The sequence below is a fragment of the Rana temporaria genome, chromosome 2 (assembly GCF_905171775.1).
Source record: "Rana temporaria chromosome 2, aRanTem1.1, whole genome shotgun sequence".
Lineage (NCBI taxonomy): Eukaryota > Metazoa > Chordata > Amphibia > Anura > Ranidae > Rana > Rana temporaria.
This window is the reverse complement of record NC_053490.1, coordinates 519,860,929-520,005,107: the sequence shown is the minus strand read 5'-3', so window position 1 is coordinate 520,005,107 and position 144,179 is coordinate 519,860,929. Positions and strand designations below refer to the sequence as shown.

Genomic DNA, 144,179 nt, shown 5'->3' with positions numbered 1-144,179 from the left:
CGGGGGGCTTATCAGAATCTGGAAGACCCCTTTAACAAAGGGGACCCCCAGATCCTGCCCCCCCTATGTGAATTGGTAATGGGGTACACTGTACCCCTACCATTTCACGAAGGAAGTGTAAATAGTTTTTTTACTAAGCAGCATCACTGTGCCCTTTTGCAGCTTTACTGTGCCCATCTAAGCAGTCTCACTGTGCCCATCTAAGCAGCCTCACTGTGCCTATCTATGTGGTCTCACTGTGCCCATCTAAGCAACCTCACCGTGCCCATCTAAGCAGCCTCACTATGCCCACGAAAGTGGAGTTACCCTTTAAGTATAATTGTTGCGCACAAGGACACTTCTTCTTTTTGCACAAGGAAGAGTCAGGTGGGCACATCTAGCTTTATAGCGTGTATATGAACTTTTCAAGAACTACTTTTTTCAGATTACTAAGGGACATTGTGGGCTCCCTGGACAGGTAAGTGTCCTTATTAAAAGTCAGTAGATACAGTGGGGCAGATTCAGGTAGATCAGCGGATCTTTAGATCCGCTGGATCTAAGTTTTTTACGTTCCGCCGGTGCAATTTAGCGAGGCTAGTGCATGATTCAGCAAGCACTTACCTCGCAAACTGCACCGTTGGATCGTAACTCCCCCCGGCGGAATGCAAATTCCGCGGCTAGGGGGAGTGTACAATTTAAATCAGGCGCGTTCCCGCGCCGATTTAACTGCGCATGCGCCGCCGCGAAAAAGTCCAGTGCGCATGCTCCAAATGACGTCGCTAGGATGTCATTGTTTGCGGCGGGTACGTCGATTGCGGCCATCGGGATTCCTGATCGCGTTACGCAAACGACGTAAAAAATTTAAAACTCGGCGCGGGAACGTCGGCCATACTTAACATTAGCTACCCCTCATATAGCAGGAGTAGCTATCCGCCGGAAAAACCCGAACGCAAACGACGTAGAAAACGAGCGACGGGCGGGCGTACGAACGTGAATCGGCGGTTTTCCTCATTTGCATATGCGACGGGTAAAAAAAAGCGACGACACCTAGCGGCCGGCGGGAGTTTACAGCCTAAGATTCGACTGGTGTAAGTCACTTACACCAGTCGGAACTAAGGGAGATCTATGCGGAACTGATACTTATGAATCAGTCGCATAGCTCCGACCGTCGGATCTCACAGATCCGACCGTCGGATCTCACAGATCCGACCGTCGGGTCTCACAGATACGACGGCGGATCAGGAGATCCGCCGTCGTATCTATTGCTGAATCTGGCCCACTGTTTGTAGCTGCTGACTTTTAAATGATCAATTTAAATGTCAAAGGGTGTTTAATACTTTGCCTGTGCCCTAGTTAATTTGCACATCATCCACAAGGTGGCGGTATAACATATACAATACACACAGAAGGCATATATGCTTGTTCTGCAGGCAGCGCACACCACAATAATCTACAAAAAGCAGTAACCCATAGTAATCACTCTTCACTACTGTACAGCATGTAAAACAAACACATGTGATTGCATATTTGTTGGTAACTTGCAGCATTGTCACCCCATAATACAAAGTGCCCAAGTACTGTAAGTACCATTATGACAGCATCACCAGCTATTTTTTAAGAAATATATCATAATTATGTAAGATTATAGTGACATCACCAGAGGGAGAAGAATCCGAGGAAGAACCAGAAGAAGAAGACATCAGAGGAGGGAGAATAACCGGATGGAGAAGACATCATCGGAGAATGACGACACTTTGGAGCTACAACGGGGGGCATTCTTTATTTTTAAATAAAGGACATTGTCAAAAACCTGTGTACTGTTTTTATTTATTTTTGACACTTTTTTGGGGTAAATGAGTAGGGGTAAAATGTACACCTACTCATTCACATGGGGGGCCGGATCTGGGGGCACCCTTTGTTAAAGGGGGCTTCTAGATTCTGATAGGTCCCCTGCCCGCAGACCTCAACAACCACCGTCCAGGGTTGTTGTGAGGAGACCCTTGTCCCCATCAATATGGGGACAAGGTGCTTTGGGGTGGGATGGTGCAGAGTCGCACCTGCCCCAAAGAATCCATCCCCTTATTTTGAGGGTATGTGGCCTGGTACGGTCCAGGAGAGGGGGACACTCGGTCGTCCACTTCTTTCCTGACCTGCTGGGCTGCGTGCTCGGATAAGGAACTAGTATGGATTTGGGGGAAGTAGACAGTCCAAAGTTTTTAGTAAGAGGCATGGTGGGTTTTTTGAAGTTGTAATTTTTTTTGTCACAATTTTTTGGAAAATTAATAAACTAATAAAAACATATATATTATTCAGAAAACTTTTTTTTTGTATTTTTTTTAAACAATATTTTTTTTACATACTGTGACCAGAGCAGTACAGTGTTGCTAAAAATGACACTGTAATACTTTGGGGATATGATCAGGATTTTTGTACACACTATGATTGCTTATAACAGTGATGGTTACTGTTATGAGCAATCATTTTTAACAATTGCATCTATTCATTGTGTTCTATTGTGAAGGTCACATTCGATTGGTCACAGCTATCACATGGTACAGATGCAATGTGATTGGCCCTGTCTGTACTATGTGATCACTGTGACCAATCCCAGAGATCAACACAATAGTACACAATAAATGGCATGAATGAAAGCCATTCGTTGTGTACAATTGTCATGTGATCTCTTTGATTGGTCACATTGATCACATGGTACCAATACCAGATCTGTTATATGCTGTTACTGGTGGACACAGCAGGTGCCACAGCGCAGCCCCTAGGGCACACATGAAGCGCATTACTGGGAGGACATCATATAACGCCCACCCATGATGCGCCCCGAGCCCGCCCCTTTTTGAAGCCAATTAAAGCCTCAGGCTCTAATCATGTGCTTAAAAAAAAAAACAATGGAATCCATGCGATCCAATGCATCAGGCGCCCTGCATGTAGATTAGGAACCAGGCGCATTGATTAGGGGGCGGTCGCTACTGCTATAGATTATATATGGCTGCCTCTGAAAATTTACGGTACCAAAGTTTTAATTTCATGGGCACACACAATTTTAAAGCTTCCTGACGACGTGGCAACACGAAACGTACGTGGAGGCGCCTGGTTACGCACAATCACGCACTTCCGGTACCGCTGGTTCTCCGGATCCGAGAGTTGGAACGCACGCCTGCTTCCCCAGCGTGGAATACTCTCCGCATACATTGCAACGCTTCTTAGCCTCAGTGCCGGGACTAAGGCACCAACAAAAGTAAGGGGCCATTTGGCGATGTTATGCTTTTAAACTTTTTTTTACAATAAACGGTATTACACTATGGTGGTCTCCTCTTCTCTCTGTTTGGTACTGTGACATTTGGAGTCTGGCCGTATCAAGAGAACTGGAGCCGCGCATGGAGTTCTGAAGTACCGGGTTCTGTGATCTAAAGCTTATTTGACCTCTTTTTAATTAAAAAGGTCAACACCTGGGGGCGTGGCCGGGATGTGAACGAGACCAGACGTGTGCTAGCTGAGCTCCGCTCCTACCATTATCCTGGGCAGTTTCCAGCGCTGTTTCCTTCTTCCAGCAACCATCAGCCCGACACCCTGGGGCGTAAGAGGGCACCCGGTACTCCGAGACCCCCTCCACTGTCTCCGGGTAAGCTACGCTCCTCCGGGGGGACAGGGGATCGAGCTGCGGCGGCCATCTTGCCCACGAGGCTTCCAGCACAGGAGATGTCGGCTGCCTCTCCAGCCTCCCCTAATCCGCAGCCATCCCACGCCGCCTCGCATGCTGAGCTTCTGGCGGCGATCAAGGAGGGTCGGGATTCAGTCATGGTCAAAATTGACCACCTAGTTGCGGATGTCAGCTTGATCCGCCATGACATGGACAAATTTAGGGCCCGCTTCACGGAGGCGGAGGGCCGCATCTCACAGCTGGAGGATTCCACACGAGCTGACTCCAGAGACCTGCATGCCCTGCAACTCCAGGTTAAGGCCCTGCAAGAGAAATCTATAGACACCGAAAATAGGCTCAGGAGGAATAATATTAGGATCCTTGGCCTCCCTGAGAGGGCGGAGGGCCCCAGGCCTGCAGAATTCACCGAGACCTTCCTGATTGACCTCCTGGGCCTGCCGGCCATGCCGCCTACTTTCGTTGTGGAAAGAGCTCACCGGGTCCCCCCCAAGCCTCCGATCCCGGGAGCCCCTCCTCGGCCTTTCCTCCTCCGCCTGCTAAATTACCGAGACAGGGACCGTATCCTTGCTGCTGCCAGAGAGAAGCGAGACCTACTTTACAACGGGGCCAAGATCATGTTGTTCCCTGACTACTCTCCAGAAGTGCAGCACCGACGCCGCTCCTTCACAGAGGTGAGAAGATGCCTGCGGGATAAAGGCCTCAAATTTAGCCTACTCTATCCCAGCAAGTTGCGAGTGATCGACGGGGACCGCACACGCTTCTTCATGGATCCAGAGGCGGCCATGTCGTGGCTGGAGAGTCGCTGAGGGTCTTCACTTCGTGGCAAGTATCCTTCTTTGTTGCCCACTTGGCTCCCCCTGTGATGTCAGCCTCCCCCCATCTGGCGAGACAGCCGGCATTGCCACCTTTCCGATACTGCCCCTGTGCCTGCACTGGCTCCCATCCCCTGAATGCATCCTTTTTCTTTTTTGTTCACATATTTATTTTTCGTTCCCTCCATATGTGCCGCTCAGGCCTGTTTGCAGTAATCGGGGTTGCCCCCCCTCCCCCCCACTCCCCATACTGGTGGATATGCGGGTTGACTGAACTACCTGCGATGCTTCCTGACACTAGACTCTGGCTCCGCCATCCTCTCCCTGCATCCTATGCATATACCTGTGGTCCCTCTCCCAAATTTTATTTCCTTTTTGCCTCTTATTTTAATTTTTACTTTCCATCATTTTTCTCCCTGTATACTTATGCGACCCCGCCCTCCCACAGGCTCCCTCCTCCTTGATGGACTCTGGGAAGCGGCAGCTATGCATTGCTATGTTCAGGAATCAGCTCTCTTATGGTCCATAGGAGCGGTGGCTGCTCAGTGCACAAGCGAGGATACACTTTCTCGGCCCACGGACGTGGTGGCACTCCAGGTTGCTACCCCCCCCCCCCCTGTGTGAATCGCCCCCTCCGCTGTTGTGTTTTTTTTTTTTTGTGTTTTCTTCCCCCCACTTGTCTTGGCGATTGGACACGTTTGCTATTAATAGCCTGGACACCGACCGTCGGTCTGTGTTATACCCGCTGCCCGGGTACCAAAGTAGGCGACCTGGCGCCTGTTGTGTAGGGCCCCCAATTTTTAGGGGCTCATTTACACCTTTTTTGACTGTTTTTTGGGGGAAAAACTATTCCCGCCCCTCCTGACCGTTGTTCGGGGGCCGGGACATAGTAGGATAGGCACTCAGTGCCTGGGAATGTTGTTCTTCTTGTTGTTTATTCAGTGTGCTACGCTCAATGACTTTTACTGCCTTTTAAATGTGCCACACATAGATATTTGCAATGTACAGTGCTGTGTGCTTGGGATCTTGCTGCTCCTGGGATGCCCCGGGGTGTACCTAGATAGCTATCCTTTCCATTATTTGCCTATTCCACCGAATGGCTGACCGCTCGCCTGACTCATTCTCCATCCTCTCTTGGAATGTCAGGGGCCTGAACTCCAAGTTTAAACGCGCCACCCTCTTCCAGTACCTAAAAACCCGCTCACCCCAGCTTATTCTGCTTCAGGAGACTCATCTTATGGGCAGCAAGATCCTAACTCTTAAAAAGCCATGGGTTCAACGGGCAATACATGCTACTTATTCTACTTATGCCAGGGGGGTGTCAATCCTTATTCACAAAAATTTCCCTTGTGTGATTGAGGAGGTCCGTACAGACCCCCTAGGTAAATATGTGATATTGGTCTTCACGCTTTGGGCTCAGAGATACATCATTGTTAACCTCTACATCCCCCCCCCTTCTCGCCTGCCTTACTGTACGAGGTGATGGATAAGATTACTCCGTTCTGTCCGGGGAGGGTTCTGATAATGGGGGACTTCAATTCTATACTGTCGCATGATTTAGATAGACCAGTGCCGCCTAAACATAGATCCCTAGACCTGCTTGCCTGGGCTCAGGCGGTGGGTCTGGAGGAGATCTGGAGATGGAAGCACCCAGGGGCGAGGGCCTATTCGTGCTTCTCGGCTTCCTACAAGACGGCGTCTCGGATAGATTTGGCCTTCTCCAACCCCGCACTGTTAGCGGATGTGTTGGGGGCGGAATATCTTCGTAGCGGGCTGTCGGATCACAATCCCTTGGTAGTAGAGCTCCGGTCTCCGACATCGCGCAGTGCTGCGCTTTGGCGGTTGGGAGCGCAGTGGGTCACTCACCCCGACATAGCTGAAACCTTACCCCCCCTACTATCTGAGTTCTGGGTACATAACGCAGGAACTTTCTCCCCCGGGGTTGTCTGGGATGCCTTTAAGGCATACACTAGAGGGCAATACATCTCCTCCATAGCCAATGTCAAGAAACAACACTCGGCCCAGACTCGTGAGCTAGAACGCATTGCCACTGACAGCACTGACAGATACAATTTGGACCCCACCCCGGATCACTTTGATCTTCTGATGGTGGCCCAACGGGACATGCAGCTACATCTGGCAGAGGCAACGCGCCTGGAAATTCACAAGGGCAAGCAGCGGGCCTTTGAACAGGGGGACCGCAATGGTCGCCTGCTGGCTATGATGGCCCAACACGACCAACCCCTCACGACAATCTCGTCCCTTCAGACTCCTAGGGGGGGAACCGTGTCCTCCCAACAAGATGTTCTCCAAACCTTTGGGGATTTCTATAAGACATTATATTCCTCCAGTTTGCCCACAGACTTCCAACCCGAGTCCCTGAGTGCTTTGATGGACCCGTTGGCACTAGGCTGGCTTTCGGACGGGGAGAGGGAGACTTTGGTTAGACAGATCACGGCCCTCGAGGTACAAAACGCCATTCAGTCCTTCCCACCGGGGAAGGCGCCTGGCCCAGATGGGCTCCCCCTAGATTTCTACAGGGCACATGTGGGCCTCTTGGCCCCCCTGCTGGCCCAGATATACACTTCAAGCCTGACAGACGGGAATCTCCCTTTGTCCATGTACCATGCACACTTGACACTGATATACAAACCTCCCAAGGACCCAACTCTGTGTGCTTCGTACCGGCCCATTGCTCTCCTCAACACCGACTTTAAAATCCTGACTAAACTTCTCGCCCTTCGACTATATCCCATGCTGCCCACGGTAATAGACTCAGATCAGACGGGTTTCATGCCCCGGAGGTCCACGGATGTGAACCTCAGGAGGCTTTTCACCAACATACACACCCAACACCTAAACGTAGGAACGAGGACTGTGGCCTCGTTGGACGTCGAAAAGGCCTTCGACGCGGTCGAATGGCCTTTTCTATGGGAAACGTTGAGAAGAATGGGATTCCCCTTACGGTTTATCGACTGGCTTCAGGTAATTTACAGGGCTCCCACCTCCTCGGTGCGTCTGAATGGGGGACTATCTGTCCCCTTCAGGCTTTACCGGGGAACGAGGCAGGGTTGCCCTCTCTCTCCAGCCCTTTTTGCCCTTGCCATTGAACCGGTGGCGGAGGCTCTCCACACCTCACCACTTATTAGAGGACTTCGTGTGGGCTTGCTGGAGGAGAGGGTGGCCCTATACGCGGACGATATGCTGCTATTCTTAAATGACGCTGGTCCCTCGCTGCGGGGTGCACTGACTGTGCTGGACGCGTTCGCCTTGGTCACTGGACTCAGGGTGAATTGGTCCAAGTCGCTGCTCTTCCCGATTGACCAGGCAGCCAGGTCTACCTCCCCACCTGATAATCCTCTCTGTTGGTTTGATTCATTTAAGTACCTAGGAGTACATGTGTCAGCCTTGGCCACAGACTTTATTTTACTAAATTTGACCCCAGTCCTCCTGGAGACTCAGTCGAGGATTAAGGCCTGGGAAAATCTCCCGTTATCCGTTTGGGGAAGGGTTAATCTCCTTAAAATGAAAATCGTCCCAAAGTTTATATACCTCTTCCGCCACTCCCCTCAGTGGGTGCCCAAGTCCTTCTTTTGCAAATTAAACCACATTTTCTCCTCTTTCATTTGGGGCACCTCTCCGCCACGGTACAAATTAGCAACGTTAATGAGGCCTCGGACGCAGGGGGGAATGGCATTCCCCGACTGCTACAAATACTTTCTGGCAACCCAGTTGGTGACCGCGGCCTGGTGGTTACGCCCGGACGGGACTAACACCTCCACTGCCCTGGAAGCCTCGGTGGTCGGTTCGCTGGAGGCCCTCCGGTTCTTGTTGTTCCGGGGCCCACGCGCGCCGTACCCCCTGACACCTTCCATGCTTACCACGCTACGGGCATGGCGGACGGGACTAGCCATTGAAAAATGTAAACCCACCGAGGTTTCCCCCAATGCCCCTATCTGGCTGAACCCTACCTTGGACCACTTCTATAAACTTCCAGATCCTGTTGCGTGGTCGGGACGCGGCATCAAGTTGATGTCACACATTGTCTCGCAAAATGAGTTGATGCCCTTCGAGGAGCTCCGGTCCACATTTAATCTACCTACACATTATGTTTTCAGACATCACCAACTGTCACATGCGTTTACAGCACAATTTCCTCGGTCATCATGCATCGTGGCCCAGTCGGAGTTGGAGAGAACACTTAGGTTTGGTTGTGATGCGAGGCCCACTTCGCGCTTGTACTCCTACCTGACCTTTGTGTCTCTCCCTCCCTTGGACGGGCTGAGATCCAGGTGGCAGAGGGACATACCCACATTGGATACGGACGATTGGGATGACGTGTGGGACCTCCCCTTTAGCACCCTGGTCTCGGTTCGGGACAGACTAGTGCAATTCAAAATTGTGCATAGAGCGTACTTCACCCCGCATAGACTTCATAAAATGAACCCTGCGCACTCCCCGGAGTGCTGGAGATGCAGCGCCTCCCCTGGCGACTTCTCTCACATCTTCTGGCAATGCCCTGTAGTGAAACAATATTGGGAGGAGGTGCTAACATTGGTGAACAAGGTTGCGGCAGTTCAATTGCCCCTGGCAATGGAGGTCTGTCTCCTGGGTATCGTTGAAAACATTGTTCCATCCTCCGCTAAACGTACACTGATAAGCCTGCTACTTTATTATGCACGTAAGAATATTGCTATGCACTGGAAGAAATCCACGCCCCCCTCCCTGATGCAGTGGAGACGTCTGGTCAACTCCAGCCTCCCCCTGTACAAAGATACATATCTCAACCGTGGTTGTCCACAGAAATTTGATAAAGTTTGGCGAGCCTGGTTGGCTGAGTCGGAAACTGCTGGCTGATTATTTCATATAACCATCACCTCTGTCATTTAGCCTGGGTCCCACTGCGGATATGGATTAGTCTCAGGTGTCGACACGTGAGTTTTTGCCATGCTGGTGGCTGGGTGCACCCCTGCCCCCATCATGCCCGACATTGCAACTGAAGCGCACTGTGGTAGTGAATTGTAGCACAAAGTTTCCTGTATGCTATATGTACAATTGAGCTGTGTACTTGTATGTTTTTGTCTTGTCTGTTTTCATTTTCTTTTCTGTATGTTGTAAAAACTTTAATAAAAACAATTTAAAAAAAAAAAAAAAAAAGGTCAACACCTTGTGGTAAGGAGCCATCCTTTTGTGCACATTTGGGGTGAATTCTGGTCTTGGTGGAGGTGGAAACCCCTATTACTGAATCTCAGGCATTTCCTTTGAGCACTAACATTATTGAATACGGATATATGTGAATGGACTTTATTGATTTGTACATATAGGGCCAGATTCACAGAAGAAATACGCGGGAGTATCTACTGATACTCCGGCGTATTTTCAAATTTGCTGCGTCGTATCTTAATTTGTGATTCACAAACAAGATACAACGGCATTTGGCTAAGATCCGACAGGCTTACGGCTTCGTACGCCTTCGGATCTTAGGCTGCAATACTTCGGCCGCCGCTGGGTGGAGTTTGCGTCGTTTTCCAGCGTCGGGTATGCAAATTAGCTTTTACGGCGATCCACGAAGCTACTCGTGTGCGTTACATCGTCGCTCGTCGTTTTTTCCCGTCGCAAAGTTAAGCCTGCTTTTTCATGGCTTAACTTTAGACGAGCCATGTTAAAGTATGGGCGTCATTCCCACGTCGAATTTAATATTTTTTTTTGCGTAAGTACGTTACGCACGTCGCCATTCACAAGCACGTTGGGGCGCCGTAATTTCGCGCAATGCACGGCGGGAAATTTCCAAACAGAAACATGCGCAGAACGTTCGGCGCGGGAACGTGCCTAATTTAAATGGTACACGCCCCATTTGAATTAGGCGGGCTTGCGCCGGACGGCTTTACGCTACGCCGCTGAAAGTTTACACGCAAGTGCTTGGTGAATCAGGCACTTGCGCTGAAAACTTGCGGCGGTGTAGCGTAAAGACGATACGTTACGCCGCCGCATTTGTACCTGAATCTGGCCCATTGTTTATTGGTAGTGACCCTCAATACCTCTATTACTGGTTTATTATTATTATTGTTATTTCATTATATCAACTTATTTTATAATCGTATGTTCACTCAATGTTGGTTTATCACTTATAATTCTATATATTTCACTCTAGCGCCCCCACCTTTCACTTTGTTCACAATGTTAAGTATTTATTTACTTTTTATTTTACTCAGAAATGGGGTAATATATTTTTGTGTGCCCTGAAAATTAAATTTCTTTCTGAAATTTCAAGCTTGACAATCTAAATGCCGCTTAAAAATTTAGAGCTACCATTATTTTATTCTCCAGGGTCTTGCTTACAGGAAATGTATCATGTAATGTTTTTGAGGGGTTTTAAGTAATCTTCCGACCTAAAATGATTTTTTTTAATGTGTGCAAAAAAAGCAAAAACGCCTTCGGCAGAGAAAAAGTTAATATTCTCTAATTTCTCTGCTATATATAAGAAGGGCTTGTTGCATTTCCCATCTACAAGTGTTTTTACATGTCAGTAAACAGTTGGTTTCTCACTTCAGGAGTCACATATCCTGTTCTGCTTCTACAAACTACAAGTGCGGGCAGGCTGTACGTCTCGGCTCTGACCGTATTTCTTCTGTGGTTACAGATAACACAACTGCGGCCAACAAGTATTATGCCTATTCTAGTATTATCTAATACTGTGTACTGCTAACACACAACACACTATACAAAGCTAAGCAATACAAAGCTAAGCACAGGATCCTCTTAGCTGATCCATCACAATGCTATTTCCTGAAGATGCTATTATTATTATTATTATTTTTTTTAGCAATTTTGTCGCAGGTGAAGCAAGATCACAGTGTTATAGAGAAGAATGGAACGCTTTCTCTATTCAATTTATGAGAAATGAGCAGTGGAAAAACATGACTTGTGGTTTCTTCTGCTATTTTGTGAAACTCCAGACAAACCGCTAGATACACATTGGAATTTCACATATATACAGGGCTAGATTCAGGTAGGGCGGCGCATTTGTACGGCGGCGTAGCGTATCGTATTTACGCTACACTGCCGTAAATCAGAGAGGCAAGTGCTGTATTCACAAAGCACTTGCCTCCTAAGTTACGGCAGCGTAAATGGGGCCGGCGTAAGCGCGCCTAATTCAAATGAGAATGAGGGGGGAGTGTTTTATGAAAATGGGTGGAGACCCGACGTGATTGACGTTTTTTACGAACGGCGCATGCGCCGTCCGTGTACATATCCCAGTGTGCATTGCTCCAAAGTACGCCGCAAGGACGTATTGGTTTCGACGTGAACGTAAATTACTTCCAGCCCTAGTCGTGAACGACTTATGCAAACGACGTAAAAAATGCAAAATTTGACGCGGGAACGACATCCATACTTAACATTGCGTACGCCTCAGGAGCAACGTTACGACGGAAAATCCTTACGCAAACGACGTAAAAAAATTCCGCCGGGCGCACGTACGTTGTGAATCGGCGTATCTAGGTCATTTGCATATTCTACGCCGAAAACGACGGAAGCGCCACCTAGCGGCCAGCGTAAATATGTACCCTAAGATACGACGGTGTAAGAGACTTACGCCCAGGGCCGTCTTTACCGCAGGGCAAATGGGGAAGGTGCCCTGGGCCCTGTCACTGTTGGGGGCCCAAAGCAACCCCCTTTGAAAAAAAAAATATATATATATTTTTTTTTTTTTTTTTTTAGGGGTCCGGAGGCCCCCAGGGGCCCGGAGGACCCCAGGGCCCCAGATGGCAACCCCCCCTTTTTTTATTTATTTTTAAATAAAAAAAATTATATATTTTTATTAAAGGGACAATTTTTTAATATATTTTTTTTTTTTTTTTTTAAAGGGCCAATTTTTCTGGGGTCTGGGGGTCCCCAGGGGCCCATAGTTCCCCAGGGCCCCGGATGACAACCCCCCTTTTTTTATAAAAAAAAATCTTTTTATATATATATATATATATATATATATATATATATATATATATATATATAATTATAATAATATATAAAAATGTTTATTATTATTTATTATAGGACCCAGAGGTCCCCAGGGCCCCAGATGGCAACCCCCCCTTTTTTTATATAAATGTTTCTTTATATATATTTTTTATTAAAGGGCCCAGATGGCAACCCCCTTTTTTTTGTAATTTATTTTTATTAAAAAAAAAATATTAAAGGGCCCAGAGGTCCCCAGGGCCCCAGATGGCAACCCCCTTTTTAAAATATATTTTTTATATATATTTTTTATTTCTTTTTTTCTTTTTATTAAAGGGCCCAGAGGTCCCCAGGGCCCCGGATGGCTACACCCCTTTTTTATATATATTTTTCTTTATTTCTTTCTTTCTTTCTTTTTTTGTAAAGGGCCCCCCGCTTCTAAATTTGCGGCAGCCCCCCCTGCTTCTCAATTTCAGGCGGCAGCACCCCCCATCCCAGTTCTCTGCTCCAGGGGGCCCATGCCTGAAGCTGTGTAAGTGGCCCCATAATTCCTGATGGTGGCCCTGCCTCCCGTTAAGCCCCTGTGCTGCCCACAAATCAGGCTGAAAATCATCAGCGGCACGCAGCCAGTGACAGTACTGCTTCCCTTCCCAGTGTTTTAAAATGTACAGCACCCCTGGCTTCCCTTTAGACGCGCACTTCTCCCTTCCTGCCACTGAGTGCTGCTTGCATATAAAAGTGAATTAGAATGTGATTTTATAAAATCCCCAGTTTGCTCTTCCTGAGGCTGACTTCTTCATGTCCTGCTCCTCAAGGTATGTCACTGTTTGCTAATCTATATTGTAAATTGAAGTTTTCTGTAGAGTGTGCCCAAAGTCTTTATAATATTTGATGATTCACTGCAGGTCTGGTCAGTGTTTTAAAAAGTTCCTCTATTTTACACATGGCATGGCATGGGGTCACAGCACCGTCTGTCCATTCTGCTTTAGCACCATGGGACCCCATGCCATGCCATGTGTAAAATAGAGGAACTCTTTAAATCACAGACCAGACCTGCAGTCCAGGCTGAGTAAAGCCTCAGAGTACATGACATTACTGTCTGTATTTAACTGCTTGATGGGCTTATTTTGGGCCTGGCTGGTTCACATGTATGTGTTTTGGCGGCCCACATTTGCGCAGGCACAGCAGCACTGTCAAACTTGCTGCATTTTTAGATGTTTAGGTCACGCTTTTAAAAACACAGTGCGTTTGTGTGTGCAAGAACTGCAGGTAAGTAGCATGGTGCAAAAGCAGAATGGATTTCAAGGCAACTGTATTTTTAAAATTCTGAATGCACCTTTTTTCTGCAGGAAACAAAGGCATGGCAGCCCATTCAAATCAATGGGCTGCTGTACCTGCACAAATGAGGACCGCCAAAACATACATGTGAACCAGCCAGGCCCAAAATAAGCTGGAGGGGGGCCCAAAAAAAATGTTTGCCCTGGGCCCAAACCATATTAAAGACGGCCCTGCTTACGCCAGTCGGATCTTAGGCTAATTTCGGCCTATCTTGCTTTCTGAATACAGAAAGAAGATACGCCGGCGCAGCTTTGAATTTACGCGGCGTATATCCTCTTGACCACTGGGCACTTAAACCCCCTTCCTCACCAGACCAATTTTCAGCTTTCGGTGCTCTCACAATTTGAATGACAATAACTCAGTCATACAACATTGTGCCCATCTGAAATTTTTGTCCTTTTTTTCCCACAAATAGAGCTTTCTTTTGGTGGTATTTGATCACCTCTGCGGTTTTTATTTTTTGCGCTATAAAAGAAAAAACACTGAAAATTCTGTAAAAATAAAAAATAAAATTCTCGTTTCTGTCATATTAGCAGGTATTGCGGAGTATGGGGGGTATTGCAGAGTATGGGGGGGTATTGCAGAGTATGGGGGGTATTGCAGAGTTTGGGGGGTATTGCAGAGTGTGGGGGGTATTGCAGAGTGTGGGGGGTATTGCAGAGTATGAGGGGTATTGCAGAGTGTGGGGGGTATTGCAGAGTATGGGGGGTATTGCAGAGTGTGGGGGGTATTGCAGAGTGTGGGGGGTATTGCAGAGTGTGGGGGGTATTGCAGAGTGTGGGGGGTATTGCAGAGTATGGGTGTTATTTATTGCAGAGTATTGCACAGGGAGGGAGGGATGGATCTGTGACTGCATTTGTCACAGATCCATCCCACAGCAGCTGCTGCCGCTCTCCCCCCTCTCCTCTCACACTGTACCGATCGGTACAGAGAGGAGAGGGAGGAACCGGCGTCATTACATGACGCCGGTTTGTTTACAAGTGATCGCTCCGTCATTTGACGGAGCGATCACGTGGTAAACCGCCGCTATCAGCGGCGATTTACCACGATCTGTGATGCGCCGGGTCTTCTAGACCCGGCGCTCACAGATGCTTCTGGGAGCGCGCCGCAGGGGGCGCGCGAGTGAAGCATTCTGGGAGGACGTCCCAGGGACATCGTCCCGGAATAACTCCACCGCTCTGTAGACGTCTTTTGTCTATGGAGCGGTGGGGAAGTGGTTAAATAGATACGCCGGCGTAAATCAATGCTGAATCTAGCCCTAACTGTTTTACCTTTCAGCAAACACCTGCCAGAGTAAATCTGATCAGTCGGTTCTGTGCAACTTATCCATCTCCATGTGAACCTTCACCCATTAAACAAACCCTTTTCTCTCCCATTTCCTTCCCCTTTCCTCTTACACAATTGGAGAACGTTTCCTCATTTTTGATTTTCTTTTTGTACCTTTTTTTTTATCTGTAGCCCAACATTTCTGGCTTCCTTGTCTAGATGAGAATGGAGTAAGTCCCCTGCTGCTTCCTATGATGTCCACGTTATGCATTTCTGGAGGCAATGTTTTTCTCAGGGCTGCATGCACGGCGCATGGGCAGGCATGAAGGTGGACACTTACCTCCACACAGGGGCAGACTGACAACTCATGGGGCCCCCGGGCAATAGAAGATTATGGGGCCCCCGGGCTTACAGATGGCCACCATGCCAGGTGGCAGTGCAGAGGCGGAGCAGCTAAAATCTCTGGATTTTCACATCAAAAGCATGTCAGTTTCGGACATATGAGGGACAGATGTAAAAAAAAACACAGGTTTTCACATACTGTCCCTGGTTTTACTGAGCCTGGCAACCCTGATGGTGCCCCCTAGTGGCATGGGGCCCTCGGGCAGTGCCCGAGTGCCTCAATGGTCAGTCCGCCCCTGCCTCCACACTTCTTGCTTGTACTGGTCAGCTTCAGTGTGACAGTCACCACCAGAAGAAGGCAGGCCGGACACAATCTCAGAGGCCGGCCACACCCCACACAATTTTTTTTCCGAGTGGACACCCTGCCTGGCAGCATCACTGTCAAACAAATTACATAGGGCCAGATCCACAACCAGCGGGCGCAACTTAAATGTTCCGATTTAAGTTACACCGCTGCAAAATTTCTACCCAAGTGCCCGATCCACAAAGCACTTGCCTAGAAATTTGCAGCGGTGTAACTTAAATCTGTCCGGCGCAAGGCGTGCCCAATCTAATGGGGCGAGTCCCATTTAAATTAGGCACGCTCCCACGCCGGACGTACTGCGCATGCTCCCGACGCTATTTTCCCGACGTGCTTTGCGCTACGTTGCGCTGAGTTTTGTGAATCGGGACGGGTAAAAAAGAGATGCGGCGGGAAATTTTTTTTTTACATAACAAATGATTTAGTATATTTACTGGTTCCTGGAGGGAGGAGGGGAGGAGAGTTTTGCATAGACAAGGGGCAGCAAGTTCCTCCCGTTGCTAAGAAACCTGACCTGAAACTATTACATTGCTTGTGCAGCACTGAGCATGTGCGAGATCGGCTGAAATCCAGGAAGTCATACAGTCTGGCTTTATGATGCCCACACTTAAGATGGCCCCAGTCAATTTCTATTTTATAAAGTGTCTAAATGCTGTAACAACCTAACAAAACGGACCTTAGTTTTTACTAGACTTTACTAGAATACATTAAGCTTGTGTATTACAGGGGTATTTATATTTAAAAAGTGAAATTGTGGCCGGAACTCCGCTTTAAATCTAAATGATTTATTGCAGAAATGAGGGCAACACTGTACATAACCTGAGCTCTACCTTCAAGTCAGGAGTCCTTGGACCAAATTATTTTTACAGTAGCTACTGTGGGCAAGGGGGGATACCGTAGATATCAGAAAATATCCAAACACAAGGCTAGTGATGGTGATGGTGATGATATATACATGGCTGATGAGGAGAGATTAGGTATACATTGTATGTAAGCTGAGCAGTGGGGATAGGAAGGGTGTAAATGTGCCTACAGGTAGGAGAAAATCTTTCATGTTCAGATGTGTACTTTAACGGTCAGGGGTTAACGCCGTTGTAACGGACATATGCATGCTGCCGGGACAGTTATAATTTTCATGCAGGGAGGACTACAAGGAACTGCATGGCTTGTCACAATTGGATGTACCACATTGTATTCTGAGCTCAAAGGGTTAATTGGACAAGTCTCTTTCATTGCTGAATGCTAATGTTCCCTTCGCATAGCTAATGAGAACTCTCTCTTTTATGTAGGTAACAGCCCCCCTGTGAGGTGTATGCTGATGGGGATTATGTGTGAGTGATAATTGTTTTAAAGGTTAATTGAATTCTATTGAGAAAGGAATGTGCCTGGCCAGAAAATGTTAAGTGGTTTGCGGTGCCGAAGCGTCTAGAGACTGGTCAAGTGATTAATTCAAGGAGATGTCATTGTTTCAGGGGGTCTGTGTTGAAGCCCCCTACTGGGTGAAGGGGGGGGCGGAAACTGTCATTGTTCTTGTAACAGTTGTAAGCAGATATAAGCAGGTGAAATATGCCAAATAAAGGCAGTCTGCTTGACTCTTCAAACGTAGCCCGTCTCGTTTCTTGGAAGGGCGTTCGATGGGATATACCGGCGGTACTTGCATATCGCAGCTTGCCAGGGAAAAGGACGTCTCTAACGGCTGAGACCCTCACACTACCAGTGGGTAGCCGTTACAGCCGTTTACGATATTCAATTCCACCAACCCACGACAGCTTATCAACACTCCACAAACCAGGCAAACACGATCCATATGGATTTCCCCCAGAGACGAGACACACACAGCTCTGTTCTCTGGTTCAAAACGAATAGATACTTTAATGGTAAACTCAGGTTTTTATACAGTAGAAACCAAGAGTGAACAATGAATCAACTCCACCCACAACTTGACACAAGGAGCCCAATACACATTTTTAGTCAGACTTTCTGGCACCGATACAATCCACATGAGTTAATTAGCTACAGCTGACAAGTCAGATATCAAGACTCCAGCTTTTCTTACCTGCTATACAAAACACATTTCATCAATAGAACTTTCACACAATACAGTGTTAATTAGCATCACACAATGAAAAGGTCTTTAGAAGCCAGACTAGGGTTAGTTTACATGACAGTAGCAGTCTTAATTACCACCTTAACAGTCTATGTTCCACATAGAATGAGTCCCTCTCCTATTGACCTGTTGGGTTCAGAATCAACAACTTGTAATATTTCAAGATATCCTGCAATACATGAATTATCATTACTGTCCCATCTCATGTAATCCGAGATATCATTTCTCAGTCATCCTATGCTCCTAGTGGACATAGGATGACCCTAGACACAAGAGTCATTGGTGAACCTGACACAGGAGTACCCCACACCCTTCAAGAGCCTCTGGGTCCCACGGACCATACCGTTACATGTACATTGATGAGTGTTATGCCTTGTACACACAATCGGAATTTCCGATGGAAAAAGTCAGACAGAATTATTTCATCGGATATTAGGACCGCGTTTATGCCCCATTGGACTTTTTTCATCCGAAATGTCGACGGACTTAGAAAGAGAAAAAAATTATATCGGAAATTCCGTTCTTCTGTATGGAACTCCGACGGAGAAAAAAAACATGCATGCTCAGAATCAAGTAGACGCATGCTCGGAAGCATTGAACTTCATTTTTCTCGGCTCGTCGTAGTGTTGTACCTCACCGCGTTTTGGGCAGTCGGAATTTGGTGTGACAGTGTGTATGCAAGACAGCTTGAACGGAATTCCATCAGAAAAATCCTTCTGAGTTTATTTTGATCATGTGTACGGGGCATAACATTTAGCCCTACTTCGCAACCATGCCTTATAGCAAAGTAAATGCCATATCACTCCTACATGATAGGGAAGAAAATGCAGTCAACTATGAAGGGAAGGAGGTCATAGCTTAGCTTACCTCCAGGCATGCTATTTTATGATATGCCATAAAGCCTTTGCTACTGAAAGTTTACAATGCTATCTGTAGGCTGTTGGCTTGGGAGACATTTGCCTAATGGGTTTGATTACCTGTGATTGGATTGTTTCAGGGGCGCTGTAAACTGAAATGTCTACTTTACAACATGCTGACTACAAATGTCTGGGTTTTAGTGTGATTATCTAAGGCAGGCCGTAGATTATGTAAATTGCTTGGTTAACCATCAACACAGTCAGTGATGATGGGGGAATCCCTCCCACAAAGCTATTGTGTTCTCCTAGCAGGGAAGCCATCACTGCTGGGAGAGCACAATGATTACTGCCAGTGGCTATAGCCACTGGCAGTAATCACATGCTTAACCCTTTCATGCCTAAGTTTATTTCTGACATTTGGTGTTTACAAGTTAAAATCCGTATTTTTTGCTAGAAAATTACATAGAACCCTTGGTTTGAGAGTAACTTGGTTTGAGAACGTTTTGCAAGACAAGCAAAATGTTTTAATAATTTTTGCCTTGATATACAAGCGATGTCTTGATATAAGAGTAGCGTCGTGTCACAACTGAGTATAAAAAGAAGAGAGGAGCCTCTAAGTGTAGCAATATGGTTACATTTAATGAAGGTACAACATTTAGCAACTCTTTGCTACACTTAGAGGCGCCTCTCTTCTCTTTTATACCTTGTAAAAAAAATGCTTTGATATACAAGTGCTTTGGATTACAAGCATGTTTCTGGAACGAATTTTGCTTGCAAACCAAAGTTTTACTGTATATAATTTTTTAGCAGGCAATCTAGAGAATAAAATTGTCAATTTCAATTGTTGCAATATTTTATGTCACACGGTATTTGTGCAGCGGTATTTTAATCGCAACTTTTTTGGAAAAAGGACACTTTCATGAATTAAAAAAAAATGAAACAGTAAAGTTAGCCCACTTTTTTTATACAATGTGAATGATGCTGTTACGCAGAGTAAATAGATACCAAACATTTGACGCTTTATAATTGCACGCACACGTGGAATGGCGGCAAAATACCTAAAAATCTCTTTAATTTTTTTTTTTTAAGTTACCAGGTTAGAGTTACAGAGGAGGTCTAGGGCTAGAATTATTGCTCTCGCTCTGAAAATCATGGCAATACCTTTTAGCCTTTTATCGGTTGTTATCCCTGGGAAGCCGATCGCCTGCTCTAAACAACGGTACCGGGATGATTCCTGCAGCTGCGGGTATCATCCCGGTATAACCCCCGAAATCCGAGGCCGCATATCTGCGTACTCTCGGCGAGAAGGGGTTAAAATTCGACATGCTGGTTGTACCCAGGTCAGTCAAAATATCGACTTGAATTAGCCGGCCAATTGATGAATCAAGTCTCAGCTAGTCCCTGCTGAACTGGACAACATTTGATCCATCTATGGCCATATTTAATTCAGAGATTATAGGGTTTCTCCAGAGATTGCTAGGGGTTCCTTGAGCAATGGGCAGTTTCTGACTCTCAGTTAAGTTCCCATTGATACTATTGATTTTTTTGGCTGTCTGTAGGACAGCTAATTCTGCAATTCTTCCCAATGATCACACTGATGTATCCAGAGGCGTAGCTTGAAGCTTGTAGGCCCCGATGCAAAAGTTGACCTGGCCCCTGGACTGTTCTTACCCTGTGCTCCTCCATATTCAGGAAATGCCTCACAGCTTGTGCCCAGCCAATGACAATGGAGGGGTGCGGACCGTGGAAGGCAAAGTGGAAGCTCAGTACTGGAGCGTGGCTGTGGGGCCCTTGGGCAGATCAGAGCTGAACTTTGTGGAGGATATGATAATATGACAGGGAGGCTGCAGGGGCCCCATGGAGCTAGGGGTGGGGTTTGCGATTGTGACCCCTGCAACCCCTTATGCTACGCCCATGGATGTATCATGATTTGTAGATATAGTAATTTTCAGCAGGGGTTCCCTGAGTCTAGAAAGTAATTTTAAGGAGCCCTCTGTGTTGAAAAGGTTGAGAAAGGCTGGTCTAAGTGATGATACCCCCAGGGTGCAAAAGTCGTTATCTGGCCCTGTATGAAAATAATTCCTTTACTAAAGGTTTTGGTGGGTGGACATTTTGCATATTAGTACACACATCTTTCCTACACATTATTCATAGCTCTAATGTTCCAGGATGGAATGGGCATACATTTGTTGATTATCAGTTACTAAATCTATACTGAGCCAGATAGGACTCTGCTGCTGTTAGAAGAGCAGAGCGGGGGGCAGAGAGGCCAAAGGTGTCAAAAATAAACATTTATAAAAAATACATAAAAAAACAGAGGTTGCCATCCGGGGCCCTGGTGACCTCTGGGCCTTTTAATAATAAAAAAAAAATATATAAACAAAAATAAAAAATTAAACATTTATATATAAAAAAGGGGGGTTGCCACATGGGGCCCTGGAGACCTCTGAGCCCTTTAATAAAAAACAAATATATAAAAAAATTCAATTTTTTTTATATAAAAAAACAAAAAAAGGGGGGGTTGCCATCCTGGGGGCCCGGGAGACCTCTGGGCCCTTTAATAATATATATATATATATATATATATATATATATATATAAAAAAAACGTTTTTTTTATAAAAAATAAATAAAAAAAGAGGGGGGGTTGCCGTCCGGGGCCCTGGGGGGGGCCCCCTATTGGGCGGGGCCCAGTCAAGCCCAATGGTAAGTCCGGCCCTGGACATGGCTATGGGATTGGCAGGAGTGGAGGATTCGAGGAACTGTATGTGCCATTTATCACTGCTATATGTCTGTACAGCTAAAGAGACATTTATCATGGTGAACGATTGAGAAGCTCTTCCTGTGGCCTCACCACATTAGGTCTACACAGGATGTGTTCAACACCTACAAGGAACTAATAATGAGTTTGCCAAATAGCCATAACATGTATCTATATATACGTGTACATATATTAATTCAGATGTACAGAATAGTTGCGGTAGACATATATCAGTGATGAAGATAAAGTGATGAAGAGTTAGTGCATATTGGGAAAGACATATTGGCTCGGTTCGTTTTTCTGAAATCGCAATTGCTTACTTGCCCCGGCATAACTAATGCTCCTGATTCAGGAACCTCGTTACGCCGACTGCAGCCTAAGATATGCGAGGCATAAGGCTCTTATGCCCGCATATCTTAGGCTGCATTCTTGCGATGGCCGCTAGGTGGCGTTCCCGTTGTGCTCAGCGTATAGTATGCAAATTGCATACTAACGCCGATTCACAACGTTACGCGAGCCCTGTGTACGCAGTTTACGTCGTTTCCGTACGGCGTTTTTCGCGTAAGGCTGCCCCTGCTATTAGCAGGGGCAGCCAATGTTACGTATATCCGTCGTTCCCGCGTCGCGAAATTTCAAATTTACGTAGTTTGCGTAAGTGATTTGTGAATGGCGCTGGACGCCATTCACGTTCACTTTGAAGCAAATGACGTCCTTGCGACGTCATTTGCCGCAATGCACGTCGGGAAAGTTTCCCGACGGAGCATGTGCTCTACGATCGGCGCGGGAACGTGCCTAATTTAAATGATTCCCGCCCCCTACGGGATCATTTAAATTGCGCGTGCTTACGCCGGGCATTTTGCCGGCGCGCCCACGCAATTTACGGAGCTACTGCTCCATGAAACAAGGGCAGCGCAGTAAAAAAAAAAACGTTGCCCTGCGCCTCCGTAAAAAATGCGCAAATCTACCTGAATCCGGGCCCCTGTGTTTACATGTAAATGCAGGCATTCATATGTAAATAGAGATGGACCAGCAGCATTCATATGTAAATAGAGGCGGTATGCATATGTATATCACGCTCCCCTGAGGTAATTTCCACCATAGCCTATACTGAATGCTGCCCGCTGGGGAGATAGGGGCATGTTTGAAAGTCCTGCCTGCAACTGTGGTCATTAAAGTGTTACTAAACCCAGTAATATGAAAATAGTTCATCTGCACCCACCCCTCACAGCTTATAAATCTTCTTTTTACATTAACATATTGCTACTATATACTATATACAGTATATATATATATATATATATATATATATATATATATATACAGTATATATGTACAGTTTGTCCAGTGCTGAGAGTTCAGGTAGGAGGAGATTTCCACTGCAGCCTGTATACACGCCCACATGTGTGATGTCAATATCATGTGACCTGCCTAGTTCAGCTCAGAGGCCCAAGACATTTTTAAGTTAAATACACCATTAAAATATTCAAAGTGAAAGCCAAATGATTTATATTTCTGGGGCAGCACAGTGGTGTAGTGAGTAGCACTCTCGCCCAGCAGTAAAAAGGGTTGCCTGGAGTTTGCATGTTCTCTCTGTGCCTGTGTGGGTTTCCTCCGGGTACTCCGGTTTCCTCCTACACTCCAAAGACATTCTGATAGGTTAATTGGCTTCTGCCCAAATTGGCCCTAGTATATGAATGTGAGTTAGGGACCTTAGATTGTAAGCTCCTTTAGGGTAGGGACTGATGTGAATGTACATTGTATATGTAAAGTGCTGTGTAAATTGATGGCGCTATACAAGTACCTTAATAATATTTCTAGTTATGTATAGTACAAACAGCCAGATGAGCTGACTTAGGATACATTTATTATGTTTCAATCTACATAATTGCTGTGTGTGTTTTTTCTTTTTATATATGTCTAAAGTGTTTCTAAAGGCAGAAGGTTGTTTTTTAACCCTAACCACTTGCCGACCGCCGCACGCCAATTTACGTCGGCAGAATGGCACGGGCAGGCAAACAGGCGTACCTCTACATCCCTTTGGAATTGCCGCCTAGCGGGCATGCGCTGCGGGAGCATGCCCGCGTGTCCCGCAAACTCGATGTTCACAAGCGGCCTGCGATTATGACACAGAGAGGCAGAACGGGGAGATGTAAGCAAGGCATTTCCCTGTTCTGCCTAGCAACATGACAAGTATCTACTGCTCCCTGTCATCGAGAGCAGTGATCTCTGTCATGTTGTAGTGAGCCCATCTCCCCTGCAGTTAGAACACCTCCCTAGGACACAGTTAACCTCTTCATTGAATCCTTAATTGTTTACCCCCTTCCCTGCCAGTGTCATTTATACAGTAATTAGTGGCTATTTGTAGCTCTGATGACTGTATAAATGTGTGTCCACCATATTGTCGCAGTCCCGATAAAAATCACAGATCGCCGCCATTACTAGTAAAAAAATAATATTATAATAAAAATGCCATAAATCTATCCCCTATTTTGTAGACGCTATAACTTTTGTGCAATTAATATACACTTACTTTACCAAAAATATGTAGAAGAATACGTATCGGCCTAAACTGTGGAAGAAATTAGACAAATGTGAGGCATAGGAGATCAAATCGAGACACCACATCCCATATGTTAATTGAAGCAAAAAAGGAGGAGGGAAAGGGTAACAAACCCAGGGACTTTAAACGGTGTCAATAAAGAAAAAAGTATATCAAGTAGAAAAATACATACTTTATTAGATTTAAACATACATAATTAACCACTTGCTTTCCAGCCCATAGTCAAATGACGTCCTGTTTTTAAAGATGGATATCTCAGTAACGGCAGCAGCTGCTGCCACAACTGAGGTATCCATCTTTAGTGCCGACGGTCCTGTACACGATAACATCGGTCTCCGCGGCGGATTCGCCGCGAGATCGCCGTTATCGGTGGCGGGAGAGGGCCCCCCCCCTCCCGCCGCTGTCCCGCGCCCTCCGCCGCTTACCGGAGCCGTCGGTAGAGGCGGAAGGGATCGCGACCATCCGGCAGCTGAGCGGGGACGAGACTGAAGGAAAAATCTCCTTCGCCCGTCCCCATAGCTCTGCTGGGCGGAAGTGACGTCAAAACGTCAGTCCCGCCCAGCCTCTTAAAGAGACATTTTTTTTTTTTGTCATTTGAAAAAATTACATTTCCAAATTTTTTATTTTTTTTTGCATTTAAGCCCAAATATGAGATGTGAGGTTTTTTTGACCCCCAGATCTCATATTTAAGAGGACCTGTCATGCTTTTTTCTATTACAAGGGATGTTTACATTCCTTGAAATAGGAATAAAAGTGATAATTTTTTTTTTTTTTTCAGTGTTAAAAATTCTAAAATAAATAAAAATAAATGCGAAAAGCAAAAACATTTTTTTTTAAAGTGCCCCGTCCCGACGAGCTCGCGCGTAGAAGCGAACGTATACGCGAGTAGCGCCGACATATGAAAACGGTATTCAAACCACACAAGTGAGGTATCGCCGCGATCGTTAGAGCGAGAGCAATAATGTTAGCCTTAGGCCTACTCTGTAACTCAAAAAATGCAACCTGTAGAATTTTTTAAACGTCGCCTATCAAGATTTTTAAGGGTAAAAGTTTGACGCCATGCCACGAGCGGGCGCAATTTTTAAGCGTGACATGTTGGGTATCATTTTACTCGGCGTAACATTATCTTTCACAATATATAAAAAAATTGGGCCAAATTTATTGTTGTCTTATTTTTTTATTTAAAAAAGTGAATTTTTTCCAAAAAAAGTGCGCTTGTAAGACCGCTGCGCAAATACGGTGTGACAAAAAGTATTGCAATGACTGCCATTTTATTCTCTAGGGTGTTAGAAAAAAATATATATATAATGTTTGGGGGTTTTAAGTAATATTCTAGCAAAAAAAACTGTTTTAGTCTCGTAAACACTGAATCTGAAAAACAGGCTCAGTAACGAAGTGGTTAAAAATGAAAGTGAAACAATCACAATTTGATCCTATGAGGATATACGTGACTTCAGAAAGAGCCACATCGATGACCTGTACATGGAATGCCCAACATGTTTTGCCCTGAACAGGGCTTCGTCAGGAGCTTGTACAAGGCATACTATAAGAAAAAAGGGAATAATCATGTATGAAAAATCCAGCATTGAGACAATAATCAGTTGACAAGCTCAATGTACAATGCACATACTTAGAACAAGTATAGTATATTGGGATGAACGTTTTTACATAAAAACGATAAAAAAGAAAGGAAAAACAATTTATCACAACAGTGAGAGATGCATATACATACATATATGGAGATACATCACATAAATGCTACTAGGCAAGCCACTTACCCATAGGGCAAAAAACTTTTATCCAAATGCGTAGTGAAAGTGAACTTTAGGATTCAATAAAACATTAGCAGAGGGAGTAGGATAAACACAAATTCCCACGCAACTGCCTCAGAGGGGTGCCCCTAGAGTTTCGATCCATCCCGCAATGAAGAGAGAGGCTATAGTAAATAAAAGCAAGAAATATAGGTAGTATGTAAATATGTATTTGGTTGCACAGAGGCACACCAAAAGACAAAAAACAATCAAAAGGGCACAGGGATAAATCTATGCGCCATAATAAAGCTTTTAGCTAATATGTTATATTAAATACCTGAATATTTTAGGCTCAGAGTGTAGGGTCACAGGTGATGAACTGGCTGTGATAATAAAGAGAACTTCAAAGAGTTGCAATTTCGACCATATGCAGCAGCCAGTGCAGCCCAACCTGGATAACTGTTTAACCACTTCCTTACTGGGCACATATACCCCTTCCTGACCAGGTGAAATTTCAGCTTGTGGCACTGCGTCACTTTAACTGACAATTGCGCGGTCGTGCGACGTGGCTCCCAAACAAAATTGACGTCCTTTTTTCCCCACAAATAGAGCTTTCTTTTGGTGGTATTTGATCACCTCTGCGGTTTTTATTTTTTGCGCTATAAACAAAAATAGAGCGACAATTTTGAAAAAAAAAACAATATTTTTTACTTGTTGCTATAATAAATAGCCCAATTTTTTTAAAAAAACATTTTTTTTCTCAGTCTAGGCGATACGTATTCTTCTACATATTTTTGGGAAAAAAAATAAATAAAAAAAATCACAAGAAGCGTCTGGTGTGCGCAAACGTTATTGCGCTTACAAAATAGGGGACAGAATTATTATTATTTTTTTTTTATTTTTTTTACTACTAATGGCGGCGATCAGCATTTTTTTCGTGACTGCGACATTATGGCGGACACATCGGACACTTTTGACACATTTTTGGCGCCATTCACATTTATATAGCGATCAGTGCTATAAATATGCACCGATTACTGTATAAATGTGACTGGCATTGAAGGGGTTAACACTAGGGGGTGAGGAAGGGGTTAAATGTGTACCCTAAATTGTGTTCTAACTGTAGGTGGAGGGGGGTGACTGGGGGAGGTGACCGATCTATGTCCCTATGTACAAGGGACACAGATCGGTCTCCTCTCTCCCCTGACAGGACATGGATCTCTGTGTTTACACACAGAGCTCCACGTCTTGTCCCTGTAGCTGCCGATCCCGAGTCCCTGGCGGACATCACGGCCGCCAGGCACTCGCATCGGCATCTCAGCGATGCGGCAAGCATGCGTGCGCCGCCGCCGGACGCGCGCGTGCCCGCGCCGCTGGATGCGCGCGCAGGCCGTAAAAACATGGTTAGTTAGAGATTCAGAACCACCCCGCGGCCGTATAAAGTCGTACGGCCGTCGGGTAGTGGTTAAACAAACAGTAAAGATCACAAGTTGGGTCCAGAGAAAATAATAAAAATAATAATAGCATGAACATGAAGCCTGCAAGGCTTAACATGGCCCAAGAATCTCAACGTGATAATAAATAAAAATAAAAATGAATGCAGCATACCTGTAAGGAGGGAGCAGACAACACAAACGCTGGGACAGCAGCAATGGATGAATATCCGGCCAAACAGCCCAGTCAGTTTTGGCATCCATCGTTGGGCTTTTTAAATACTCCCCAGAGAACGGCGTCTGACGTCACCGCCGGGGCGGGCTTTTATTTACTATAGCCTCTCTCTTCATTGCGGGATGGATCGAAACTCTAGGGGCACCCCTCTGAGGCAGTTGCGTGGGAATTTGTGTTTATCCTACTCCCTCTGCTAATGTTTTATTGAATCCTAAAGTTCACTTTCACTACGCATTTGGATAAAAGTTTTTTGCCCTATGGGTAAGTGGCTTGCCTAGTAGCATTTATGTGATGTATCTCCATATATGTATGTATATGCATCTCTCACTGTTGTGATAAATTGTTTTTCCTTTCTTTTTTATCGTTTTTATGTAAAAACGTTCATCCCAATATACTATACTTGTTCTAAGTATGTGCATTGTACATTGAGCTTGTCAACTGATTATTGTCTCAATGCTGGATTTTTCATACATGATTATTCCCTTTTTTCTTATAGTATGCCTTGTACAAGCTCCTGACGAAGCCCTGTTCAGGGCAAAACATGTTGGGCATTCCATGTACAGGTCATCAATGTGGCTCTTTCTGAAGTCACGTATATCCTCGTATAATTATGTATGTTTAAATCTAATAAAGTATGTATTTTTCTACTTGATATACTTTTTTCTTTATTGACACCGTTTAAAGTCCCTGGGTTTGTTACCCTTCCCCCCCCCCTCCCTTTTTGTGGAAGAAATTCGTTTTTTTATATATTTTTGGGGGGATATTTATTATAGCAAAAAGAAAAAAATATTGATTTTTTTTCAAAATTGTCGCTCTATTTTTGTTTATAGCACAAAAGGTGATCAAATACCACCAAAAGAAAGCTCTATTTGTGGGAAAAAAGGATGTCAATTTTGTTTAGGTACAGCGTCGCACGACCGCGCAATTGTCAGTTAAAGTGACGCAGTGCCGTATTGCAAAAAATGCCCTGTAAGTGGTTAATGCATTCTCGGCATGCCTTGTCGCGCCGGGCTGCTCGTTCACAGCCAATTTTGGCTATTTTATGATTGTTTTTCACAAGTTACAGCACAAACTTTTTAAATCCAGGCCCGCTCATCTGTCCCTAATCACATGCAAATCAGCTTGTCATAGATTTGTACAGGCTGCTGTCTGTGGGTGATTGCAATCAGCCGTTCCTATCCATCGCAGGAAAATGCTGATTTTTGAGGGGGGTGTGGCTCGTCATGGTTCCCAATATTCCCCGGATGATCTCATGCAACCCCAACGACACCCCCTGATAATGCTGATCCATGAGAACTTAGTCTAGCAAAACTATGTAACATTTATTTTTTCAACAGTAAAATACATTTCCTGCTTTCATTCTGCTTTCTGGTTCTGCTTTCATATCCTCCTCTCTAGTTTTTAAAAACAATCATGTATAAAGTTACTTTATAACTGCTTTGAAAAGTGACTTCACTACAACTAATTTATCAAGATTTGTAAGAAGAATGTTTTTTAACCACTTGACCACTGGGCACGTAAACCCCCTTAATAACCAGACCAATTTTCAGCTTTCGGTGCTCTCACAATTTGAATGACAATTACTCAGTCAAACAACACTGTACCCAAATGAAATTTTCGTCCTTTTTTTTCACACAAATAGAGCTTTCTTTTGGTGGTATTTAATCACCGTTGGGTTTTTTATTTTTTGCGCTATAAGAGAAAAAAGACTGAAAATTCTGTAAAAAATAATAATTTTTCTTTGTTTCTGTTATAAAATTTGGCAAATTTAGTATTTTTTCTTCATTCTTTTGCTTAAATGTGAAAGATGAAGTTACGCCGAGTAAATAGATACCCAACATGTCACCCTTCAAAATTGCACACGCTTGTGGAATGGCGCCAAACTTTGCTACTTAAAAATCCCCATAGACGACGTTGCAGGGTATTGTGGAGTATTGTGGGGTATTGCGGAGTATTGTGGGGTATTGTAGAGTATTGTGGGGTATTGTAGAGTATTGTGTGGTATTGCAGGGTATTGCGGAGTATCGCGGGGTATTGTGGGGTATTGCGGAGTATTGCAGGGTATTGCGGGGTATTTCGGAGTATTGCGGGGTATTGCGGAGTATTGTGGGGTATTGCGGGGTATTGTGGGGCATTGCGGAGTATTGCGGGGCATTGCGGAGTATTGCGGGCATTGCGGAGTATTTTGGGGCATTGCAGAGTATTTTGGGGCATTGCAGAGTATTTTGGGGCATTGCAGAGTATGGGGGTATTGCAGAGTATGGGGGCATTGCAGAGTATGGGGGCATTGCAGAGTATGGGGGCATTGCAGAGTATGGGGGCATTGCAGAGTATTTTGGGGCATTGCAGAGTATTTTGGGGCATTGCAGAGTATTTTGGGGCATTGCAGAGTATGGGGGTATTGCAGAGTATGGGGGCATTGCAGAGTATGGGGGCATTGCAGAGTATGGGGGCATTGCAGAGTATGGGGGCATTGCAGAGTATTGCACAGGGAGGGATGGATGGCTGGCTGGATCTGTGACTGCATGTGTCACAGATCCAGCCCGCAGCAGCTGCTGCTGCTTCCGCTCTCTCCCCTCTCCTCTCTCACACTGTACCGTTCGGTACAGAGAGGAGAGGGAGGAACCGGCGTCATCACATGACGCCGGTTTGTTTACTAGTGATCGCTCCGTCATTGGACGGAGCGATCACGTGGTAAATCGCCGATATCAGCGGCGATTTACCGTGATCCGTGATCAGCCGGGTCCGGAGGACCGGGCGGTCACGGAGACTCCCGTGTGCGCGCCCCACAGGGCGCGCGGGAGCGCGATTCTGGGAGGACGTACATTGACGCCCTCCCAGAGTTAAGCAACCGCCTTGTAGACGTATTTCGTCTATAGGGCGGTTGCTAACTGGTTAAAACTTTTTTTACAACTTTGCTGCACAGACTCTGCTTTTTGTTGTCAGACATTTAAAGTGACCCTGTCAGCGGACCAATCATTCTACCAAAAAAAAAATCTTACTGTATACATACCTCCCAACTTTTTGAGATGGGAAAGAGAAAAACCTATTAGCAAAAGTATACAGGCATAGGACACACCCCTTGTCACACCCCCTTAACCACTTAAGGACCGCCTCCTGCACATATCTGTCGGCAGAATGCCACGGCTGGGCACAAACACGTACCTGTACGTTGCCTTTAAGAGCCCAGCCGTGCGTCGCGTGCGCGACCCGGTCTGAAGCTCCATGGCCGCGGGACCCGCGGACCCGATCGCCGCCGGTGTCCCGCGATCGGTCACAGGAGCGGAAGAACGGGGAGAGGTGAGTGTAAACACAGCTTCCCCGTTCTTCACAGTGGCAATGTAAGTGATCGTCTGTTCCCTGATATAGGGAAAGACGATCAATGATGTCACACGTCCAGCCCCGCCCCCCTACAGTTAGAAACACACATGAGGTCACACTTAACGCCTACAGTGCCCCCTAGTGGTTAACTCCTAAACTGCAATTGTCATTTTCACAGTAATCAGTGCATTTTTATAGCATTTTTTGCTGTGAAAATGACAATGGTCCCAAAAATGTGTCAAAATTGTCCGATGTGTCCGCCGTAATATCACAGCCATGAAAAAAAATCGCTGATCGCCGCCATTAGTAGTAAAAAAAAGTCTTTAACCTTTTCCCGCCCGCGCTATAGACAAAAGATGTCTACAGCGCGGCGCTCAATTGCCGGGTGGACGTCCATGGACGTCCTCTTGTTTACTTCCGCAATGCACGCATTGTGGAAGAGCTGTGCCCGCCGTGTCACGCGGGTGCCGATGCTTGTCCCTGGCGGCCGCGATGTCCGCCAGGTACCCGCGATCGGCAGTCACAGAGCCAGGGACGTAGATCTCTGTGTGTAAACACAGAGATCCACGTCCTGTCAGAGAGAGGAGACCGATGGTGTGTCCCTTGTACATAGGGACACACCATTGGTCACCTCCCCAGTCAGTCCCCTCCCCCCCACAGTAAGAATCACTCCCAGGGAACACATTAACCCCTTGATCGCCCCCTACAAGTTAACCTCTTCCCTGCCTGTCACATTTATACAGTTATCAGTGCATATTTATAGCACTGTTCGCTGTATAAATGTGAATGGTCCCAAAAATGTGTCAAGTGTCCGATGTGTCCGCCGCAATGTAACGGTCACAATAAAAATCGCAGATCGCCGCCATTACAAGTAAAAAAAATGTCATAATTCTATCTCCTATTTAGACGCTATAACTTTTGTGCAAACCAATCATTAAACGTTTATTGCAAAAATTTTTTTTTACCAAAAATATGTAGAAGAATACGTATCGGCTTAAACTGAGGAAAAAATAATTTTTTATATATTTTTGGGGGATATTTATTACAGCAAAAAGTTAAAAATATTGAATTTTTTTCAAAATTGTCGCTCTATTTTTGTTTATAGCGCAAAAAATAAAAACCGCAGAGGTGATGAAATACCACCAAAAGAAAGCTCTCTTTGTGGGGGGAAAAAGAAGTCAATTTTGGTTGGGAGCCACGTCGCACGACTGCGCAATTGTCATTCAAAGCGTGACAGCGATGAAAGCTGAAAATTGGCCTGGGCAGGAAGGGGGGTTAAGTGCCCAGTAAGCAAGTGGTTAATATATTTAATTTTACTCCTCTTGCAGTGTTTTGCTATTCTGTGAGGTGATACACAGGATGCGGTGTGGATGAGTCAATGGTTAAAGAGGTTACTTTGTCCCTGACCCATTTTCTTGCTTGGTGTGGTTACTATTTAATGTCTTGGGAGGGGGTTAAACTTGTTAATAAAGTTGACTATTTTTGATTAAATACTGGTTCATTCTGTTATAGCCTCTTCATTTCCCACCTATACCACATGACCTCTTCTAGCACAAATCCCCCCTCCTAGCACCAATCCTCTTCCCCCCTCCCAACACAAATCCCCCTAAATCATCACTCCTAGAACACTACCCCATATTTCCCCTCCTAGAACAATTCTTGCCTCCTGCAGCCCCTCAAATTCCCCCACCCGACACAAATCCCTTCCCCCCAATCTCCTTGTGGTGCCCCCCTCACTTTACATGATACCACAGTGCCCAGGGCAGGAGGGGCGGAAGTGAGGGGGCACCACAAAGAGATTGTGGGGAAGGGATTTGTGTCGGGTGGGGGAATTTGAGGGACTGCAGGAAGTAAGAATTGTTCTAGGAGGGGAAATACGAGGTAGTATTCTAGGAGTGATGATTTAGGGGGATTTGTGTTGGGAGGGGGAAGAGGATTGGTGCTAGGAGGGGGGATTTGTGCTAGAAGAGGTCATATGGTAGAGGTGGGAAATGATTGTGCTAGGAGGGGACTTTTTTTGGGGGGGGGGGGGGGGTCTATTTGTGTTAGCAGGGGAAATTATGGGGTGGGGAGGATTTGAGCTAGGAGGGATGGGGAGATTTGTACAAGGAGGGGTGATTTGGGGGGGTCTGTGCTAGAAGAAGTGATACGGTAGAGGAGAAAGGGGAATTGTGCTAGGAGGGGAAATTGTTTTTTGGGGGGGATTTGTACCAAGAAAGGGGATTTAAAGTGTGTGTGTTTATGGGGGTGGGGCAGTGGAAGAGGACATTTTAGGGAGAGCAAATTTTAGGGATTTGAAAGGTATTTGTGATTTGTGCTAGAAGGGGTGATTTTTAGGGGGGGGCATTTTTGTGCTGGGGGGATTTCAGCAGGGGAAGCAGATTTGTGCTGGGAGCAAGGGGAATTTATGCTTTGAGGATAAGCATGCAGATTAGTGCCCAATTTTTTTTTTTTGGGGGGGGGGGTTGGTGACATGAAATGCTCTTACATCTTGGGGGGGAGGGGCACAGTTTGGCATGTTTGCCCTGGGCTCTAGAAGATCTTGTCCCAGCACTGGTAGACTCTCTAGTTTACCCACCAAGATAAAAAAAATTGCCCTGCCCTCCTCCCCAAGCTGATTGCAGCATTTCATCTGGGATTCTGACTGCTCTGAACCTGGAGTGCTCAGACCTGAGCACTTCCAGGTTCATTGATCACAGAGGAGATCAGGGAATGGATGTTCACCATTCTGCTCCTGTTTGCCGTAAACACTACAGGATTATAAAAGACCTGGGATACATTTGGGTGCCCCAAGGAGAGTAGTAATATAGCAAAAAAAGAGCATGCCTTGGCAAATGGTGGGTGTGGCCAAATTGCTCTTGCTGACATTATCATACAACCCTTCAGTCAAACCTGCCCCCAGACAATTGCCCGCAGCTCCCAGATGGGCAACAGATTTGTGTATGACTATCTCGGTTACTTGGGGAGCCACAGCCCGGTCTGAATAATGTGTCCGGGTTTCAGGTGGACTGAAACCCAGACACATGACTCAAAATCCAAACTGTCCGGGTGAATCCTGGAAAGGTGGCAAGCCTATCCCGGGCTCTTTGGAAAAGCAAGCTAGCCTAAGACCAATGACAGGGTGGTATAGCGGGGGAGGTGGCACTTTCACACTACTATAAAAGATATCAGGCAGCTCTAAAGCCACTCTGATAACTTTTATTGGAAGCTGTCTGATTTAACCACTTGTGTTCCAGGATGGTTAGGTTATAATCAGCCTGTGCATGGCAAGTGGTTAATGTACACTCACTGGTCACTTTATTAGGTACACCTTGCCAGTACCGGGTTGGAGCCCCTTTTCCTTCATTCTTGGTGGCATAGATACAAGGTGTTGGAAACGTTCCTCAGAGATTTTGCTCCATAGTGACCTGATAACATCACACAGTTGCTGCAGATTTGTCGGCTGCACATCCATGATGCGAAAATCCGGTTCCACCACATCCCAAAGGGTCTCTATTGGATGAGATGTGGTGAGTGTGGAGACCATTGGAGGACAGGGACCTCATTGTCCAGTGGTGAGATGATTGGATCTTTGTGACATGGTGCATTATCCTGCTGGGAGGAGCCATCAGAAGATGGGACACTGTAGTCATAAAGGGATGGACATGGTCACCAACAATACTCAGGTAAGTCGTGGTGTATAAACGAGGCTCAATCGGTACTAAGGGGCCCAAAGTGTGCCAAGAAAATATCCCCCCCACCACCATTACACCCCCACCAGCCTGACCCATTCATACAAGGCAGGATGGATCCATGCGCCAAATTCTGACGCGACTATCTGAATGTTGCAGCTGAAATGGAGACTCATCAGACCGGCAACTTTTCTCCAATCTTCTATTGTTCAATGTTGGTGAGCCTGTGAAAATTGTAGCCTCAGTTTCCTGTTCTTGGCTGACAGGAGTGGCACCCGGTGTGGTCTTCTGCTGCTGTAGCCCATCTACTTCAATGTTCAATGTGTTGTGTGTTCAGAGATGGTGTTCAGCATACCTTGGGTGTAACGAGTACTTATTTGAGTTACTGTTGCCTTTCTATCATCTCAAACCAGTCTACCCATTCTCCTCTGACCTCAACAAGGCATTTTCCTCCACACAACTGTCGCTCAGTGGATATTTTCTCTTTTTCTGACCGTTTTCTGTAAACCTGAGAGATGTTTGTGCGTGAAAGTCCCAGTAGATCAGCAGTTTTTTAAAATACTCTGACCAGCCCGTCTGACACCAACAACCATGACACATTCAAAGTCACTTAAATCCCTGCTCTTCCCCATTCTGATGCTCAGGTTTGAACTTCAGCAAATCATCTTCACCACGTCTAGATGCCTAAATGCATGGAGTTGCTGCCATGTGTTTGGCCGATTAGCAATTTGTGTTACCAAGCAATTGAACAGATGTACCTAATACAGTGGAACCTCGGATTACGAGCAGGGCCGTTTTAAGGAATTTGGGGGCCCCAAGCAAAATGGACATGGCGCCCCCCCCTGCACACACGCACACAAAGCCTACAGGAACCACAGCATAGCGATACAGTTTAAGTTCACCCACACTCAAAGACTGGTCCCCCATAACAGACTGACCCCCCATCAAAGACCGGTACCCCCATCACAGACTGGTGCCACCATCACAGACTGGCCCCCAATCACAGACTGACCCCCATCACAGTCTGGCCCCCCCATCACAGTCTGGTGCCCCCATCACAGACTGGCCCCCCATCACAGACTGGCCCCCCATCACAGACTGGTGCCCCTCATTACAGACTGGCCCCCCATCACAGACTGGCCCCCAATCACAGACTGACCCCCATCACAGTCTGGCCCCCCCATCACAGACTGGTGCCGCCCATCACAGACTGGTGCCGCCCATCACAGACTGGTGCCCCCATCACAGACTGGTGCCCCATCACAGACTGGTTCCCCCCATCACAGACTGTTGCCGCCCATCACAGACTGGTGCCCCCATCACAGACTGGTTCCCCCATCACAGACTGGTGCCCCCATCACAGACTGGTTCCCCCCATCAAAGACTGAACCCCCATCACAGAGCCCCTGCGATAGTAGACTCCTGTCCTCATAACAGCACAGCACTCCCCGCAGAGCATTACCTTATTCACACAAGATGAGAAGCACGGCAGCACTGGACAATGGGTGGGACTTTTCATGTTAAAGGTGAGTGATTGATTGCCGGGACCGCCCCGCTGCGTAGCAACCAATCACCCACTTCTTAACTTAAAAAGTCTGGCGCTTTGTCCAGAGCGGCCGAGGTTCTCATCTTGTGTGAATAAGAGAGGCAGGGGGTGGGGGCAGTGCAGCGATCTTACCCAAGGGACAGACTCGTGCGCGGCACGCCTGCAATGCTGTGAACATAGCAGCAGCAGGCAGAAAGATGAGCCAGCTTGGGGGCCCCAGGCCAGCTCGGGGCCCCAAGCAATTGCTTGCCTTGTCGCAACGGGCCTGATTACGAGCATAATCCGTTCCAGGAGAATGCAAAGCACTCGCATATCAAAGCGAGTTTCCCCATAGACGTCAATGGAAACGAAAATTAGTTCCGCATTGACTTCAATGGCATGCAATTCCGCATGTGGCCAGAGCCTCGGAAATGCTCTGGGACAGTTTGGCTGATCTCGGAAACCCTAGGAAAGGCTCGGAAACACCCGGGAACTGAGTATTTCCGAGTGATTCAGAGTATTTCCGAATGGCTCTGAACCGTTCCCAGTGTCACCGGCGCCCCCGCACCTCTGGCCAAATGCGGTACTGCACACCTCATTAGCTTGAATTCTGCTTGGAAACCAAGGTTCCACTGTACAGGTATATTGTGTATATTACATATATTCAGATGCGTCATCTCCAGTAATCCTATAAATAAATACAGTGAAATGCAAGTCGCAGAACAGCCATCAAAATGACATCATTGGTAAATGTATTATTAGTTTTTTTTTTCTATATATACACAAGTCAATGTATTTTTATTTTTTATTATTTTTTGTATTATCTGCTGATCTTGTAATAGCTTTTTCTGCTCTAAAACTTCAATAGACATATAACAGGAAGTGTCAGTGTTCAGTGTTCAGTGTTAAGGGAACTTGTACAGCAGAGAAAGTGTGAAGTTGAGCATTCGGACGGACGCTGAGTTGCGTTGATCATGGAAAACAAAGGAAGATATTTTTTCTTTAATCCTCAACATTAATCCTGAAATACATTATCTACAACAAGCAACATGATTGGTCCTCTCCTGATATTGTGCATTTGGGGGTATACTCTCTCAGCAGGTAAGTTCACTTATAGTCTTTATATCATGTGAGAAATGTGGTGCCTGAGTGTGAAGAGAGACTAAGGCCCCTTTCACACGGGGCGGGTCAGTATCTTTCCCCCCGTAAACCTCCGGTTGCTCAGTGGGGATCGCTCCATTGATCCCCGCTGAGCCGGCGGATGACAGGGCGGTCCCCGCACACTGTGTAGAGACCGCCCTGTCTTTTCTCCGCTCTCCCCTATGGGGGGATCGGATGAACACGGACCGTCTGTCAGTGTTGATCCGATCCGCCAGACGGAAGGAAAAATAGTGTTGTCTTCTGTCTGCAGAATCGGATCATTGTGGCGGCGGACGAGATCGGGTGTCAGTGGATGTTCATCCGCTGACACCCGCAATCTCATAGGGACCGATGGATGGATGAAAAAGCGGACATACAGTCCGCACGTGTGAAAGGGGCCGTAAAGGGTTGTTCCACTTATAACTTATGTTTTGAGTGTCTGCTGATGGGTCTAATATTGCATGCTTTTTAATTTCTCAATGAATGAATGAATGAATGAATTACTTGTATAGCGCTACTCATGCGAACTGAATCGCCTCTGGGCGCTTTTTCCAGCCAGTGTCTGCTTGGCTGGTGCGGTCATTTTACCCTGTAGGACCTTGACACGCTTGGGACACAGATATACTGGGCCAATTTGGACAAGATCCAATTTACCTACCAGCATGTCTTTGGAGTGTGGGAGGAAACCGGAGTACCCGGAGGAAACCCACGCAGGCACAGGGAGAACATGCAAACTCCAGGCAGATGGTGTCGTGGTCGGGATTCGAACCACTGACCCTTTTGCTGCTAGGTGAGAGTGCTACTCACTACACCACTGTGCTGCCTTCAATGCGATTAAATTCTCCAACCAAACCTTTTTTTTTATTTTGGATAGAGTGGGGAAGGATCAGGGCTGCCATCAGGGGGGTACAGGCATTACACCTGTAAGGGGCCCGATGGTCCCCAGGGGCCCAGCTGGCTCCCCTCCCGTTTATTTATTTTTTATTTTTTTTATATATTTTTTTTGCATTACACCTGTAAGGGGCCCGATGGTCCCCAGGGGCCCAGCTGGCTCCCCTCCCGTTTATTTATTTTTTATTTTTTATATATATTTTTTTTTTGCATTACACCTGTAAGGCCCTGGACCAATCCGATGAGACTGGCCCGTCAGACCGTTTTCATCGGTTCACCTCTGAAGTGGTCGTACGGCCTGATATGTGTACACACCATCAGTCCAAAATCCGATCGGGTCAGAACGCGGTGACGTCAAACACACGACGTGCTGAATAAATCGAAGTTCAATGCTTCCAAGCATGCGTCGACTTGATTCTAAGCATGCGCAGGTTTTGAACCGATCGGGCAGCGGTCCATCGGTTCGGTTTTGAAGCATGTTTAGAAATTTTGGACCGAAGGAAACCAGACCGATGGGCTATACACACCGTCGGTTTGGTCCGATGAAAATGAACTTCGGTTCATTCTCATCAGACCAAACCGACCGTGTGTACGCGGCCTAAGGGGCCCAGCTGGCTCCCCTCACGTTTATTTATTTATTTATTTTTTTATATATTTTTTTTTTAATTACACCTGTAAGGGGCCCGGTGGTCCCAGGGGCCCAGCTGGCTCCCCTCACGTTTATTTATTTATTTATTTTTTTATATATTTTTTTTTTAATTACACCTGTAAGGGGCCCGGTGGTCCCCAGGGGCCCAGCTGGCTCCCCTCACGTTTATTTATTTATTTATTTTTTTATATATTTTTTTTTTAATTACACCTGTAAGGGGCCCGGTGGTCCCCAGGGGCCCAGCTGGCTCCCCTCACGCTTATTTATTTTTTTATATATATTTTTTTTAATTACACCTATAAGGGGCCCGATGGTCCCCAGGGGCCCAGCTGGCTCCCCTCACGCTTATTTATTTTTTTATATATATATTTTTTAATTACACCTATAAGGGGCCCGATGGTCCCCAGGGGCCCAGCTGGCTCCCCTCACGTTTATTTATTTATTTATTTTTTTATATATTTTTTTTTTAATTACACCTGTAAGGGGCCCGGTGGTCCCCAGGGGCCCAGCTGGCTCCCCTCCCGTTTATTTATTTTTTTATATATATTTTTTTGCATTACACCTGTAAGGGGCCCGATGGTCCCCAGGGGCCCAGCTGGCTCCCCTCCCGTTTATTTATTTATTTATTTTTTTTATATATATTTTTTTTTAATTACACCTGTAAGGGGCCCGATGGTCCCCAGGGGCCCAGCTGGCTCCCCTCCCGTTTATTTATTTTTTTATATATATTTTTTTGCATTACACCTGTAAGGGGCTCGATGGTCCCCAGGGGCCCAGCTGGCTCCCCTCCCGTTTATTTATTTATTTATTTTTTTTATATATATTTTTTTTTAATTACACCTGTAAGGGGCCCGATGGTCCCCAGGGGCCCAGCTGGCTCCCCTCCCGTTTTTTTTTTTTTTTTTTTTTGCATTACACCTGTAAGGGGCTCGATGGTCCCCCTCCCGTATTTTTTAAATTTTTTAATTTATTTATTTTTTGCATTACACCTGTAAGGGGGCCGATGGCCCCCCTCTCGTTTTTTTTATTATTATTTTTATTTTTTTGCATTACACCTACAAGGTGCCTGATGGTCCCCAGGGCCCCTTACAGGCCCAGCTGGCCCCCCTCCCGTTTTTTTTTATTTTTTATTTCTTTTTATTTATTTATTTTTTGCATTACACCTGTAAGGGGCCCGATGGCCCCCCTCCAGTTTTTTTTATTATTATTTTTATTTTTTTGCATTACACCTACAAGGTGCCTGATGGTTCCCAGGGCTCCTTACAGGCCCGGCTGGCCCCCCTCACGTTTTTTTTTTTTTTAGTTTTTTTTTATTTCTTTTTATTTCTTTTTTGCATTACACCTGTAATGCCCTGTACACACGATCGGTTCGTCTGATGAAAACGGACCTAAGGATCGTTTTACAAAATATGTAAAAGAATACGTATCGGCCTAAACTGATAGACATTTTTTGTTGTTTTTTTTTCCGGATAATTATTATAGCAAAAAGTAGGGTGGATATAAATCAATGATTTTTTTTATTTAAATCTCATTTTTTTTTATTGTAAATCGATTTTTTAAACTTTTATCATTGTTATTTTAATAAAATGCTTTTGGAGTAAAAATCTATCTAAAGATAGTTTTCTATTTAACCACTTAAGACCCGGACCATTATGCAGGTAAAGGGCCAGGCCACTTTTTTGCGATTGACGTCCTTTTTTCCCCACAAATAGAGATTTCTTTTGGTGGTATTTGATCACCTCTACGGTTTTTATTTTTATTTTTTTATTATTAACAAAAATAAAGGGACAATTTTGAAAAAAATTCAATATTTTATACTTTTTGCTATAATAAATATCCCTCAAAAATATATATAAAAAAAAGCATTTTTAATGATATTTTTTTTTTACTAGTTATGCAAGAATAAGTCCTTACATTTAAAGATCACCTGTCATGTCAGATCCATCATGGCAGTGCCTGGTAGCGGGCAACCACTCACCTGCTGCTGCCACGTCCCTTGTTGTGTCACTGCTGCATTACCAGCCCTCCCATTAAAGTGAATGGGACTGTCGGCGAGTCAACAGCGGGTCAGAGGAGGAGCCACTGCGGGACAGAGATGACAGTTGCTCTTTAAAAATTATGATTCAAATCAAAGGAAAGAAGGTTGTTGCGCTAAAAATAATAAATCTAAACAATAATTTGAAAAATATGCAGTTCTGAAGCCAATATCTAGATTTGATGTGATATTAAAAAAGAAAATAGTTGCAGTCCCAATACATCCACCGAAATAAAGTTCATATGGGAGTGGCAGTGTTGAAAAACAAGTATAGAAAAAACACCTGGAACCAGTAAAAAATTGGGAGGCTTACCAGATGGCAAGCAGTATGTGCTTGCGACTGCAAACCCCAGTCAGGGCCTTTAAAGTAGTCCTCACAGGGGAAGATGGAAAAGGGAGAGGATTCTTGAAGTCTCCACCGGAAGCCAGATTAATGAGCCATATCATAGGAAAAATATTGCAATGGTGAAGTACGTTTGATCAGCACACATGTAGAAAAAAAGTGACTTTTAGTACCACCATCACCAGCACCCTATACATAGGAGGCTTACCAGAACGAATAAGAACAACAGCAAGTGGCTAAAACCCTAGCCTGGGCCTTTGATTCCTGGGCTGTGATGATAGTCCTACGTGTTCTCCGTATTCAGTGAGTACCTTCTGTAGTGGTCTTATAATGAGGATATCTGTTGAGGGTTTTCACTTCTTCCGGCCAAACTCATTCCTCCAGTTTCTTCAGCTTCTTCAGCTGGGTGGAGATGAAACCATAGTGAAATCTGGAGTCCTCAAGAGGTGAAAAGAACTGTGTGATCGAGACGTTCATGAAGGTCCTCCTGTGAATCTTGTCTATTTGCTGGGGACTCTTTTTTGAAGAGGAGGGATACAGCCAAATAAGCTTCTGATATTTAGTTTGGGCGGGCTGAGCCCGCCCAAACTAAATATCAGAAGCTTATTTGGCTGTATCCCTCCTCTTCAAAAAAGAGTCCCCAGCAAATAGACAAGATTCACAGGAGGACCTTCATGAACGTCTCGATCACACAGTTCTTTTCACCTCTTGAGGACTCCAGATTTCACTATGGTTTCATCTCCACCCAGCTGAAGAAGCTGAAGAAACTGGAGGAATGAGTTTGGCCGGAAGAAGTGAAAACCCTCAACAGATATCCTCATTATAAGACCACTACAGAAGGTACTCACTGAATACGGAGAACACGTAGGACTATCATCACAGCCCAGGAATCAAAGGCCCAGGCTAGGGTTTTAGCCACTTGCTGTTGTTCTTATTCGTTCTGGTAAGCCTCCTATGTATAGGGTGCTGGTGATGGTGGTACTAAAAGTCACTTTTTTTCTACATGTGTGCTGATCAAACGTACTTCACCATTGCAATATTTTTCCTATGATATGGCTCATTAATCTGGCTTCCGGTGGAGACTTCAAGAATCCTCTCCCTTTTCCATCTTCCCCTGTGAGGACTACTTTAAAGGCCCTGACTGGGGTTTGCAGTCGCAAGCACATACTGCTTGCCATCTGGTAAGCCTCCCAATTTTTTACTGGTTCCAGGTGTTTTTTCTATACTTGTTTTTCAACACTGCCACTCCCATATGAACTTTATTTCGGTGGATGTATTGGGACTGCAACTATTTTCTTTTTTAATATCACATCAAATCTAGATATTGGCTTCAGAACTGCATATTTTTCAAATTATTGTTTAGATTTATTATTTTTAGCGCAACAACCTTCTTTCCTCTGTTCTATGCTGTTGTGTTTTGTATTGACACTTCGCTGTTGCAGCTCTATTAGCAATTTATTGTTAGTGTTTTTTTTAATATTTCTTAGCGCGGTTTTTTTCTTTCTATGATTCAAATCAAGTCTTTTCACTAGAGATTTAAATCAAATCCACTCTGGCAAAAAGTTAAAAATATCGTTTTTTTTTTTCAAAGTGTTTTTTCAGCTTTTTTTTCACACATATAAATATAATAAATGTCGGCTTTTGGGTTTAATACCACTTAAAGCACATATTCAGGTGCTCATCAACATGAAGACAAAGTAGCGTGGAAGTAGTAGCACTGCAGTAGTAGCAGTGAAATGTAACATGCATGACTTAGGTGCGAAATCAATGCACAAAAGTTGGGTAATTTTTTTTCACATGTACAAGCTTCCCTTTTTGTTGAAAAAATTCTCACCCTGAAACATTCCGCAGCAACGTCTGGCTGGAGAGGTGAGGAGGGAAGTCGGGAGTGCTGTGGGGGGAGGGCTAGGGCAGTAGGGGGAATCTGTGCTGCACAGTGTGATTAGGGTGTGCCTGGGCACACCTGGCACACCCTGTGCACACACCTGGCACACCCTGTGCGCACACCTATGCTGCTGTACCATGTGCTTGTAAGAAAAAGTATCCTGTATCGGCTGTAAAGCACTGCTAGTTTTAGCAGCGCTTTACCGTAGTACCACTTTTTGGGGCGCTAGTGGGGCGCTTTTAACCCCTGCTAGCAGACAAGTAAGGGGTTAAAAACCCCTTGCGGCACTTTGCAGGCGCTTCGACGGCGATGCCCATTGATTTCAATGGGCAGGGGCTCAGGGATTTTTTTTAACATTACGCAAGTGCACAGCCCCAGTGTAAAAGCCAGTGGCGGTTCGTCCATAGAGGGCGCTGGAGCGCCGTCCCCTCTGGCTCTCGCACCGCCACTGAGTCTAATAACATACATTTATGCATTGCATGAATGTATGTTATTGTCGCCGCTGCCGCTGGTCTATTCAGATGGCCGGACCTTGAGCGCCGGCCACCTGAATAACGGCAGCTGGTTGGCTGTACGGAAGTGCAGAGTACAGCCCTCAGTATCCGGAAGCTTATCCAGGGAACGTACGGGAGGTGCGTTCCTTGGATAAGACTGATAGGCGTCTCAGCCAATCAGGTTGAACGGTTCTGGCCACCGGTAACCTGATTGGCTGAAGCGTCATCGAGGGCGGGAGAAGACATCGAGGGACGTGGATGGCTGACTCCAGTAAAGGTAAGTGCCGGGCGGGGGGAGGGGCATTTTACAGGGCACATCGGTGACGAAGGGCACAGTGACATCAATGGGCACAGTGGCGACAATAGGCACAGTGGCGACAATAGGCACAGTGGGGACAATGGGCACAGTGGGTACAATTGGCACAGTGGCATGAATGGGCACAGTGGCGACAATTAAAGGGCACAGTGACATCAATGGGCACAGTGGCGACAATGGGCACAGTGGCGACAATGGGCACAGTGGTGACAATTAAAAGGCACAGTGGTGACAATTGGCACAGTGGCAACAATTGATGGCACAGTGGCTGCGTTTGATGGCATGGCACAGTGACTGCATTTGATGGCATGGCACAGTAGTGACAATTGATGGCACAGTGGCTGCGTTTGATGGCATGGCACAGTGGTGACAATTGATGGCACAGTGGCTGCATTTGATGGGCACAGTGAGGCTGCAATTTTTTTTTCCGTCTGCGCCCCCCAAAAATTTTGAGCACCAGCCGCCACTGGTAAAAGCCCTCACATTGGAGTGACAGGAGAGGCGCCTAACAGGCGCATTGCAGGAGTTATTTCTATCGCTATGGCGCCTGTAAAGTGCCTCAGTGTGAAAGTAGCCTTATAAAAAAGGGTAAAGAAAGGAATTTATGTTTTTATATCTATACACAAATGTTTTGCCTTTCATTTCTATTTTGAACTGAATGGGTTGTTTTCAAGGTGAGGGTTTACATAACCGTGGCACTTGCTGACCAGCCGCCGTCATTACACTGTGGCAGGTCGGCACCTTCCCACGAGCCGTCGTAGCTGTCCAACGGCCCTTTAAGCAGGGATAGCAGGCGCGCGCACTCAACCGCAGCACTGCGGGGAACCGATGCGCGTTGCCAGCGCCCGCAATGACCGCCGGCCACGCGCAAATCGCGGGCACGAAAGCCAGAACAGGGACGTAAACACACAAATCCCTGTTCTGTGAGGAGAGGAGAGACAGATTGTGTGTTTCTACTAGCAAGGAACAATGATCTGTCTCCTCCTCTAGTCAGTTCTTTCCCCCTACAGTTAGAACACACACGAGAGAACACAGTTAACCCCTTGATCACCCCCTAGTGTTGACCTCTTCCCTGCCAGTGTCATTTACACAATAATCAGTGCATTTTTATAGCACTGATTGCTGTATAAATGTCAATGGTCCCAAAAATTTGTCAGAAGTGTCCGATCTGTCCGCCACAATGTCGCAGTCCCGATAAAAATTGCAGATTGCCATTACTAGTAAAAATACAAGTGCCTCTCCCTCTTGATTGGCTGAGACACAGCAGCGGCGCCATTGGCTCCCGCTGCTATCAATGAAAGTCAGTTAGCCAATGAGGAAAGAGAGGGGGCAGGACGGGGCCGGGTGGAGGCTTCATTTCTGATTGGACACAGGGAGCTGTGACTCAGCTCGGGTGCCCCCATAGCAAGCTGCATGCTACGGGGGCACTTAACAGGAGGGAGGGGCCAGGAGAGCCGGCGATGGACCCAAGAAGAGGAGGATCTGCACTTCTCTGTGCAAAACCAACTGCACAGAGGAGGTAAGTAGAACATGTTAGTTATTTAAAAAAAAAAGACTTGGTATCACTTTAAGTGAAAGCCTGATTTTGCCTTCTCTGATGTGTGTAAAGGGTTAGTGAAACAGAAAGCAGAAGTCACAGGTAGGAAACATGAAAAAGTGTTCTGAGTCAGTAGAAAACATGACAAGCATTTACACATCATTTTCATTCCTGACTTTACAGATCATATCATGTGAAGGTGCAGCGAGAAGAAGGTGGTGTTTTTTTGGAAAATGTTCATTCTGTAGGCAACACTACAAAGGGGACTCCTCTGTTTTCTAGAATCAAGATGACACCGCAATAAATTTTCTCTTATCAAATGCATCTTGCAAGCGCTACAAGCATTTCCTGAGTGTCGGGGACAGTCCCGGGTTCATTACTGCAGAATAACATACACAGCAACTCTAGCTGAAAGCCTATAACCTCCACATGGGGTTGGGCTCTGACTGTAGAAAACCTAATCCCCCCCTAGATACTAGAGCAGGGGTGGGCAAACTTTTTGACTCGAGGGCCGCAATGGGTTCATATATTGGACCCGGGGGCCAGACCAAGAGTAGATGGACGGTGTGTATGTGTGAATTAATATAATTTTAATTTAAATTTGTAACATTAAATGTTTAGATTAATTTAAGGTAGAAAAGCATAAAAAAATTTATTTTACAAAACTACAATTGATGGCACAGTGGCTGCATTTGATGGCATGGCACAGTGGCACAGTGGTTGCATTTGGCATGGCACAGTGGTGACAATGGATGGCACAGTGATTGCGTTTGATGGCATGGCACAGTGGTGACAATTGATGGGCACGGCGGCTGCATTTGATGGGCACAGTCAGGTTGCATTTTTTTTTTCGTTTGCGCCCCCCCAAAATTCGAGCACCAGCCGCCACTGCCCCCTAAGTGCATTTGAAAAACGATATAATGGGCACATATATAAAACTGGATATAAGAGTGGATATTTAAAACTGGTTTTTTTGGCCTCTCTTACCATATCCTGCTGTTCGTGTGCTGTGTGATCACATGACCACCATGTTATCTGCAGCCTCCGACCAGCTCCTTTCCTGTGCCTCCCTGTGGCAGTGACATAGGTGGCACCGCCCTCTCAGAGGAATTCCCCAATCCCCCGGGGTGAGAGGCGGCCGGAGGCGGAGCACCCGCAGCTTATCTGCGCTCGCCTTGCTCCAGCCCACTCGAAGCATAGGCCGCGGCCTCAATTAGCAGCAATCGCGGCACGAGGAGATCGCGGGTGGGGGCCGGATTAAAAGGTCCGCCGGGACGTATACGGCCTGCGGGCCGTAGTTTGCCCATTCCTGTTCTAGAATATATAGACACCCTATTTGGCTGGATATATGTGGCCACAGAAGCCCTTTGTTAACAAATGCTGTATAAAAATAACAGAATAAATACCAACTATACTATATAATAATCAATAATAAACCCTACTACGAGCGTTTCGCAATACAAGCATTTTTTTCTTTAAATCCTGACTCAGTTTGTGAGTGTTGTCTCGTGAAATGAGCAGGATTCAAGCCACAGCGGTGAGCCATACCGCATTTTCCAAGTGGTGCGTGGGGCGCCGGAACTAAGCAGAGCCGATCGGAGCCTTTCGGAAAAATTTGGAAATACTCAGAAAACTTGGAAATGCTCAGTCCCCGAGCCTTTCCGAAGATCTTCGGCGCCCGCCCCCACCTCTGGCCACATGCGGTATTGCATGCCATAGAAGTCAATGCGTAACAATTTTGTTTAGTTTCCATTGACTTCTATGGGGAAACTCACTGTGATATGCAAGTGCTTTGGATTACGAGCTTTCTCCTGGAACAGATTACGCTCTTAATCCAAGGTTCCACTGTATATATATATATCTATTAGGGATGAGCCGAACACCCACCCTGTTCGGTTTGCACCAGAACCTGCGAACAGACCAAAAGTTTGTGTGAACTTTAGAACGTTTGAAATCTAAAGTGCAAATTTTAAAGGCTAATATGCAAGTTATTGTCCTAAAAAGTGTTTGGGGACCCGGGTCCTGCCCCTGGGGACATGTATCAATGCAAAAAAGTTTTAAAAACTGCATTTTTTTCGGGAGCAGTGATTTTAAATGACTTTTTATCCTTCAGAAATTACACTTTGTGCAGGGACAGTTCTAAACATGGGAAACAAGTGCTGCTTTACAGGCATACTTTAGACACCCCCCAGTTACGAAATTTAAAAGATTATTTCACTGTTCTGACAGGGTGGGAGCAGCCAGGTGGAGGGGAGAACAAGGTGGGAGCAGTCAGGTGGAGGAGAAGACAGGGTGGGGGCAGCCAGGTGGAGGGGAGGGCAGCCAGGTGGAGGGAAGGACAGGGTGGGGGCAGCCAGGTGGGGGGGACAGGGTAGATGCAGCCAGGTGGAGGGGAGGACAGGGTGGGAGCAGCCAGGCGGAAGGGAGGACAGGGTGGGGGCAGCCAAGTGGAGGGGAGGACAGGGTGAAGGCAATCAGGTGGAGGGGAGGACAGGGTGGGGGCAGCCAGGTGGAGGGGAGGACATGGTGGATGCAGCCAGGTGGAGGGGAGGACAGGGTGGAGGCAGCCAGGTGGAGGGGAGGACAGGGTGGAGGCAGCCAGATGGAGGGGAGGAAAGGGTGGATTCAGTCAGGTGGAGGGGAGGACAAGGTGGATGCAGCCAGGTGGATGGGAGGACAGGGTGGGAGCAGCCAGGTGGAGGGGAGGTTAGGGTGGATGCAGCCAGGTGGAGGGGAGGACAAGGTGGATGCAGCCAGGTGGAGGGGAGGACAGGGTGGGAGCAGCCAGGTGGAGGGGAGGACAGGGTGGGAGCAGCCAGTGATAAGGTCCTGTACCTCTATGGAAGCCTGCCCCCCTCATCCCCCCATTGCTCCCCCCACCTGGAGTTAAGTTCTTACCTTGGAGAATGGAGGGGGGTAATTGATCCGTGGATCCGCCCCTGATCTGGGATTGGTAGCTGAGCAGAGGACAGTTAGCACTTGAACTATTCTACACCATAGGGGTCCGAGGCCCCTGCCTGCAAAAGGCAGTTCACTGAGGCCTGGCTGAGTTAGTGTCAGGCCTATCTATGCAGTGCTAGCTGGTCTGGAGGAGTAACAGTCTGCAGCAAGTGAAGTGCTGGAGGAGTATGGGAAAGAGGACTTTAGCTAGTGTTGTGCTGGAGAGAAGACTGGAGTGTATATACAGGAAGTGTATGTAAAAGTCCCAAGCAAGTTGTACTGAATTTCCTGGGCATCCCATAATTTCCCATTCCCATCCAAAATTAATCCACTCAATAAAAGAAAAACAAAAAAACAAAGCTTATGGACTGTTCTATGTCTCTGAGGCCTCGTACACACGACCAGACATGTCTGCTGGGATCTTTTGGTCTGATGTGTGTACACACCATCATACCAAATTCCCCGAGGACAGAATACGCGGTGACGTGGCGGTGACGTGGCGGCGACGTGGCGGCGACGATGACGCGGCGACGTGCGCGAACCAGGAAGTTCAATGCTTCCACGCCTGCGTCGAATCACTTCGACGCATGCGTGGGATTTCGGGCCAGCGGACATGTCCGATGAGTCGTACTAACCATCGGACATATCCGACGGACAGCTTTCCAGCGGACAAGTTTCTTAGCATGCTAAGAAACTTTTGTCCGCTGGAAACCTGTCCGCTAGGCCGGAAAACTGTCCGGTAGGCCCTACACACGGTCGGACATGTCCGCGGAAACTGGTCCGACGAACCAGTTTCAGCGGACATGTTCGGTCGTGTGTACAAGGCCTGAGTGACTGGGAGATGGATGTCTGGCTGGGCAGGGTAACAGGGGAACCACAACATTCAGCAACCCCTACGGGGGCTTGGTTACACACACATTGATTATTTTCTGAATTTCAGATGTTACAGTTGTGGGGAGAAGAGGGAATTTTACAGTTCTACAATGTGGAGAGGATCCTGGAGGAGAAATAGTGGGAGTTATATGGAAGATCCATCACATGAATAATTCTCGGTGTTTATTCTCATATGGTGCACACATGAGAGGAGGACCCCAGATATACAACAACTGCAGTACAAGAATGACATTTACCAATAGAACACTGACCATCCACAACACCCAGATCTCTGATGGAGGAAATTTTACCTGTGAATTGTCATCTACTGGAGGGACCTTCTTCTATACAACTATTTTACAAGTATTAGGTATGTTATAATTTATACATTTTTCATTTTTTTAATAAAAAACATGGTTGCTTCTTCAACTGTTCAAGCAAAAATATACAATAAAAACATAGGGCCAGATTCACATAGAATTGCCCGAATGAACTGCGCATGCTCCGTTTTGAAATTTCCCGCCGTGCTTGGCGCGAAATGACGTCTCACCGACGTCATTTTTTGAACTTAGACGTGAGTTACGTCCTTTCCTATTCACGGACGACTTATGCAAAAAATAAAAAATAAAAAAATTTGACGTGGGAATGACGGCCATACTTTAACATGGCAAGTCTATCTATACGCCACAAAATAGCAGCTTTAACTATACGCCGGGAAAAGCCGACTACCGACGACGTAAAAGAATGCGACGGCCGCGCGTACGTTCGTGGATCGCCAGAAAAAGCTAATTAGCATACCCAACGCGGAAAACGACGCAAACTCCACCCAGCGGGGCGCCGAAGTATTGCACCTACGATCCAAAGGCGTACGAAGCCGTACGCCTGTCGGATCGAAGCCAGAAGCCGTTGTATCTTGGTTTGAGGATTCAAACTAAAGATACGACACGGCAAATTTGAAAGTACGCCGGTGTATCAGTAGATACGCCGGCGTACTTGCTCTGAGAATCTGGCCCATAAAGTTCAACAAAATGTATAGAGAAAATTAAAGAAAGTAGTGTTGATTTACCAAAGGCAAATAAGCTGTTCATTCCCAAGGGAATTTTCCCTTTGCAATGGAATGGGAGCAAAAAAAAAACCCAATGAGCTAGATTCAGCATTGCTTTACGTCGGCGTATCTATAGATACGCCGCGTAAGTAGAAACATGCGCCGTCGTATCTATGCGTGCCATTCTGGGAGCTAGATACGCCTGAATTTCAGCTTCCTCCGACCGACGTAAGTGTTAGTACGCCGTCGTATCTAGGGTGCATATTTACGCTGGCCGCTAGGGGCGCTTCCGTAGATTTACGCGTAGAATATGTAAATGACCTAGATACGCCGATTCACGAACGTACTTGCGCCCGCTACGCCGTTTACGTAAGGCTTACGTCCGGCGTAACGTTACCCCTGCTATATGAGGCGCAGCCAATGTTAAGGTGTGGACGTCGGAACAGCCGTCGAATTTTACGTTGTTTACGTAAGTGGTACGTGAATGGGGCTGTGCGTAGGTTACGTTCACGTCGAAAGCATTGAGCCGACGTATCTTAGGGAGTATATGCGACGTGATTCTGAGCATGCGCCGTTCGTTCGTGAAAACATTTACATGGGGTCGCGGCTAATTTGTATACAACACGCCCACTACCATCCACATTTAAATTAGGCGGGCTTACGCCTGCCTATTTACACTACACCGGCGCAACGTACGGCTCCAGATCTTGCAGAATAGACATCGGCGCACATCTCTAATGTAAATATCTCCTAAGCCGTGGAGGTTTAACCACTTAAGACCCGGACCATTATGCAGGTCAAGGACCTTGCCCCTTTTTGCGATTCCGCACTGCGTCGCTTTAACTGACAATTGCGTGGTCGTGCGACGTGGCTCCCAAACAAAATTGGCGTCCTTTTTTCCCCACAAATAGAGCTTTCTTTTGGTGGTATTTGATCACCTCTGCGGTTCTTATTTTTTGCGCTATAAATAAAAATAGAGCGACAATTTTGAAAAAAACAATATTTTTTACTTTTTGCTATAATAAATATCCCCCAAAAAAGATATAAAAAAAATATTTTTCTCAGTTTAGGCCGATACGTATTCTTCTACTTATTTTTGGTAAAGAAAACCGCAATAAACGTTTATTGATTGGTTTGCGCAAACGTTTTAGCGTTTACAAAATAGGGGATAGTTTTATGGCATTTTTATTAATACTTTTTACTCCTTATGACGGCAATCAGCGATTTTTTTATCATGACTGCAACATTATGGCGGACACATCGGACACTTTTGACACTATTTTGGGGCCATTGTCATTTTTACAGCGAAAAGTGCTATAAAAATGCACTGATTACTGTGAAAATTACACTGGCAGTGAAGGGGTTAACCTGTAGGGGGTGCTGAAGGGGTTAAGTGTTTCCTAGGAGTGATTACTACTGTGTGGGGGCGTGGCTTGGCGTGTGACGTCACTGATCGTCGTTCCCTATGACAGGGAACAGACGATCAGTGGCAGTCACACTAGGAAGAACGGGGAGAGGCTTGTTTACACTCACCTCTCCCCGTTCTTCAGCTCTGTGACCCGATCGCGGGACACCGGCGGCGATCGGGTCTGCGGGTCCTGCGGGCACAGTCACAGAGCACAGGACCAGGTCACAAACACGGCGGTGGCAGCGGACTCGCGACACATGGCTGGGCTTTTTAAAGACGACATACAGGTATGTGCTTGTGCCCAGCCGTGCCCTTCTGCCGACGTATATCGGCGTGAAGGGGTCCTTAAGCGGTTAAGGAGTAATAGCCTCGCTCTCCCCTCTTCCACCTCCAGGACTCTTTCAGGACCTTATATCACAAATTGGCAACAATACCCCTTTATATGGGCAATTGCTCCAACATAGACCTCATGGCAATCCACCAGACTCAGCTCAAAATAAACACATAAGGGTCACAGTGCTTTCCGAATTTGGGGTCCCATTTGGGGTTCCGTTACAGACCTGTTTTTGCAGGCAATCCAACCGTGTGTACGCTCCATCGGACAAACTTTTTTGCTTTTTCATCGGACAAATGTTTGCTGTGAGAACAGACAGACTTTCCGGCAACAAATGTCAGATGGAGCAAATACGATTGTGTGTACACAAGTCCATCGGACTAAAGTCCAAAGTACAAACTCGCATGCTCAGAACAAATGCTAAAGATCAGACAACAATAGCAGAAGTTGCCCTAAGGGTGGCGGTAAAGAGCAGAAAAACCACGTGATTTGGTGAAAGTTGGCTAAAAAAGTCCTGCCGTGTGTATGCAGAACAAGTTCACGGCCAGCGCCCTTCAGAGCAAAATCCACGGAAAGGTCCGATGGAAGTCCTCTGTTTGATATGCAGTTGTGACAGTTGTCGTTCTCGGCATGCCTTGACTGTGACCGATTTGGAAACCGTTAAATCGATGGGGTTAGTTCCGCTTTAAATTGACTGAAACATTGTAACCTAGAGGAACGAGGGGGTCCCAGTAAGGGAAGTTCAGCGAGGGGGTTGGTAGCAGTAAGAGGGCCCAATCCATTATTTGCTCCAGAACTTTTCTGTATATACAAAATTGTTAACAGCACCAATAGTGTAATCAAAAAAAAATATTAATACATATACATTTTATTTCATGTAGCTCAGCCCTCTGTGTCTCTGGATATAAACAGTGATGGATCTCCGGAGTGTAGAGCCATTGGTGGATTCCCAGCTGCAGAGATCTCCTGGATCCCATCTTCAGATGATATAAACACTACAGAAATGGAAGCTTTGGATGATACCTGGACAGTGATCAGCACATACAAGTCTGATCGAGACATGGTGGTGACATGCCTTGTGTCTCATCCCACATTTGTGAATGTCTGGAGCCAGTCAATTGTATCACCAGTTGGTGAGTGTATGTGAAGTATGTTAGATTTCCCTAATATACATCCTTCTTCCTCCACATTTGAAGACCAAAGTGTTAGATGACCCTTTCCAATAAAAGGTGAAATCGGTAAGTATGTATAAAGCAAATATTTTTCCTACAAACACAAGAAATTAAGCTTTTCTCCTCCTTACCTGGGGACAGTGACTAAAGTTGCCCCTCACTTGACCAAAAGCCATAACCCAATCATCTCAAAACCGCTCGATATGATATCACTATTGGAGAGCAGAGGGTCCTTGGGTAGACTTATAGAATGTAGATAAGAATCTAAAGTGAATCTTCAAAGAGAAACAGCCGGTGATTAAAAAAAACAAACACTTTATTGAAAAAACGATATTCATATTCAACCATTAGATAAACTTGCACCTCCACCACATTAGTTTGAAATTTGACAACGTTGTCAAGATACAGGTAGCTACCACATTCATTCAAACTTTACACACTCATCCTAAACAACTAGATAGAAATAGACTTATATGGTAAAGTTGATATCTGTTATGTTGTAGGAATGACCACTCAAATAGATAGGGCGCAGCCCAGTATTTTATAAGACACAGTCCATGCTCTGAAGAAACTCAGGATCTAAGTGAAACATGTCAGCATGACGCCACCACACCCTGTGTAGTAGGGATACAACCTGACTACCATGGACATTCCTTCACTTTGATATCCCTGGATGCTAATTGAGGCTTAGCGGCGATCCTTTGATAAGAGTGGCAATCACCGCGTGATATACCAGCAGTACAAGCCTGGGAGTGAGATGGCTTTCCTCCTCCCCCCTCTCTTTTTCATTCATTGAGAACATCGTTTCCATTCCGGCATGACAGATTGTACGTCTGCAGAGTGGTGAGCTTTTCTTTTTTCTTTTTCCTGCAATTTATTGGAACTAGAGTTGAGCGAACCCGAACTGTAAAGTTCGGGTTCGGTATGGACTTTGGGTTTTTCCCGAACCCGAATAATTGCTGAAAGTTTGGGTCCGGGTTCGCAGTTCGGGGAAAAAAAATGCGCTGAGGTCCCCCCAAATTCAATAACCAGACCCTTTAGGTCTGGTATGAATATTAAGGGGAACCCGCCGTCAATTTAAAAAAAAAATGACGTAGGGTTCCCCCTAAATATCCATAACCAGACCCTTCAGGTCTGGTGTGGATTTTAAGGGGAACTCCACTCCAAATTTAAAAGAAAAATGGCGTGGAGTTCCCCCTAAAATCCACACCAGACCCCTTATCCAAGCACGTTGACCTGGACGGCCGCAGAAAAGAGGGGGGGACAGAGTGAACCGCACCAGGCCACATGCCCTCAACATTGGGAGGGTGCTTTGGGGTGCCCCCCAAAGCACCTTGTCCCCATGTTGATGGGGACAAGGGTCTCATCCCCACAACCCTTGCCCGGTGGTTGTGGGGGTATGCGGGCAGGGGGCTTGTCAGAATCTGGAAGACCCCTTTAACAAAGGGGACCCCCAGATCCTGGCCCCCCCCTGTGTGAAATGGTAATGGGGTACACTGTACCCCTACCATTTCACAAAGGAAGTGTAAATAGTAGTTTTCAGAAAAAAAAACACACACACCGTAGAACAAATTACTTTATTAATTAAACCAAATAAAAATCCAGCGGTGAAAATAGACGATCGATGCTGCTCGCTGCTCCATCGTTGTCTTTATCCAGCGTCGGGTGATGTCTCCAGCGACGGGTGATGTCTCCAGCGACGGGTGATGTCTCCAGCGATTGGTCCAGCGATGAGAACATCCATCCATTCAAAACACAGCTCAGCGAATGACGCGCCGATGCTTTGACGTTTCTTTTATAGGGGAGGCGGGCCACGCGTCACGTGACCCCGTCCCCCTCTGACGCAAGGGCTGTCCCAGTGACGTAGCAGAGTGTGCGTCAGAGGGGGACGGGGTCACGTGACGCGTGGCCCGCCTCCCCTATAAAAGAAACGTCAAAGCATCGGCGCGTCATTCGCTGAGCTGTGCTCTGAACGTACTTGCGCCCGGCGCATTAATATACGCGGTTTACGTAAGTCGTGCGTCCGGAGTAAAGTTATGCCTCATAAAGCAGGTGTAAGTCAGCAGCATCAATGCAAATGGCTGCACCAGGGAACACAGCCGTCGTTATTTACGTAGTTTACGTAGTACATGAATAGGGCTAGGTTACGTTCACGTCGTAGGCAGTGATTCAACGTATCTTAGGCGTTCGATCCGACGTGATTCTGAGCATGCGCACTGGGATGCGTCTACGGGACGGCGCATGCGCCGTACTTTAATCGTATCTTTATGATGCTCAGTCCATCATTTACATGGGGTCACGCCTCATTAGCATGGCTTACGCCCACTGCCACTTACGACGAGTTACGCCGAGGGAACCCAGCGTAGATTTGGGGGCAAGTGCTTTGTGAATACTGTGCTCGCCGCTCCGCGCTACGTCGGCTTAGCGTATATTCGATACGCTACACCGGCATAACTATGCGCCAAGGTATGTGAATCCGGGCCATACTTGTTAGGCACACAGTTAGCCCCTTGATTTACCCTTGAGTTTCCCCTGGGAGTTTGAAGTTGTTAACTTTCTGTGAAATCGTTTCTCCTCTATGCCAGAAGGTGATCAGTTCCTAGCAGGATAAGAACAAGTGTAGGATAGTCCCTCGTGTTTTTCTAACATCTCCAGCGCTGGTCAGAGGTATTAGGTTAAAATATTTGCAAAACGAATAGGGTTCTGTAGATCTGTTTAAGATCTTGAAATTCATTTTCTGGAGTCTGGAACAGATTCGTGATTTTAGAGAAAATTCTATGATTTTCCAAATTGCAGAAGGTAAATGGATTTATAGTCTAATTTTGGGGAGACTAGGAGGAAATATAGCAGGAAGAGCAAATTCCTGATTGAGCCAGATTCAACACATTAATCTTTCCAATGAAGTTAAAGGGGTTGTAAAGACAAACCTCCCCCCCCCCCAATACTCCCCTGAGTGCCCTCTCGATCCAGCGATGTACACGGAGAGCCTCGGCTGTCCCAGGACTCCCTCTCCTCATTGGCTGAGACAGCAGCAGAAGCCATTGGCTCCCACTCCTGTCAATCACAGCCAGTGAGCCAATGAGGAGAGAGCAGGGGGCAGAACCGAGCCGCATCTCTCTTTGTCTTAAGGGCACATAGAGCAGGGCTCGGAAGCGAGCAGGTATCAGTGCCCCCAAAGCAATCGGCTTGCTATTGGAGGCACTGGTCAAGGGAGGTACCCAAGTTGACATCAAGAGAGGGAGGTGAGCGAGTGAGGAAAGTTGTCCTGGAGAACGTTTAGCATCGGATTTACCAGTGGAACAGTAACCTTGTTTGGATTGAACTCCATCATACCTTTGCAGCCCAAAGATTGGTCGTTTTAAGTCTGATTGACCCACTGCTGTACGGTATGTGTGTCCACCGAAGTCGGTAAGAGTATCCATCTATTTTCCCTTTCCTTGAAGATTTGATGTCAACTTGGGTACCTCCACAGTTCCCCTTGTTAGAAACACAACGTCCCCAGCCTTCTTACCTGCAGGATATTCTTCCAGCCATGGACTACATTGTTCACCAGCCCATTGTTGGGACTCTCCTCCCCCCTTTTTTGCTATTAATTTTGATTTTTAGTGTTAAATCAGCCATACCATCACATTTTAGTGGTTCATGCACCACTCTATGAGTTGTCACTCATATCACTTGTGGTTAGTTCCAGCTCCATGTGTTTTTTCAGAGCTCATGTGACTTACATTGTTTATATTGTTTCATATATCACTTGTTTGATTTTCACATCACTTATTGCATTCTATGTTGTCTCATCAGCGCTACACTATATTGTACACCATTTATTCTGACTTTGCTTGTTTGAGTGTTAGCAGCTATATTTAGTTCACATTATTTGGTTTTAGCGCAGTATTTTCACTTCTCCACACATAGTATGTGATGCATACTAGCACATTATGCTTTTACTTTGCAGGGGCAAAGGAATGAACTAAAACCCATCAGGGTTTTCTTCCTCTTTAATTGTTTTAATTGGGTGCAATTCAGAGTCTAATGTCTGTTGCCTCACCTTATTCTTAGTAAATCATCCCCCCCCAGAGACTAAACAGTAGACAGGTGCAATTCGTTTTGTTCCAAATTCGAATTTGGACATATTGTAAATTCGTAAATATCTCAATTAACGAAAACCTATTTAACAAATATTTCCGAATATTCATAAATTTGAATATTCGAAAATTCAGTATTTTTCGAATTTACGAATTTTGGAATTTCCGGATTTCAAATTTAAGAAATTCGAAAATCCGGAAATTCAGAAATACGAAAATTGAAAATCTGAAAATTCGGAAATCCAAAAATAAACAAACATTCAAAAGAAGAGCTAAAATCTGAAAATTTCTAAATCTGAAATATTAAATAACTGATACTAACTTAACTATAACTAACTATTAAATTATAGGTATTGGAACTTATTTTCAAATTTGGCTGTTAGTGAACGTAGCGAATACGAATTTATCCAAAGTTACATATTTCCGAATATTCATAAATTTGAATATTCGAAAATTCAGTATTTTTCGAATTTACGAATTTTGGAATTTCCGGATTTCAAATTTAAGAAATTCGAAAATCCGGAAATTCAGAAATACGAAAATTGAAAATCTGAAAATTCGGAAATCCAAAAATAAACAAACATTCAAAAGAAGAGCTAAAATCTGAAAATTTCTAAATCTGAAATAATAAACAACTGATACTAACTTAACTATTACTAACTATTAAATTATAGGTATTGGAACTTCTTTTCAAATTTGGCTGTTAGTGAATGTAACGAATACGAATTTATCCAAAGTTACAAATTTTCCGAAATAACAAATGCCGTATCTCAACGAATGGAACACAGTGAATTAATAATAATAAATAACAATAATAATAAAAAAATATTATTAATTATTAATTTGTTCTGTTCCATTTGTTTAGATGCGACATTCGTTATTTTGTATAATTCATAACTTTGTATTCATTACGTTCACTAACAGACAGATTTGAAAAGAAATTCCAATAGCTATAATTTAATAGTTGGTTATTATTTTGAATTTCGTATTTTGAATTTTCGAATTTATGCATTTTTTCAATTTCCAAATTTCGAATTCATGAATTTACGAATGACCCGAAAAACTGAAAAAAAGAAACTAAAACAAACACATTTTTTGGCATTGCACACGTCTACTAAACAGTGATCATTTTCTGCCCATGCCATTCATTACTGCTGAGAGCACTGTATTACTCTCCAGCTCTTTCCACAGATGCTTATGGTGGGAAGTAAGATTAAGACAACCAATAGCAGTAGAGTGAGTGGATTTTAGATACATGGTTGCACATAACATCTGGGTCCAGTGGCACTTGAGTCTTGAGTTTCCCAACTTCGACTTTATCCATTATCATTTGTTAATCAATGTACAATTGTCTTTCGATACAGAGACAAAATGGGAATTGATCTGGAGTCTTGTAGGCTTCGCCATCTTTCTTTTCATTGCCCTGTGTATTGTCTACTGGAACCAAAAGAAAATCAGGTATGTCTTAACATACAAAATTTGTTTTGTAAGTTTTACCTGTAAACAGCTCTGACTGTTAAAAATAATTATCCTGAGAATTGCTTCTAATAACTATTTTGCAATACATGGACCGAGAGCTTTGGGCTACCAAAATAGATCAAATAATTCTTAAAGTGAGCCTTGTATGGCAAAGCAACATATAGGGGCAGATCCACATACACCTGCGCCGGGCGCAGCGTATCTAAGATACGCTATGCCGCCGTAACTTATCTTTTTTAGTTTAAATCCACAACTAATCTGTGCCGTAAGTTACGGCGGCGTAGTGTATCTCTGGTGGCGTAATGGCGCAGAATTTAAATGGCTGTGATGGGGGCGTGTTTTATGTTAATACGTCGTGACCCGACGTAAACGCGTTTTTTTTTAACTGCGGATGCGCCGTCCCTGGGGTATCCCAGTGCGCATGCTCGAAATTAAACCGGAACCAGCCAATGCTTACGATGGTGACGTCATTCTACGCAAATTCCTATTCGCGAACGACTTACGCAAACGACGCAAAAAATTCAAAATTGTACGCGGGAAGGACGGCCATACTTAACATTGAGTACGCCTCATAATAGAAGCTTTAACTATACGCCAGAAAAAGCCGAACGCAAACGACGGAAAAAAATGCGCCGGGCCGACGTACGTTTGTGGATTGCCGTAAATAGCTAATTTGCATACTCTACGCTGATTTCGATGGAAACGCCACCAGAAACGCCATTTCGACGGAAACGCCACGCCGAAAAATTGCATCTAAGATCCGAAGGCGTACGAAGACGTACGCCTGTCGGATCAAGCCGAGATGCCGTCGTATCTTGTTTTGAGGATTCAAAACAAAGATACGACGCGGGAATTTTGAAATTACGCCGGCGTATCAATAGATACGCCGGTGTAATTTCTTTGTGGATCTGCCCCTTTGACTTTGAATTTGGTCCCTGTAGTATCTAAAGCTCGCCTTACACTAGTGTAGCGCTTACCTCTGAAGGAGCTGATGATGTTTGCGTCCCCTGACTCCAGATGTGAATGAAACCCCCTCTGAAACACCAAGACTGAAAGGCAAGTTCCGTATTTATCGGCGTATAACACATACAGGTGTATAACATGCACCTTCAATTTAAGAGGGAAGTTTCAGGAAAAAAATATTGTTTTAAATAAACCACTTTGAAGCAAAATAATGGTCAGTGCCCATCAATGCAGCCTGTTTAAAGCCCATCTGCAGCCTCAATGCAGCCTAATCTGCGCCCATCTGCAGCCTCAATGCAGCCTTAAACCTTCGCCCATCTGCAGCCTCAATGCAGCCTGATTAAAGCCCATCTGCAGCCTCAATGCAGCCTGATCTGTGCCCATCTGCAGCCTCAATGCAGCCTGATCTGTGCCCATCTGCATCTCCCATCAATGCAGCCTGATGCCCATCTGCAGCCTCACCATCTCTCATGCAGTGCAGGAAATCACAGAGCCGTCATCTCCTGTTTACTCGGATCTCAGTCCACGGTCACATACACAGTCCCGCCTCCGCCATCGGCATTGGACCAGCTCCTGTGATTGACAGAACACTGGTCCAATGCTGGTGGCGGAGGTGGGACTGTGTGTGTGATTTCAGGGCCGAGTGAGAGACGATTATACAGGAGATGACGGCTCTGTGAATTCCGTCCCACCCCCTTCCCCTCCGAAGTACACTATCGGCGTATTACACGCACCCGCGATTTGCCCCCTATTTTCAAAAAAAGGGGGAAAGGTGTGTGTTATACACCGATAAATACGGTATATGTTGTAACAATAAATCAACAGTCTAGAGACGGAAAAGCAATAATAAACACTTTTCTTTAAGTATATGGAAACAGTTACAAAAGAATGTGTGACTCGGTAACAATTGAAGTAATCACTTTACCTCTAATCTCTATACTAAGGGGCAAGGCAAAAATAGAGGTCAAACAATCTCAGGCAAACCCCCTCCAACTGCTGAGTTCACACACGTAAGTCCCTCTGAACCCGGGTATAAATGCCTAAACAGTGTCCCAACCAAGCAACATTGGGCCAGATTCACAAAAGAGATACGACGGCGTATCTCCTGATACGCCGTCGTATCTCTGTGATCCGCCCGTCGTAACTATGCGGCTGATTCATAGAATCAGTTACGCATAGATAGCCCTAAGATCCGACAGGTGTAATGGACGTACACCGTCGGATCTTAGGATGCAATTCTAGGCCGGCCGCTAGGTGGCGATTCCATTGCCGTCGGCGTAGAATATGCAAGTTACGGCGATTCACGAACGTCCGCTTTACCCGTCGCTCTAAATTTCCGTCGTTTCCGTCGAGATACGCCGCGTAAAACTAAGGCTGCCCTCTAGGTGGTGTAACCCATGTTCAGTATGGCCGTCGTTCCCGCGTCAAAATTTTAAATTTCACGTCGTTTGCGCAAGTCGTCCGTGAATGGCGCTGGACGCCATTTACGTTAACGTCGAAACCAATGACGTCCTTGCGACGTCATTTAGCGCAATGCACGTCGGGTAATTTGACGGACGGAGCATGCGCAGTACGTTCGGCGCGGGAACGCGCCTAATTTAAATGGTGCCCGCCCCATTTGAATTAGGCGGGCTTGCGCCGAGCGGATTTACGTTACACCGCCGCAAGTTTACAGGTAAGAGCTTTGTGAATCAGGCACTTACGCTGTAAACCTGCGGCGGTGTAACGTAAATGGGATACGTTACGACGCCGCAGCGTAACGTATTTGTACCTGAATCTGACCCATTGTTCCTTTTAAAGCGGGGAAAAAAAACCCCTGCAAGATAATAGCATAATGTGCTAGTATGCTTCATTATTATGAAATACTTACCTTAGAACGAAGCTCCCACAGCTTGTCCAGTCACCGCTGAGGGTGCTGATATATTCCCTCTGCGTTTCTTCTGGGATCGATGGCTCCGGCTCTGAGTGGCCAGAGCCGCGATGATGTCACTCTCATGCTCCTGTGGGAGCCCTTCATTCCAGCACGGGCCGCCGAACCTGCAGAGCGCATGCAGGGTCAATATCTCCTAAACTGTGCAAGTTTAGGAGATATTCATTTTACAGACAGGTAAGTCTTATTATAGGCTTACCTGTAGGTAAAAATTGCCAAGTGGGGTATACAACCGCTTTAAGCTGGGTTCACACTATTGCAAATTGGATCCGATTTGCATGTCAGGAGATTGTGATCGGCTCTCAATGGTTTCCGGAGCAAATTGTTCAGGAGTCCTGTGCGTCTTCTGGTCCGTTTTAGGTTTTGGACCTGAAGCAGTGAACAGGGATGTGCCGTACCCCTGCTGTGAGCCTCTCCGTATGGTAGTGTGAACCCAGTCTTAAAGAGTGAAGAAATCTCATCAGCACACCAGGCAGTGGCATATCACCCATGGGTGCAGGGGGTTCACTGCATATGGGCCCCCGAGGGGGGGGCCCACTGTGACACACACTGCACCCATGGATGATTCACCGGTTGAAAGTCAGGATGATCGATGCGGCGGTGGGGAAAGTTGCAAGCACCGATCTCTGTATAGCCTTCAGTGAGGCAGCGGACAGCGGCTGTCAGCTAAAAAGTCATACATCGCAACTTTCAAAACCGCCACACAGATCATCTGGACTGTCCCCTGTGTCATCCTCCTCCTCTGGCCACTGGGTCCTCCTCCTCTAGCCCCTCTCTGTGTCTTCCTCCGCCCCCTCTCATCCCCCCGCATCTCTCTTCCCTCCTCCCCTGCCGCCTGCGGGGGATGTTTCAGGATGGAGAGCAGAGGAAGGGGCCGGTAAATATGTAATTTACCGGCCCCTTTCCTTTTCTGAATTGGACACATAGGTGTGCGCAGCCTATTGCATTAGGGTGTGCACCCCAAAGCCCAAACACACACTACCAATCACTCACAATGTTCATTCAGAAAGGTAAGGGGTCAGTAAATTACATATTTACTGGCCCCTTCCCCACTCCTAGAACATCCCAGGAGCAACAGCCGATAGGAGGGAAGCTGGGAGTGCTGTGGGGGGGGGGGGAGCCAGGGCAGTAGGGGGAAAACTGTGCTGCACATGGTGATTAGGGTGTGCCTGGGCACACCTGGCACACCCTGTGCGCACGCCTATGATTGGACACAATGAGCGATCGCTACCTATCACTCCTGTGTCCTGTGATAACTGAGCAGAGTAAGCTGTGTGTTACTCTGCTTCAGTTTATGAATGAACAGGAGCCGCTGTCTCCTCTCCATGCATCTTCAGTGCAGAGAAAGGGAGTGGGGAATCTCTATTCTCAGTCCCTTTCTCTGTCTCAAAGGCAGTAGCGGTGCATCCATAAGGGCACACAGGCTCCACCCCCTCTCTCCAGCCAATCCCATATCACAAATGGATAGATTCATGCATTGCGTGAATCTATCCATGGCCACCGCTTCCACCCCCTTTTCAGGGATGCCGGGTGCCTGAATTACAGAGGCGGGGGGGTGTTTTTGAAGCACCTGATTAGAGCCATAGGCTCTAATAGGCTTCAAAATAGGTGACATGTGAGTGACATGCTTGGCGCTCGCAGTTCATCCAGCTGTGTTAGTACAGCGCATGAATATTCGCTGTTCTAACACTAAACCGCCTCTCTGCCAATCAGGTGCTCAGGTTTGTTACCCGTCACTTGATTAGCTGAAACATCGGGCGCTGTGTTCGGATGCCTGATAGAAGAGGATGGGAGGAGAGGAGGATGGAAGAATATACATGGAGGGGAGCAGGAGCACAGTGGGCACTGTGATGGGCACAGTGGCTGCATTTGATGGCACAGTGGCGGTCTTTGATAGCAGAGTGGCTGCGTTTGATGGGCACAGTGGGAGCATTTGATGGCACAGTGGCACCATTTGATGGCACAGTGGCTGCGTTTGATGGCACAGTGGTGACATTTGATGGCACCGTGGTGGCATTTGATGGCACAGTGGCAGAATTTGATGGCAGAGTGGCTGCGTTTGATGGGCACAGTGGGAGCATTTGATGGCCTAGTGGCACCATTTGATGGCACAGTGGCTGTGTTTGATGGCACAGTGGCTGCGTTTGATGGCACAGTGGTGGCATTTGATGGCACAGTGGCAGAATTTGATGGCACAGTGGTGGCATTTGATAGCACAGTGGCTGCGTTTGATGGCACAGTTGCTGCAATTGATGTTTTTTTCTGAATTTTACAGTTTGTTTGCCCCCCCCAAAAAAAATATTTCAGCACCAGCCACCCCTGCTCAAAGGGGAGATTTCTCACCAAAGCCCTCAACAGGGCTGATAAAAAAAAAATCAATAAATATTTTAAAAAATTTCATTGTAAAAAAACAAATAAAAATAAAATAAACTTCTCACCCCCCCCGCTAAATAGGAAACACAGCAAAATTTCCATAATGGATATACAAACAGCAGTATGGTTCTAACCCTTCCAAACTCTACTGGAAAAAAAAAATTATTTGTTGCCATCTGTAATTCCATTGTGGAGATTTACTTTGCCTTTCCTATCTGTCACCCATCAAATAGTAAGAGAAAACAACTCTCCCAATGGAAGACAACAGAAAGTCAACAAAGGTTCTAACCCTTCCCTATCCAAGATTAAAGAAATAATCTGGCTGCATTTGGGCTGCACAAACCTATTCGTGACAGGTTCTCTTTAAATTAATATTTTTGTTTTCTGGCCTTTATTTGCAGAACGTGTTCCAAAAAGTCACTTAACACATCTCCCCCGCAACAAGTGGATGGCATTGCAGAGGTATGTGGTGAACTGCTAGTTATGAAAGTGAAATCTCAAGCTGGTTTGCAAATCATTTCCATGTGTTACATATTTTATAAGCCTGATTGGGGTAAAAGTAAAACACGCAGCTTTTTTTTTTTTTTTTTACATCATTAAATGTATTTTATTTAATCCCCTTGACCTTCAAAAAATGTACCCCACTTTATGACCAGGCCATTTTTTGCAATACAACATGGGCAGGGGCGTCGGGAGGGTGTGGCTAGGGTGGCTGGAGCCCTGAATGGGTCCCTGAAAAGCCCAGAGTGTCAGGAATGCAGCATCCAATTGTCAGCCCTGAGCGCCGCCGGCCGCCGCCGAACAGGGAGCGCTATAATTTCAAACGGCGCAGAGTGTGGCTAAGTGATATTGCAAGTCTTGCCTTCTGCAGCCTGCAGCGCATATGATGGACGTCCCACAGGTCCAATTACGGGACCGCGGGACATGTGACGTCCATCATAGGCGCCGCAGGCTCCAGAAGGCGGCAATTACAACGCCGCCACGCCGAGCCACATCACTGTAAGATCCCGGCTCGGGTGGTCGGCTCTCTTCTTCTCCTCCTGCCTGCCTACCATGCAATGCCATGCCGTGACACATGATGGGCGCGCCACCGGGATGAGAGGCACAAGATGGCACAGGTGAGCATTACACGTGCACATGTATGTCAGTTAGGTGAGGTCAGTGTATGTATGTCAGGTAGGTGAGGTCAGTGTATGTATATCAGGTAGGTGAGGTCAGTGTATGTCAGGTAGGTTAAGTCAGTGTATGTCAGGTAGGTCTATGTATGTCAGGTAGGTGAAGTCAGTGTATGTCAGGTAGGTGAAGTCAATGTATGTCAGGTAGGTGAGTTTAGTGGTCATTGATGGGCACTGGTAAGCCAGGCAGCAAGTGAGCTTACCCTCCGCCACACAACCCCACCGTCCAGCCCAAAAAAAGCACCACGACCACCACGGACCCCCCCCCCCCCCGGTGCCGACTTTGGGCTGAAGCCCCTGGTCTTTTTGCCACCTGGCAATGCCCCTGGACACTGGGTCACTTTACCAGACAATTGGTGAACGTGCGACACTGTAATCAAATAAAATGTATGTCCTGGTAAGCTCACCAGGCAGCAAGTGAGCTTACCCTCCGCCACACAACCCCACCGCCCAGCCAAAAAAAAAATGCGTAATACATAATACCTGGCCTGTTAGTGAGCCCTGAGGACAGGGCTGATGTCCACTGCTCTAACAAACCTCTGAGGACTTCACAGAACAGTATTTATACTGAGATTAAATTACACACAGGTGGACTTTATTTACTAATTAGGTGACTTCTGAAGGCAATTGATACCACAAGATTTTAGTTAGGGGTATCAAGAGTAAAGGGGGCTGAATACAAATGCACGCCACACTTTTCGCATATTTACTTGTAAAAAAAAATGAAAGACATTTATCATTTTCCTTCCACTTCGCAATTATGTGCCACTTTGTGTTGGTCTATCACATAAAATCCCAATAAAATACATTTACATTTTTGGTTGTAACATGAAATTATTGGAACATTTCAAGGGGTATGATTACTTTTTCAAGGCACTGTGTTCTCTCATTCAATGTTTTTATTGATGTCATTTTCAGGAATAACAGAAAAAGAAAGGGGAATAAGGGGTAAACATTCAATCATATTTAAGGACATATCAAATAAATGGGTATAACCGAAAGAACAGTTATAATAAACACATGTTAACATTGTAATCTATTATAAGGTATAAGATCAAGAAAATCATCCGGTATCCCCAGACACCCCATCTTGGAACAAGTAGTGTCGTGAGGGGAGATCGAATCATTTAACAATCAAATACCGAATCAATATATCCTTATTAAAGAATAAAGATCGAATAACATTAGTCTGGATATAAGTAAAATTTCATTAATAATAAAAAAAGGGGGAGAAAAAAAAGGGAAAATTCATCTAAATACATAAGTAAATAAATAAAACACAGTATAGAGATAATAAAATCACTATCAACAAGTCTGAATTAATGTTCACTGTATTCTGAATGTCCATTAGTAGCTGTCTATCATTTTCTTAGTCACCCTGTGCCCCTAATAGACACAGGGTAACTTAGACATAGGAGGTGCATGGGGAGCTGAAGCAAGGGTTTCCCAACCAAGGGATTCTGGGTTCCACCAGCCCCCTGCCCAAAGTGACTCCCATCACAAACAATACATATGTTCCTATCTAAAAATGCTAGGCTTCTTGCTGATCCAGAGGCTTTAGTCTGGCTGGGTTACTGATACTAGAACTGATCCCCCTGTTGCACAGCCTAAAGAAAAAAGAGGATTAGAAGCCAGCAGAGCTGCAGGGGCAAGACCGTCTTTACCACAGGGCAAACGGGGAAGCTGCCCAGGGCCCTGTCTAGGTTTGGGGCCCAAAGCAGAGCTGCCCGTTAAGCCCGCATGCTGCCCGCAAATCGGTGCTGAAAATCCCCACACACAGCCAGGCAGTCTGTGGCACGCGCACAGAGCAACAGTCACTGCCAGTGCTGTGTTTTTTCGATCGAGGAGTGGGCCACGGGTGGGCAGGGCCTTGAGCTCCACTGATGCTCTAGCCCTGCCCCTTGCAATGCGTACACTGGGCACAGTGTACTTGATCGGAGGAGGAGTGTGAGACCGCAGCGCGGAGTGGAGTGGTGCCAATGGCTGCGCTGCTATCAATCCGTCCAGCCTAGCCAATCAACGGCCAGGCTGGGAATCGAAGAGGATGACGGGGACGAGCGCGGGACTTTCGAGGTAAGTACAACGGGGGTTCGGGGGGGGGGCGGTAAATTCGGATGTTTTTTAACCTTAATGCATAGGATGCATTAACCTCCTGAGCGGTGTTCCCGAGTCTGACTCGGGGTGAGATTTTTGGGCTAAAATCGGTAACCCCGAGTCAGACTCGGGCTTGCCTCGCTGGATGTACAGGGAGTGTTTACTTACCTTGTCCCTGTGTGAGTGAGCGGGACCTCGCTCGATTCACACAGCGTCCTCCTGTGCCGCCGATCTCCGTTCCCTGCGACGTTACGACGCACGGGGACGGAGAACGGCGCCAAATTCAAAAAAGTAAACAAACACATTACATACAGTATACTGTAATCTTATAGATTACAGTACTGTATGTAAAAAAAACACACCCCCCTTGTCCCTAGTGGTCTGCCCTGTGTCCTACATGTCATTTTATATAATAAAAACCTTTCTTTCTCCCTGCAAACTGTAGATTGTCCATAGCAACCAAAAGTGTCCCTTTATGTCAAAAATAGTTTTAGAGCAGCTAGAAAACAGCGATAATAAATTATAATCACTTGCAGAATTGTGCGATAGCGATTTGTGGGGAAATTCGTCATAAAAAAAAAAAAAATTATGACAGCGACAATTCTGCCACTGAGCAAATTTCAGTGATTTTGATTTGATTACATTATTGAATAATTTTTATTATAATTATATTATTATTTGTTATAATTATTTATAGTTATTTATTATATTATAATTTATAATTTTGTTTTTTAAAAAAATGTCATACCCGGGATGCCTATTAGAATCTTGTTTGGTCAGATTTAAGTGAGTTATTCCTACAAATTACAGGCCTACAATATAAAACGCCAAATTTCCTTGCAAATAATTGTACCGCTTTCAGCATGTTTTTTCTGAAAGAATCATACCGCCAGGGAGGTTAAGGTGAAAAAACATTTACCTTTACAACCCCTTTAAAGTCCCACGTTTCTCATGATGGCTGTTCTTTATCATCTCTGTGAACTATAATAACTTCTGTACATTCTGAAAAAAAAACTTTTGCCTCTGTCTTTGCAGGAGACACAAGAATTTGAGCCTTATGCCACCTATACCCAGAGGGAGAACGTTGTGTATTGGGGGACTCTTAAGGTGACGCGGCTAAATTAGACATCTGAAATGATGAGAATGAACTGTATGGATGAACTAAACAGAATTGTAAATATTAGAGATATTATTAAAATATTCCACTATTATCTTAAAGCTTGTTTTCTTTCCATAAGTTAATTGTTAATGTACGGTAAAGCCAAACACCTTTTTGTGTGAGAGAGAGCGGGGAAGGGTAACAACGGAAGAAAATGACTAAGGTAAAGTATACCAAAGTGAAGGGACTCCAAAGGGAAACACACAGTGTAACTATCAAATTGATAACGTTTATTAGTACAAAGATTCATCAAACAAACAAAAAGACCAAAACCTTCACCACAACATAATAAAAACCATTTGTGACAACGTTGTCAGAAAATTAAAAGAAAGGACCCAGGCTCTCATTTATTACCCACTGACAAGCATACAGCTAGATCTAGAGGCAAGTAGACATCAAGTACAGCCGTGGCTGGTATTCCAAAATGAATGAAAAACTGTCAGGAGACCTTATTAACCACTTAAGCCCCGGACCAATATGCTGCCTAAAGACCCAAGGTGTTTTTACAATTCGGCACTGCTTCGCTTTAACAGACAATTGCGCGGTCGTGCGACGTGGCTCCCAAACAAAATTGGCGTCCTTTTTTCCCCACAAATAGAACTTTCTTTTGGTGGTATTTGATCACCTCTGCGGTTTTTATTTTTTGCGCTATAAACAAAAATAGAGCGACAATTTTGAAAAAAATGCAATATTTTTTACTTTTTGCTATAATAAATATCCCCCAAAAACATATATAAATTATTTTTTTTCCTCAGTTTAGGCCGATACGTATTCTTCTACCTATTTTTGGTAAAAAAAAATCGCAATAATCGTTTATCGGTTGGTTTGCGCAAAATTTATATATAGCGTTTACAAAATAGGGGATAGTTTTATTGTATTTTTATTATTTATTTATTTTTTACTACTAATGGCGGCGATCAGCGATTTTTTTCGTGACTGCGACATTATGGCGGACACTTCGGACAATTTTAACACATTTTTGGGACCATTATCATTTTCACAGCAAAAAATGCATTTAAATTGCATTGTTTATTGTGAAAATGACAGTTGCAGTTTGGGAGTTAACCACAGGGGGCGCTGTAGGATTTAATGTTCACCTAGTGTGTGTTTACAACTGTAGGGGGGTGTGGCTGTAGGACTGACATCATCGATCGAGTCTCCCTATAAAAGGGATGACTCGATCGATGCAGCCGCCACAGTGAAGCACGGGTAAGCCGTGTTTACATACGGCTCTCCCCGTTCTTCAGCTCCGGGGAGCGATCGCGACGGAGCGGCTATAAACGAATAGCCGCGCCGTCGTCCCGGATCGCTCCCCGCGGGAACCCGACCGCCGCTTGTCGCGGGGGGGGTCCCGATCGGACCCCCGACCCGCGGAAAGGCAGGGACGTACAGGTACGCCAATGTGCCTGTACGTGCCATTCTGCCGGTCGGGAAGGGGTTAAAGGAACACTAAAGATACATTTTTTTTTTTTAAATAACAAACATGTTATACTTACCTCTAGGGATGAGTCGAACACCCCCCGGTTCGGTTTACACCAGAGCCTGCGAACGGACCGAAAGTTTGAGCGAACTTTCGAACCCTGTTAAAATCTATTGGACTTGAACGTTCGGAATCAAAAGGGCTAATATGCAAGTTATGGTCCTAAAAAGGGTTTTCTAACAAGCCAGTAAAGTACACCTGTGACGTCTATGCATTTCACTCACATCACGTGAGTTTCGTCAGGACCCCTGTTGGGGTTTTACTGCTATCCATGGCTCAGTTAAAGACATCCCCTCTCATTTAGGCTGCATTCACACCTGAGCATTTTCAGCTCATAAAACGCTTGTAAAACGCGCGAAAAAATGCCCAACAAGCAAAATCCCATTCATTTCAATGGCACCTGTTCACAAATCTGAGCATTTTGTCACAAAAAACACCTAAACAGGCGTTTTTGGGGTGACCTGAACAAAATTGCAGCAAAAATGCGGCAAAATCGTGGTAAAAACGCTGTAACAATGTGGCAAACTCGCGGTAAAAATGCTGCACAATTGCAGTAAAATCGCTGTAAAAACACGGCAAACTCGCAGGTGTGAATGCAAGCTTACTATAACGGTGAAGGGGGTCCTAACTTTTCACTGCATTACATACAAAAACAAAAAATGTTTGCAAATTTTCCCTCACTTTGTCACATTGTTTCTGTAAATGGCTCCCTTCACACTCGTGCATTGTAATAACACGCATTATAATGCATGCTTTAGCTCATGTTACCACATGGCACGGTAAGGCATGACACCTTTTAAGGTGTGAAGCTAACGGTTGGCGCTATATAAATCCTGTATAATAATAATTACACTATAATCCCCAACACACAGCAAAGTGGGCGCCAGCAGACTCACCCTGAAAAGTATCACATGCCGGTGTTGTGGTGAGCCAAGTTACAGAAAAAAGCTGAAGTCTAGTTTTTCTTCTTTTGCTGTGCAATGTCAATACATTCTGAAGGAACAGGCTGCCTTAACACAATGCATGTTAGCATAAGCGGATGGGAAGTGGCTTTGGGTAACACTAAAAACCTAACAGGGATTCTAATGCTTTTCCACTCTATCAAAATCTTTTATAAAAATAGTTTGCCCGGACAAATGCCATCTCTAAGAAGGCTCCTCTAAGCCTGACTTCTGTAAAATGTCTGCATCTGTACATTATTTCAATCTAATTAAAAGGCTTTATATTGTTTTCAAATAAGGTGTAGATAAAATCACTAAATAGAGCCAACTATCACTTAAATCTATTCTTCTTTTGACAGGGAAAATACAATACCACACATAGACCTGTACATAAAACCCTGATCAACTATGTGTTTGTCCCCACCATGTCTTTCCATGGCTTCCTGGCCTCCAGTTGGCCATAGTTTAGGGGCTGACCGGCAACTTTTTGCCCAGGGTCAAGTACAACCCAGAGGCCCATGATGCAGTGACTTGGCCCCCTTCCTGCTCTCCATCCTCTTGACCCCATCCCAGGCTGAAGCTCCACTCCAGATACTCTCTGCCCACCGGGCAGGTCATGGGTGGAAAGCGCCTGCTGCACTGACTCCAGGTTCTGGAACTGGCTGGCAGGGGATGGAGCCTGGGCAGCTAGGTCGGGAGGTTGGCCAAGGGAGCTAAGCATACGGTGGGGCATGGAGTCGGCCTCTGCTCGGACACGGCATACACCATCTATGCCAAGGGGGTGACCAACTATCGGTAGGCTACCGGTGGGGACTTTTTACTCCTATTCTCCAGGAACCCAGGGGCAGATTAACAGCTTCATGGGCCTGGTGCTGAGGATTTTGGTGGGCCTTAAAGGCCGTGCATCAGTGTGCGCCCTGAGGTGAAAGGGCGCAGCTGCGCAGGCCCAATGCTATGGAAAGCCTGTTTTGCTTGCGTCTATCTAGCAAGGTTACTTTGTGGTATAAGCAAGGAAGCTGAGACTTCTGCAGAGTGTAAATGTGCTTTTACTATACAAAGATGCTGTACATACAAAACTATTGGCGGAATGCAGGGCCGATCAGCACAGGGCTGCTGTTGGGAAATCACGGGGCTCCATACAGCCTACTTGAACGCCCCCCCCCCCCGCCCTGAAAATATAAAACTATATATTCACTGATACACAATAAGATAATTATTAATAATAATTCAAAAAGTCAAGTGCTCTGTCCATTATATCACAAATGTATGATGAATAAAAAAGTACATAACTCACAGCTGCTGTGGAAAAACTCTTGGAGCAGTGAATATACAAAAAAGACCACCAAACATCGCTCATGACCTCTATGTATTATAAAAATTGCCCAATGTTCCACTACAGGACATGAAGTGTGCTCTAAAGCCTCGTACACACGATCAGTCCATCCGATGAGAACGGTCTGATGGACCGTTGTCATCGGTTAACCGATGAAGCTGACTGATGGTCTGTCGTGCCTACACACCATTGGTTAAAAAAACGATCGGGTCAGAACGCGGTGACGTAAAACACAACAACGTGCTGAAAAAAACAAAGTTCAATGCTTCCAAGCATTCTGAGCATGCGTGGATTTTTAACCGATGGTTGTGCCTACTAACGATCGTTTTTTTTCCCATCGGTTAGGAATCCATAGGTTAATGTTCGGTCGTGTGTACGGCCGACCGGACAATTTTCCAGCGCATCGGACAGGTTTCCAGCGGACAAATGTTTCTTAGCATGCTAAGAAACATGTCCGCTGGAAGCCTGTCCGTCGGACATGTTCGGTCGTCTGTACGACTCACCGAAAGCCCTTGCATGCGTCGAAGTGATTCGACGCATGCGTGGAAGCATTGAACTTCCAGGGTCGCGCATCGTCAAGTTCTAAGCTTGCAAAGCTGAAATAGATTTACTAAGAAGAGCACTAAATTGCAGAACTTATTGTAGTATTCTCATGGAGTCGGGAGCCCCCGGCATCCACTTGTTCTGCACTTTTTATAATCCTCCACTGCCAAATCCCAGTACACCCAACTAGTGACCCACAATTTCCCCCATCTCCCAACTGGTGTCCCACAATTTCCCCCATCTCCCAACTGGTGTCCCACAATTTCCCCCCATCTCCTAACTTCAAGGAATAGAGCATGCAAACACAGAGGGCTAAGGATATCCTACCATCGCCACAACCCATTTCATATCCCCTTCCCTATACACTCACATATGGTAAGTGTACAGGGAAGGTGGCTTCTAATAGGAAAAAGCAAATAGAGAGGCGCATTCTCAGTGTAGACAGTATAAACTTTATGGTACAAAGAATTAAAACACTCACATGGAGGTAAAAGATGGTCAGCATGAGCAAGAAGTCCTGCAGTGGTGCGTTTCCTGATCCAGCAGGCTGTGCGGCTCGTATGCCCTGTGGGAGCCATCCACCAGCTCTGTATGTGATGGTAGGTGCAGGGAGGAAGGCTGGACTGCTCATGAAACGTAGCGGCCAATGGCTGCGCTGCTATCAATCTCCAATGAAGAGCCACCTCAAGCTGGGGGAAAGCATTGCGGGATGGCATTTCGTGGCTCAGGTAAGGCCCCTTTCACACTGGGGTGGGAGGTGCGGTGGCGGTAAAGCGACTCTAATTTCGAGGCGCTATTCGGCCGCTAGAGGGGCGGTTTTACCCCCGCTAGCGGCCGAGAAAGGGTTAAAACCGCAGGCAATGCGCCTCTGCAGCACTATTTGCACGGTTTGCAGGCACTAGTTTTAGCGCAATAGCGCCTGCAAACCGCTCCAGTGTGAAAGGGGTCTAAATAAAATGGGGGGTTGGGGGGCCCGAGAGTGCAAGTTTTTTTTTTAACCTTAATGCATAGGATGCATTAAAGGGACACGAAAAGTTCCCATTTAAAAAAAAATAACAAACATGTTATACTTACCTCCACTGTGCAGTTCGTTTTGCACAGAGTGGACCCCGATCCTCTTCCTCTGGGTTCCCTTGGTGTGTGTCTCAGCTCCTCCCCGCAAGAGCTAAACCCCTTCTGGGAAGTGCTCAACCAAGGGGGTAAGCTTGCGGGCGCGCTTCCGTGTGATAAAGTGGCGGCCATAGTTGCCAAGTTTATCACTCGGCCCCGCCCCCGGTGCGGCGCATCATTGATTTGATTGACAGCAGCGGGAGCCAATGGCTGCGCTGCTATCAATCCCCATTGAAGAGCCGCCTCAAGCTGGGGGAAAGCATCACGGGATCGCACACACAGAGTTTCGTGGCTCAGGTAAGTAAAACTGGGGGTTGGGGGGCCCGAGAGTGCAAGGTGTTTTTTCACCTTAATGTATAGGATGCATTAAGATGAAAAAACACAAAGCTTTACAACCCCTTAAGGGACTATGATTACTTTTTATGATGAAGCTACAGTTTAAGAAAAAATAATGATATTGTTGTACTGTACATTGTAATGCATCAGAAATGTGTTCATGAAGATTTATAAATGTACTACTCCGCTGTAAAACCCTTAAGATGTTATTGGTAGAGCGGAACGACACTACTACATGAATCAATCCCACAGAGGGAATTTCCAGTTAAACCTTTTTTTTCACACTAAAAATAAGTAAAAACTGTAACCGAACTTCTATAATAGAAAATGATACTTTGTTGGGTTTAATAATCAGTTAACACGTATCATCCCACTGCTCTACGTCATAAGTTTCTGAAAATAAAGTCTATCCCCCAGTTTATTTCCTTTGTGTCATTTGAAGTTAAGACAGGAAATTGTCTGGTGGTGAAAAGACCTAAAAAAGAGAGAGTCCCGGCAACATCACATCCTTATCTATATGGAGCAGAATGTAGACAATTTCTGATGAGACTTCAGTTGAGTTGATGTTCACGATGACCAACACTTGCTGGGAGCTTCTCAAAGTGAAGAACTTTCTACATGAAAACTGATAAACTCAAGATGAAACTTCTGGAAGAAATACAAATTTTGTTCCTGCTCATGGTTGCTATTGGCTGTCGCAAGGTGAGATCAGGTAAGCTGTTTTCACTTTCGGCAATGAGACCCTTGAACCACAGCAATATAAGTATCTGTTACAGCCACTAATACAAAACATGGGTTTTGGTGTAAAAAAAAGTTTGGGTATGCTTTTACTTTTTTCTTTTCTCCCTGTTGCATTTTATTTTTATACTTTTATTTTTGTATCTTCTTAAAACCTTATCTAACTTGTCTTTTCTAGATGTAGTATGCTGTGTTATGTAATTCATTATAATGATGGACTTGACTTAATATTTTAATTCACACAATTTTTTTTTTAACTGGTACAAGAAGTATTTCTGGAACTTATATGGTGGATAAAAAGCAAAAATTCTAAATGGCAAAAACTATGTGGACACCTAACCATCACACCTATATGTGCTTGTTGGAAATATTGTTCCAGAACCATGGACATTAATATGGAGCCTTTCCCCCCTCCTTTTTTTGAAGCTACAGCATCCTCCACCCTTCTGGAGTAACTTTCTGCAGGATTTTGTGCTTATGGAACTTTTTTACCCATTTAGATCAGGTACTGTTGTTTGATGAGAGCTCAAAGAGTTCAATATGGTTGAGGTCAGGGCTCTGTGAAGGCCACCCAAGTTCCTTGACACCAAACCCATCAAACCATGTCTTTATGGATGGTGTTCAGTAGGGTTGAGGTCAAGGCTTTGTGAAGGCCACCCAAGTTCCTCCACACCAAACTCATTAAACCATGTTTTTATGAAATGTGGTCAGTAGGGTTGAGGTCAGGGCACTGTGAAGGCCACCCAAGTTCCTCAACACCAAAATCATCAAACCATGTCTTTATGGAGGTTGTTAACTAGGGTTGAGGTCAAGGCTTTGTGAAGGCCACCCAAGTTCCTCCACGCCAAACTCATCAAACCATGTTTTTATGGATGGTGGTCAGTAGGGTTGAGGTCAGGGCTGTGAAGGCCACTTAAGTTCCTCCACACCAAACTGGTTGAGCCCTGGTTCACACTGGGTACGATTTGGAACGATTTGAGATGCGATTTGACATGTCAAATCGCATCTCAAATCGGCGGCAATTGTCGGCAATGGCACTGTCCTAATCAGTGCGACGCCGCATCTGCGATTTCAAAAAGTAGTTCCTGTACTACTCTTTGCGATTTTGGGCCGCGATTTACATTAAATTGCGGCCGAAATCGCGGTAAAATCGCGCATTTTACTGCGATTTTGAATTCGCAGCAGTGTGAACCTAGGCTCCAACAATGTCTTTATCGAGCTGGCTTTGTGCATTGGGTTATGACTGTGCTGAAACAGAAAATTACCTTTGCCAAACTCTTTCCATAAGCATTATATTATCTAAAATACTTTTGTACGCAGTAAAACAGCACACTTGACTGCAGAAAACTCTGTACGGTGAACTTACACAGGACCCCCTCCTCCTCCCACGTGGTCCCGCTGACCTGGACCATGGTGATATCCCATTCTGAGCCCCGGTATATACACCTCAGGAGTCTGGGGGCCTAGAAATCCCCTCAGCTGAATTTCCAAAACGTACCTCATCGGTTGGGGCGTTTCGGAGCATTCCAATTGGTCAGCGCCATCACATGGGCAGCGCCAACCATTCAGAAGCCTGTCCTGTCAGCTGGGAAGAAGACGCGTGGATGCCAAGGGGATTTCTAAGCCCTGGACCCTTGAAGCAGAAATACCGGGGCTCAGAATAGGAGATTGCCGCGGTCCAGGCTAGCGGGACCAGGGGGGGCGAGGAGGGGGTCCTGTGTAAGTTCACCTTACAGATTTTTTTGTAAAGGTGAACTTACCCTTAAAAGTCAGTTATTTCGAAGAGTGACAAACAGTAGTTGTGATGGTCAGGTGCCCACAAACTTTTGCCATATATTGTACATGAATACTGTGTTTATTTGCTTGTTGCTTGTTGTATTTGCCTTCAGTGGAGATTTTTTTTAATGAAAAAAACCCCCCCCACTAATGTGTGTCTGTTGGAATTTGTGCTCATTCAAGCAAAAGAGCATTTATGAGGTTGGGGACTGATGATGGCCTAGAGAGAGAAAGTGTAGAGTTCAGTAGGGTTGGGGTCAAGGCTCTGTGCAGGCCACTTGAGTTCCTCCACACCAAACTCGTAAAAGGAGTAGTCCTAAATATCCCACATTTACCGCAGGACACTCATAAATAAATCCAAACTGTAATGCCCTGTACACACGATCGGGCTTTTGCCCGGCCAAACTCACATCAGAATTCCGATGGAGTAAAAGAGAACATGTTCTTCTGTTATTCGTTTGATGATTGTTTTTTTACCGTTCATATATTAACTTTTACCTGTTTTTTTTTTGTTTTTTGCTTGTTCATTTATGTGGCATTACAATTGAAAAAATACACAAAATAAAAAAAATGTATTTAATTTGTAAAAGACTTCTCTATGCTTTGTACCAGGGAGTAAGTTTTAGTGTCATTATAAATGTGACAAAGCACATAACATCTGTACTTTTTATTTACAGTAAGATTAGTTGTTTTAAAATTAGGCATGAGGTTGGGGGTAAGAATGGAATATTTATAACTCTGCAGAGTCCCTGAAAGATACAAAAATGTTTTTTTTTTAAATAAAGTGGAATGGGACTTTAAGTGTGCCCCGGTGGGGTGAAAAATAATCTATATCACAATTTTTAAAATATAGAAAAACTTTATTTGTCATACATTTTACAATCTGAAAGAGAATACAGTTTACTGTTTCTTTGGTCCAGGGTGTACGGGTCCTGGTAGTACCATAAGTGTGTTCTACGTGTTTCACGGGAACCCCGCTTCGTCAGGGCCTTTAAAGTAGCACAGAAAACATAGAGGTAACGTCACATTATTTCTGTAACGAAACGTCCCACACTCCGCTTGAGTGCTTTTGTCATATACCGCTTCCTCCCAGTCTGCATATAGATAACAGATAGTCCAACCGCTAACAAGCACAAAACAAGACGATACTCACAGGGCCGTTTGAAGGAATTTGGGGGCCCCTAACAAAATGGACATAGAGGCCCCCCCCCCCCCCCCCCCCGCACGCACGCAAAGCCTATGTTTTTTTACCCCCCCCACCGTCCTGCGCGGCATGAGATTCAGTTTCCTGTTCCCGGCTGGACTGAAAGGAAGTGAGCACTCAGTGTGCAGTTCCTGTCAGTCCGACCGGGAACAGGAAACTAAATCTCCTGTACCGCGTGGTACCCGGCCGGACTGACAGGAGGAAGAAAGAGGAGCTCGAAACGCGTAGAGTTGCTAGACTTTTTAATCTACTAAAAAATGATGCAATATATTTAATGTGATCAGTATGTCAAATACCAGATATATGGTAGAATGTATGTAGTGCACTCTTTGTGACAAATAATATCAGTCTTTTATTGTATAAGATCTATGTTTTATATGGATGACTTTTATTGATTTAGTACTTATATAACGCTGTCAATTTACTCTACACTTTGCATATACATTGTAGACTCACATCAGTCCCTGCCCTCCAGGAGCTTACAATCTAAGGTCCCTAACTCACATTAATACACATACTAGGGCCAATTTAGACAGAAGCCAAATAACCTCCCAGCATGTCTTTGGAGTGTGGCAGGAAACCGGAGTACCCGGAGGAAAACCATGCAGACACAGAGAACATGCAAACTCCAGGCAGGTAGTGTCGTGGCTGCCATTCATACCAGCGATTTTAGTGCTGCTAGGCAAAAGTGCTAACCACTACACCACTGTGCTGCCCAATTCAAATATTATTTGACCTATTTTATGAGATTGAATTTTGTGTACCTTCAAAGTCACCATTATTTTTTTGGTATGCATTTTATTCTGTCTGTGTTACTGTTGAAAAATCAGCAGAAAGGAACTTAAGTCTCGTACACACGGGCCAGAATCTCGTCAGGAAAAAAAAATTGTTTTTCCTGACGAGATTCTTGGCAAAAATCTCTTGCCGCCCGAGTGTACAGACACTCCTTTCAAAAGATCTGCGGTTCTTTTGAAAGGCAAGAACACAGTGACGTCATCGCATACGACGAGCATGCGCTCGTCACATTCGATGCCGTTGCCGCCATCTTGCTGCACCCTACCTATGCCTAAGAAGCTACTGCGCATGCGTCAAAGTAATTTCGAGCATGCGCAGGTTTCCACGGCGAAAGTAAGGTAAGTATACACACTCTCGGGCTTCTCGGCAGGAAAACACTGCCGAGAATCATGATGAGAAAATAGAAAGCAGGTTCTCTATTTTTCTTGTCACGATTTTAGGCAGTTTTCTTGACGAGAAACCTTGGCAAGAGAGCTCTGCCAGCAGTTTTCTTGCTGGTTCTTGCCGAGTAAACCGAGCGTGTGTATGAGGCTTAAGAGTAAATCTCTCTAAGGGAGCCTCAGATAGCAGTAGAAACCTACCAGAGCTTGACTAATGCCCTGTACACACGATCGGTTTGTCTGATGAACCGATCGTGTGTGGGCCCAATCGTTTTTTTCCCCAAAATAATTCATGAAAATATAGGCATTGGTGACTCATCCAAGGCAGTTAGAGGTAGGTGACAAAAAGCAATCCTGCATTAGTCACACTAACCAAATCATCTTATCCGATTTGATGGTAGTCATAGATATAATATTACATACTACTATCTGCATTCCTCTGAATTAATACTGCATATCAAAAAATGGGAGAGAAAAATAATTGGTCAGAAAGGAATACGGATAAATATGACTGCAATTTATTAATTATCCACATAAAAACACATTAATAACACAAGAAGTGCCAGTATCTCCACAGCACTAGTAAAATTAGACGTTAGTCTAAACAAGGACAAGTGGCCACCACAACCATACACACAGCTTATATACACCTGCAGGAATCAAATAACTGGGGCATGATAAAGAATATATAAATCACAAGGCTAGATTGAGGATAATATAGCCGCAAAAAAATCTGTGAAGCTAGGTACAGTTCCAATCAATTCTATTACCAGTTCATAGAGGACTAATTCCACATGGAGATGAAGTAGAATAAACTACAATTCAATGGTAGACAGCAGCAGCAAGTGAGTCATTGGAAACACTGCTAGTTTGGCAGTGATAGGTGTGATTACCATATAGTAGGATCTGTTTGAACCAAGCAAGGATTGCTGTAGAGGCTGCAATCAGCAAGATGTACCATACTTCGGTACAGCTGAAAAACAAGATCACAATATCAGAGACTGCTTATTGCTTAGATCTTACCACCATTGGAAAATAGTCAGTTTCTGTAGATTTCAGAAATTCCTCTGGTTACAGAAGCTGGCGTTTTTGCAAATTCCTCCAGCAGTAGGATAGGAAGTACGCCTTCAATTCAGGTCCTCTGCATACAAAAACCAGAGGGTTGAGTTCCAGGGTGAATAGATGCCTTTGTAATGTCTTTGAATGCCAGTAGATGGCAGTGTAGATAGGTAATAAGAAGTCAGCATGCAGTTTCAAATACTTGCTGTATGTCTCAAGGTAATGTCCATGCAGTGGTGTATGCTGCAGTATAAATAAATTCTCAAATTGGGAGAAAAGGCCCCCAGTAAAGATATAATCAGGTGGCTGAAATGATGGTCAGTCCTGCTTCATCACTGATAAGCGTAATGCTTACATGTTTCGCTCCTAACAGATCTTCATTGGAGCATGTTTTATAGTTTTTTTTATAGCATAGTTTTTTTTCCCATCGGTGAAAAAACGTAGAACCTGTTTTAAAATTATCTGATGATTAAAAAAACGATAGAAAAACAATTGTCTGTGGGGAAATCCATCGGTCAAAAATCCACACATGCTCAGAATCAAGTCGACGCATGCTCGGAAGCATTGAACTTCATTTTTCTCTGCACGTCGTTGTGTTTTTTTACGTCACCGCGTTGGATGCGATCTGATTTTTAACTGATGGTGTGTAGGCAAGACTGATGAAAGTCAGCTTCATCGGATATCTGATGAAAAAATCCATCGGTCCGTTTTCATCGGATGAACCGATTGTGTGTACGTGGCATTAGACCTCATTTACATGGGACATCCTACAGCAGGCCAGTGCAAGGACCGTGTTTATCCACACAGGGATGCCCAGATGTTCCATCCAAGCAGTCCCATTAAAGGCAATTGGGACACGGCTGATGCACAGCCACAGACGCTGCTCCTGAATTTGCGTTCATACGCGTGCAAGTGCACGGCCCCAAATTAACATAGTTAGCCTCAAGATCCACTGAATATTTTTTTGCCCCACTGCAAAAGATTTTGTTCCTTTATCGCTCAAAAATATATTTATTAATATCACTATTGGCGCACTGATATTTTGTTAAGGGCTTTCAACTCCTTATGAGGGTTTTTGTATGAGAATGAGGTTTCTGCCTGTTCCTGGGAAATCACCAATACATCTTTAGCTGGTGTGTTCAAAACATGACCTGATCTTTACACTGTAAGTGGTGGGAGGACAACATTCGTTATATGATGTAAACAGCCTGTATGTGGGAGTACAGTGGGTGTAAAGTGTAATTAAATGCACCCAAACACAAAAGTCAACAATTAATACAGGTGCGTCTCATAAAATTAGAATATCATCAAAAAGATAATTTATTGCAGTAATTAAATTCAAAAAGTGAAACTTATATATTATATACATTCATTACACACAGAGTGATATATTTCCTAGGACAGGGAGTGTACTACTGGTGAATCACTAGATGAAAAAAAAAATTGACAAATAAAAGAAAACAAATGGAGCCACTATATCCGAGGATTGGTAAGCTGCAATATACAAGGGCATCTCATAAAATTAGAATATCATCAAATGTTAATTTTATTTCAGTAATTCTATTCAAGAAGTGAAACTCATATATTTTATATAGGTGTGTTACACACAGATTGATATATTTCAAGCATTTCTTTATTTTAATTTTGATGATTATGGCTTACAGCCAGTGTAAAACCCAAAATTCAGTATCTCAGAAAATTGGAATAATACATAAAACCAATAAAAAAAAAAAAGATTTTTAATACAGAAATGTTGGCTTACTGAAAAGTCTGTCCATGTACAGTATAGTATGCACTCAATACTTGGTTTGGGGCTCCTTTTGCATGAATTACGGCATCAATACGGCGTGACATGGAGGGGATCAGCCTGTGGCACTGCCGAGGTGTTATGGAAGCCCAGGTTGCTTTGATAGCGGCTTTCAGCTCTTCTGCATTGTTGGGTCTGGTGTCTCTCATCTTCCTCTAATACCCCACGTGCGTTTTTCTATCTGCATTTGTCTTGTGGGGTCCTTTCCTTCTTCTTTCCTTCCCTGGACTTCTATGTGGATTGTAATGTGCTGCAGTGCATTTGCATGTGTTTCTTGCGGTGTGGAAAAATGCAGCATGCTCTATTTTTTTTTTACTGCACTGCATTAATGTGAACTGCCCATAGGATTATTTTTTTTTTCTTTCCATATCAACATATTATACAAACATTAAGTAAAAAGAAAAACAAGCAACAAAAAGAAAACAAACTCAACTAAAGTTCCCCTCTTAGGATCACCTTGATTTTGAACTGTCTATGCAGTTGGCGTGCAGTCCAAAATGCATCCAACTGCAGCCAACTGCATCCCACTGCGTTAGGTGTTAAAGGGCCCTGAGCCTAGGTTCACACTGCTGCGAATCCAAAACCGCGATTTCGAGGCTGCGATTTTGCCGCGATTTCGGCCGCAATTTAATGTAAATCGCGGCCCGAAATGGCAAAAAGTAGTACAGGAACTACTTTTTGAAATCGCAGATGCGGCGTCGCACTGATTAGGACAGTGCCATTGCCGACAATTGCCGCCGATTTGAGATGCGATTTGACATGTCAAATCGCATCTCAAATCGTTCCAAATCGTACCCAGTGTGAACCAGGGCTTATAAAAATTTCTGAAGAATTTACTCAGCTGTCTCTAATAATCTTGTATTCGTCTAATAAGTATTTTTTTTTATTATGGTCAGCCTTATCTAATGGGCATTCGACATGTGCACACTGAAATATTTTGTTTCGGAATTTTGTTTTCACCCGAAAAATAAATGTATTTAGTTACTCCCGAAATTCTTTTTTAATTGTTTTGTTAAAAAATGCATTCGTCCAAAAATCCAAATTAAGGTTGAATCTGTCATTGAAGGCTTATGGTGTTCGTCAAATGTTCTAAGAAGAGGTCAACACCCCCCAGAAGAAGTTGTGAGTCCATCTACAACCCCCTTCCCTCATGTCTAGTAGTGACGGGGAGATAGGTGGGATGAAACACTAAGCCAAGGACCAGGAGATCAACACCCTCAAGAAGAAGATGTGAGTGCATCTACAACCCCCTTCTCTCATGCCCTGTAGTGAAGGGCAGATAGGTGGATTGAAGTACTGAGCCAAGGACCAGGAGATCCAGGAGATTAACACCCCCTAAAAGAAGATGTACACCATATATCTTAGGGTGCGCATACGTACATGTGGTTTAAGGGGATCGCTTGCTGTTTGAAAGGCATGCCATTCAGATGAACTATACATGTCTTTAAGTTGGAACTGTCCTCTTGGTCCCCTATTCTCCCCATCATACCCCCATAGCATATGTGCCTGCATCCGTAGGACTGGGATTCCCTATGGTTAGGGTGAGTTTTGTGCTATGTCCGTCCTCCCATTACTTAACCATGTGCCTGTTTTTAATAAGGTCAGTCTGCTGAGTAATGACTCTCCATATTTGTCTTTCTTGTTCAGGGCAATCTGTGGCCTATATCCCCAGTCATCCCCAGTCATCCCCTGTTTTTTAACCCACAGATCCCCAGTGGTCACAATTGTTGCCCCAGTAGTCATCTGTGACACATATACTGTATATATATATATATATATATGGTTCCGGAGGCTATATACGGCCGGTACACGTTACATTGCCAGTCGAATGGAGGGAAGGAGACTATAGTACAGTAATCAAATATGAAGGTTGCTACATGTGTGTTTGATGAATTATACCAGAATTGAGTTACACCATCTACTTGTTTGGTAGCCACCTCCTGTGTGTGTACAGTTGCTATAAGAAAAAAGATATATCATTTCATTCTGATGCGGGTGGTGCACAGTCCTCAGGAACTGGAGCCTTTTTGCAGTGGGAAGTGTGTATCCAAGTGTGCATGGATATTTGTTAATTCTTTTGAAAGAGCGGTCACATAATCTATTAAAGTATCAGACTGCAATTGCAACTGTTGTGGGTAATAACAACCTAATCTAGGGGCTGTTTCAAACAGGATTTCAAAAGGGGATAAAGAATGCTTCCCCCTCGGAGAATACCATACGCTGAATAAGGCTATTGGCAGGCTTTCTGGCCAGGACATACCTGTGTACTTGGCCATTTTTAGCATTCAAGTTTTAAGTGTCTGGTTCATTCTTTCCACTTTCCCACTACTCTGAGGGTGATAAGGTGTGTGAAACTCCAATGTGGTACCTAGGGCCGACCATATTTCTTTTGTGACTGTAGCAGTAAACGCAGGGCCTTGATCACTCTCTATCACCTCGAGTACCCCATATCTGCAAACCACCTCTAAAAGCAATTTTTTAGCCGTGGTTTTCGCTGTCTGATTTGTGACTGGATATGCCTCGGGCCATCCTGAGAACATGTCTACCACCACCAGGGCATACTCAAATCTGCCACTCTTTGGTATTAGTATGTAGTCAATCTGTATCCTCTGGAAGGGGTAGAGCGGTCTGGCTGAGTGTTTTTGGGGGTGGTTTCTCTAGCCTTCCGGGGTTGCATGCTAGGCAAGCGTGGCAGGACTTGCAGTATTGATTCGTTAAAGTAGTTATTCCTGGAGCTACATAATGTTTGTTTATAAGTGAGTTCATCAAAGTCTTTGAGAGATGAGTTGCTCCATGGGCCTATTGTACCACAGCTGGGTACAAAGCTCTGGGGAGACATAGGTGGGTTCCTACAGTCCAAAGGTCATCCACCCGTACTGCTCCCATCTTGCTCATGTTGCTTTCTCTTGGTCTGCAGCATCTGTTTAAGTTTTTTGTAGTAGGGCTTTGTTTACCGCTTCTGGCTGCGGATTATATATTCCCCACAAATTCTGCGGTTTCAGCCCCTAAGGTGGTCATGGCTGCTTGTTTTGCTGTTTCGTCGGCCAGGTGGTTTCCTCGGATTTCTGGTGTGGTTATCTTCCCATGGGCTTTAATTTTGAGTATTGCAACTTGTTCTGGGAGTTGGGGTGCTATCAGGAGCGCATCCATGGCCTTGCCATGCTTCACTGGGGTACTGGCTGTAGTCAAGAAGCCTCTTGTCTTCTATATTAGTCCAAAGTCATGGGCCACACCCAGTGCATACCAGGAATCGGTGTAGATATTTGCTGTTCGTCCTTCTGCAAGCTGGCAGGCTACTGTAAGGGCATGAAGTAAATCTATTATACTTGGGAGTATGTCTGTTTTTGTCTGTTATTTTGATGTTTATGTGCAATATAAAATACAATAAATAAAGTAAACTTGCTGGCAGCACATACATTGACCTTTTTCACTGGGAGGACCAATGGTGCTTCTGTACTATACACAAATATATGTCTTCTGCAGAGCCGGTTATAAAACAAAAAGCAAAATTACAACCATTAAACACAGGTGAAAGACAAATATAGGGATCAAATATACTGTGATGAAGCAATAACTCTACTACCTACAGCTGGGGAATCCCATTGTAATGAATGAGTCAGTACGCCACAACTCCTACTTTACCCAGCCGTGTCACATAGGAAACTTTACGCGACAAGCAAACAAAGACAAAACACAACTTAAAGGAAACCTATACGGAGAAATATGTAGGTTGCATTGCTGACCTATTTTCATTGTCATGACATGCCTGCCACTCTGGTGGAAGAAGGCTTACGATTCACACCCAAGGCAAGACCTTGAAATGTAATTTAGAACTAGACCCGGGAAGAAAAACAGGGCAATCTTCTAATGGCCCTGGGGTGTGATTGCACCCATGTTTAAAGCGGTGGTTCCCCTAAAAATAAAGTTTTGACATTGCATTTGCTATAATAATTACAGTTAGAATCGGCTGGTTTTATGTAAAAAATACCTCCGTACGTAGCGTTTGTATTATTCGTTCCCACCGCCACTTCCGGGTACGATGCTGGCGGTGGGCGTTCCTTATTGATGGACAGGCATCCGACCGACGCATCCATCGCGTCACGAGATGCCGAAAGAAGCCGAACGTCGGTGCGGCTCTATACAGCGCATGCGCAACGACGTTCGGCTTCTTTCGGCATCTCGTGACGCGATGGATGCGTCGGTCGGTCTTTTGTTGTAAGCGATTAGACACCACATTCACTAAGCTCTGAGGAAATTTCCCTTGCAAAGTGCAACTCCCCTTTAGTAAAAAAATCCTTTATGTTTGAAATGGGTTTACCTTTGGGAAAGTACACTCTATTAGCTGGATTCAGAAAGCCCGCCTTAACTTTGCGGCGGCGTAGTGTATCGTGTTTACACTACGCCGCCGTAAGTTAGCGAGGCAAGTACATGATTCACAAAGTACTTGCCTGCTAAGTTACGGCGGCGTAGCGTAAATGTGGCGGGCGTAAGCGCGCCTAATTCAAAATAAGCTGAGGGGGCGTGTTTTATGTTAATTTGGGTTGACCTGACGTGATTGACGTTTTTTTGGAATGGTGCATGCGCCGTCTGTGTACATATCCCAGTGTGCATTGCGGCTAAGTACGCCGCACGGTCTTACTGGTTTCCATGTGGACGTAAATGACGTAAATCCCTATTCATGGACGACTTACGCAAACGACGAAAATTTTCAAATTTAGACGCGGGAATGACGGCCATACTTAACATTACTATTCCAGCTATTTGATGGAATAACTTTAGGCCTGAAAGTGCGTTACGTAAATGGCGTATCTTTACTGCGTCGGGCAAGCGTACGTTCGTGAATCGGCGTATCTACTCATTTACATATTCTAGGCCGACCGCAATGGAAGCGCCACCTAGCGGTCAGCCTAAAAAGTACACTTTAGGATACGACAGTGTAAGACACTTACGCCGCTCGTATCTGAGCCTAATTTAAGCGTATCTGGTTACCATAATACGCTTAAATTAGCGTCGGCGCAGATTCAGACTTAGGCTGGTGTATCAGTAGATACGCCAGCCTAAGTCTGAATCTGCGCCGACGCTAATTTAAGCGTATTATGGTAACCAGATAAGTCTTTCTGAATCCACCTATATGTTTGTTATGTGTTTCCATTCACACAACATACCCACAATTATTAAAAAAAAAAATTAAATTCTGATTCGTGTACTGGTATGCTAAAGTTACTCCATGTACTTGTATTTCCTTTCTAGATCTCAGAGTGGTTTCTGCAGGAAGCACGACGACTCTAAACTGCGCGAATGAGCCGGGAAATGAATTTATCATGTCTACTTGGAAGGTCCATCGTGTATATAAGCCACCTTGCCACATGGCATTCACAATGCAAGAAAACAAGACATTCAATGACTGCAATAATCGCACACACCAGTACATTGGCACAAAAAGGGTGACCCTCACCATCAAGAACATTACACTTTCTGATGAAGGAAATTATACTTGTGAGATTGCAAATGAAAGAGGAACTCCAACTAGTACAATTGCATTACAAGTGTTAGGTAAGAGTCTCTTTACGCAAAATAACAAAGATCACATGAACACAAATATTATAAACTAAAAGGGTATAAAAACAAACAAAAAGCGCATCCACCTAGTGACTCCAATGCTTTCTGGTTTCGGCTCCCAGAAGGGCTTGCCCAGCCCACAGAAACAAACTAACGGAAGATTTAGGGACCCGCAAAATTGGTACTCAGCCCAGTTATGGAATATGACAGTACTCTCCAAACTGGGGTTTGGGGGCCATAAGTGGTTCTTTGTTTGCTTTTATCTGGTCCTTGGGGCACTATTTTATTCACTGACACCAATAAAAGGTACAGTTCTTCCCAAAGACACCAACAATGGGGCTCAATTCCTACCAATGACATCAATGATGGGGCACAGTTCCTGTCAATTACACTAACAATGGGTCCCAATGACACAAATGATGGGGCACAAATCCTCCCAATGACACCAATGATGGGGCACAGTGCCTTTCAATGACACCAATGATGGGGCACAATTCTCACCAATGACAGCAACAATGGGAAACAATTCCTCCCACTGACAGCAGCAATGGGGCACAATTCCTATCAATGACACCAAGGATGGGGCACAATTCCTTCCAGTGACACTAACAATGGGGCACAATTCCTCCCAGTGACACTAACAATGGGGCACAATTCCTCCCAATGACACTGTAACGGAAGGTCCTACACTCTTTACGTCTAGAGGAAAAGAGATTTCACCTCCAAATACGGAAAGGTTTTTTCACAGTAAGAGCTGTGAAAATGTGGAACAGACTCCCTCCAGAGGTGGTTCTGGCCAGCTCAGTAGATTGCTTTAAGAAATGCCTGGATACTTTCCTAAATGTACATAAAATAACTGAGTACTGACATTTATAGGTAAAGTTGATCCAGGGTAAATCCGATTGCCTCTCGGGGGATCAGGAAGGAATTTTTTCCCCTGCTGTAGCAAATTGGATCATGCTCTGCTGGGGTTTTTTGCCTTCCTCTGGATCAACTGTGGGTATGGAGTTGGGTGTATAGGATTTTACTGTGTTTTTTATTTTGTTTGTTTATTTTTTGTGGTTGAACTGGATGGACTTGTGTCTTTTTTCAACCTGACTAACTATGTAACTCCACTTGAGTGCTTCCGTCAGCACACTGCTTCCTCAGTGGAACGTCAGATATCAGATATTACAGCCCATATATAGTAAGAACCAGGCGAGACTAGCTCAGTTACAAAACAGAACTGCAACATGGAACTCTTTATTGAAACACAGGTACACAGAGATATTCAAACTTCTTCTCAGTAGACTGTCCAATCAGCAGGGAGGGCAGTATTTTTACCAACAGGGGACGGTGAAGAATTGGGAAACTTCAGCAAGTGCCAATCCAGGGACCAAGCCAGCAGAGGTGACACTTGCAGAGCATTATTCTGTGCCAAGCCAGGGACCAAGCAGACCAGCAGGATGAAGCTTGAGGACTATCTGTGAGTGCCAAGCTAGGGACCCAGCAGGGACATGGGGGTGACGCTTGAAGAAGATACTGAGTGAGAGGATTGGAAGAGCTCAGGAGATCGAGTGGATCCGGTAGTGAAAGACTGGGAGCTCACCTGAGTAAGGTTCTACAATAGGAGATTGTAGAAGAAGTGAAAGAGTTCATTGCAACCTTTGTTAGAAACTAACTAACTAAAAAGATTGTTACCATAAGAGACAGCGGTCCTACTCATGCAGATGTGGCCTCTAGCTGGATGCCTTTCCCTGCATGGCTGTCTGCCTTTAGAAGTCTTGGAGTCTGCCAATTAACATTGCAGCTACTTAAGGGTGTCCTGGCCCCAACCCTCTCTCCCACAGTTCTGTTCAAGAGACCATAAATCTCTTTGCATTCAAGAAGTGTCTGGCGCCCATCAATCCACCATGCATTACACCCACCATGCCTTGTAACCCACTCTACACAGAAGGATGTCAGCTGTCCTTAACTCTGGAGGTCACCATTGGGCTTCTGGGGGCCCGGGACCTCGCTACATACAATGGCCCGGATTCACAAAGCACTTACGCCGACGTATCTCGAGATACGCCGCGTAAGTCTAACTATGCGCCCTCGTATCTATGCGCCGTGCCCACAATCTGAGATACGTCTAAAAATAGGCTTCCTACGACCGACGTAACTTGCCTACGCCGTCGTATCGTGGGCGCATATTTACGATGTGCGCATTTGCCGCTCCCATTGATTTTCTATGCACATATGCAAATGAGGGAGATACGCCGATTCACAAACGTAGTTGCGCCTGCTAGGCATGTGCAAAAGGGAAACATTTGTTTTGTTTCGTTTTAATTCGTTATTTAATTAATTTCGTTAAATTAGATTCGTTACATGTGTTATATTCGTTTTTGGAATTTGTTCGCTTTCGACCGAATTTCGAAAAATCCGGTCGAATTCGAAAATATTTCGACCGTTTTCGGAATTTGTTCGTTTTCGACCGAATTTCGAAAAATCCGGTCGAATTTGAAAATATTTCGACCGGATTCTAAAACAAATAGTCTCTTTTCGAATAGAATTTGTTTTTGAATTCTGATCGAATTTCGTCCGCGGGTTTTCGATTCGGAATCGAAAACGTTCGTTTGGATTCGGTAAATTCATTAATATTGCAATTCGGGAATTCATTAATATTGCAATTCTGAATAATGAAAAATTTGTCCGAATTTCGATTCGGAACGAAACTAAATGCACATGCCTAGCGCCTGCGCATAATATACGGTTTGCGTAAGTCGTACGCCCGGCGTAAAGTTATTCCCCATATAGGAGGTGCAACCCATGCAAAGGTACGGACCAGGGAACACAAGCCGTTGTATCTTTTGTCGTTTACGTTGTACGTGAATAGGGCTGGGCGTAGGTTACGTTCACGTCGTAGGCAGTGATCCGTCGTATCTTAGGCAGTTGTTTCGACGTGATTCTGAGCATGCGCACTGGGATGCGTCCACGGGACAGCGCATGCGCCATACGTTATTCGTAACTTTATGACGCTCAGTCCTTCATTTACATGGGGTCACACCTCATTAGCATGGCTCACGCCCACTTCCACCTACGCTGGCTTACGCTGAGGAAACCCAGCGTAGATTTGAGAGCGACTGGGGGCGAGTGCTTTGTGAATACTGTGCTTGCCTCTGTGCGCTGCGTTGGTGTAGCGTATATTCGATACGCTACGCCGGCATAAATATGCGCCAATGTATGTGAATCCGGCCCAATATGTATTTCATCTCTGTAATTAGCGATTTGTTTTAAGGCAATGCAAAAATCAAAGAGGGTATAAAAATGTTTCTTTATTTTCAGTGACACCAATTGTTTTAATAAGGTTAACCAGCTCCAGGTCTGCCGAGTGTCACGCAATTGGAGGGCATCCTGCCGCGACTATATGGTGGAACTCATCATTCCTCTATGAAGTCACTAATACAACTTCCATGGAAGAAAACAAAACCACTACAGTAACCAGCACTTACACCTCGAAGGAGGACAATGAGACTGAAGCAACGTGCATTATTCATCATCCAGCATTCAAAAGTCCAGTAGTATTAAATATCACAATACCTGCCGCAGGTATGTTGTTTGTTGTTTATCTCTCTAAATTATTTGTTCTATTTTGTATCTCAAATTCATGTTTTTTATGGTATTATGACCGTGCCCTTAAAATAACTCTATACTTTACCTTAGGCCCCATACACACGAGAGGATCCATCCGCTGAAAAATCTCAGTGGATCGGTTTCAGCGGATAGATCCCCTGGTGTGTACGTTCCAGCGGATATTTATCCGCGGATATTTCTGAATTCCAGCAGATAAAAATTTGTAGACATGTCTACAAATCTATCCGCTGGAATCGGCACCAGCGGATCGATCCGGTGGTCTGTACAGACTCACCGGATCGATCCGTCCGAACCCGTCCCTCGCATGCGTCGTAATGATTCGACGCATGCGTGGATATCCTTATATGACAGCGTCGCGCACGTCGCCGCGTCATCATCGCGGCGACGGCGTGACACGTCACCGCGATGGGAATTCGGCGCGGATTTCAATCCGATGGTGTGTACTCTCCATCAGATTAAAATCCGCAGAGGATTTATCCGCGGATACGGTCCGGCGGACCGTATCCGGGGATAAATCCTATCGTGTGTATGGGGCCTTAGAAGGAGGGGGGCAAACATTTCTTCACTTGACCACCACTATGTTTATAAATATTTCAGTTTGGTGTAGTAGATAGTGGAGGCTGAAGTTTTGTAGTAGATAGTGGAGTCTGAAGTTGTAGTAGTAGATAGTGGAGGCTGAATTTGTAGTAGATAGTGGAGGCTGAAGTTGTAGTAGTGGATAGTGGAGACTGAAGTTGTAGTAGTGGATAGTGGAGACTGAAGTTGTTGTAGTGGATAGTGGAGGCTGAAGTTGTAGTAGTGGATAGTGGAGGCTGAAGTTGTAGTTGTGGATAGTGGAGGCTGAAGTTGTAGTAGTGGATAGTGGAGGCTGAAGTTGTAGTAGTGGATAGTGGAGGCTGAAGTTGTAGTAGTGGATAGTGGAGACTGAAGTTGTTGTAGTGGATAGTGGAGGCTGAAGTTGTAGTAGTGGATAGTGGAGGCTGAAGTTGTAGTTGTGGATAGTGGAGGCTGAAGTTGTAGTAGTGGATAGTGGAGGCTGAAGTTGTAGTAGTGGATAGTGGAGGCTGAAGTTGTAGTAGTGGATAGTGGAGGCTGAAGTTGTAGTAGTGGATAGTGGAGACTGAAGTTGTAGTAGTGGATAGTGGAGACTGAAGTTGTTGTAGTGGATAGTGGAGGCTGAAGTTGTAGTAGTGGATAGTGGAGGCTGAAGTTGTAGTAGTGGATAGTGGAGGCTGAAGTTGTAGTTGTGGATAGTGGAGGCTGAAGTTGTAGTAGTGGATAGTGGAGGCTGAAGTTGTAGTTGTGGATAGTGGAGACTGAAGTTGTTGTAGTGGATAGTGGAGGCTAAAGTTGTTGTAGTGAAATGTGGAGGCTAAAGTTGTTGTAGTTGATTGTGGAGGCTGAAGGTGTTGTTGTGGACAGTGGGAGACTGAAGTTGCAGTGTACAGTGGGAGCAGAAGCTGTGTATGGACAGTGGGTTCTGGGATTGTTGTAGTGGGCAGTGGGAATTGAAGTTATTGTAGTGGATAGTGGAGGCTGGATTTGTTGTAGAGGACAGTGGGAGCTAAAATTGTTGTAGTGGATAGCTAAGGCTGAAGTTGTTGTAGTGGGCAGTGGGAGTTGAAGTTGTAGTGTACAATGGCAGCTAAAGCTGTGTATTATACACCGCGTTCGCTGTCCGCGGGGATTTTGGTCTGATGGTGTGTACACACATCAGACCAAAATCCGGCAGCGGACATGTCTGATGAAAACGGCCTGGCGGACCGTTTTCAGCGGACCGTCCAACCGTGTGTACAAGGCCTTATAAATAACTCATAGCCAGGGGCGGACTGACAACTCATGGGGCCCCCGGGCAATAGAAGATTATGGGGCCCCCGGGCTTACAGATGGTCACCACGCCAGGAGGCAGTGCAGAGGCGGGGCAGCTAAAATCTCGGGATTTTCACATCAAAAGCATGTCGTTTCGGACATATCAGGGACAGGTGTAAAAAAAACACAGATTTTTACATACTGTCCCTGGTTTTACTGAGCCTGGCAACCCTGATGGGGCCCCCTAGTGGCATGGGGCCCTCGGGCAGTGCCCGAGTGCCTCAATGGTCAGTCCGCCCCTGCTCATAGCTGATATTAACAAACACATCAATATATCTTTCCAGGAACGAAGAAAATGTGGTGGGTGTCACTTCCAGTAGTAGTCGTTCTTGTGGTCCTTGTCATCATTCTCCTCCTTTGGAAGAGATCCAGCCTCAGGTATACACAATTGAAAAATATATTGCTGCAGGGGTTCCTCCTTCTCCAGAGGATGCAAAGGGGAAAATTGTTACTGTATTGAAACAAAAGGAGAGGATTCTTACTCCAATGTCATAATACACCATAGGAAGAGGCGAGGGTCACATATGGGAAAGAATATTGCCTAAGCTGGTGATATGATGTTAGTTACCCACAGCTACATAAAAGCTGATTCTGCTTGGAATGACTTACCGTTCCATTGCCAAAACACGTTTTTTTTAAAAAAAAAACTTGCTGCCTTGTCATTAAAGTGGAGTTTCCACCTGAAAAAAAAAAATTTCCACCAAAAATCGAAAAATAAATAAATAAATAAAAAATGGAAAAAATATTTTTTTTTACTTACCCTAAATAGCTGTTGCTATGCGGAAGTGCCGAATCTGCCTCTTCATCCCCCGCGGTGGATTCTCTTCCTCCTCCTACACTCAGTGTCTTCTTGTGAATGGGGCGCGCTGCATTCTGGGAAAGCAGAAAGCAGCCGGCCCATTCACAAAGTGCCGCGCTGCTCGCGCATGTGCAGTAGGAAACGGGCAGTGAAGCCGTACGGCTTCACTGCCTGTTTCCCTTAGGCCGCGTACACACGGTCGGTCCAAACCGATGAAAACGGCCTGAAGTCCAGTTTCATCGGTCCAAACCGACCGTGTGTATGGCCCATCGGTCTTTTATCCTTCGGACAAAAATTATAGAACTTGCTTCAAAATCGAATTGATGGACCGCTAACCGATAGGTCCAAACCGATGGTTAGTGCACAAAAGCATCGGTTCAAAACCCGCGCATGCTCAGAATCAAGTCAACGCATTCTTGGAAGCACTGAACTTTGTTTTTCTCAGCACGTTGTGTGTTTTACGTCACCGCGTTCTGACCCGATCGGATTTTGAACTGATGGTGTGTACGCACATCAGACCATCAGGCCACTTCATCGGTGAACCGATGAAAACGGTTCGTCGGACCATTCTCATCGGATGGACCGTCCGTGTGTACGCGGCCTAACTGTGAAGCATATGATTTTACTGTTACATATGTGGGGGACCGGTATTTTTACTGTGTGGGGATATGTGTGTGGTGACACTATTTTGGGGACTTTGTGTGTTTACATTGTGTGGGGACATGTGTGGGGACACTGGGCCGGTGATTGGGGTGTAAAAAGCTGTAAAAAACAAGGTTCATACTCACTGATCACCGGCCAGCTGCAGCGATCCGCTCTCCTCTCCTCACTGACAACGTCCGTGTGAAAAGAGGAGAGCCGATCGCCTAGCAACTGGCTATCTATTTACATCACATGACGGCTGTGATTGGACACAGCCATCATGTGATCAGGAGGGCCAATCACAGAGCCCTCCTGCCGATTGGAGATGCGCCATGTCCGGGCATGCACGCGATCCCCCTCCTTCTGAGGGACGTTCCTGAACGTCCACTCAGAAGGAGGAAGGGTCGCTTCCTCCTTTTTTTTTTTCTTCTTTTTTTTTTTGTGTATTTTGAGCGTGTACTCGAGAGAAGAGCCGGACTGCAGGAGTTGGGTGTAGGCAGGCCTCTCCCAGAGGCAATCTGCCACCTTTCTCCATGCCCCGGGTGGCAATCGCGGGTGTGTGAGGGGTTCCTCCCACACAGCCCGCCCTCCCTGCTCCGCTTTGAAGCCCAACGGAGCAGAGGGACTCCCTATAAGGGAGTGAGAGGATTAGCCCGCTCAACCAGCCCCGTTAGTCCTTCGCCTCTTTTTTTAGAGACCGCGTGGTCAAAGTGCGTGCATGTTAACCCAATTTCGAGTGCGTGTAAGTGTGGTGGTTTTTGTGGAAGGGGGGTGGGCGTACTAAGCGCAGGCTTACCTCGCATAGCACACCCACCGGGAGCCGGGCTGAGACCACCAAACTCAATTCACATGTAGCCGAGACCGTGATCCGAACCTCTAGCTGCAGAGGTGAATGGCTTGTCAGCGCAGTGCCAACCGCGTTGAGCCACCGCAGCTTCCTCCTTCTGAGTGGACGTTCAGGAACGTCCCTCAGAAGGACGTATACGTGCAGTGGCCAGGTGGAAGGTGGTTAAAGGAGTTGTAAAGGAAATTTTTTTTTCATCTTAATGCATTCTATGCATTAAGATGAAAAAACATCAGATGATGCCGGTCCCTCCGAGTCCCTGTTTTACTTACCTGACCCTTCGAAAGTCCCGCGCTCACCCCCGTCATCCTCCTCGAGTCGAAGCCTGGTCGTTGATTGGCTGCAGTGGATGGATTGAAAGCAGCGCAGCCATTGGCGCCGGGGGGCGGGGCCGAGTGATACAGCGGCGGCTATGGCCGCCACTGTATCACGGGAGCACGCCAACAACAGCTACACACCATACAAGCTCGCTCGCATGTCTGTGTGTAGTTGCTGCGGGGAGGAGCCGCAACAGCCACCGAGGGACCCCAGAAGACCAGGATCGGGGCCACTGTGTGCAAAACGAACTTCACAGTGGAGGTAAGTATAACATGTTTGTTATTTAACCACTTAAGGACCGCCTCCTGCACATATTCGTCGGCAGAATGGCACGGCTGGGCTCTTAAAGGCGACGTACAGGTACGTACCTGTGCCCAGCCATGCCATTCTGCCGAGGTATATGTGCAGGAGGCGGTCCTTAAGTGGTTAAATAACAAACATGTTATACTTACCTCCACTGTGAATTTCGGACCCGGTCCGAAGCTCCGTGACCGCGCCCGCGGGACCCGTGGACCAGATCGCTGCACAGATCGTGACCCGCGATCGGTCACAGGAGCTGAACAATGGGGAGAGGTGTGTGTAAACACACCTTCCCCGTTCTTCTGTGTGGCAGTGCCACTGATCGTCTGTTCCCTGTTATAGGGAACGACGATCAGTGACGTCACATGCCCGCCCCCCCACCATAAGAATCACTCCCTTAGGGCACACTTAACCCCTTAGTGGTTAATCCTTTTACTGTCATTGTCATTTTCACAGTAATCAGTGCATTTTTATAGCACTTTTCGCTGTGAAAATGACAATAATCCCAAAAATGTGTCAAAAGTGTCCGATGTGTCCGCCATAATGTTGCAGTCACGTCAGCGCTGTTCAGACTGGAGTGGACTGGAGGGACCACTTGGCTTGGAGAGAGACTGTCACTGTGACTCAGGAGGGGACAAGTTGTGTCAGTGAGGTCTCATCATCATCTCTCCTGCTGCAAACTGCTGTCAGTGTCACTGTGAGTGTCAATTTATTGTTTGTGCGCCATTCGAATTTCTTGCTCTCCTGTGAGAGTCCTGTCCCTGAGCTACTTATTTACTATATCAAAAATAAAATAAGATATATGTTGTTTGCCTTATTATCTAGCTTATATCACATTTCTAATTGCATATTGTATTTGTTTGTAGCCTAAATACTCTAATGTGCACTTAAAACTGTTATTTTGTAACTTTTGGAAATGCCAGTAAAAACTTGACTGTGCCAGTAAATTTTGGGTGCTGTGTCAGTAAATTTCAATCTGGTAGGTTGGCAACACTGGTCAGCATAATGTTCTGTAATTCACTTTATGTATTAAAAAGAGAAGGTCACCGAAACTAACATTACTTTTTTTTCTTGTCTGTAGGAATTTCTTTGCAAATAAAAAAGAAGACACTTCTGGGCTGCAGGAAAACCCCGCTGTGGTAAGAAATAATAAAATGTTCCCGGGACCTGCAAATAAATATTTTATGGCCCAGATTCTCAATAGCGTTACGACGGCGCAACACCATTTGCGCCGTCGTAAATCCTAATCTGGCCCCGGGTATCTATGCGACTGATTCTTAGAATCAGTTACGCATAGATACCCATTAGATCTGACAGGCGTAAGGCTCTTACGCTGTCAGATCTTAAAAGCATTTTTTTTTCCCGCCGCTAGGTGTCGCATCGTCGTTTTCCCCGTCGTCTATGCAAATGAGGTAATTACGCGAGATTCCCGAACATACGCGCGGTCGACGCTGAGAATTTACGTTGTTTCCGTAGCGTACGCGACGCGTAAGGTTGCCCCTGCTATTAGGAGGGGCAACCAATGTTAAGTATGGCCGTCGTTCCCGCGTCGAATTTAAAAAAAATTACATCGTTTGCGTAAGACGTCCGTGAATGGCGCTGGACGCCATTTACGTAAACGTCTAAGCAAATGACGTCGGGGCGACGTCATTTAGCGCAATGCACGTCGGGTAATTTACCCGACGGAGCATGCGCAGTATGCTCGGCGCGGGAGCGCGCCTAATTTAAATGGTGCCCGCCCCATTTGAATTGGGCGGGCTTGCGCCGAGCGATTTAACGATACCTGTAAACTTGCGGCGGTGTAAGTGTTCTGAGAATCAGGCTGTAAACCTGTAAACCTGCGGCGGTGTAACGTAAATCACATACGTTACGCTGCCCAGGAGCAACGTAAATGTATGAGAATCTGGGCCTATGTTTCTCATATTAATATGCTTTTTAGTTGTGCTCAAATTTGGTGGCACTCTTCTTGTGTACAAGTGTTTGATTAATTTGATCTTCAACCACTTGCGGACCGCCGCATGTACATTTACGTTGGCAGAATGGCACGGACAGGCACATCAACGTACCTGTACGTGCCTGCCTAGACGTGGGTCGGGGGTCCGATCGGGACCCCCCCCCCCCCTGGTACATGTGGCGGTTCCCGTGGCTGTCCGAGCGATCCGGGATGAGGGGGCGGCTGTTCGTATTTGTCCGCCCCCTCCGGATCGCTCTCAGCCAATCCGCGCGCTCCCCCTGCGTGTCACTTCCTCCTCCTGTGTAAACACAGGAAGAGAGAAGTGATGTGATCTCTCCTCTCGGCGGTATTTTCAACCGCCGCTGAGGAGAGATCACATCACACAGTGAGTCTGCACAACACTACACTGACACCAGGACACGCAGGCACATTAACCCCTTGCGATCGAACCCCCTCCCCCCCCTCACGCCCCTGTCACAGTGTCACTGAATGCAGTGATCATATATGTACTGATCACTGCATTTAGTGTCAGTGTGACAGGCAGTTAGTGTTAGGTCCAGGGTAGCCCCCGTACCCCCCCCTAATAAAGTTTTAACCCCTTGATCACCACCCTAGTTAACCCTTTCACTCCCTATTGCCAGTGGGCCAGATTCTCGTAGATCTCCGGAGGCGTAACGTATATCCTTTACGTTACTCCGCCTGCTGGCCGTCGTATCTTAGGCATGTTTAAGTGTATCTCAGTTTGAGAATACACTTAAACATACGACGGCCTTAGATTCGGACTTACGTTGGCGTATCTGCTGATACGCCGGCGTAATTCTTTGAGAATATGGCCCAGTGTCACTAAGCGATCATTTTTCTGATCGCTGTATTAGTGTCGCTGTTCCCGCTAGGTAGCTATTTTTTTTTTTTATTGCGATTTTTTTTTTACTAAAGACATGTGGCTAAATACATTTTGGCCTAAATGTTTGACTAAAATTTGAGATTTTCCTAGCTTGTGACGGAAAATATTGATTATATGAAGACAGGAGGCGAGTATCTTATGCATTATCTTTCCTTTATTAATGCTCACAGCAGAATGTGTTTCTAAAAACCTTCAGTGTAAAAAACTTAAAACAACTACCACCCCCAGCAGTCCATATAGTCACTAACCACGCCCCAACGGGGGTCTCCATAAAAGGGGGCTGCTTGTGGTGGTTCCTCCTCTTTCTTGATGCGACGCTTACTTGAGTAGAACGGCACCGAACTAATTATAGAGGTGTAGCCTTGGAGTCTAGACCGGCCGGTCGACGTCCAGCGTCTTCTGGGAAGAAGAGGCAATTCTCCACCGTGACCCAACAGGGGCCCAGGAATGAACGATCCCAACGGGGAACTAAACCAGGTTTGTGTTTCAACCATCGCACGGGATTCCGTCATCCTTTAAACGGGATAATCCGTCTGCAAAACGCAGTTTGTCGGTCAATAACCTGTGAAGAAGAGAAAACAATCGTAATAGGGAGGGTAGGGAGGGAAGATACTCGCCTCCTGTCTTCATATAATCAGTATTTTCCGTCACAAGCTAGAAAAATCTCAAATTATATATCAGACAGGAGGCTCATATCTTATGCAAGTTCAAAGCTAATGTAGCAAGCATAAAATAACATAGTATATGATAACTTTAAGAGAGAACTGACCTAGAGATGTGGTCCCGAGGTCTGAAATAGAATTGGCGGAACGTGGTCTCCGAGGACCAGTCCGCTGCTCTCAATAAATCGTAAAGAGAGCCTCCTGAGACGAGCACCTTGGTGGCCATGGCACCCCTGGTGGAGTGGGCCCCGAAAAGGGTGACGTCGATCCCCGCCATGTCCATGGCGGTCCTAACCCATCGCGCCAGAGAGGCGGACGAGACGGGAAGATGGGGTTTTACATAGGACAGAAGGAGCTGGGAAGAGCCCGCGGAACGCAGAACAGAGGTCTGGGATTCGTATGTCCGTAGACAACGAACGACACAGAGAAGCGGATGATCCGGAAAGGAGGGGTAAAAGACCGAGGTGATGCCGGTTTTTGTCCTGCGTACAATGGAAAATTCAACTCCCTGTGGTGAGAATTGTCGCCTGGAAATGTCCAGGGCTCTAACGTCGGACACTCTCTTGACGGAAATGAGACAGAGTAGGACCGTCAGTTTTATGGATAAGAGTTTAAGAGAGAGATCTGTGTTGTCCCCCCAACTGGCGAACATATCCAGCACCTTGGAAACGTCCCAGGTCGCTTGGTATCTAGGCCTGGGGGGACGTTGGAATTTTGCACCTCTCAAAAGATGACACACGAGTGGGTGTCTGCCAATGGGTAAGGAATCTACAGGATGGTGATATGCTGAAATAGCTGATCGGTAGATATTAATGGAGCTATACGAGCTACCGGAGTCAAAAGAGTCAGCCAGATAGTTGACCACTAGAGATACAGGGGCTTGAACGGGATCAACTTGCCGTTGATCACACCAACGAACCCATCGTCTCCAGGCTGATCGATATGCCGATCTAGTCCCGGGGGCCCAGGCCAGGGCGAGGAGGTTCCGAGCTGACTCTGAAAGTACTCTATTAGGGGTTGGGATCCCGATACTAACCACGCGAGAAGTGGAAGGTTGCCCTCTAGAACCAGGGGATGAGGATCCCCGCTCGGGTTGGTGAGGAGGTGAGGGGATTGTGGGAGTAGTCTGGGAGAATCCACAGACATTGCTAGTAACAGTGGGAACCAAGGTTGGGTCGGCCACCATGGTGTGATCAGTACCACAGTTGCTCCCAGGTTGGTTATCCGAAGGAGAAGTCTGGAGAGTATCTGAAAAGGGGGAAAAGCGTAGTGTGTTCCCTCCGGCCAAGGTTGGCGGAGAGCGTCCACTGCATAAGCCTCCGGATCTGGCCTCCAGCTGAAGAAGCGAGGCAGTTGGCGGTTGAGTCGAGAGGCGAATAGATCGAAGGATAGCGGACCCCAAAGCTTTTGCAAGAGGAGAAAAATTGACCGATCTAGTCTCCAATCGCTGGAATCTCGAAGATATCGAGAGTTCCAGTCGGCCACGGAGTTGAGGATTCCCGGGATGTACTCCGCTATAGGAGTGATGTCGTGGGCCAGACAAAAGTGCCAGAAATCTTTCGCGATATACGCCAAAGTTTTGGATCTGGTGCCCCCCAGGCGGTTGACATACTGCACCGCCGCCACATTGTCCATGCGAAAAAGAATACAGCATGCGGGAGAATGAGGCATGAAGCTCCTGACAGCGAACAGGGCTGCCAGTAGTTCCAGTGCATTGATATGGAGGGATGTTTCTGCTTGGGACCAAGTCCCCCCTGTGGAGGCTACGCCGCACCGGGCGCCCCAGCCCAAGCGGCTGGCGTCGGACTCTATGACAACGTCCGGGCTGGGATTGAATATAGTTCTGCCATTCCACTCGATGGCATGGTGTAGCCACCATTTCAGTTCCTCGGTGGTCTCCTGACATAGAGGGATCTCGTCTGAATATCCGAGGCCTTGCCTCAGATGCATGATTTTGAGCCTCTGAAGGGCCCTGTAATGCAGAGGGGCCGGAAATATGGCCTGGATAGAGGCAGCCAGCAGGCCCACCAGGCGGGCCAGAGTACGTAGGGAGAGGTATCCCCTGCGAAGTGCAGAACGAATCTCTTTGCGGATAAGCGCAAGTTTGGTCTTGGGGAGGCTGAGGGTAGATTGGACGGTGTCCACTGTAAACCCTAAAAATTCCATCTGTTGGGATGGGATTAGAACCGACTTGTCGTGGTTGATTATGAAGCCCAGTTTCTGTATAAGGGACATAGTCCATGACATGTGGAGAAGGGCTTGGGACTTTGAATAGGCCATAATGAGAATGTCGTCCAGATAAATAATCAGACGCACTCCTCTGCTCCTTAGAGCTGCCACCACGGGTTTCATAAGTTTGGTGAAACACCATGGGGCGGACGATAGGCCGAAGGGAAGGCAAGTAAATTGCCACATCTTGTCCTTCCACGGGAAACGCAGCAAGTGCTGGGAGTCCGGATGTATGGGGACCGTCAGATATGCGTCTTTGAGATCTACTTTCACGAGCCAGTCTCTGGGTTGGAGAAGGTCCCGAAGGAAGTGAATTCCCTCCATTTTGAAATTCAGATACTGGACGTGTTGATTCAAGCCTCTGAGGTTGATCACTGGGCGGTAGCCCCCCCCCCCTTTTTTGTGTACTAGGAATAGGTTGCTCATGAAACCTGGGGAAGAAGGGTCTACTTCTACAATGGCCTGTTTGGTAAGCAGGTCCCGCACCTCCTTGTCTATGAGAAGACTGTTTCGTTTTGCAAATCGAATGGGAGGGGGAATGATATTGAGGAGCGGTGGGGTAAGTATGTCTATCACGAACCCCTCTACAGAATTTAAAATCCACGCGTCTGCCGTAATCGCAGACCAGGCGTGGGTAAAATATCTCAGACGACCCCCCACCGGAATTTGATCGAGTGTGGTGTAAGGTATACTCACCGGTATAGGGTCTGGATCGAGGGTAGCCGCGTCCCCCGCGTCCGCGCCAGGGTCTGCCTCTGGGAGGAAAAAATGGTGCTGGTTGAGCCACCGGGGCGGAGTAGGCTGGAGCCTGGTACTGGTACTGGGCAGAATTCCTACCCTGTGGCCTGTAAAAGGTAGCGCGGCCGGCAGAACGGCCTCTACTTCTGCCGGCCCTGTTGAAAACCTTATTGGTTCCGGTACGTCTCAAAGAATTTTGGGCTTTGTCTAGGCTAGAAAACAAGCCGACAAACTTGTTGATATCCTTAATGACCATATCCCCAAATAGCATACCCTCGGCCGATGGGCCGGGTTCAGATTCTGCCAGATGTGAGAGCTGGGGATCCAGGCGCATAAGGATGGACCTGCGCCGTTCTACGGAGCATGCCGTGTTGGCGGTGCCCGCTAGGCATAGGGCTCTTTGCGCCCAACCTCTCAGTTGTGGTAGATCAACTGCCTGTCCCGAAGTTGCTGCTTGTTCGGACAAGTTGAGGATTTTGGTCAGTGGACCCATAAGATCCAGGACGCGGTCTTGTATTGACCGGAAGGACCTCTCAATGCCTTTCTTTTGAAATTTACCTGTTTTAATTAGGTATTTTGTAAGGACCGGGTCTACCTCTGGAGTAGCTACCACTTTTTTAGGTAGCGAGGGTCTGGGGCATTCGGCTCTCAGTTTGTTGCGGGCCGTTCTGTCCAGGGACTTCCTGGCCCATAGCTCTACATATTGTGCCACATGTGGCAGGGGTGTCCATTCCCCGGAACGCGGGTGAGTAATCGCGTCCGGGTGGAAAAATGGTTCCCCCAGGGCGTCCAGGAGGACATCGTCCTGCGTGGCAGGATTGGCGGCTGTGTCAGTCGCCGTGGCCCCAGCATCGTGAATGATAGATTCAGAATCTGATAACTCTGATCCCTCAGAAAAGTCGGCCGAGTCCTCCGCAGAGGAATCCTCGTAAGAATCCGGCTTAGCTCTTCTAGTGGTTCTATACCCCTTTTGTTGAGTCTCCCTGGGGTCCAGGGGTCGAGCAGATTCAGATAGATGCTGGGGATGGTAGACCGTGGTGGGGGCTACCTGTTGCACACTATTTTCTTCCCCTGCCGGGGAGTCAAGCACCACCAGGGTGTGTTTTCTTTTATGTAAAACTTTGCCCTTTTTCAAAGGTGGTTCACCGCTCTGGGGCGGTGGTGGAGGTACCACAGCGGGTTGCAGAGCCCAAGCGGATGGGGCAGTGGAAGCCAGGGCCGCTTGAATGGACATTTGGATAATGTCCTGCAGTTGTGAGGCACTTAGAGTATGTGAAGTGCCAATGGGAGAAGTATCTCCATTAAGGGATTGAGGGTTAACGTCAGACATGTCAGCACTATAGAGTGATATAGTCTGTATTAATATTATTGGTAAGATAGTGCAGGATTAGCACTGTTGTCAGGGCTCTCTGGGATAAAATCCTCTAGCTGTACTTTTACCCTGTGTATATATTCCTGCAGGGTGTATAATTCAGGGCCAGAAATAGTACCTGAAGCAATTTACTGATGCCGGTTTAGTGCTAAGATACCTAATGGTCTCAGGCTCCAACCTGTCCTCCCTTCCGTAGGCGCCGAATGGCGACGGAGGGGAGGGGAACCTGAACTCTCCCAGCAGCCCGGGAACGAAGTCTCGCGAGACTACGGCCGCTGGGCGCTGATTGGACGAGCGCTCGGGAGAGAAGCTCCGCCCCCCGAGCGCGCGCTCTACGCAGAAACAACTGAGGGAGACGTGATCTCCCTCAGTATGGCGGCGATAGATACAGGAACAGGCTGGGTAAGTCAGCGGAGGGGACCGCACTGAGGTGACGAGGGAGAGGGTCCCGAGCGCCGGGAAACAGCGCGATCAGAGCGGGGAGAAGAAATCCTGTCAGAAACAGGAATACTGAGAAAAGTGGCAAAACAATAGAAAATTCACAATGATAGAAACTAAATAAAATAAATAAAATCGCCCATAAATAAAAACCAATGGTAAGGGTAAGCAAAGGGAATGAAACAGGGAGGAGGAATCCCTGTATATCCCTAGTCAAACGATATTGTTTAAATAATGACAATAATAGAATGGAGTACTTATCTGATCCTGTGAGCAGAAAGAAAGAGGAGGAACCACCACAAGCAGCCCCCTTTTATGGAGACCCCCGTTGGGGCGTGGTTAGTGACTATATGGACTGCTGGGGGTGGTAGTTGTTTTAGGTTTTTTACACTGAAGGTTTTTAGAAACACATTCTGCTGTGAGCATTAATAAAGGAAAGATAATGCATAAGATATGAGCCTCCTGTCTGATATATAATTTAGTTTATTTGATTTTTCCTATAACAAAAAGTAAAAAATATAGATTTTTTTTTCAAAAATGTCGCTCTATTTTTGTATATAGCGCAAAAAATAAAGATCGCAGAGGCGATCAAATACCACCAAAAGAAAGCTCTATTTGTGGGAAGAAAAGGACGTGGATTTTGTTTGGGAGCCACGTCGCACGACCGCGCAATTGTCTGTTAAAGCGACGCAGTGCCAAATTGTAAAAACCCCTTGGGTCATTTAGCAGCATATTGGTCCGGTCCTTAAGTGGTTAATAAATGAATGGCATTCCCATACCATCCATTGGTTGCTATGTGTGTCCTGGGAGCAAACACTTGACCATGCATTGGTCACTTGGCAAGAAAAGCAATACATGGACTTTATGGTCCTTCAGTTCATTAACATCATATTCGCTACAGAGTAACAGAGGGATGAGCTCCCCAGTGTGCCGAAGCTTGTCAATCATCACCTGGCCACACCCAGTCCTGCCCACTGCTTTCTGGACGGACAGCATTGCCTCTGTTGCTGAAACCTCCTACTGTGAGCTGCAGTGTCTGGGAGGGGGAGTGTTGGAGACACAAATGAAGGAGGAATTGACTCAGTAATGAAAGGAGGTTTTTTGTTTAATTACACCAGAGTTTCTCAACCTTTTTTCAGTAAAGGCAGCCTAATTTTGAGGCAGCGTAGCGTATCGCATATACGCTACGCCGCCGTTAGTCAGAGAGGCAAGTGCTGTATTCACAAAGCACTTGCCTCTTAAGTTACGTCGGCGTATCGTAAATGGGCCGGCGTAAGCGCGCCTAATTCAAATGATGAACAGGGGGGCGTGTTTTATGTTAATGACTAGTGACGCGACGTGATTGACATTTTTAACGAACGGCGCATGCGCCGTTCGTGGACATATCCCAGTGTGCATTGCTCCAAAGTACGCCGCAAGGATGTATTGGTTTCGGCGTGAACCTAAATTACGTCCAGCCCCATTCACGGACGACTTATGCAAACGACGTAAAATTTTCAAGTTTCGACGCGGGAACGACGGCCATACTTAGCTGGCCTAGCCAATGTTATTTGTTCGACTAACTTTACGCCGGAAAATGCCTTACGTAAACTAAGTAAAAGAATGCGCCGGGCGCACGTATGTTTCTGAATCGGCGTATCTAGCTAATTTGCATATTCTACGCCGAACTCAACGGAAGCGCTAACCTAGCGGCCAGCATAAATATGCACCCTAAGATACGACGGCGTAGGAGACTTACGCCGCTCGTATCTTAGCCTAATTTAAGCGTATCTGGTTTCCAGAATACGCTTAAATTTACGACGGCGTAGATTCAGAGTTACGACAGCGTATCTACTGATACGCCGACGTAACTGTCTCTGAATCCAGCTATAATAGTTTTACATAATGCAGCAAAATCCACACAAGCAGGACACCCAATGTTAGAGGTGATTTTTTTCTTTCAAAGCAAATATTCTTTTGCACACTGGTACTGCCTAGTAATCCGATGTTTCTCCTCTCCCTCAATTTCTTTACATTCGTCAGCTTATGCGACCCAATGCTGAAGGAGAGGGGCACCGGAGGGTCAAACAAGGATGCTGTGAAGGCGAAGGACATTCTCCTTATTAACTGATGAAGTCAATGGTTGTTAGGATGCCAGTGTCTATAAGTCGTGTTGGTGCATAATGTAAACCCGTAACCCGTGACTTTGTTTAACTAAAAGCAGGGATGGACTGGCCATAGGGACTACAGTGAGTTTCCCGGTGGGCCGATGGCTCAGTGGGCCGTTTTTTAAAACAGAGCTTCTCTCAGACCCCACTGTCTCTCAGTCCCCCCCTCTGTCTCTCAGTCCCTGTGTCTCTCATTCCCATTCTCTTTTAGCCCCCTCCTTTGTCTCTCAGACCACCCCTCTGTCTCTCAGCTCCCTCCCTCGGTCTCTCAGCTCCCTCCCTCGGTCTCTCAGCTCCCCCCCCCTCTGTCTCTCAGCTCCCCCCCCCCTCTGTCTCTCAGCTCCCCCCCCCCCCTCTGTCTCTCAGCTCCCTCTTCTGTCTCATTCACTCCCTGACTCTTAGGCTGCTTTCACACTGGGACAGGCATTGTCGGTAAAATACTGCTAGTTTTAGCAGCACTTTACTGTCATTTTAGATGCACTATTCGGCGTCTAACAGGCGCTTTTAACCCCCACTAACAGCCAAATTCAAGGTTAAATGCGCCCATGTAGCGTTGCTGCCGAAGTGCTTTGCAGGCGCTTCAGCTGCAGTAGCCATTCATTTCAATGGGCTGGAGCAGTTTGTACACCGCTCCTCCACCGCCCCAAGGATGCTACTTGGAGGACTTTTTTTAACGCCCTGGCAGCGCCCCAGTGGGTCGGTCTGCATGAAGTCCAGGGCCAAATTTTTGTCCCAGTCCAGCCCTGACTAAAAGGCAGACTTCATCCACCTGCTGGCTTGTATACAATTTTGGAGCAATTTTTAGGCATTTTGCCAAGTCACCTCTGAAGAAGCCTCAATGCACTCCGGGTGCCTTGGCACCCTGGTTGAAAAAGGCTGATTTGCACAGTCATACAGGAGCCTTCAAGTAATAGTAAACCTTTGGGGTTTTTTATTTTATTAAAATAACACACATGTCTATACTCACCTGCCCTGTGCAACTATTTTGCAAAGAGCAGCCCTGATCCTCTTCTTCTAGGGTCCCCTGCCGGCGCTCCAGGCCCCTCCTCTTCTGTGGGTGCCCCCCCGGAAAGCCACTTTCCATGAGGGCACCTGTGCAGGCATGCTCCTGACCCCCGATGCTGTGTCCATTGAACATACAGCCCCCTGCTTCCATGTCACAGCATTTGATTGACTGCAGGGGGAGCTATCAATCTGCCCAATGAGGAAGAAGACAGCTGAAGGAGCTGCTGCTCTCGTGCACATCACTGGATCGGATAGGGCTCAGGTAAGAAAAAGAGGGGGGCTGGGGGGAGCTGCAGCACAGAAGGTTTTTCACTTTAATGCATAGAATGCATAGAAACTCACAATATAATGTTTTTCCTTTATAATAAAATAATTATTATAAATAATAATACGTTTCCTAGATATAGGGTGGGATCTAACTTACAAGAATTTTTATAAATGTTGACAAATAAGTTCCATAAATATTGCTAACTGGCTAACTTTTTTTTTTCTGTTAGATTGTGGAAGAGGTGGAGCCATATGCCAGTTTTACCCAAAAAGTCAACACCATCTACAATTCTACCAGCGAGCTGTCAGAAGCAAAGGAGAAAAACTTGACTACAGGTGATGGAATGAAGAGGATCTACTTCTGAAATTGGAAAACACACTGCTCATTTTGAAATTCTCATGGTGCAGGTATTTATGCCACCCAAAAGAGTCTAGGTTGAGCCTGAGAGACCAAGTGAACCAATTCAATCTGATGGACCAAGTGAACCAATTCAATCTGATGGGCCAAGTCAACCAATTCAATCTGATAGACCAAGTCAACCAATTCAATCTGATGGACCAAGTCAACCAATTCAATTTGATGAATCAAGTCAACCAATTCAATCTGATGGACTAAGTCAACCAATTCAATCTGATGAACCAAGTCAACCAATTCAATCTGATGGACCAAGTCAACCAATTCAATCTGATGGACCAAGTCAACCAATTCAATCTGATGGACCAAGTCAACCAATTCAATCTGATGGACCAAGTCAACCAATTCAATCTGATGGACCAAGTCAACCAATTCAATCTGATGGACCAAGTCAACCAATTCAATCTGATGGACCAAGTCAACCAATTCAATCTGATGGATCAAGTCAACCAATTTAATCTGATGGACCAAGTCAACCAATTCAATCTGATGGACCAAGTCAACCAATTCAATTTGATGGACCAAGTCAACCAATTAAATCTGATGGATCAAGTCAACCAAGTCAACCATTTATGTCCTAGTCTAGATATAACAGAAGCAAAATCATCCTTCCATCACTCCCGACTCTGTTCCTGTCAACCTGATTTAGGTGTTCTCATCCACTTTCACATGTTCCAGATCCTCCAGATGCATGAAAAAAATATCCAATAGGCAGAGTGGGGGCCACTTAAAGTGGATTTCCACCCATAAATATAACATTACATCAGTAGTTTTAAAAAAATGTCATTAGTCCTTTACGAATTTTTTTTTTTTTTTTAGATGCCTTCAAAGTGTTGTTGCTAGGCAGAATAGTTAATCTTCCCACTTCCTGCACCTAGGTGCTTAATGCTTCCTAACCTACACCGCACAGACTCCTGGGAATGTAGTGGGTGTAACTTTCCAGGAGTCTGTGCATTCCCCAGTCTCAAAGAATCATGTGACTTGGACAGCACAGGTGCTGAAACCTGATCTGACACTGCTTGTGCAGCACTGAGCATGTGCGAGATTTGCAAAGCTGAAATCCAGGAAGTCATACAGTCTGGCTTCATGATGCCCACACTTAAGATGGCCCCAGTCAATTTCTATTTTATAAAGTGTCTAAATGCTGTAACAACCTAACAAAACAGACCTTAGTTTACAGACTAACTTTACTAGAATACATTAAGCTTGTGTATTACAGGGGTATTTATATTTAAAAAGTGAAATTGTGGCCGGAACTCCGCTTTAATGTGCACAGCAAGTATGCAGACCTGGGAGTTAGAAGAGACAGCTGGCTTACCTTTTTAAGATTTTTTTTGGGGTGGACTGATTAATTTATTTTACTTTTTTATTTCACTTTTATTCTAAAATAATTAATAAACTGAAAATTGAACAATGAATTTTGTACCTTTTTTCATTATCATTTGTTGTGCAAAGATATCCCCAAGAGGTAGACTAAACCACTGGTTAATCTTTCTAGGTAAATTTTTTTGGATGAACTGAATATTTTATTTATTTTACCTTTTTTTATTTCGCCTCTATAATAAAATAATAATTAAACAGTAAATCAAACAATGAATGCTGTAAGTTGGCTACTCTTTTTTTCATTATCATTTGTTGTGATGAGCCTGTACAATACTGGTGGTAACTGAGGGATTGATCACTAGTGTTGAGCAGAATACGCCATATTCGATTTCGCGATATATCTCGAATATATAGTCGAATATTCGAGATATATTCGCTAAATTCGAATATTCATGATATTTTATCGAAATGAAATGATTGCGAATTTTCGCTTTTGCGAATGCGAAAATAATTGCGAATTTTCGATAACTGCGGTAGGAGCACTCTGATTGGCTCAGAATATTCGTGATATTTTTTCGAAATTTTGCAAAATGCGAATGCGATATTTACTGCGCAATTTCGACAAATGCTGTAGGAGCACTCTGATTGGCTCAGAATATTCGTGATATTTTACAATACAAAATAATTGCGAATATTCGGCAAATGCGGAAGGAGCACTCTGATTGGCTCAGAATATTCTTGATATTTTACAATACAAAATAATTGCGAATATTCGGCAAATGCAGAAGGAGCACTCTGATTGGCTCAGAATATTCTTGATATTTTACAATACAAAATAATTGCGAATATTCGGCAAATGCAGAAGGAGCACTCTGATTGGCTCAGAATATTCTTGATATTTTACAATAGAAAATAAAAAGTGTTTTGCATTGGTGGTGATTCTTTACTCTATCCATCTGTCACAGCCGTTTGTCAATCAAACACCTTGAAGATTGAACACGTTCATGCTGCATGCTTTGGACTTTTTTTCACTTCACATATCAAAGACATTTTTATGAAAGATTATTTTTCTATTATTGGGACTATATTTCTTTATATATTTGTTTCACTGTGTATTTCACAAGTTATTTGCGCTTGCTTATTTTATAATTTGCCCACATGTCTTGTCACTAGACATATTTTTTATTCTTGTAGAGCGACTCCATTTTCTGTCTTGTATTAATTTATGTTGTATAACATTTTTGAGTTGCTGCTGTATTCTCCCCTTTTTTTAAGGTATGCGCAATTTTTTCCTTCTTACAAAAAAAAATAATATCAAACATACAAATATTCATAACAGAAACATACACAAAGCCCCCCCCTTTTGCATCAGAGACAATCAGAGTTCTCCTACCACAGTTATCGAAAATTCGCAATCATTTTCGCATTCGCATTAGCGAAAATTCGCAATTTTTTTTTTTTTATATTCGGCAACATAAAAGGATCGCCTCAGCTTAGCTACCCGGCCCAGGGTCTCTAATCATACCAGCAATGCTTTTAGACGTCGATAGGATGTGATCTGTTTTAAAAATAAAATTGAAAAAATGTGAATATTCGGAATTGCGAATATTCACCGCGAAATTCGAAATATATCGCGAATACTCGAATATGCCATATTCGAGCCGAATATTCGCAATACGAATATTCGTGAGCAACACTATTGATCACCTGTCAGTCGGTACCTGGGCTACAAGTTGAAGGAGATCCAGGCGTAACTTATCCAAGGAGGGATATCTCCAAAAATTCAATCCAGAAGGGGGCTTGTGGCAGAAGTACCTTTTCTGAGGCTCACCATGGAGGGTCTGTGGCAGAGACTTTATCCTACAATTGTTCGAGTGATACTCCGGCTGCCAGGTCAGTGAGAGAGACCTGTCCAGGTACACTATACCCACTCCGGGTTGGAGTGGCGCAGAAAAGTGTTACGCTTGGGAGCAGGACTGTTCCCTATCATCACGCCTGAATCTGCAGTTCTTCCTTCTTCTTCAACTTTACTTTCCTCACCACAAGTTTTATTGTTTTTACCCAGCTGGGTAATAACCACTTCCCGACCGCCGCATGTACATATACGTCGGCAGAATGGCACGTACAGGCACATTGGCGTACCTGTACGTCCCTGCCTAGACGTGGGTCGGTGGTCCGATCGGGACCCCCCCCCCCCCCCCCCCGCTACATGCGGCGGTCGGGTTCCCTCGGGGAGCGATCCGGGACGACGGCGCGGCTATTTGTTTATAGCCGCTCCGTCGCGATCGCTCCCCGGCGCTGAAGAACGGGGAGAGCCGTATGTAAACACGGCTTCCCCGTGCTTCACTGTGGCGATGCATCGATCGAGTGATCCCTTATATAGGGAGACACGATCGATGACATCATTCCTACAGCCACACCCCCCTACAGTTGTAAACACACACTAAGTGAACACTAACTCCTACAGCGCCCCCTGTGGTTAACTCCCAAACTGCAACTGTCATTTTCACAATAAACAATGCAATTTAAATGCATTTTTTGCTGTGAAAATGACAATGGTCCCAAAATAGTGTCAAAATTGTCCGAAGTGTCCGCCATAATGTCGCAGTCACGAAAAAAATCGCTAATCGCCGCCATTAGTAGTAAAAAAAAAAACAATTAATAAAAATGCAATAAAACTATCCCCTATTTTGTAAACACTATAAATTTTGCGCAAACCAACCGATAAACGCTTATTGCGATTTTTTTAACCAAAAATAGGTAGAAGAATACGTATCGGCCTAAACTGAGGAAAAAAAATGTTTTATATATGTTTTTGGGGGATATTTATTATAGCAAAAAGTTAAAAATATTGCATTTTTTTCAAAATTGTCACTCTATTTTTGTTTATAGCGCAAAAAATAAAAACCGCAAAGGTGATCAAATACCACCAAAAGAAAGCTCTATTTGTGGGGGAAAAAGTATGCCAATTTTGTTTTGGAGCCACGTCGCACGACCGCGCAATTGTCTGTTAAAGCGACGCAGTGCCGAATTGTAAAAACCCCTTGGGTCATGTAGCAGCATATTGGTCCGGTCCTTAAGTGGTTAAAGAGCACAGCAAAGAGCACCTGTCATGGACATTCCTTTAATTCTACTATTTGCAATACGCATCATTCACCCCTAGGAATTCGGAGGAGCCATGAGGTAATACGCCGTCCAAAAATCCAACAGCTCCACTGGGGGTAATGCTACATGCATATAGGGATGGAGGTGCATCACTGGTGACTGCAGACCTTTTTTTTTGTTGTTTCTATAAAACTCAACAGACAGCATGTTTTCATCTGAGGATGTAGGCTCCTCCCCAGTTTCTCAAGTCTCCCCTGCTAATACCGACAAGGGGTCCTCACCAGGATTTCTATGATTCACTTTTCTGGTGTAGCCCCCCTGTTCCTAAAGGAATGGGGCTATAATGTTAATTTTTACGTTTTTGGCTGAGCTGTAAACAGCTCAGATTGATTGTATATACTAGTTTATTTGTTTTTTGTCTTGAACTTGGCTGGTTGTGCATTTCTCACTGTTGCCAGTAGGTGTCACTGGTACCACAGGCCAGTATGAGAATTACAACAAGCTGAGCTGTAATGAATATGCAATTGGGGTAGATTCAGGTACAATTGCGCTTTTTTTACGGAGGCGCAGGGCAACGTTTTTGCCCTGCGCCCCCGCAAATTTACTGCGCTGCCCTTGATTCACGGAGCAGTAGCTCCGTAAATTGCGTGGGCGCGCCGGCAAAATGCCCGGCGTAAGCGCGCGCAATTTAAATGATCCCGTAGGGGGCGGGAATCATTTAAATTAGGCGCGTTCCCGCGCCGATCGTAGAGCGCATGCTCCGTCGGGAAACTTTCCCGACGTGCATTGCGGCAAATGACGTCGCAAGGACGTCATTTGCTTCAAAGTGAACGTGAATGGCGTCCAGCGCCATTCACGAATCACTTACGCAAACTACGTAAATTTGAAATTTCGCGACGCGGGAACGACGGGTATACGTAATATTGGCTGCCTAATAGTAGGGGCAGCCTTACGCGAAAAACGCCGTACGGAAACGACGTAAACTGCGTACGCAGGGCTCGCGTAACGTTGTGAATCGGCGTTAGTATGCAATTTGCATACTATACGCTGAGCACAACGGGAACGCCACCTAGCGGCCATCGCAAGAATGCAGCCTAAGATATGAGGGCATAAGAGCCTTATGCCGCGCATATCTTAGGCTGCAGTCGGCATAACGAGGTTCCTGAATCAGGAGCATTCGTTACCCTGGGGCAAGTAAGCAATTGCGCTGTGTAACTATGGTTACACAGGCGCAATTGCTTCTTGAATCAATATTTTTAACTTTTTTGCTATAATAAATATACCCAAAAAATCTATATATAAAAAAAAAAATTCCCTCAATTTAGGCCGATACGTATTCTTCTACATATTTTTGGTAAAAAAAAAAAAATCGCAATAAGCGTTTATTGATTGGTTTGCGCCAAAGTTATAGCGTCAACAAAATAGGGGATAGTTTTATGGCATTTTTATTAACAATTTTATTTATGGTGATCAGCGATTTTTAAATGTAGAAGTAGTGCTGCGCTGTGCATAAATAGCTGATAAAGTGCAAATGTGCTAACGTGACAGATACACTTGAAAGGCAATAAATAAATGGTCAAAAAAACAACAATAAAATATAAATAATCAGCTGCAACAGTATAAACAATGGACTGATAACGTATCCAAATACTGTGAAAAGTGTACCACAAAATAGATCTGAGAATAAACTCATAACATCTTTAAAATGGCATCATCATGTGACATGTGCAACCATAAATAAATATATTCACACTAAAATTCCATAAAATGAAATAAAAATGAATAAAAAAAAAAACGAATGTCAAAAAACAACACAAAAAAACGCAGTGCAGATAATGTCCATAAGGTGCAAGCTGGATGGATGGCTGTGTGTGCGCACAGTGATCAGGGTGAAGGTGCTGGTGCTAGTAGTCAATCTCTGGTATGGAGTGCTACCGATAGGTGGTTGCTGGTTCTCTGTGCAACTTAGGGTATAGGTGTCCCCTTACCTTACCGCTGTACCGCGTATGAGTGTGTCTTTTAATCTCCTGGTGGCTCCTGTCTTCTTAGGCTCCGCTGGTGTGTATCTTTACTTTGGCATCAAAGTCCCCTTTAAGTGTCCCTGGTGTATCTGTATCAGATAGCATCACATTGAGGCATGGGGGATGTAAAGAGGGATGCTCGATAGTGTAGTATTTAACCACTTCCATACCAGGCACTTACGCACCTTCCCACCCAAGCCAATTTTCAGCTTTCAGCACTGTCGCACTTTGAATGGCAATTGCGCGGTCGTGCGACGTGGCTCCCAAACAAAATTGGCGTCCTTTTTCCCCCACAAATATAGCTTTCTTTTGGTGATATTTGATCACCTCTGCGATTTTTTTTTTTTTGCGCAACAACTGAAAAAAGACTAAAAATTTTGAAAAAAAATTACGTTTTTATTTTTTTTCTGTTAATTTTTTTGTAAATAAGTAAGTTTTCTCTTTCAATTACGGGCACTGATATAGCGTCACTGATGGGCACCGATGAGATGGCACTGATGGACATCGATGAGGTAGTACTGATGGGCACAGATGAGGTGGCACTGATTGGCGGCGCTGGTATGCGGCACTGATGGGCACACATAAATTGGTTCAAGTATTTCAATGAAGCAGGGGTCAATTTCCTACGTTTTTTAGTAGGAAGAAAACAAAGTAAACTGACCAAATTAGACGAAGAGATCAAAATCTTAAAAGAAAATCTCATCCCGTTCAAAGAACTAGATGAGTACAAAGATCTTACCAGCAACCTTCTTAAGGTCTTAGATAAGGAGGAAAAAGAGCAGAAAAATAAGAAAAGGAAAAAGTATAATAGGGACTATGGCGACTACCAGGCAAATAATGTTTTTGTATGGCAGAAGAAATTGGCAGAGGAGGAATTAATTAAACAGGATTCGAGGATGGATGCGATAACTCAGGGGGAAAGTGCTCTTAATGGAGCGCCAAGTGCAATTCAACATCTTCCCCTAAAAGGAACTACTAATAAAATTCCCAAAAAGGGCTCTAACAAAAAAATTCCTGTCAAAAAGGGGCGACATGAGTCTTATCAATCACCTCATAGACCATCGGTCCCCTATAAAGGAGGACATCACAATACTGGCGGATACCAACACTATGGACCTAATGGTGGTAGGGGATATGGACGACAATCTAACCATCAGAACACAGGGTACAGGGAATCCCCCAGTCAGATGAGAGGTTCAGAACGGGGCCCCCCGAGGAATTCTAGTTAGGATAGACCTCGGGCCCAGGTTCCATACTATCAAGATTATGACTCCTATGCTCAGCATAGGGAAAATCATGATCAAGGAAATATGGTGGACACCCATAACCGTTACTTCCCGCTACGTCAGGAAGGTGGCACCCCACGGGAAGATCACGGTTATGTCGACCATGACCCTAGAGACCAGGAGTATACCTGGTCAACCAGAGATTATTCGAGCAGACAACAAGACAATGATTCAGATCAATACCATTGGGGTTTTCCCAGACCCAATCAGGGTCAAAAAAGGCCCATAGAAAATAAAGAGGAACAAGAGGGGGGAGGAGAATACAATCAGCTAAAAAAGCCAAGAACTTAACGGAGGAGGGCATATTTAAGTACTCAATCTCTGTCTCAATCAGAGTTATCCATATTGAGCAAGGGTTTAAAGTTTGCACCTCCCAGAGCACTTAACAAATTTGAAACTTATATGGACATACATAAGTATGTCCGCAAAATTAATATCAAAAGGTATTTTGCAGGTCTACCCATTAGGACAGGGACACAGGGCCTGATCCTCAAAAGGGATACGCCGGCGTATCTACTGATACGCCGTCGTATCCCTGTTTCTATCTATGGAACTGATCCACAGAATCAGTTTCACATAGATAGGGAGAAGATCCGACATGTGTAAGGGACTTACACTGCCGGATCTTAGGATGCAGTACCGCAGCCGCCGCCGGGGGCATTTCTCGTCGAAATGCTGCTTCGGGTATGCAAATTAGCACTTACGGAGATCCACGAAGCTTTTACGCTTCGTTTTTTCTCCGTAAGTATTAGTTTGCCGTCCCAATATTAGGGCTGCTTTTACAAAGTGTAAAGTTAGTACACCTTGTAAAAGTAGACCCTTCTTTCCCGCGACGCTGTCAAATTTCTTTTTATATTTATATTTATATTTTTTTAAAAAAAAAATTCCCGCCGCGTCTTTTTTTTTTCCCGACGCAACTTTTTTTACCCGGCGCGATTCACAAAACTCGGCGTAACGTAAAACCGCACAAAGCACGTCGGGAAAATGACGTCGGGAGCATGCGCAGTACGTCCGGCGCGGGAGTGCGCCTAATTTAAATGGGACTCGCCCCATTAAATTAAGGAACGCCTTGCGCCGGACGGATTTAAGTTACACCTCTCAAAATTTCTAGGTAAGTGCTTTGTGGATCGGGCACTTAGGTAGAGATTTTGCGGCGGTGTAACTTAAACGGGAAAAATTAAGTTAGGCAGGGTTTTTGTGGATCAGGCCCACAGATTCCACATGAATATCAACATTCAGGGTTATCTAACGCATCTACATTCAATCCCTCTGGCGTAATGGCTCCCTCTTTGAGGGTTTTCCGTGATGTAGTGCTGAGAGACCTTGAATCCATCAAAATAGTCAAATCTAAAATGGATAAAAGCTTAGAGGAGGGTTTAGATACTTTGTGCAAAACAAAGAATTGGTTATCCGCCCCGCCGACAAAGGCGGGGGGATAGTTATTTTGGACCGTAAGGATTACTTGGGTGAACTTAACAAGATAGTAGGTGACCGAGATACCTATATTGAATTGATGGGAAATCCTATTGTTCAATATAAACAAACATTGGAAAAATTGGTTCAGAAGGGGGCCCAATTGGGCATATTGAATGAGAAGGAGCAGCACTTTCTTATTCCTAAAGCACCTCGGGTACCTATTCTATACTGTTTACCCAAGATCCACAAAAGTTTGACTTGCCCCCCAGGACGCCCTATTGTAAGCGGTATTGATTCCATCACCTCCCGGGTGGGCAAGTATATTGACCACTTTCTTCAACCTCTAGTTCAACGAGCACCCTCGTACCTAAAGGATACGAAGGATGTTCTAAATCTGATTTCCCAACAATCATGTAATGAACAAACTTGGATGGTAACAGCGGACGTAACGTCGCTATACACCATTATTCCGCATGAATTGGGTTTATATGCAGTTAACCACTTCCAGACCTGCGCACAACGATGTACGTCCTATTTTTAAAGATGTATATCTCGGTAACGGCAGCAGCTGCTGCCACAACCGAGGTATCGATCTTTAGTGTGCGCGGTCCGGTAAACGATAACGGCGGTCTCCGCTGCGGATTCGCCGCAAGATCGCCGTTATCGATGGCAGGAGAGGGCCCCCCCCCTCCCGCCGCTCTCCCGCGCCCTCCGCCGCTTACCGGAGCCGTCGGTAGCGGCGGAGGCGATCGGGACCATTCGGCTGGTGACTGGGGACGAGACTGAAGGAAAAATCTCCTTCACCCGTCCCCATAACTCTGCTGGACGGAAGTGACGTCAAAACGTCAGTCCCGCCCAGCCTCTTAAAGAAACATATTTTTTTTTGTCATTTGAAAAAATTACAGTTTCATTTTTTTTTTCTTGCATTTTAGTCTAATTATGAGATGTGAGGTCTTTTTGACCCCAGATCTCATATTTAAGAGGACCTGTCATGCTTTTTTCTAATATAAGGGATGTTTACATTCCTTATAATAGGAATAAAAGTGATCAAATTTTTTTTTTTCAGTGTAAAAAGTAATAAAATAAATAAAAATAAATAAGAAAACAAACAAAAAATTTTTTAAAGCGCCCTGTCCCGACGAGCTTGCGCGCAGAAGCGAACGCATACGCGAGTAGCGCCCGCATATGAAAACGGTGTTCAAATCACACAAGTGAGGTATCGCCGCGATCGTTAGAGCGAGAGCAATAATTCTAGCCCTAGAGCTACTCTGTAGCTCAAAAAATGCAACCTATATTTTTTAAACGTCGCCTATCAAGATTTTTAAGGGTAAAAGTTTGACGCCATGCCACGAGCGGGCGCAATTTTTAAGCGTGACATGTTGGGTATCATTTTACTCGGCGTAACATTATCTTTCACAATATGTAAAAAAATTGGGCCAAATTTATTGTTGTCTTATTTTTTAATTCAAAAAAGTGATTTTTTTCCAAAAAAAGTGCGCTTGTAAGACCGCTGCGCAAATACGGTGTGACAAAAAGTATTGCAATGACCACTATTTTATTCTCTAGGGTGTTAGAAAAAAATATATATATAATGTTTGGGGGTTTTAAGTAATTTTCTAGCAGAAAAAAATGTTTTAGTCTTGCAAACACCAAATCTGAAAAACACCTAAGGTCTGGAAGTGGTTAAATACTATTTAAATCTGTTTGCCACTATCCCAGAAGAACAACAATCATTTATCATGGATTTGCTGGAATACGTGGCGAACCATAATTACTTTTGGTTCAGCTCCAATTTTTACAGGCAACAATGCGGCGTAGCCATGGGAGCCAAGTACGCTCCCAGTTTGGCCAATTTATTCATGGCCAAATGGGAGGAGGACGTCATCTACAGGGATCGCAATCCCTGTCTTGCCCTATGGGCACGATACATTGATGACGTCCTCCTCCTATGGGAAGGCTCTGCATTACAGCTTAACACATTTTTTTTGACTATTAACAATAATGACAGAGGGATTCAGTTTACACATGAAGCCAGCCAAGAAAAAATCTATTTCTTGGATCTCACTATTGTTAAAAATCAGAATAGCTTCAAAACTACATCGTATTTCAAGCAAACGGATCGAAATTCATATATTCCCATTGAAAGCTGCCATAAGAGATCTTGGCTCCAATCGATACCAAAGAGCCATTTTATCAGAATGAGACGTAATTGCTCAGATATCACGGATTACCAAACACAATCCGACATTCTAAAGGCAAGAATGGTGGAAAAAGGATATGACAGTGATTTGGTCGACACTGTCCAGAAAGAGGTGGCAGGGATCGATAGGATCTCTCTATTGGAAAACGAAACCACATATTCCTCCCAGCACTTCATGGTTAGGAAGATCATTCGAAAACACTGGCACTTGCTAGAAAACGATAAAATTATCAATACGTTCTTGCCAGCTAAACCGGAAAAGAGATCTTCAGAGGCGTTCCTTCTCTGAGGGATAGAGAGTGAGGCCCAGAGTGAAAAGCCAGCAAAGCAAATAGCGTAGGATCGGCCATGACTGTGTGGAGGTAGGGCAAGTAAGGGTTAAAGCGGGGGTTCACCCTATATAAAAAAATTTTTTTTTTTTTTTTCCTCTAGCATTAAATTCGGCATAGTAGCGCGAGCTACAGTATGCCTGTCTGTATTTTTTTATCCCCGTACTCACTGTGCAATTGTATATTGAAGATTCCGGGGAATGGGCGTTCCTATGGAGAGAGAAGGTGATTGACGGCCGGCCCTGGCACGTCACGCTTCTCCGGAAATAGCCGAAATAGGCTTGGCTCTTCACGGCGCCTGCGCATAGCCTGTGCGCCGTGAAGAGCCGAGACCTACTCCGGCTGTCTTCGGGGAGCGTGACGTGCCAGAGCCGGCCGTCAATCATCCTCCCTCTCCATAGGCACGCCCATTCCCCGCGGGAGTCGGAATCTTCAATGTACAATAGCACAGTGAGTACGGGAATAAAAAAATACAGACAGGCATACTGTAGCTCGCGCTACTATGCCGAATGTAATGCTAGACTGTTGTTAAGGAGGGTGAACCACCGCTTTAAAGAAAAGGAAGGAAGCTGGTTGGTGGAAAAAAAATGTAATGGTGTGCAGAGAGGGGAGGAGTATTATAAAAGGGGGAGGCGTGGACTCGGGAGGAAAGTGCGGGAGGGAACGACCAAGGAGGCAGGTTTTTCCCACCCACCCTCCCTATTTGTGCTGTTTTGGTGTCGTTTGTGTGTTTTCTTTTATTTCAGGTCCAAAGGATATGTTCGTCATGACAGCGGTAGCAGTGTGGTTGGCGGTGTTCGTTGGTCTTTGATGGTGGCAGTTACAGATGTGATGGAAATGGTGGTGGGCTCATCGGTGGGATGGGACCCTTATGGGGGATTATTCCAGTAGAACGGTGTCCGCTGGAATACGGTGATGGTTGCACTGCGGTGGGAAAAGGTTCGTCCCCGAGCTGGGTCGGCTGGGGGCCGGTTATGGTTAATGGTTTCCGCAGTGTAAGGTAAAAGAAAGGAAGGTTAAGCCGGGTTACCGTCAAAAACCAATAAGCTGGGTTATTATTATTATTAAAATGGTTATTAAATTGTTAAAGGAGTTCTCTAAGCTAAAACTTTTAACCCCCGCTGTGCCCGGGCTGTAAAACTATACAAAATAAACTTTCACTTACCTGCCTACGATCCCCCGTTGTTCCGTTATCGCCGCCCGTGCTCCGGTTCCTGTCAGCTTCCTCTTCCTGCGGGTCGGTGACTCACCGTGCGCTCAGCCTATCAGCGGCCGCGGCGGGACATTGCTGCGGCCGCTGATAGGCTGAGCGCACGGTGAGTCACCGACCCGCAGGAAGAGGAAGCTGACAAGAACCGGAGCACGGGCGGCGATAACGGAACAACGGGGGATCGTAGGCAGGTAAGTGAAAGTTTATTTTGTATAGTTTTACAGCCCGGGCACAGCGGGGGTTAAAAGTTTTAGCTTAGAGAACTCCTTTAAGGAAAAAAGTTTGGTGATTTAATTATTTTATTTAAAATTATTTATGTTTAAAATAAAAATTGGCTGGCGTGGCCATTTTTACTCCAACAACTTGTGTCTCTCGTTAATCTAGAAGGGGGGTAAGGTAATGGTAACAAGGAGGTGTGGGTGTTGGGGGGAGTTAATTGGGCTATCCGAATTACACTGGTCATGGCACCTAACGTAGTAGATCCACCACCTAAGAAAGTGTCTTTCTTTCAGAGAGAAATTAAAGGATACCATCAGTGCCGTAAGTGCCAGCTGTTTTCACTCAATAAGATTAGGAATAAAAAAACAGAGTTATTCCGTTCAACCAGTACCACCAGGGAACATCGGATTGAATCCTTTGTGATCTGTAGTTCTACAGGGGTTGTGTACCTTATAGAATGTCCATGCGGGCTTCAGTACATTGGGAGAACCAAAAGAGCTATGCAGGTACGCATAGGGGAACATATATCCAACATTCGTAGTGGGTACAAGGATCATTCTGTCTCCAGACATTATGATCTTTGTCATCAACGTGATCCTGCTAACACCATCTTCCTGGGTATTGACCGGTATAGCCCACATTGGAGAGGGGGCTCTTTGGTTAGGGAAATATCGAAGATGGAAATGGCATGGATACATAGGGTACGATGTTACACACCTTATGGTCTAAACATCGACATCGATGTCAATGCGTTTATAGATAACAGTTAGCATAAGCGAGTGTGAACCTCATCTGAGTTCCCAGAATATCATGACTACAGCCATTGGTATTCCTATCATAGTTCATTTGGTTTTTCAAAAAAATCATATCACGTCAATAAATAATTAGGCGCACCATCATTTAGATGGTTAGACCCATTGGCCCGGATTCAAAGAGATCTGCGCATTATTTACGGAGGCGCAGGGCAACGATTTTGCCATGCGCCCCCGCAAATTTGCTCTGCTGCCCTTGATTCACGGAGCAGAAGCTCCGTGAACTGCGCGGGCGCGCCGGCAAAATTGCCCGGCGCTAGAGCACGCAATTTAAATGATCCCGTAGGGGGCGGGAATCATTTAAATTAGGCGCGCTCCCGCGCCGAGCGTAGAGCGCATGCTCCGTCGGGAAACTTTCCCGACGTGCATTGCGGCAAATGACGTCGCAAGGACGTCATTTGCTTCCAAGTGAACGTGAATGGCGTCCAGCGCCATTCACGAATCACTTACGCAAACGACGTTTTTTACGCGGGAACGACGGGTATACTTTAGCATTGGCTGCCCCTACTATTAGAAGGGGCAGCCTTACGCTAAACACGCCGTACGGAAACGACGTAACTTGCATACGCAGGGCTCGCGCAACATTGTGAATCGGTGTTAGTATGCAATTTGCATACTATACACTGAGCACAATGGGAGCGCCCCCTAGCGGTCATCGCAAGAATGCAGCCTAAAATATGCGTGGCATAAGAGCCTTATGCCACGCAGATTTTAGGCTGCAGTCGGCGTTACGATGTTCCTGAATCAGGAGCATTCGTAACGCCCGAGCAAGTAAGCAATTGTGCTGTGTAACCTATGGTTACACAGGCGCAATTGCTTCTTGAATCTGGGCCATTGACGATTGACGAGACATCCGAGCACATCTCAAAAGTTGTTGCAATCACATCATGAAATGTTATACATAGAAATATCCAGTAGGGGGCAATATTTGGCATGGATTGATATCACATCCTATGCAAATGTTAGTCTAAGAGAAGTCCCCACTGGAGATTCCCATTATTTATATTTTATATTCAATATTCTCCTTTCCTTAGTATTAAGAATTGTTGAACCTCTTAACACACTCTCAATTGGAGAATGTCTTGTTAAAGTTCTTCTAATATCTTGTTCACCAATATTTAAACAAAAAAATTATTTTCATTTCATTTTCTGGCACTCAAGACAATTTATGTTAGCACAATTTGTTTTAGGCTAACTATTAATATTATCTGTTTAGGTCGTGATATGCTGGTCCTTACAGCACAATTCTCCCAGGGAAGTATGGGCAACATTTGCCCACTACTATAATGTAACTGTAAGCTTCCTGTCACTTCCTCCCCCCCGGCCGATTGTTGCTGTTTTCGGTGGGCGGGTGGAGGTGATGAGAGAGGCGCACGATGTGTGTCATCTTGGTGGGAGGAGCGCGCAGTATCTGCGGTAGTGTGGGCAGTTTTCCCTCACTTAAGATGGGCGCTCCTACTCATCAGCCCATAGACTTACATAGGGAATCGATCCGGTCATGTGATCAGTCACATGACCGGGTGTTTTGGAGAGGAAATGCTGGCAGCTTGCTGATCCTCAGACACAGATTTCAATCTGAATGGGGGGGACCCTGGTACCTTAAGGTAAGGCTTTGATTCCATGCCCTCGGATTCAGGAGACCAGATCCTGTTCGCCTGGCCACCATTAACACTCGTAGGTTCCTCCCCCTGGGCCAATATGGGCAAAGTGTTGTTTTTATTCAAGCACACAATGTAAGCTTTGGAGCTGTTAAAGGATCACTAAACAAAAACTTTTTTGGGGCTAAATAGCTTGCTTTACCTTATAGCAGTCTTGATTTCATGTCCTCATTGTCCGTTTTTGCTTTGAAGCAGCTGAAATCCTCACTTCCTGGTTCTCTGGCTCCATAGTAAATTTCTCATGGGAGCTTCTCACGGTGGTCCAAGCTGTGTGTCTAAAACTCCTGCCAAAGGAGCCGAACGGCGATTCGCATGCGCAGTATAGCGCCGACTCGCCGTTTGGCTCCTTTCGCCAACCGTGACGCGGCTTACGCAACGAGGGGGAGCTCGTTTTTGGTCAAAATGACAATCACAGACATGTGAGGAACGCCCACTCCCGCGGGACTCGCAACGGGTGAATATGCTGTACAAAGGTATGTACAGCTTCAAAAAAAATAATAATAGCCTTAATCGTATTGTAATGTGGGGGGCCATTGTAATAAAAAAAAAGTAGTTTTTAGGGTGAACTACCCCTTTAACTTCTATGTCTCTATACCCTGTAAACAGTCATTTCATCAAATATTTTTTTTCCTTTAGTGACCCTTTAAGCTTTCAAAATTATTATTATTATTTTCATAATTTCATTATTAACCACTTCCCGACCGCCGCATGTAGATATACGACGGCAGAATGGCACGGACAGGCACATCAACGTACCTGTCTGTACGTGCCTGCCTAGACTTGGGTCGGGGGTCCGATTGGGACCCCCCCCGCTACACGCGGCGGTCGGGTCCCCTCGGGGAGCGATCCGGGACGACGGCACGGCTATTCGTTTATAGCCGCTCCGTCGCGATCGCTCCCCGGAGCTGAAGAACGGGGAGAGCCGTATGTAAACACGGCTTCCCCGTGCTTCACTGTGGCGGCTGCATTGATCGAGTGATCCCTTTTATAGGGAGACTCGATCGATGACGTCATTCCTACAGCCACACCCCCCTACAGTTGTAAACACACACTAGGTGAACACTAAATCCTACAGCGCCCCCTGTGGTTAACTCCCAAACTGCAACTGTCATTTTCACAATAAAGAATGCAATTTAAATGCATTTTTTGCTGTGAAAATGACAATGGTCCCAAAAATGTGTCAAAATTGTCCGAAGTGTCCGCCATAATGTCGCAGTCACAAAAAAAATCGCTGATCGCCGCCATTAGTAGTAAAAGAAATAAATAAAAATGCAATAAAACTATCCCCTATTTTGTAAACGCTATAAATTTTGCGCAAACCAATCGATAAACGCTTATTGCGATTTTTTTTTTTTTTACCAAAAATAGGTAGAAGAATATGTATCGACCTAAACTGAGGAAAAACAATTTTTATATATGTTTTTGGGGGATATTTATTATAGCAAAAAGTAAAAAATATTGCATTTTTTTCAAAATTGTCGCTCTATTTTTGTTTATAGCGCAAAAAATAAAAACCGCAGAGGTGATCAAATACCACCAAAAGAAATCTCTATTTGTGGGTCTTTAGGCAGCATATTGGTCCGGTCCTTAAGTGGTTAATAAACCAGTCTATTCACTGAAAAATAATTGCTTCTATTCAAATGGAGCCAACATATAATTATTTTTCCCTTATCCAAAATGGCTGTTTTGGTAATGGGATAGCTGGGAGCTCAGAAGGGGGCAGTCCCTTTTGTAAAATGCTGATATAAATAGCGGTGAGTCAGCACGCCGCTCGTGCCCCAGGACAAAGTTGAAACGGCTTGGGTAAAGCGGCGTGCTGACGCCACTGCGTTACACTGAGTCCCGGAGTGAACGGGCTGTGTTAGCTGGCCGGCTACAGAACTTTTTATATCTACTCAAATGTGAGTGTGTTTTTAATTTACATATTTTATTAGATTTGTTATTGGATTACGCTATGTGCGCCCTTTTTTCCTTTCCTCTTGTTTGGGTGTGATCAACATCGTCCTGAGCGGCAGAGGATCCGAGAGATTTGGGGTGAAGACATTCTTGCCACACAAACCTATAGGCTGGGTTCATAGCCACAGGCTCACAGAAGATCTCTAATTGGGATCTTCTCATCTGGTAAGAAGCTGATAATCAAAGAGAATTGCGCTTTTTTTGCGGAGGCGCAGGGCAACGATTTTGCCCTGCGCCCCCCGCAAATTTGCTCCGCTGCCCTCGATTAACGGAGCAGTAGCTCCGTAAATTGCGAGGGCGCGCCGGCAAAATTGCCCGGCGCTAGAGCACGCGATTTAAATGATCCCGTAGGGGGCGGGAATCATTTAAATTAGGCGCGCTCCCACGCCGAGCGTAGAGCGCATGCTCCGTCGGGAAACTTTCCCGACGTGCATTGCGGCAAATGACGTCGCAAGGACGTCATTTGCTTCAGAGTGAACGTGAATAGCGTCCAGCGTCATTCACGAATCACTTACGCAAATGACGTAACATTCAAATATCGCGACGCGGGAACGACGGGTATCCTTTAGCATTGGCTGCCCCTACTATTAGAAGGGGCAGTCTTACGCTAAAGACGCCGTACGGAAACGACGTAAATTGCGTACGCAAGGCTCGCGCAACATTGTGAATCGGTGTTAGTATTAAATTTGCATACTATACACTGAGCACAATGGGAGCGCCCCCTAGCGGGCATCTCAAGAATGCAGCCTAAAATATGCGTGGCATAAGAGCCTTATGCCACGCAGATTTTAGGCTGCAGTCGGCGTTACGATGTTCCTGAATCAGGAGCATTCGTAACGCCGGAGCAAGTCAGCAATTGCGCTGCGTAACTATGGTTACGCAGGCGCAATTGCTCTCTGAATCTGGGTCACTGTGGTGGAAGATCCTCTTTACTATCTGGTCACCTTTCGTGGTGTTTTTTACACCATTTGTTTCCTCTAGAGGAACAGCACATCTTGAGAGAGAGAGAGAGAGACGATCACTCTTTGAATCACTTTTCATTTATTTTTGTCACAGAGTCTCAATTTTTATTTGAGGACTAATTTTTCATTGAATTTCACTAAGATTGGGTTCTACATTCTCTTTGGAGACCTTCTTCATCTTTGATTGTCCACTCAGTGGTCGACACTTATTATATTTGCGCAGCTTGTTTTTTTCTTATGTAAAGTGATGTGAGCTGCCGCGTGACGTCAGTTCCGTTTTTTCGTCTGAAAGACGAATGGCCGGAAGTGGGGTTGTCCCGATACCACTTTTTTAGGACTGAGTACAAGTACCGATACTTTTTTTTTATGTAGTCGCCGATACCGAAATGTGTCCCCAAATGCAGCCATGTCCCCCCACAAATGCAGCCATGTCCCCCCACAAATGCAGCCATGTCCCCCACATATGCAGCCATGTCCCCCCCCATATGCAGCCATGTCCCCCACATATGCAGCCATGTCCCCCACATATGCAGCCATGTCCCCCCCCCCCATATGCAGCCATGTCCCCCCCCCCATATGCAGCCATGTCCCCCCACATATTGCAGCCATGTCCCCCCACATATATGCAGCCATGTCCCCCCACATATATGCAGCCATGTCCCCCCACATATATGCAGCCATGTCCCCCACATATATGCAGCCATGTCCCCCACATAATGCAGCCATGTCCTACATACCTTGATCGTGCCGCCGTTAATCAGCGTGTGGGGAACATTACAGCTTTTGTTTGAATGGCTGTATCCCCGCCGCGTATAGACACTCCCCCATGCGCGGGATTGGACAGATTATCCGTCCAATCCCGCGCAAGGGGGAGTGTCTATACGCGGCGGGGATACAGCTATCCAAACGAAAGCTGTAATGTTCCCCGCACGCTGATTAACGGCGGCGGCTTTGCAGTTTGCGGCGACTGGTTTGCGGCGGCGGGGGGGAACAAGTATTCTATTTCAGTATCGGGGGTATTTGCGGGAGTACGAGTACTCCCGCAAATACTCGGTATCGGTCCCGACAACCCTAGCCGGAAGTAACAATGCTCCCGCCTCCCGGCCAGTGTTGCCAACCTACCAGATAGAAATTTACTGGCACGACACCCGAAATTTACTGGCGCAGCCACGTTTTTACTGGCATTTCACAAAAGTTACTAAATTACATTTTTAGGTGCAAATTTCAGTATTTAGGCTACAAATAGGCAAATAGCAATGTGATTTAAGGTAGATATTAAGGTAAAAAAAAATATTTTTGTTATTTTCGATATAAGGGCAAATTATTTAGTCACATCACCCCCTGCCTCCATCCCCCTCTGCCACCAACACCCCCTGCCTTCACCCCCCTCTGCAGGGCCACAATCTCCGCCTGCCTCCAATCTCCCCCAGGCCCCCTGCCTCCATCGCCCCCTGCCTCTATCCCCCTCTGTGGTGCCACCAACAACCCCTGTCTCCATCCCCCACCCTCTGCAGTTCCACCATCCCCCTCTGCGGTGCCACCAACACCTCCTGCCTCCAATCAACCCCTGCCACTATTTCCCCCTGCCTCCAATCTCCCCCAGCCTCCATTGCCCCCTGCCTCCATCCCCCTCTGCGGTGCCACCGCAGCCACCATCACCCCCTGCCTCCAATCTCCATGCACATTTCCAAGCCAAACCGATCTCGGCTATTTTTACTGGCACATTCCCACAACCACGGACATTTACGAACGGGGGAAAAAAAGTGCCAGTTTTTACGAACTGTCCGTAAAAATACGGCCGGTTGGCAACACTGCTCCCGGCGCCCATAGAAGCACTGTCACGGGGACGGGAAGCTTATCAGCGATTTGCAATGCGCTGTGTACGGTGTGTGTACGGTGAACACTTTTAGATATAGCTGCCCCAGACTGTACTCATGCTTACTTTATTTACACATTTTTGTTTACTCACAGTAGCGCATTAGACACATTTTTTATATACATAGGCTCTGAGGTGGATGGGTGTGGATTGCATGCACCTATCAATCCCCGGGTGTAGGGGGGGGGGGGGGCAGGATCCGATAACAGTGTTATCGGATCCTGCCCCCCCCCCCCGGGATTGATAGGTGCATGCAATCCACACCCATCCACCTCAGAGCCTTATTGTATGTATAATCTGCTGGGACTTGTAGTTCTCCAATCTCCATCTTCTCCATGAGCCCCAGGAGAAGATGGAGAACTACAAGTCCCAGCAGTCTAACTACAATAACAGGCTCCAAGGTGGATGGGTGGGGATCAGGCAGTGCACAGGCTAATGACTTTGGGGGCGAATATAACACCACATAAATACCCTTTTCCCTTATTTATGTGGTGTTATATTCGCCCCCAAAGTCATCAGTGGTGCACTGCCTGATCCCCCACCCATCCACCTCGGAGCCTGTTATTGTAGTTAGACTGCTGGGACTTGTAGTTCTCCATCTTCTCCTGGGGCTCATGGAGAAGATGGAGATTGGAGAACTACAAGTCCCAGCAGATTATACATACAATAAGGCTCTGAGGTGGATGGGTGTGGATTGCATGCACCTATCAATCCCCGGGGGGGGCAGGATCAGATAACACCACACATGGGCAGTGGATCGCCCACTCAAAGGAATATCAATCTGAAGGGGAAAAGGTATTTATGTGGTGTTATCTAATCCTGTCCCGACGAGCTTGTGCGCAGAAGCGAACACATACGTGAGCAGCGCCCGCATATGTAAACGGTGTTCAAACCACACATGTGAGGTATCGCCGCGATTGGTAGAGCGAGAGCAATAATTCTAGCCCTAGACCTCCTTTGTAACTCAAAACATGCAACCTGTAGATTTTTTTAAATGTCGCCTATGAAGATTTTAAAGTGTAAAAGTTTGTCGGCATTCCACGAGCGGACGCAATTTTGAAGCGTGACATGTTGGGTATGAATTTACTCGGCGTAACATTATCTTTCATAATATTAAAAAAAATGGGGATAACTTTACTGTTGTCTTATTTTTTAATTTAAAAAAGTGTAATTTTTTCCCAAAAAAGTACGCTTGTAAGACCGCTGCGCAAATACGGCGTGACAGAAAGTATTGCAACGATCGCCATTTTATTCTCTAGGGTGTTAGGATAAAAAATATATATAGTGTTTGGGGGTTCTACTTAGAGGGAAGAAGATGGCAGTGAAAATAGTGAAAAATTACATTAGAATTGCTGTTTAACTTGTAATGCTTAACTTGTAATACCAACGGCCACCACCAGATGGCGCCAGCTCACATCTGGTGGTAATAACTTGTAATACCAACGGCCTACCACCAGATAGCGCCAGCTCACAAGCAAAGTCGCCAGGACACTATTTCTAGTCGCCATGGCGACCGGGATTTGTCGAGCCCTGCTGTATACCAATCTTTTGGGAATCTGCCCACTTGTTTGTGAGATTGTCTTTCTGGTATGTTGATCCACACATGGCCTTGTAAAATGACAGATGCAATATAAGTCCTCTGGAGATTCCCCTTCATTAGGGTAAGTCACCTAATCTGATCATGTAATACATGTGTGCTTATTTGCCTTGAACTGCATACATGTGTGCTTAGTTGCATTGAGCTGCATACATGTGTGCTTAGTTGCATTGAGCTGCATACATGTGTGCTTGGTTGCATCGGACACCCATCCACCTAGGAGCCTTATATTCTAACCTGCTGTTACTTGTAGTTCTCCATCTTCTCCTGGGGCTCAGGTGCATGCAATCCACCATCTATGGGACTACAAGTCCCAGCAGTGAGAAAAACTGGACAAAGATGGTGGATAGCATGTACCTGAGCCCCAGGAAACAATGGAGAACTACAAGGAGGATGAGTGGCCATTCCTTTTTTTAATGCTGGGACTTGTAGTAGTGTTGTACTTGTAAGAAGAAGAGGCTGGAGCCTGGAGGAGTGTGTCTGTCTGCCCTGCCACCCTGTGTTAGTCTGGGGGGGGCGGGTTGATTGCTGTGTCCATCACCCCCTGCCATGTGTATAGTGTAGCACTGTAGCTGACCTGATTGGGGGGTTGCAGAATTCAGATATGTGCTATTTACAGGGTGCAGATATGTGCTATTTACAGGGTGCAGATATGTGCTATGTACAGGGTGCAGATATGTGCTATGTACAGGGTGCAGATATGTGCTATGTACAGGGTGCAGATATGTGCTATGTACAGGGTGCAGATACCGTGTTTCCCCGAAAATAAGCCCGGGTCTTATATTAAATTTGGCAACACAAGACACAGTAGGGCTTATTTTCGGGGTAGGTCTTACCATGTAATGTGCGGTCTTTTAACCCCCCCTCCCAGCCAGACCGGAATCCCCAGTGTGAACTGAGTTCAAATGCTTGTAAAATCCTATAATCCACTCTATTACAGTATTATATAATGTACAATTTGTGTGTTTCTGTAATATAATTTTGACACCTACCTTTGTTATAGCGCCTCTGTGACCCACCGGAGCTCTCTTCCCCGCATTTATATCAGAGAAACACACATATTGTACATTATATAATACTGTAATAGAGTGGGTTATAGGATTTTATAAGCATTTCAAACTAGGGCTTATTTTTGGGGTAGGGCTTATATTGCAGCCCTCCTGAAAATGAATGCTAGGTCTTATTTTTGGGGTAGGTCTTACTTTCGGGGAAACAGGGTATGTGCTATGTACAGGGTGCAGATATGTGCTATGTACAGGGTGCAGATATGTGCTATGTACAGGGTGCAGATATGTGCTATGTACAGGGTGCAGATATGTGCTATGTACAGGGTGCAGATATGTGCTATGTACAGGGTGCAAATATGTGCTATGTACAGGGTGCAGATATGTGCTATGTACAGGGTGCAGATATGTGCTATGTACAGGGTGCAGATATGTGCTATGTACAGGGTGCAGATATGTGCTATGTACAGGGTGCAGATATGTGCTATGTACAGGGTGCAGATATGTGCTAGGTACAGGGTGCAGATCTGTGCTAGGTACAGGGTGCAGATCTGTGCTAGGTACAGGGTGCAGATCTGTGCTATGTACAGGGTGCAGATCTGTGCTATGTACAGGGTGCAGATCTGTGCTATGTACAGGGTGCAGATCTGTGCTAGGTACAGGGTGCAGATCTGTGCTAGGTACAGGGCGCAGATATGTGCTAATTTATAGGGTGGGAAGGTGGGAACCCCTCATTATGGGCACAGGGAGGCTGCATATGATGTGCACAGTTAGGCTGCATTTGAAGAAATAGAAACTTGCATTTGGCTGCTCTACCTATTTCTCTTTTAAACTTACCCAGGTTCTCATTTGACTCGTAGGTACTGATCATTGTGGATTATTTTTTTTTTGTCAAAATGACTGGAAATTCGGTTCCATCTTTGAAACTATTTCCCTTCGCAAGCCGTTCCAATGAAGAAAAAAAGAGGATAAAGGAGCTTGGACCAAATCAACCCAAATTGCAAATCCAGCAGAAGTCATGTGATCGTGGTCGAGTTTACACTCGAAGCTTTTCCCCCACTACATATAGCAAATGGAGTTGGCTGGCTGGATGTGATGTGACCAATGCCTATTATTGTTTTCCCTGTTTGCTCTTTCAAAGTCCTGGCACTGACAAATTGTGGATTTCAACAGGGTTTTGCGACCTTAAACACCTCTCTGTCAAGTGCGAGCGGCATCAAATGACCCAAAGCCACATTAACAACCTTGTGAAGCTTGGGTTTTTTGGGAAGAGTAGCATTAGCGAACAGCTAAATGAAGGCAACAGAATTGCCGTTATAAGACACAACGAAGAGGTCACAAACAATCGTCACATCCTGTCTAGAATAATAGACTGCGTGAAATTTTGTGGCGCATTTGAGCTGGCTTTGCGTGGCCACGACGAGAGCGAGAGATCGGAGAATCCTGGCGTATTCCGTGGCTTGGTGGATTTTGTTGCTTCTCTTGATGGAGTTTTGAAAGAGCACCTTGAGAATTCCACGGTTTTTAAGGGAACTATAAAAACCGTGCAGGACGAGCTGTTGGACTGTATGTTGTCCGTTGTGAGGGAGCACATTATCCAAGAAGCACGGAGCAGCGATTTTATCTCAATCCAGGCCGACGAGACCACCGATATTGCCACACGGTGCCAACTTGTAATTGTACTGCGCTACATCGATGCCAAAAACCACGTGCAGGAGAGGTTTTTAGAGTTTATTTCTCTGCAGTCTACTACAGCAGATTCCATCGCTACAGCGCTACAAGAGCGCCTTGCTGTCATCCTTCCGGAGGATCAGAAACATAAGCTGATCTCCCAAGCGTATGATGGAGCCAGCGTGATGAGGGGTGCCACTGCAGGCGTTCAAAAGAAGATACAAGATGTGTACCCAAATGCCCATTACATCCACTGCTATGCACATCCGCTGAACCGAATAATGCAACATGCCACTTCTCAAATGCCCAAAGTGAGAATATTTTTTGCAAACCTTGGAGGATTTGCCAGCTTTTTTTCCAGATCACCCAAGTGCACAGATGTGCTTGATAAAATAGTTGCCCATAGACTACCGACATCAAGCAGTGTCCGATGGAACTTCCACAGCCGTGCCGTCAGTACGGTGTTTGAGCACAGAGAGGACCTCATCCGCTGTTTTGAAGAAATCCGAGCCTCAGGTGACTTTGATTTTGTTACCATGAGAGAGGCAGGATGCTTTTCCGCGCTACTGGATAATGAGGATTTTTATTTTTTTCTGACGCTTTTCCACACCATCTTGCCCCATGTGGACCTCCTCTACGCCAAACTCCAGAAGAAGGACATAGATTCAGTCCACATTAGGGGGAGCATTCAGCAGTTCCAGAAGAACATAGAGAAGATCAGGTACCCTGCTTCTCCGAAAATAAGCCCTACCCCGAAAATAAGACCTAGCGTGAGTTTCTAGGTTGGCTGCAATATAAGCCCTAGTTAAAGTCCTTGTAAAAACATGTAATCCGTTCTGTAAAAAGATTATATAATGTGCAGTGTGTCTCCCTTTTGTAACTTTATTGTGGAAAATACCTTATTTACAGCACTGCTGGGTGCTCACGTGACACCCTGGAGCTCTTCTCCTCTCCTCCCATGTGATGTCAGCTGTTTTTTTTTTTTTTTTTCCAATAAAACTTTATTAAGCCCCTACCCACTGCAGTACTCAGAGTGGGGCTGACATAATTGGGGATCTTGGCCCCTCCCTCTGCAGTATTTGGAGTAGGGAAGAAGAGCTCCAGCGGCTCACGTAAGCGGCACTGTAAGTAAGGTATTTTCCACAATAATGTTACACAAGGAGACACACTGCACATGATATTATCTTTTCACAGAACGGATTACATCATTTTATAAGGTCTTTAAACAAAGGTTTATTTTTGGGATTACAGAATTTCACAATGCTGACTCCAGAGCTGACAGGGGGAGAAACCTTTTTGTACATACCATAAATAAATAAGACATCCCCTGAAAATAAGCCCTAGTGTGTTTTTTTTAGCCAGAATTAATATAAGACCCGGTCTTATTTTCGGGGAAACACGGGTAGCAGTTGTATTCCTCCTTTTACATGTGTTGTTGTTGTTATTATTTGTATTATTATTATTATTATTATTTGTATTATTATTTGTATTATTATTATTTGTGTTATTATGGTTCATACATTTTGCAGAGATTCTATCCCATCCCTGGTTGACCCAAGCAGTCAAGGTGTTTCTCAACCGAGGAGGCAGTGCTCGCTGAATCCGGGAGAACATAAACGCATTGCATCTGAGGTGAGTTTATTTGTTGCAATATTTTTATTTTGATAGCTCTGTTATAGATATGAAGATTGTAAAGAAAAATATTTTTCTTACAATATTCATATAAAAATGATGTGATCTAAAAGGATTTTCTATTCCCTCCTAGTGGATAACATGAGTATTACAGCCTTCATCTGTGTTGGCTGCTTGAGCATCAGAAATGCATGAAACCTGACATATTTACTAAGAATGTCTTGTTCATGTGTATTTAGTAGGGTTGTCCCGATACCGATACTAGTATCGGTATCGGGACCGATGCCAAGCATTTGCCCGAGTACTTGTACTCGGGCAAATGCTCTCGATGCTTCACCCGATACTTGTACTGTGTCCTCCTCCAGCCCCCCTCCGTTTTGCTGCAGTCTCTCTCCCTCTGTGCCCCCCCCGCCGTGTTTTCCTTCTCCTCCGTGTCCCTCACTGTTTCCTTCTCTCCTCCGTGTCCCCCTGCTGTTTCCTTCTCTCCTCCGTGTCCCCCACTGTTTCCTTCTCTCCTCCTTGTCCCCGCCGCTGTTTCCTTCTCTCCTCCGTGTCCCCGCCGCTGTTTCCTTCTCTCCTCCGTGTCCCCGCCGCTGTTTCCTTCTCTCCTCCGTGTCCCCGCCGCTGTTTCCTTCTCTCCTCCGTGTCCCCGCCGCTGTTTCCTTCTCTCCTCCGTGTCCCCGCCGCTGTTTCCTTCTCTCCTCCGTGTCCCTGCCGCTGTTTCCTTCTCTCCTCCGTGTCCCCGCCGCTGTTTCCTTCTCTCCTCCGTGTCCCCGCCGCTGTTTCCTTCTCTCCTCCGTGTCCCCGCCGCTGTTTCCTTCTCTCCTCCGTGTCCCCGCCGCTGTTTCCTTCTCTCCTCCGTGTCCCCCCGCTGTTTCCTTCTCTCCCCCGTGCGTCCCCGGAACTGTCAGGATGGAGAGCGGCGGTAGGAGCCGGTAAACCCGGCTCCTTACTGTTCCGAATGGACAGAGTCAGCGATGACTCTGTCCATTCACAGAACTGAAACATCGTAAACTGTGATTACAATGTTTCAGTTTATGAATGAAGAGAAGAGACGCTGTCTTCTCTCCTTTCATTTTCAGCGCAGCTGATGCTGCTGAGAAAGGGACAGGGGAACATGTGTCCCTAGTCCCTTTCTCTGTCTCAAAGGGGAGATGTCAGAGGTCTGTTAAGACCCCTGATATCTCACCAAAGCCCCCCCAAGAGGGCTGATTAAAAAAAAAAAAAAATTGCAATAAATAAAATAATAAAAAAAAAATGTAAATAGTAATAAAAAATTTAAAAACACACTGACTAAAAAAAAAAAGAAAAAAAAAACGCCACTGTAAAAAAAAAAAAAAAAAAGAAAAAAACGCCACGGTCACATCACATTAAAAAAAAAAAAAAAAGTATCGGCGAGTACTTGAAAAAAGTATCGGTACTTGTACTCGGTCTTAAAGTGGTATCGGGACAACCCTAGTATTTAGTTCTGAGAAGTTATGGATTCAAAACCACTGAAACTGATCTCCCTTTATAACTTAAAACTGAACATTTAAAATGACCATTTTTAACCACTTCCAGACCTGCGCACGACGATGTACGTCCTCTTTTTAAAGATTGATATCTCGGTAACGGCAGCAGCTGCTGCCACAACCGAGGTATCGATCTTTAGCGTGCGCGGTCTGGTAAATGATAACGGCGGTCTCCGCGGCGGATTCGCCGCGAGATCGCCGTTATCGGTGGCGGGAGAGGGCCCCCCCCTCCCGCCACTCTCCCGCGCCCTCCGCCGCTTACCAGAGCCGTTAGTAGCGGCGGAGGAGATCGGGACCATTCGGCTGGTGACTGGGGACGAGACTGAAGGAAAAATCTCCTTCGCCCGTCCTCATAGCTCTGCTGGGAGGAAGTGACGTCAAAACGAGAGACATTTTTTTTTTTTGTCATTTGAAAAAATGACATTTTCAAATTTTTTTTTTTTTTTTTTTTTTTTTTTGGCATTTTAGTCTAAATATGAGATGTGAGGTCTTTTTGACCCCAGATCTCATATATAAGAGGACCTGTCATGCTTTTTTCTATTACAAGGGATGTTTACATTCCTTATAATAGGAATAAAAGTGATCATTTTTTTTTTCAGTGTAAAAAGTAATAAAATAAATAAAAATAAATAAGAAAACAAAAAATTGTTTTTTTTTTAAATCGCCCCGTCCCGACGAGCTCGCGCGCAGAAGCGAACGCATACGCGAGTAGCGCCCGCATATGAAAACGGTGTTCAAATCACACAAGTGAGGTATCGCCGCGATCGTTGGAGCGAGAGCAATAATTCTAGCCCTAGGCCTACTATGTAGCTCAAAAAATGCAATCTCTAGAATTTTTTAAACATTGCCTATCGAGATTTTTAAGGGTAAAAGTTTGACGCCATGCCACGATCGGGCGCAATTTTTAAGCGTGACATGTTGGGTATCATTTTACTCGGCGTAACATTATCTTTCACAATATATAAAAAAATTGGGCCAAATTTATTGTTGTCTTATTTTTTAATTCAAAAAAGTGAATTTTTTTCCAAAAAAAGTGCGCTTGTAAGACCGCTGCGCAAATACGGTGTGACAAAAAGTATTGGAATGACCGCCATTTTATTCTCTAGGGTGTTAGAAAAAAATATATATAATGTTTGGGGGTTTTAAGTAATTTTCTAGCAGAAAAAACTGTTTTAGTCTTGCAAACACCAAATCTGAAAAACACCTAAGGTCTGGAAGTGGTTAAGTTGTGAAGGGAGATCAGTTTGTCAAGTTTCCGGCATTTCTGATGCTCAGGGAGCTAACAGAGATGACATTGACATTTGTCTTGACTACATCATTTTTGTTTTTCTCCTTCAATCCATAGGTCTGTGATGCCATCCTCTTGCACACCATGCAACGTTTCTCCTTCACAAACCACCTTGTTAGTGCCACCTTGCTTCAAGCAGACAAGTTTGATCAGTACGCAAAGGAGTTTCCGGAGGATGCACTGAGAAATACTTTAAAGGCCTATCCACTGCTCAAGAAGAGCAAGTTAAAGACAGAGCTTAGTCTCATCTACTGCACAGACGAGTTCAAAGAATGTAATGGTGCTGTGGCCCTATTGCAGCTGTTTACGAAGAACAATCTTAAAGAAGATTTTAATGAGACTGTCACTCTTCTGAAGATCCTGATCACCACACCTATGACCACAGCAGAAGCTGAGAGGTGCTTCTCAACCTTAAAAAGGATAAAGACTTTTTTGAGAAATGGCATGACCCAGGAAAGGCTGAATGCATTGGCCATGCTGTCCATGGAAAAGAGAGTGGTGACAGAGATGACTGATTTCAACCAGAAGGTCATTGAAAAATTTGCAAGCCAGAAAGAGAGGCGAGCAAAATTTATTTTCAAATAATTTTACTGGTGCGAATGTGAATGTGGCGTTCATTTGTATTCAGTCACCTTTACTTTGATTAAGAGTTTTTTTGGTTGCTGTTTGTTGTGCAATAAAGTTTTTGTTTACTGTTTTAAAAAAAAAATCACTGATTCGTGGTACATTTATTGCATTCTTTAAGGCCCTTTTCACACTACAAAATAAATCTGTTTTAATAATCCGTATTAAAATCCGTCAGATAATGTTAAAAAACGGAAGTTATACGTCCTTTATAACATATCATTAAAGTCTATGGGATTTTTTTATGTTCCGTAAAGATCCGTAATAGTCCGTTATAACGTACGTACGGACGTTGGTTATTACGGAATATGTGACGGGTCTTGCACTAATTTTTTTTCCGTTGCAAGTAACGGATATATTAACGTCCGTTATATTTTAACATTCAAGTCTATGGCGCACGGACATTAGTAAATGTCTCCGTAAATGTCCGTTATGTTAACGGACGTTAATTTTACTGAGCATGCTCAGTAAAGACTTCTGGAGCTGGACTTCAAGAAAGGGTGAAATGGTTTTTATTAACGGACGTTAGAAAGGAATGATATAACGAATGTATACGGATAAACATTATCCGTTTTCAATAAAGGAAGAATGGTAAAATATTTATCCGTATGTATCCGTTATTAAATCCGTTAATAAACGTCTGTTAATAGGTGTAATAACAGTAGTACCGGATATTCTAAAACGGACATACAATTTATAGTGTGAAAGAAGCCTAACAGTTGACTTAAACATTAAAGCGGTGGTTCACCCACACTAACAACATTTGAGCATTAAATTAGGCATAGTACCGCGAGCTTCAGTATGCCTGTATTGATTTTTTTAGCCCGGTACTCACTGTGCAATCCTCTATAGAAGATTCCGACTCCCCGCGGGGAATGGGCGTTCCTATCAAGAGGGAGGATGATTGACGGCCGGCTATGGCACGTCACGCTCCCCGAAGATAGCCGGAACAGGTCTCGGCTCTTCACGGCGCTATACGGCGCCTGCGCACAGACTATGCGCAGGCGCCGTGAAGCGCCAAGTCCTATTTCGGCTATTTCCGGAGAAGCGTGACGTGCCATAGCCGGCCGTCAATCATCCTCCCTCTTGATAGGAACGCCCATTCCCCGCGGGGAGTCGGAATCTTCTATAGAGGATTGCACAGTGAGTACCGGGATAAAAAAATCAATACAGGCATACTGTAGCTCGCGCTACTATGCCTAATTTAATGCTTAAGCGACAGAAAACTTCACTTCCCCAACAGGAAATTACCTGATTTTGTATTTGAGACCCTTCCTGCACATAATTGGAAGACCAGCAGAAAAAAAAACGCGGTCCGAAACCGCCGCAAACGGAATTCCTGTACCGGGGAAAGCGAACCAGGAAAGACCGCGGCTTGGGCCTAGTAGTGGAGCGGCGGCCATTTTGGTCCCCCCGGAGACGGCTCCATACGGTCATATCTGACCCCCTGCACTCCTCAACACCCCACCTTTGCCTGTACCGGGGAACGGACAGCTCGGGGATGCCACCGGTATACACTGAACCCCTCAAAGCCTGACTGAACGGCCGTGGACTCGGCCCTCACCCGCATTCGGCGGCCATTTTGGTCCTACTGAGAGACGGCTTTCTTGGGTTGTACCGGACCCCCCGTGCCTCACAACACCTCACATCTGCCTGGACCGGGGACCGGACAGTGTGGGGAAGCCACCGGTACACACTGCTTCTTGTAAATCTCGGTTTGAAAGGCCGCGGACTCGGCCCTCACCCGGAGTCGGCGGCCATCTTGGTCCTCCAGGGGACGGCTCCCTACGGACTTATTTGACCTCCCTGTATCCCTTGACACCTCACCTCCGCCTGGATCGGGGACCGGACAGCTTGGGGTCGTCCTAGGAACACACCACATCCCTCAAGTGCTGACCGGGAGGCCGCAAACCCGGCCCTCACACGGAGTCGGCGGCCATCTTGGTCCTCCAAAGTATAGCTCCCTGGGGTCATACCTGGTTCCTCCTGCTCCTCTTCACTCCACTTCTGCCTGGACCGGGGACCGGGAGGCTTGGAGACGCCACCGGAGCACATTGCACCCCTCATCCGTGACTGAAAGCCGCAAACCCGGCCCTCACCCGGACTCGGTGGCCATATTGACCCCCCCTGCGCCTTAACAATCCTCCACCCCCTGGACCGGGGATCAGTCGGCCTGAGGACACCACAGGGGTTCCTTACACCAGGTAATATCCTTCTGCAGGGCCGCGACCCAGGCCCATTCCCAGGGTCGGTGGCCATATTTATACCCTCTGTGGGGGCTCCCACCAACCACTTTAGTCTCCCCCTGCTTATTTACACCCCATTACTTCTTGATTTGGGGACCGGGCGGCCCGGGGACACCACAAGATTACACAGCCCCTTGGAAGAACTGCCTGGTGGACTGCAAATCGGCACTTGCCCGGGGTCAGCGGCCATATCGGCTCCCCCAGAAGCACTTTGAGGCCCCCTGTCCCCGCTTTTTCGGATCCCCCCCAATAACCCAACATATCTCGTACCGACCGAACGGCCTGGAAACACCATTACCGCTCCACGTTGTGCCCGGCTTGAACCGCGAAAAGTCCCACAAATTCTGTCAGACCTTCGGCCCGGCGGCCATATTGACCCACCCAGAGGTTGCCTACATCAACTCTGACTAATTGATCCAACTATTCCTGCCCAGGTCTCGGTTAGTATGGGAACCTCATCCCGCCGTTCCTCGGCTTCTCGTTCACGGTCACCCAGAGAAAATACCGGAGTAGCAGGGCATAACACCATGGACCAACCCCACACTCCCCGAGGGAACACGGCACCCACCCTCCGGGGCTCTACCCAGACCATACACCAAGCCTCCTCACAAACACCCACAGATATTGTATTGACGGCCCCAGGACCAGAGATACCCTCTCAAATGAATAGGGGTATGGCGGACACCGGGAGTATTGGACTACCACAGATTAATATATTGGACTTAAGAGCAGTGGCGGCAGACATCAAGGACACTCTCGCCGCAGCAATAGCTGAACTCAGCATAGACCTGCGTTCCCTCTCTGACAGGGTGTCAGCCACTGAACAAATAACGGATGAACATGAAGTAGTTCTTCAAAAATCTACCAGAAAGATAGATGATCATACCCTCCAGCTGAGGGAAGTCAACCGACAGCTAGAAGATTTAGACAACAGAGGCCGACGCCGGAATCTCCGCGTGAGGGGATTACCTGAGGTAGTTGAGGGCGATCAGATTCAAAGAGAAGTTACTACCCTGTTCAACTCTATTATAGGTAAACCCCCTCAAACCTTTATCGATTTTGAGAGAATACACCGTGCCCTGCGCCCGAGGGGTAGAGATACGGATCCCCCTAGGGACATAATATGTTGTATGACAGATTTCAAACTAAAAGAAGAGATTCTGAGCAAAGCTAGGGGACAGAGATTGCATTGCGGTGAAACTCCAGTTCAACTGTACCAAGATCTTTCAGGAATCACCCTACAACATAGGCGTGATCTTAAGCCATTGCTGGAAGCCTTGCGGTCAAGAGATATTAGGTATAAATGGAAATTTACAAAAAAAGGGGGGTAAATCCGCGCTTAGGATTTGTTTTATTTGCTGCTGCCTCCCTAGGTAATCACAATATGCGATTAATGTTAAATAGTGCTGGTAATAGGATGATGGCGCTGCAATTAAAATTCCACTGAGTTGATTCCAAATACTATGGGAAGTAACAAATGTTGGGTAATCCGATTCAGGGGTAGATCCAATATAGTGAACCTCCCCTATTGGAGAACGCAAGTGGATTTTTTTGTTACCCTGTTTGCTGGTGCCGAAAGTGTATGACTACCACATAAGTGGCGGGTGGAAAAAAGGAGAGGCCCTATCCAAGTCCTTACATTAGTCTGGTACCCCAGTAGTGTGGGCGTTCGTGGTGAATGTTATTACAAGTGATTAGTATGTGCCAGAATTGTGTAATCAAAAATAAAAAAGAAAAATACAAAACATGAATGAGTGTCTGTTAAAGACTCGACCCTAAGTGGGTATCCTGGAGATCACTAGTGGTAAATGCACTGTGTTAATATATATATAATATAAATAGCCTTAAGCTATGTGCATCTGCATGCACCGCAAGATAAATAATTGAATCATGCGCAATAAGTGGTCCCTAAGTGCTTAAGGGGTGTCCAAGAGGTAGGGCACACCTTAATGTGAATCCCTATTACCTAATAATATCCTAAGCGGTGCTTCTTAATTAGGTGTGGCTATACCATAAAAAATATATATATATAAGTGAATATCAAATACATATAAAAGAAATATTTATGTAAAAATTAAAGTGTAAATCCTACTGTCCCTCCTGGGACTAGAAGATTAAGCAAAAAATGTGTCAAAAATCACAAAACGAAAAAAAGAGAATAGAAAGAGACACAAGTCCCATAAATTCAATGCTAATAGCAGGTGTAGTAATTAACATCCACTCTAGAGTCCGGTCAATCAAGAGCGGTGTTTAAACTAATTGCATAGGAACTCAACAAAGTCTATCAAGGCAGTTTTCTTCCTTTAAGATGTTATTCCTGCATGCGAGTTAACAGATTCAAACTTGTGACTTTAGGGTGTCGCTACACATGGTTAGGGCGGTGACATCTGTGCTCCCCCACATAGGTCCCCACTCACCGAATGTCGTCACCCCCCAGGGGGCAAAAAGCGGATGGTAGTGGTACCTCGATGTCTGTGGTGTCACGACCTTTTGGCTTAGATCCTCAGCTATCTCCTTATCCAGGGGCTGCAAGGTGAATGTGATCCTTTCCAAGTTGTCCTCCAAAGTCACTCAGTGGTTAAAAAGGAAAAAACAAAGGGAACCACATAGTGTGATATGTTTTTAAAGTTTAATTGGGTATTGGCGATTAGCGTGTGTCTCAATGAATGAGCTGTGTGTAGGTCACCTGACGCGTTTCGTCATGTGACTTTCTCAAAGGCGATAACATACTACACACGCTCATGTTGTTATATACGCTGCTCCATATGTGTCCCGCCCCCGGGCCGTGCGGAGGAAACAAATTTGGCTGGATTATCCTAATCATGTGGTGAATCCCAGTTTAACCCATGGAGATGTCCAATGCGAGGGACGGGAAACCATATGCTGCCGCTGATAGATAGTAGAAACCTTAAATGGACTCTATTAATTGATAATAAGAGTGCAAAGTAAAAAATAATACAAGTGAAAAAATGTAAAAACATTATATAATAAATAAATCATTTGTATAAATAAAGATGCCTTGAAATAGAGATTTTTATATTGGCATAAAAGTGGCTATATTTGTATCATCTAATACCAGACCCCTAATTGTTGCAATTTTATTAAACATAGTAAAAAAAGAGGAAGAAAAATGTTCTATATTGCTTAGTGTATATATACAGGTGAACGGCTAACTTGCCAACGTAAGTAATACATTGATCCTATCACCATAAGTGGTCACTGTGTATCGTAAAATAAAGAATAGCTTAGGGAAGGGGGGGGACATTTTAACTGGTTGTTAATTGGTTGGAGTTTTATCTTTTATCCCTCAGCAGATAATTGCTACTATGTTTTATGTCCTGCAGCTCACAACTCCTCTATGTGTAGGAAACACACAGACCCAAGTACTAAGATTTGTATGCTTCATAATCAGGTGGACCATAGGATGTATGGCTAATAATTATTGGAATACTCTTAATTGTTCATATTAAGCCATAAGTGACATGATCTGGGTCCCATAATGGGACTATTTAGAAAAAATATATTTTTTACTTTCATGCTGTACTAACTGGGGAAGAATATCTCCACCCACGATGAGGAGACCTATGATATAGATAATAGTACTTATGTGTCTCCGGTATCATTAAGCATAATTAGGATCATATTCAAATTAAAAAAGCAACAATAAGTGCTATAATGTTCTGCTGTACTATCTGGGGAAGGGTATCTCACTCTTGTTGAATGCAGGACTAGAAAGAGGTTCTATCATCTGTGTGTTCCGTAGGTCACGATTACATGTTTGACATGGTAATTAATCCTTCCCATACTGTTACTGGAAATGTAGGAGGTATAGAATGTATATTTTACCTGTATTAATGTCCATGTATTGGACGTCACAGGCAACAGTATTTTAGTGTTTAAGGAATACTTGAGGAAGGAACACATAATCCCCAATGGAGGTATGATTGGGGGAGAACCTGTTTACAAATGTTCATGTTATACCACAAGGTTTGTACCAGCAATATTGATATTAATAATAATAATCATAAGTTGATCCTGGAGATATACCAGGTCTAATCATTGCAAATATAGAGTCATTATGTTGGTACTACATATTTTTTAGCATTTGAAAGGGGTGGAATATATTCCTTCTGCAAAATGTCCCAATGGAGAAATGGTAAAGAGCTATGATAGAGGAGGTGTCTATATCATATTTATTGGAGTAAAGGAGATTTGGAGAGTCTTTTGAAAATACTCAATTGGAAGGTAAATTCTTAATCTGCTAGTATACAGATGCTAGTATGGATGTTATAGATGGAACTTATCCAATCTGTTATAACTTGCTTGTTTGGAAAAGTATACATTTATTTGATTCCCTTAAAAATTTGAAATGAAACAGTTTAGATCGATA

At 45.4% G+C, this 144,179-nt stretch overlaps 3 protein-coding genes across 4 annotated transcripts; all 3 read left to right on the top strand.

Annotated features, from left to right (window-relative positions):
* Positions 1–36,843: 36,843 nt before the first annotated feature.
* Positions 36,844–68,323, top strand: LOC120928011 (cell surface glycoprotein CD200 receptor 1-A-like). Its single transcript, XM_040339069.1, has 6 exons — positions 36,844–37,048; positions 49,118–49,420; positions 52,719–52,970; positions 58,456–58,549; positions 64,238–64,298; positions 68,141–68,323. Exons 1-6 carry the CDS (start codon positions 36,997–36,999, stop codon positions 68,228–68,230), a joined length of 852 nt encoding a protein of 283 aa, XP_040195003.1. The 5' UTR covers positions 36,844–36,996; the 3' UTR covers positions 68,231–68,323.
* A 5,762-nt stretch (positions 68,324–74,085) lies between these two features.
* LOC120928379 (cell surface glycoprotein CD200 receptor 2-like) lies at positions 74,086–107,807 on the top strand. The gene is made up of 6 exons (XM_040339478.1): positions 74,086–74,719; positions 87,017–87,319; positions 90,632–90,895; positions 93,094–93,187; positions 96,794–96,851; positions 107,659–107,807. Exons 1-6 carry the CDS (start codon positions 74,626–74,628, stop codon positions 107,791–107,793), a joined length of 948 nt encoding a protein of 315 aa, XP_040195412.1. The 5' UTR covers positions 74,086–74,625; the 3' UTR covers positions 107,794–107,807.
* A 15,376-nt stretch (positions 107,808–123,183) lies between these two features.
* LOC120928009 (zinc finger MYM-type protein 1-like) lies at positions 123,184–137,614 on the top strand. 2 transcript variants are annotated; one of them, XM_040339067.1, is made up of 4 exons: positions 123,184–123,368; positions 131,678–133,209; positions 134,018–134,120; positions 136,977–137,614. In XM_040339067.1, the coding sequence occupies exons 1-4, from the start codon at positions 123,210–123,212 to the stop codon at positions 137,502–137,504; spliced, it is 2,322 nt and encodes a 773-aa protein (XP_040195001.1). In that variant the 5' UTR covers positions 123,184–123,209; the 3' UTR covers positions 137,505–137,614. The 2 variants fall into 2 exon arrangements, with proteins under 2 accessions (XP_040195001.1, XP_040195002.1); XM_040339068.1 differs by lacking the exon at positions 123,184–123,368 and adding an exon at positions 125,366–125,543 and having other exon boundaries at positions 136,977–137,611.
* The last annotated feature ends 6,565 nt before the right edge of the window (positions 137,615–144,179 follow it).

Coding starts and splice junctions, on each gene's coding strand:
- LOC120928011 (XM_040339069.1), top strand. CDS start 36,997: ATGATTGGTCCTCTCCTGATATTGTGCATTTGGGGGTATACTCTCTCA. Junction 58,550..64,237: donor TGGAACCAAAAGAAAATCAG/GTATGTCTTAAC, acceptor CTTTATTTGCAG/AACGTGTTCCAAAAAGTCAC. Junction 64,299..68,140: donor AAGTGGATGGCATTGCAGAG/GTATGTGGTGAA, acceptor CTGTCTTTGCAG/GAGACACAAGAATTTGAGCC.
- LOC120928009 (XM_040339067.1), top strand. CDS start 123,210: ATGGGCGCTCCTACTCATCAGCCCATAGACTTACATAGGGAATCGATC. Junction 133,210..134,017: donor AAGAACATAGAGAAGATCAG/GTACCCTGCTTC, acceptor TACATTTTGCAG/AGATTCTATCCCATCCCTGG. Junction 134,121..136,976: donor ATAAACGCATTGCATCTGAG/GTGAGTTTATTT, acceptor TTCAATCCATAG/GTCTGTGATGCCATCCTCTT.
- LOC120928379 (XM_040339478.1), top strand. CDS start 74,626: ATGAAAACTGATAAACTCAAGATGAAACTTCTGGAAGAAATACAAATT. Junction 87,320..90,631: donor AATTGCATTACAAGTGTTAG/GTAAGAGTCTCT, acceptor CTTTATTTTCAG/TGACACCAATTGTTTTAATA. Junction 90,896..93,093: donor TATCACAATACCTGCCGCAG/GTATGTTGTTTG, acceptor ATATCTTTCCAG/GAACGAAGAAAATGTGGTGG.